This window comes from Camelus ferus, chromosome 36 (assembly GCF_009834535.1).
Source record: "Camelus ferus isolate YT-003-E chromosome 36, BCGSAC_Cfer_1.0, whole genome shotgun sequence".
In the NCBI taxonomy this organism is placed as follows: domain Eukaryota; kingdom Metazoa; phylum Chordata; class Mammalia; order Artiodactyla; family Camelidae; genus Camelus; species Camelus ferus.
The window spans coordinates 28090606-28227065 of NC_045731.1; the positions used below are offsets into that span (position 1 = coordinate 28090606).

The 136460-nt window shown below is 34.2% G+C and overlaps 3 protein-coding genes and 1 long non-coding RNA gene across 5 annotated transcripts; 1 reads left to right on the forward strand and 3 right to left on the reverse strand.

The window, feature by feature from the left end:
- Positions 1-11029: 11029 nt before the first annotated feature.
- On the reverse strand, positions 11030-61397 carry LOC102504920 (histone demethylase UTY). The gene is made up of 9 exons (XM_032474179.1): positions 60917-61397; positions 60648-60711; positions 52718-52826; positions 39071-39120; positions 23609-23667; positions 20793-20913; positions 15562-15616; positions 13036-13070; positions 11030-11546 (listed from the first exon to the last, which is right to left on the reverse strand). Exons 1-9 carry the CDS (start codon positions 61066-61068, stop codon positions 11457-11459), a joined length of 735 nt encoding a protein of 244 aa, XP_032330070.1. The 5' UTR covers positions 61069-61397; the 3' UTR covers positions 11030-11456.
- Positions 61398-66876: 5479 nt separating this feature from the next.
- LOC116661672 lies at positions 66877-85644 on the forward strand. Its single transcript, XR_004317600.1, has 4 exons — positions 66877-66888; positions 74435-74439; positions 76033-76035; positions 85480-85644. It is a non-coding gene; the product is annotated as an uncharacterized LOC116661672 (long non-coding RNA).
- A 5285-nt stretch (positions 85645-90929) lies between these two features.
- LOC102507410 (ATP-dependent RNA helicase DDX3X) lies at positions 90930-105899 on the reverse strand. Of its 2 annotated transcripts, none has more exons than XM_032474169.1 (17): positions 105780-105899; positions 102575-102632; positions 101293-101340; positions 98789-98918; positions 97956-98114; positions 97782-97881; positions 97309-97444; positions 96320-96405; positions 95983-96081; positions 95738-95898; positions 95241-95385; positions 94992-95136; positions 94576-94757; positions 94387-94504; positions 94028-94181; positions 93570-93703; positions 90930-93345 (listed from the first exon to the last, which is right to left on the reverse strand). In XM_032474169.1, the coding sequence occupies exons 1-17, from the start codon at positions 105822-105824 to the stop codon at positions 93266-93268; spliced, it is 1980 nt and encodes a 659-aa protein (XP_032330060.1). In that variant the 5' UTR covers positions 105825-105899; the 3' UTR covers positions 90930-93265. The 2 variants fall into 2 exon arrangements, with proteins under 2 accessions (XP_032330060.1, XP_006193891.1); XM_006193829.3 differs by lacking the exon at positions 105780-105899 and adding an exon at positions 105154-105425.
- Positions 105900-122232: 16333 nt separating this feature from the next.
- On the reverse strand, positions 122233-135024 carry LOC116661692 (probable ubiquitin carboxyl-terminal hydrolase FAF-X). The gene is made up of 13 exons (XM_032474200.1): positions 134997-135024; positions 134679-134941; positions 132786-133533; positions 132219-132342; positions 131413-131638; positions 130750-130879; positions 128974-129159; positions 128291-128511; positions 128115-128203; positions 125680-125836; positions 125314-125526; positions 124838-124933; positions 122233-123812 (listed from the first exon to the last, which is right to left on the reverse strand). Exons 1-13 carry the CDS (start codon positions 135022-135024, stop codon positions 123675-123677), a joined length of 2619 nt encoding a protein of 872 aa, XP_032330091.1. The 3' UTR covers positions 122233-123674.
- Positions 135025-136460: the final 1436 nt, after the last annotated feature.

A 136460-nucleotide genomic window follows, 5' to 3' on the forward strand; every position in this document is an offset into this window, starting at 1 on the left:
AGTATGAAAGTAAACTTTGTAAGTATGAACATTTCATCACAATAAAAATTTTTATTTTAAAAGATAAAAAAACCAAGACAAAAAAGTTGGTATAGCATGCTTTTTCTCAGAGACAAGTTATAAACATACGAATTTATTCAACATCCAAATAAAGGAATTCTGAAAAATTTAAGAGAAGTTAATATATTAAAGAGTTTTGGGTGGGAAGTGCCTTAAGAACTGAAAGGGCAGAGAAGATAGCAAGACTTTGGTTTTTAGTCATTAACCTTTTCAAACCCTGCAAATTTATCCACTCAAAACACTAATATAAAAAATAACCAGAATTACTCAAGAAAACATCCACCTAAATTATCTGTCTTATAAAAAAATGATAAAAGCAGTCCTTTAAGCTGAAAAGAAAAGACAACTAGAGAATAAGCTGTGTGAAGAAATAAAGTATACTGGTAAAGGTAACTACACAGGTACATTTTAAAAGTCAGTATTGCTATATTTTTGTTTGCAACTCATCTTCTGGTTCCTATAAAATTTAAAGTACAAATTCCTACACAATAATTATAAGCATCTGTTAATAGGTATACGACATAAACATGTAATTTGTGACAACAACAAAAAAGGAAGAGGAGAAGAGATCTATCTATATAGAAGAAAAATTTTGTATGCTACTGAAGACACTTTTTCATCATTCCAACTACAGTGAAAAAATTAATGGATGTTAAATAAAGCCAAGAGAAGACACACCTAAAATATAAAAAATGGAAACAAGAATGGAATATAAATAATGCACTATAAATAAATATGTGACTTTACATACCAGAAGCTAACACACTGTAAATCAATTACATTAATTTAAATAAACAAACGAAGAAGAAAACCAAAAGGTGAATCTTTGAAAAGATCAACATTAACAAAGTTAGGTAGACTAATAAAAAGAGAACGAAGACCAAAACAACTAACCATAAATTAAAGTGAGACAGTACTGACCTCATAAAATATTCTCAGATTACTATGAAAACCTGTATGCCTATAACCAAGAAATTGACCCAGTATTCAAAAATTTCCAAAGAAAAATTATAGACCAAGTGCCTTCACTGGTGAATTCCACCAAATATTTATGAAAAAATCAATATCAATTCTGAAATGCTTCTTAAAAACTGAAAAGAGAGGGAACACTCCTTATACATACCATAAGGTCAGTATTATCTTGATCTGAAAACCAAAGACATTCTATATGAAAACTGCAGAACACCCCCCCTTAGGAATATTTATGCAAAAATTCTCAAGAGAATACTAACAAACTGAAATCAACAGCACATTAAAAAAAAAAAACCAACAAAAACTATGATTTATTCCCTGAACGAAAGAATGGTTCAATAGATGCAAACGATTCAATGTAATACTGCACATTAATAGAAAGAAGCAAAAAGAACATATAACATATGGTTAGCTACAATTATGCAGAATAAGAATTTTACAAAATCTGACAAAATTCAGATCTTTTCATAGTAAAAATAAAATACTCAGCAAATCAGGAAAATAGGGGAATTACTTCAAAATGATGAAGCGCACTTATGAAAAACCAAAGTGATTATACAGCACGTTTAATCATAAACACAATTTGTGAACAACCATTTTATCCTTTAGTAGGTGAATGGATTCACAGCTGAACAGAAATGAGCTATCAAGGCATAAAAGGATATGAAGGAAACGTAAATGCATATTACTAAGTCAAAGAAGCCAACATGAAAAAAGTAGACACTGTAATTCCAACTATATGACATTCTGGAAACGGGAAAACCATGAAGACAATAAAAGATCTGTGATTGCCAGGGATGAAGAGGCAAAGGAGTTAACTGGCAGAGAACATGATTTTTAGCACAGTGAAAGTACGCTGTACAATACCATAATGATCCACATATACATTTGTCCAAATTCACAGAGTGTACAAAAGTAAGGATGAATCATAACATAAACTCTGGAAACTTGGGGTGAGATAGTTTGTCAATGTAGGTTAGCAACTATAACAAATGTACCACTGTGGTTGGAATGTCAATAATGGGGAAGGCTATGCATGTGTGGAGGCAACAAGTATATAGAAAATATCCGTACATTTCCTCTCAACTTTTCAGTGGAACTAAAAATGCTCCAAAAAAGAAATCTTAATAGTCTAAGAAAAAAAATAGTGAACATCATATTCAAAAATGGAAGAATGAAAGACTACCCACTAATACTAATAAAAAGACAAGAATGTCCACTTCCCCTACCGCTATTCAATATTTTACTGGAAGTTCTGGCCAGCAAATAGTAAACTAAACTAAACTGAATTAAACTAAAATGAAGTGAAATGAAATGAATCGAATCTGAACTGGAAAGGAAGAATCATCCGTATTTGCAGATGACACGAACATTTAATGACTCATTCAATTACTTTGAAAGAGGGCTATTAGGGCTATCTAATTCTCAGTGAGTTTTTCTAATTTTTATCTTTTAAGGAATTTGTCCATTTTATCTAAGTTACAAAATTTCTGGGCATCGAGTTTTCAGGCATTCTCTTATTGTACTAGTAACACTTGTGGAATGAGTTGTGATATGACGACAGTCTTATATGTCAGCTGGATGGGCTATGGAATGCCTAGGTGGCTAAGTGAAACACTATTGCTAGTTGTATCTGAATATTTTTGGTAGAGATTCCATCTGAATGAACAGACTGAGTAAAGGAGATTGCCCAATCTCACCAATCTGGGTAGGCATCATCCAATCCACAAAGAGCCCCCCCCCCCAAAACAAAAAGGTAGCTGTAGGATAACTTTGTTCACTGCTTGCTTGAAATAGGACATCCATCTTCTTCAGCTTTCGGATACTGGCACTCCTGGTTCTTAGGCTATAGAACTGAACAGACTTGGACTAAAGTTTCTTCAGCTTGCAGACAGGATAAAGTGGGACTTCTCAGCCTCAATAACTGCATGAACAAGTGCCTACAATCTCCTCAAACACATACCCTTTATATACATTAAGCAAATATAATATATATGATAATATATATACACACACACTTACATCCATATACACCGCGATACAACTTATCAGCTCTGATTCTCTGGAAAACCATAGCTAATACAAGTGACAACTTCTTTTCTTTTTTTTTCTTATTTATTCATTTAATTAAATTAAAACAACTTTTTTTCCTTGTGATGATTACTCTTTAGGATTTACCCACTTTCATTCTTCATAATATAATTGCATTTCCTCTCTTTTTTCTTGGTTAACTGATTTGAGTCTATCAAATACACTGATCTTTGCAAAGAACAAGTATCTCATATCCTTCACATTCTTTTCATACTCAGATATGAATTATTTTTTTCATATTCTTTTTTGTTTTAAATTTCACTGATTTCTCATCTTATCTTTCTTAGTCCTTCCTTATTCTTGCTGTAGGCTTCATTTGCTCTAATTTCTCCCAAGCTTAAACCTGAGGTTACTGATACTAGACCTTTCTCATTTTCTATACAAGCATTCAAACTATACATTTCACTCTAAGCAACTAACTACATCCAGTAAATTCTGACAGGCTGTATTTTCACATTTGTTTAATACAAAAAATTTTTTTTTCATCTGACTTCTTTTAGACCCAAGGTTTTGAACTCTGTTGTTAAATTTTCAAGTTTTTTTTTCACTATCTTACTGTTACTGGCTTATGATTACACACTGTATTCTAAGAACATACCAGTATAATTTACATTCTTCTTAAACTTTCAAGTAGGTATTCCATAGACAAAAAGGTTACCAATGGTAATGAATGTTACGTGTCACAAAAGCTGTTAGCTTCTGCTGTTGACTATGCACTCTATATAAACCAATTCAATTCATAATATGATTGATAATAGTGTTATTTAGACTAACAAGCTGATTGATCACTATACAAGTTATCTTGACTCAATTTCTTTGTGTAGTTGATTATTAATTTATTGAGTAAGGCATGTTGAAGACTCCAGTGAAAATAGTGGATTCATCTACTTCTTGTCAAAGCTTTGTTTTAACCTCACGCATTTTGCTTCTGCTACCAGCTGAACACATGTTCAAGTTTGTTAGGTCTTCTTTGAAGAGTATCTTTCTATATCTCCCCCACACTTTTCTTTTTTGTCAGTGGGGGGAGGTAATTAGGTTTATCTATTTATTTTTAGAGGAGGCACTGGAGACCCAGGACCTTGTGCATGCTTAGCATGTACTCTACCATTTGAGCTATACCCTCCCCAATATATTCCTTTATTTAAAACTCATCTTGATCTTTAAACTGTGCTTACAAAAATATTTAACCTTAACAAATCTAAGCCCATCTTGAAATACTATACCACTTCTTAAGTACAGAGAGTACAACTATCTTTTCACAATTTCTCCTTTCCATTCCTATTGATACTTCCTTTTACTCATTCATATGCTACGAATATCCAATATACTATATACTGTCACTATTAATCTTCTGAAGAAGTAGCTATTGAGATAAATCTGTTATATTACTTAAGAACCCAAAACAAATAAATAAATGAACATATTTTACTTCATTTATTCTTTTTCTGGGTATCTTTAAAACCAAAATTCAAGCTTCTGATTGATATTATTCTTCTTCTCCCTGATAAAAATTTCTTCTCAAAAAGGTCTATTGCCAATGAATTCCTTAAGGTAATGTTTGTCTCAGAAAGTATTTCTCCTACATATTACTAAATAAATTTTTATCTGAATTTTGTCTCATTTGTAGAAAAAAAAGTAAACACACTATAGAGTACCCAGTTTCCCCTATTATTGATATATTAAATTAGAATGGCACATATTATAATTAATGAACCAATATATAATTAATGAAACAAATGCTTTATCCAATGTCTCTTTTACTTAATATTATTTTGCTGTTTCAGGGTATCACATTTGATGTACTTGCCCTGTCTCTGTAGGCTCCTTTTGACTCTTACAATGTCTCAGATATTTCTGGTTCCCATTAGTTTAACAAACATTTTAAGCAGTGCTGGCAGATACTTTTTAGAATTCCTCATATTGGGGTTGATGTAATATCATAGTTATCATATCCTCATGGTTAAAGTGGGCAACTGGGATTTGAGAAAGACTACAGGTTACAGTGGTAAAGTATTCCTCTCATCATTTCATACCAAGGATACATCTTATCAACATGACCTACTACTAACAGCATTAACTATGTTCACCTGGCTAACATGTGAAAAGTTCCCCACCACTAACCCTTTCAATATATTCTTTGCATAGAAGTCACCATTCACTGCTCACATGTAGGAGAGGCACCTCACTAAGGAGGGAGTATATAATTAATTTTTAATTCTTTTCTTAAAAAATAATTACACTGGTTATAGAATTTTAAGCAGGCAGATTCTACTCTTTCAACATGGAATATTTTACCCCATTCTCTTCATGTCTACATGCTCTGATAAAAAGAACCCTTGCTGTGATTTTTATCCTGATTGATCCGTAAGCAAGGTGGTTTTTCTGCTTCTTTCTTTTTATCACTAATGATAAAACGTTAAAATGATTATCAAGAGTTGGATCCACTGCCTTTCAATGTTCAACCATTTTATTTTAAAAATACATATATTAGAGAGTAGCCATTTGTCAGAGATATATGGCAATGTTTTTCTTTTAGTTTGTCAGCTTCCTTTGTCACATGGTGTAACTTTTTACTTTCAGTTAAGATTCTGTACTATGAAACTAATCTTTCCAAATTGGAACATAGGTAATAAAACTGTCACTGTCTGCAAATGTGATACTATACACAGGAAATCCTAAATAAGCTACAAGAAAACTATTAAAACTCATCAATGAATTTGATAAGGTTGCAAAATACAAAATTAATATACAGAAATCAGTTGCATTTCTATACAGTAACAGTGAAATTAAGGAAACAATTTACCATCACATCAAAAATAATAAAATACCTAGGAATAAACATAACTAAGGGGGCAAAAGACCTGTATTCCAAAAACTGTAAGACACTGAAAAAAGAAACTGAAGATGACACAAATAGATAGAAAGATACACCAGGTTCTTGGATGGAAAGATTCAATATTGTTAAAATGGCCATACCAACCAAGGCAATCTACAGATGCAATAGAATCCCTATCAAATTACCAATGGCATTTTTTTCACAGAACTGAAAAAAAATTTTTAAATCTGTATGGAAAAACAAAAGACCCTGAATATCCAAAACAATCTTGAGAAAGAAGAATGAAGCTGGGGGAATCACAACCCCTGACATCAGACTATACTACAAAGCTACAGTAATCAAAACAGAATGGTACTAGCACAGAAACAGAGACACAGATGAATGGAACAGGATAGAGAGCCCAGAAATAAACCCATTCACTTCAGGTTAATTAATCTATAACAAAGGAGGCAAGAACATACAATGGAGAAAAAACAATCTCTTCAATAAGTGGTGCTGGGAAAACTGGAAAGCTATATATTAAAGCCTGAAATCAGAACCTTTTCTAACACATAAACAGAAATAAACTCAAAATGTATTAAATACCTGAATGGAAGAGCAGATACTATAAAACTAATAGAGGAAAACATAGACAGAATACCCTGACATAAATTGAGGAAATTTTTTTTGAACCAGCTCCTTGAGAAACGGAAATGAAAGCAAAAAGAAACAAATACCTAATTAAACTCATAAGCTTTTGCACAACTAAGGATGCCATCAATAAAATGAAAAGATAACCTACAGAATGGTAGCAAAATATTTGCAAATGATGTGACCAAAAAACGAACTTCCAAAATATACAAACAGCTCATATAGCTTAATATAGAAAAAATAAGTAACCCAATCAAAAAAATGAGCAGAAGACCTAAAAAGACATTTCTCCAAAGAATACATCCAGATGGCCAATAGACACATGAAAAGATGCTCAATATTGCTAATTATCAGAGAAATGCAAATCAAAACTACAATGAGGTATCACCCCACACCAGTTAGAATGGCCATCATTCAAAAGTCCACAAATGACAAATGCTGGAGAGGCCGTGGACAAAAGGGAACCCTCCTACACTGCTGCTGGGAATGCAGTTTGATGCAGCCATTGTGGAAAACAGTATGGAGATTCCTCAAAAGACTAAGAATAGACTTACCATATGACCCAGGAATCCCACTCCTGGGCATATATCCAGAAGGAAGCCTACTTCAAAAAGACACGTGCACCCCAACACTATTTACAATAGCCAAGACATAGAAACAACCTGGAAGTCCATTGACAGATGATTGGATAAAGAAGTTGTGGTATATTTATACAACAGAATACTATTCCGCCATAAAAGCCGACAACATAACGCCATTTGCAGCTACATGGATGCTCCTGGAGAATATCATTCTAAGTGAAGTAAGCCAGAAAGAGAAAGAAAAATACCATATGAGATCACTCATATACGGAAGCTAAAAAAAAAAAAAAAAGATAAAGACAACAAATGAACTTAAACATAAAACATAAACAGACTCACAGATACAGAATACAAACTTCTGGTTGCTGGGGGGAGGGGGATGGGAAGGGGCAGATTGGGAGTTTGAAATTTGTAGATACTGACAAGTATACATAGAATAAATGAACAATATTATACTGTATAGCACAGGGAAATATATACAAGAATTTGTGGTAGCTCACAGTGAAGAAGAATGTGACAATGAATACAGGTTATGTTCGTGTATGAGTGAAAAATTGTACTCTATAATGGAAACTGACACAACACTGTAAACTGACTGTAACTCAATAAAATTTTTTTAAAAATGTTCTCAACACAAGAAAAGTTATTTGTAACTATGTAAAGTGATGAATATTGACTAAACTTATTGCAGTAGTCATTTCATAGTATATACATAAAGCAAATCATTATTTTATGAATCTAAAACTAAGATAAAGTATGTCAATTATGTCTCAGTAAAACCAGAAAAATATTTTTCAATAAAGTTAATTTTAAAAAATGAAAAACACCACAAGACCATTTTAAACCATGCTGCAACTGCCACACTGGATTATGGTGGTTTGATCCCAAAATAAGAATTTCCAAGTGAAAAAAGACAAACCAAAACAAGTCCAGAAGTTAATGCGATCCCTGTGTTTTCATATAGTCCAGCATTCAGTAAAGAATCCAAAGTAAATGGGAAAGGATAAAGCAAAAATAAAGGAGAGAGAAATTTACAAAGTAAAAACAAAGACAACAGTAGATTCAGATATTAGAATTATTAAACGACTTTCAAATAACTAAGGTTAATATGCTTAAGAAAGCAAATGATGAATAATTTCAGCCCGTAATTAGAAACTATGTAAAAATCCACCTTAAATTTTATAGAAAAATGAAATAATTCATAAGAAAATTATGGTTTAACCTGCAATTACATACAAAAAATAAGAAGATGAGTGCCTGGAAATAATTACAAAATATAGATAAAGATAGAGAAAAAGAAATAGAAAAACAGAAAAGACAGTGAAAAGCTGAAACACAAGTATCTGAACAGTCAAAAAAAGATAGAAAATTGACAAAAGTAGTTTTTGAGGAAATAACCTCCCTGCGTAACAAAAAAGGACAACAAGGTACAGATTCAGAAATAAAAGAAACCACAAGCAGAAAAATCATAAAGTACTAGGATTATAGTAGCGAAACTTCAGGAAACTAAACACAAAGAAAAATCTTTTAAGTAAGCAAAAAACAAACCCAAGGTGAAGGTGTACTTAACCTTTGAAGGATCAACAATGGAATCTTGAAATCTCTCATCAAAAAACAAATGGAATACAAATTTTAAACTGTGGAAATAAACTAGAATTTCATACCAATTGAAAACATTCAACCAAATAAAAAAAAGGCAGCAGCAGCTTTGTAAATGAAAATGAGATAAAGCACAGTGACACACAAAATCATATTTAACATTATCAAGATACTTCTTTAGGAACTGGTTTAATGGACAGGCAAGAATTTTAAAGTTAAAAAGGAAACTGTGAAACCTGAACACAACTAACTCTACATAACTTATCGTAGTGTGTCCAAGAACAAAAAACACATTCTAATAAAAACATGAATCATTAAACAACACTGATAATATGATGGCTCAAAAAGCAATCTAAAAAAAAATCAATAATTTAAATAATAAAAGAGTAAACAACTGATTTAAGATGGCAGTCAATTAACAAAAATGTAACAGAAAATTCTTTCATTGTTACATATATTATGCAGCATGCTACATAACCACAGGTCAAAGAAAATAACAAATCACACTTGAAATTAGAAAATACTTTGAATTATAGCACATGACACACCAAACTTTTAAAATGCATCAAATCATGTTTGAAGAAAAAGTATTTTAATTCATTGTTTTTAAAACTAGAAATCTATCACCCAAGAACGTATGTTAAAAATTTAAAAATTAGTGAATAAACTAAACCCAAAGAAAGTAGTAAGGTAAGAGAAGCAATTTACAAAACAGAAAGCAAGCAAAGGATAGATGTCTTTGAAAATGATTAATCTGACAAACCCTGGTAAGACTAATCAATAAACAGGTACTCACCACAGAACTCTATAAACATTATAAGAAAATATTATGAATAAATTCATGCCAGTAATGTTCAGCTGAAATGGAAAAAAATCTCTTCTCCAAAACAGAATTCAAGTAAAATAAAAATCTACACTATCTCTAAAACTAGTGACAATTACTGCTTTTAAAGGTATTCATAATCAAAACTCTTTTCAATTATGAAAAATTCAGGCTCAAGTGGCGTGGCGAGTAAATTTTGCCAAACATTAAAAGAAGAAACTTAATAACAATTTTTAACACACACTCAGAGAATACAAAAATAAGGTAACACTTCAAATATCTTTTGTGAAACAAGTATAATTTTCTTTCCAAAATCTCCAAAAGACACTACAAAAAAAGAAAAAGTAAAAACAATCTCTTCCATGAACAAAGATGCAGAAGCTTTATACATAATATTAATAAACTAAAGCTAGACCACTATTTAACAACAATAATACATCTCAATCAAGTTATGTTAATTTAGGACAGAAAGACTAGATTATAATTTCGAAGAACAACATTAACTTCCAATTACAGACAAGATTAGAAGTACTTCTCCCAATAACCTCAGCTAAAATACGTGTAAAACAAGCAAATGTAACATTCTCCCCCAAAATGGAAAAAGGTAAACTAGTCTGATTTTGGACTCATGGAAAAACAGAGCAGTAAATTCTATGGGTTTTTGTTTCTTTCTTTCTTTAGAGGCTAGTTTTGGGGTTTTTCATTTGTTTTGTTTTCACTTTGATCTTCTGTTTACTGGTTTCTTCAGGATGTTTTCTTTTGCCTCATATATTTCCTTACAAAGTTCTGGAGATGCCACAACTTGGAAACACCAACAGATACGAACAGAAAAAGCCTCAAGAAAAGATTGATTTCTCTATCTAAAAGATCTGTAAAGTGGCAGCCACAGAGAACAGAAAATTTAAAGACAGGAAGTTGTCTACTCTAGCAAATACCATGTATTCTACTCTCACCTTCATCAGCAGTCTACAAATGCAATGAAACAGCGTACAATTATTTTCATATAACATGCCAATGTCAATTTCCCATCTTACTATTGTACTACAAGAAACGTAAATAAATCCTTGAATCAGGTGAAAGGTACACTGTATCTTTCTTTGCATATCGGCAACAACAATAATAATATATTCTGTGAATTTACAATTATTTCAAAATAAGGAGTTTGAAAAAAATCACAACTCATGAGAATAACAGAATAAGGGTAAAATCCTATGTCCTTTAAAATAAAAACCTTAGGAACTGTCTCAATAAATTAATGAATTTAAAAGAATAAATAATCATCCCAGAAAATTTTAGAAAATGAAATTATCAGGAGACAGGAAGAGGAAAACTGTAAAAATATGAGAAAGTAGAGTGTTTACAAATAAAACCTTTTATTTCTAAGCAAAAATTAGGGGAAAAAACTTGGATAGAAATTAATTTTTTACACTTCAGTGAAACTATTTAAAGTGACTATTAATCATAAGCAGAATTTTTTAAACAGGTGAATTATCTTGGATTAATAAGAAACAGATATTCACTGAAATTAAGAATTCTTATAGATCCTATATGAAATATACTACCCACATTTTCCTTTCTAAGAACATTCTTAGTTCGTAATTCATGCACCAATCTATTACAATGGCATCAACCATAAAATTTGGTAAGAGACACAATTTAAATTGCCAAGATTCAAGTGGGAAAATTCTAAAATTTGACTGATTACTGTGGTTTAAAATTTATACTTTTTTTCTACGAAAACTGCAATAAAATTAAGATAGTTTCAATATCTGAAAGTGCTAAATGGTCACAATACGCTCATCCCTCGATATTTGTGGGGGCGACTGCTTCCAGGACTCCCAAGGATACCAAAGTCTGCAGATGCTCAAGATGTAAATGGACTTGTAGAGTTGGCCCTCTGGTCTGTATGAGGTTCTGTATCTGTGATGAGGAGCTTGCACATTTGTTGGGATAGCTATAGATTGAATATACTTAAAATCACTTCCCTTACATCAAAGGAGTAAGGAAAACAAAACTAATTGAAAAAAAAACTTTCTATTTAAAAAGACTCAAATTGGGAGGTAAGAATTTTTACTTATGAAAGTGATATAAAAAACTGACATTTCTTAACAGCCATGTTATAAACTAGAAATTAGTAGATTAGCAGGATCTCATACGTTGAGGGTTTATCAACTTTGATTCAAAAACTACGGAAACTTGGGATGAGCATTTTGGAAGTGAGGGAGGGTAAACAGAAATAAGATGCTAATTTTTTTTAAAGCTCCCCATGATGGCTACTTCGTAAACTGCGTTTGGGAACCTGACACTTAAATGATGGAAATGTGAAAGATCTCAAACTATCTTACTATATCTACTTATAACATGAATAAAAGAAGATGCCAGGATCTTTCCTCATTTGCTATAAAGTATGCGCAACATCTACCCTCATGCCATTATTTTATACTTGGACTAACTCCAGAGGAATAGGTATCAGATGTTTACTATCTATCTTTTCTTCCAAGAAAATCTGCTATTAAATTTGTTATAATTCACAATTGAAATGCACTTGTATGTTGAACTACTCATACTATCAATAAATTCTATGTAATTTTTTCAGTTTCCTAACAACTTCCTGATTCTCCACCACAGACCATAAATTTGTGTACTATAGTTTTTAATCCAACAACCAAATTCTGCCATACACAAAGCAAACTATCATGAAACTAACGAGAAATGGTTTTTAAAATCCATGTTGAACTAATGATAATAATATTAATGTGTGACTATACCCTGTGCTACAAATAAGATGTTTAAAATGTTTCAGTATTACAGCAAAAACTATTCTAAGACAATATCTTACTTCAAACACTCAAATATTCTGGGAAAAAACCTACACATTAACATAAGGATGGCAAAAAACTATAGCAGAGTCATTTCACACCATGCTGATGTCTCAAGTTTAGGGGCAAATAGCATTAAATAACAGCTTGTAGTTGGGGAAAGGTATAGCTCAGTGGTAGAGCACATAAGTAGCATGTTCAAGGCCTGGGTTCAATCTCCAGTACCTCCATATTAAAAAAACAAATAAATAAACCCTAATTACCTCCCCTGAGAAATTTTTTTTTAACAAAAAAAAAAGACAGTTCATCTCATATAGCAATTTATTCAATTTATTAAATCACAGTGAGTCAAAGGGAGTTACAAAAACTATACACATACTAAATACAAACCTCAAATTCTTTCATTTCTCTTATATCATTTATCCCTAGACAAAATTTCAAACACTTTTAATGGGTATAAGATAGTAAATATATGCATAAGTACATGCCCCAAACTCAATTAAATTTACTGGTATTTATTTTAAGTTACGAAATTATATATATAATTTATTTATACTTTATCTCACTTAAAGCATGGATGAAGATTTTGTTCTTGCTTTCAGTAAAGTAAGTTAAAACACTTACCTGGGTTTCATACAAGTGGGCAATATGAAACTGAACTACAAAGAATCATGGGAAATGTTTAATTACAATACAGCTCAATTTCAGGTAATAAGCAAAAACAGGTAACATTTAAAACATAAGGAAACGTTCAAACTATAGATCACAAATTGATTTAGGAGTGCACTTTTTGTTTTTAACAGAACAATGCACAATGATCATAAACATGCAAAGAAAATACATCATTAAAAGCCATAATTAAATAAAAATTTAATCCACTCTTTGTAATTCCAAGAAAACTACATTAAAATATGTTAAAAACTTTAAAAATCAACAGTAAATAAGTATACTAAATTTAAACCAGCAATACTAATAAGTATAATGTGTGTATCTTGACATGATACTCAAAAACATTCATTTAAAAAAATACAACAAAGCTATTATTCAGAAAATATACATTTTTAAATATACACAAGTCTTTCCTTTAGAGTAAATCTATTTAAACATATCAGAACAGTATTAGCAAAAACAAACAAAGGAAATGACTTTTTCCAGGTCTTAAAAAATTACATAACTTTTATTTAAAGAAGAAAAAAGTCAAACCACCTAAAAAAGAAGACTGTAAAATAAATACATCTGAAAAACTGAAAGGGGAAAAAAAAAGGCAGAACATGTTTGCTTTTTTTTGAAGCTCTTGCTGATGCTCTGTTAGCAATTACCAGAGCATGGCATAAAAGATTCACTGAAGAGGATAAATAAAGATCAATAAAAAATTCATTATAATTGGAACTAAATTCTAACTGTTTAAATTTTATGAGATTTATCTGTCAATAACAGTCTCTTTGCCTGTTTTGTTTTTTGGTCCTAACTAGAAGAAACTTTCTAAGTTATATGCAGAATTTTATGTGGGTTTCTTTCCAAAAAAGGCTTACAGCAATCATGAAATTCTCATTAGGTAAACTACCAAGATGTCTCTTTTTTTCTCCTTTCCTTCTTCTCCACACATTTTTCTCTCTCATTCTCTCTCAACAATTAGCATAAAGATTATGTTGTCTCTGGGAGGTGTAAAAAAATTACCAATTCCTAAGCTCAGCTCTTAAAGACTGTGATTCAGTGAGGCTATATGAAGGCCTGGAAAGCTGTCTCCTTAATAAATCCCCTAGCTTTCAAGTATCTTCTTCACCTCCAGATTAGTGAACACTGCTCCAGACAGAAATAAATTCCTATCTATAACAGAGAAAAATTACCCCTAAATTTTGTAATTAACTCTAAAATCAAACAACTTTCAGATACCAAGTTACCACTCTACCTCAGTGGCTACGTATCACAAGGTAACTCACCACCTATGAGGTAGAATAAGAACATCTTCTGTAGAGAGGAAAACACTATTACAAGATAATAACAAAATAAACTAAATGCAACTAACAACTTTTTTCAAGTCTCATATATAAAAATAATCTATTTCATAGATTAATTGATTTTCTTCCACCTCACTGCCCGTTTCCCAATTTAGCTTTTCTTACTACATCAAATTCAGTGAACAGAAGTCTCATCTCATTGAATTATTTGAAGGAAAGTAATTACGGGTAAAAAAAGGAAGACAAGGGATCTATATCCCATGTTCCCCATCTTCATATCCATCTCAGAGAACAAGGAAGAAAAGAGTACCTAACTTGGAACCCTAACACCATCTGAACTTCCTTTAAATTCAGTCTCAGATCTCATGTCTCTGGCCTCATAACCCTGTAAGGTAAAAATCTCCGACTATGTTCTTAAGTACAACATGAAGAGGAACATAAATACACAGCTAAGAAAATACTCAACATGGAAATTTTGAAATATATATTGAAATTTTTAACAATACTGCCAAAAAGTTCTTGAAATTTAAACTTTATTCAGTAAACATTATTTTGGGGATATTAAGAATACATACTATCCTAAAGGATAGTCATATAATGCAAATTTTATAACACCTAAATGCTTTTTAAAAATTAACTGTATACATGCATCATACTAGCTTCAAAAAGTTATTAACATTAAACAATCTGTACATATATAATTTATTCATCACAAATAAAAATACACTTTCCATTTAGTTTCCTTTTTTTTAAAACTCTTCTTTGAATATGCTAATCTTCCTAATTTCATAAGCAACAGTAAAAGTTTCAAAGAACAGTTATGGCCTGTGGAATATGTAATGTCTCAAAAGATGTTAAAAGAAAAAAGAGAAATAATTTATCCATTAAAAAAGATACACATAAGATACACATAAGATAACAATGCCTCACCAATTATACCTAATACAAAGTAGGCAATCACCATTGTATATTAGTGTTCGGTGAGAAACCAAACATTTCAATAGTTAACAAGTAATTATGTTAATCAACTGTCTTAAAGGCTAAATCAGGATGATACTCTCCCATTCTTACTCTCAATAACCAACAGAAACAAAGATATAGTATATTTGAAAAACTATTCATGGTTATAATTTGAAACAAATATAGTCCGTTCCTTGAAAAGAAAAAAAGTATTGTACATGGAATTACTTACTTTCAACACTGGATAAAGTACAGGGATTACAGTCAATCAAAGCTAACTGAAAATGCTGCAAGAGAAAAATGAAGATATTTAGCATCACATAATGTCAACTTTTATAGATTAGGTTTTAGCAGTCTAACCTGTAACAATAAAACCATGTTATATAACACAGTTTCTACATAATTTATATATTATAAACTATATGTTATATATACAGTAGTGAACCAAATAAAGTCACTGTGATTCAAAATCTATTTTACAATTGGATATAGATTCCCTGTCTTCTTCCTTTAACATTATGAAGTGTTAAAGCAAAGTATTATCAAGTTATTTCCACAGGATAACTAAGAATAGACAATTTAGGAGGGAAACTACTTTTACCTACTTACACCGTTTCTTTTATCAGGTTTAAAAAATTACAGTATTCAAGTAAATAAAAAAATAAATTACAGAAATGTTTAAATGACCTGTGTTTCAATTCACTATTCAAAAATGTTTAAAATCTAACGGTATCTTTTAGAATATCAACAATTATCTTAAACTGAGAATGAACTTTAGAAACAAAGATACAATCAGAATTTTCCTGAAGAATAAAACATACAGGCTTTTAGTGATTCTTCAATTTCAGTGTATTTCAAGACATTTAAAAATTATAACTCATGTTGAAATTCATCTGTGAAATATAACTCTTTTTAAAAGATATGTAAATTGTGTAAATATGTAAACTTATTCACAAAATATTAAAACATTTTACTTACATCAAATTAAGTTTACACAGAATGTATATATATTTATAACCATGTAGACACTTACATACTTAGATGTATATTAGTATATATAAAAACTAACAGATACATGAAACATTACTAAGAATTACTAACTAGTATTAGTTAATACAACATATTAAATGTAAAGTATAATGTGTAATATATATTACATATATTATCTAACATATCCATATGCTCAACTCATTCATGTATCTGTCTGTAGTTGTTATTAAAAATATAGGTAACATTAAAACATGAAAACACTAATTTATCATTAAAAACACTGAGTAACAAAATGACCTCTATTAATTTTCAATATAAATGCCAGAGCCATATAGAGTACCAAAAAGGAGACAGCAGGCACTTAAATTGCTTTAAGTTAAATGAAAAATGAATAAGCACCTGTTTAACATTCTACAAAAAATTCCCACAAATATAGATTAAATTTTCAGAATCTCCATTGATTTTTCAACAATTAAAATAATTAACTATAATACCATTAAGTAATCAAAGGAGAAGTTATTCAAATATCAACTACAAAAAGCTCATTCCTATCTACAATGCATACAACTAAAATTGTGATAGACATACTGATATGTAGTTGGACATTTAGTCTAAACAGTATCTTCTTTGTGAAAAAAAATCTTCAGCAAGTTTTATGAACTACATTTCTATGTAGAATCAATATGGAACCATTGATTACAATTGTGCTTCCTCAACTAGCTGCAACTAACAACAAAACTAATGTTTGCTATCTGATATTATAACAAAAAATAGCTATAAATAAATCATTGGGATTACAATCATTAGTGGTTTATACAGGCCTGCTTTAATAATATGTGATACACAGGACAACCTTTTCAACAAATGATAGTTGGCAAACCGGATAGCCACATGGGAAAGAATGAAGTTAGTCTCTTATTTCATGTAAACATGAAAACCTAACATTATAAAACTCCTGGAAGTCACAGGCGAAAATCTTCATGACAATGGTTTCGGTGATAACATGGGCACCAAAGGCACAGGCAATAAAAGGAAAAACAGACTTCTTAAAATTTAAAAATTTTGTGAAATTCAAGGAAACTATTACTGGGAGAAAATATCTGCAAATCAGAGCTCTCATAAGGGACCAATATCCAGAGAACACTCCTACAACTCAACAAAAAGAAATGAAAGAACACAATTCAAAACTGGACAAAGAACTTCAGTATACATTTCTCCCAAGGCAAACAATTAATAAAATGTGAAAAGATACAAATTAAAAAACCAAAAGTAGTATCAATTTATTTCCATTAGGATTTTTTTTTTTAAAAAATGGAAAAGAAGTGTTGACAAAAATGTGGACAAATTCTACAACCCTAGTCCACTGATGGTGAAAAAGTAAAAAGTGCAGGTAGTATGAAAAAATTTAGCAATCCTCACAAAGTTAAATACACCGCACAATTCAGCAATTAGACTCAGGTTTATTTTCAAACAACTGAAAAAAAGGGAGTTAAACAGATACTTATACATGAATATTCACAGCAGTAATATTCACAACTGCCAAAAGTGGAAAAATCCAAGTCCATCAACTGATGAATGGATAAAGAAATCGTGTTACATACACCAAATGGAGTATTATTTACCATGAAAAGGAACATGATCCCTGTAATGTGCTAGAACACGAATGAATCTTGAAAAAATTAACCTAAGTGAAATAAGCCAAACACAAAAATGTATGATTCCACTTATATCAGGAACCTGGACTACTCAAGTTCATAAGAGACAAAGTAGATTAGAAGGATATCAGAAGCTATGGGGAAAAACGATGGGAAATTAGTTTAATGGATGGAGAAGTTTTTGTATGGGATGCTGAAAAATTTGGGAAATGGATGATGGTTCTATCATACTGTGAATATACAAAATGTCACTAAATTGCATATTTTAAAATGATGCGCTTACATTTTTAAAATTATGTTACATGTATTTTACAATAAAATAATTTTTTAAAACTTGAAAAAAATTTAGGCTGGCCTGTATGTAATGTATTTTAAAAACTTAAGGCTTAAAAGAAAAAAACTTAAAGCTTAAAACATTCTGAAATGGAAAGGGGGGTGGGATTAAGAGATACACACTACTATTTAACAGAGAAAAAAGCAACAAGGATGTATAATATAGCAAGGAATTACAACCATTATCTTGTAACAATGTTTAATGGAGTATAATCTCTAAAAATACTAAATGACTATGCTATAGAGCTGAAACTAATATAATATTTAAATCAACTTTATGTCAACAATAAAAGACTGATGTCAAAAACATCCTAATATTCCTTTTGTTTTCATAGAAATGAAATTAGAAAGTTGTCCAAAGTTTAAAATAAAGGGAAAAAGGACACAGAAACCGAAAACTACACATACTTAAAAAATGTTTGCTAAATGTTATTATATAAAGTGTTACTATTCAGTTAATCTTTTCTCCATAATTTAATATACACATTACATATTTATGAGGAAAAAATTATTTTTTGCTCTTTTCTTTTGCCCTCCAATGTATTTCCAGAGAACAGACTGTGAACTGCAACCACAAATACTGCTATAGGATAACAAACATGCTATGAAAAAATTATACCATATTTAACTTATTTTCTGCTGTACAATGTTAGCATTTTTGATAGGCTTTTATACACCGTGAACGTATATATGAAAGGAGGTGTTAAAATCTAAAAACTGCCAGTGCTGTACTTACTTACATTTTAAATCCACTCGTATATGGTACAATTTGAGAAACTCTATTCTAATCTAAACAGGAAACTGAATAAACCAATCCATTCTCTGTATCAAGTATATTACCATTGACTTATTCCTCACCTACTTTTATCTCTGGCCAGTGTGTGATCTAAATTCTTTACAGTCTGTTTGCAATGGCATTTGATGTTCTTGGTTGAATATCTGTGTACCATCAGTAGCACTCTTGTACAAACCAAAAAACTGTATAAACAATTTGAGGAATTTAATACTTAAAAATCTGAAAGACTTAAGGAACTGAATTAAGGTACAGAGAGCAGTAAGGCATTAACTCTACAGGGTTATTGTAACTTTGCACATTAAAACAAGGTCTACCCTTGACCAACTCCTGAGAGAACCTCTAAACCTTCAGAATACCCTGCCTTACAAGTGTGTCTTTGTGTATCTGGGGCTTAAGTTATTGAGATAGTTATGCTAACAATATTACTTATCATGGGGGTTTAATACATGGTATCAGTTTGATGTCTGAAGGGGCTGGTAACTGACTAACACTGAAGTGATCACAGTTCCCCCCAGAGGTCAGTGAATACAGAAAACAGTTTTTTTTACGCTTATGGTTTATTACAGTGAAAGACTGCAGATTTGAATTTTATGTAGAAGTTCATTTGTCCTCTCCCATTGCAGTCGTGTGGATAGCACTTAATTCTACCCAAAATGGTGTTTAATTACATGCATGGAGTATTGCCAACCAGGGGAATTCACTCACACAATTTCAGGGTTTTGTTCTCCATGAAATGAGTCTATGAGTATAATACTGGAGTTAGGTGATATAACCAAGGAGATCCACCTGACTAACCTTAGTTTTAGTCAGTTACCAGCCCTTTTATTATAAAAGTGCCCTTTATTTAGCATTTTCCATGTTACTGAGTTCAGAATAAGTCACACATAAATACATGTGCATATGACCTTTGTAGTCAAGAAACTACAAAATACGTATGAGAAAAACAGCAAACATTCCAAATAGTTACAATTTCACAAAACCATTCATTTTTCTCAAATTTTCTCTGAATTTCTTCAAAAAGCAGTATTTTTGTTATGCAGGGAATCCCTAGTCCCATTAAAAACCCTTGGAAAACTTAAATGACAGCACAAACCAGGAACTCCAAAAAATGTTAAGTACTGACAAGGCAAATTTCTATTAGAATTAAAGTATTTAACAATAATGTACCATTTTTTCCCAATGATGTTTATATTCACTAACCCGTAGTCAACAAGCCCTAATAGAGAACAAATCTATTATATAATTCTGCTATGACACAGTCCTGCTACTAAAAGTGGGCCAATTTCTAATGAGATCTATAGGAGTGTCAATGATTTGATCACAGGTACAGCATCACTAACCAATTCTTCATCTCTACAGTGGCCAGTAACACATAAGAGGAGTGTTTTACATACTCATATAAAATAAACCTCCACTTCTCCTGAACACACACATCAGTACCAATATTTTGTTAAAAGACAAAATAAAAACAAAACCAAGAAGTTATCCAGCAAATCTTAGCACCATATCTACTTAATACCCTGAAATCTAACTCTTCTTCACCTTTAGTTCATATCCTAAATTCATCAATTTTTAACAGCAGTGAGATAAATTCCAACATTTCTCAATACTTTTAACATTGAACAACACACATACCAGAAAGACACACAAATGAAAAGTGTGTATCTAGGAAAAATACTAACCACCTACCTTTAAACTAGATTCGTAGTCTGTATTCACTTTGAACATAAGCCCAAGTCGTAAATGAATTTCCTTGGCTCGACAAAAACTGGGATCAACATAAAGCACCTCTTGGAATGCTTTAATTGCCCTTGAAGGATATAGACATGAGAAATTGTAAGATCTTAATATTAAGGATATTTTCCTTAGAAGTATAGAAAATATAATGATTCTAAAATTTTTTAAAGAAATGACAATCTCATAAAAAACTATGACTAGGAAATAGACTAGAAAAGTAAGGAATTTTTTTCTCAACTACCTCATTTATTGAGGAATATTTAAAGATTTAATAACATCTGCAATGTAAAGAACTCATTCAAAATTTTCTGAAACACCTCAGAGAAGAAGGCAGTAGGAAAGCTTCTAAAATGGCAGTGTTAATCCTGGTTCTATAAGGCTCCATATATATCTACTGTTGGAAGCCTTATTTTTGTCTATCACATTTTGCTTTACATTCTGCTTGGAACCTTTTTTGAGAATAATGTGATACAGATAAAGGCTATTATTTATTCCTTCCATATAGAATTCCTGTTTTATAGAATAGTCTGTGGAAAAAAATACTCTTGCCCCCACAGCAATGAAATGTCAGGTCTACATAAATCAAAGACCCATGTTTATGGAACTGCTTCTGGCTTCTCAAATCTACTTCAACCTTCATTAGTCTGTCCTAATTCTAATTTTGTCTTTTTTAAAAAGTCTTTATTATCAATAGAGAAAATCCAGATATACTGATTTTATTTTTAATATATTTAAGTACTTGGAATATATGAATTATTTCCTCAAAAATGAGTATGACAAGAGACAAAAAGAAAAGAAAAAAGTCTACTTTGTGTTTTTTTTTTTAAATGAGGGGGAGGTAATTCAGTTTCTTCATTGATTCCACTTGGAGGAGGAACTGGGGATTGAACCCCAGACCTCTTGGGTGCTGAGCATATGCTCTACCACTTGAGCTATACCGTTCTCCTGAAAAAAGTCTATTTTGAATTTCAATCTATTCTCTAAAAACCCTAACGGTCACTATTTAGAATTATAAATATTTCCAAAGTCATTTCTTCCTGTACTATAAAAAGATGCAGATACCAGTCATACCATAATTTGGGACAAAGCAACACACCACCATGTCTTTAGTAAGTTGGTTAAGTTCCTACTTCTAAAATTGTATGGTTATGTATACATCTATTATGAAATTAAATATTATAAGGTAGGTTTTCTTTGGGAAACATACAGACATTATTTAAAGATGAGTTACTTAAATTTATAACCATCTTTCATATAACCAACTTAACACTGTCACACACATAATTAAGCAATTAATATTCTGAATAGTATGCACTTATCTCCCTATTGATTTTATGTTATAATTTCAATCTAAAGGTACTCATATGTTATAACTAAATGAAAACTCTCCAAATTGAGTCACATTTCTCTCTTAAAGTGTACAGTCCTTTGTTCTCACACTTACATTGGATTTTACCTAAACTTTTTCCAGCTAGCTGAAATGGTTGCATTTATTTGCATAACAACTACAAGCAATGATTTTAAGTATCTATTTTTCCATCTTGACATAAGGCAAACAATAAATTATTCCATTCAATATAACTTACAGCCTTATTTCTAAAGGCATTACTTTCCTGTCCTCTTCGAATTTGTAAGTGATCACTTGTCTATGAGCCCACTGCAAGTAAAAGTACTGTTTAAAATTTAAAAAGCTCTTGGCAGTTTGCACTGGACCACCCATGCTCCTCACTGGTCCTAAAGCTCCAGTGGCTGGTGGGAGTTGCGGGTGGAGGGAGCTCTGGGGGCTAATAAAGCCATTTGACTTCGAGGAGGGAGCCTTTTTTTTCCCTTTAGCTTTAAATTTTTAGACTTGAGTCCTGAACATGAGGCCAGCTTCCATTACTAAATAAATGGTTAAGTAGTGCTAAATAAAATGAATATATCTTACTTCCTCCATCAACAAAATTTAAAAATGAGAACAAAATTATTTTTAACATCTTTTCTAGTTTCAAAAGTTCAGAATTGTGAGTTCTGTGAACAGGATTTTTAGGAAATTTACAGAGATCTTAAAACTGTCCTAAATCACAACTGGTTTGAAATAAAATTCACGACAAAAGGTAAGTGACTTAGGTATAGAACTCTCAAAGCACTGCACAGTTCATTTAAAAAACAAACAAAAAACTGTAACCTCTATAAGCTACAAGCTTACTTAACAGTATAGTACTCCTAAGCACAGCATAATTATTGTGTCAAAAAGCCAACGAGTATGAAAAATATTAGGAAAAGTCATACAACTAAAAGTTGAATACTCATTCACCTTTGGGGAACCATATCAAACACTGGTCAATGCATACTTAAGAACTCTATATTAAGTATCTAGAATGACCCACAGGACATGGTTGCAAACACTGGTTGTAAGCTTATTCACCTTCCTCTGGATTCTCATAGGACTTAAATGAAGAAAAAAGGACAGGAACAGAAAAACTTCCTATACTTAAAGAGTTTACAAAATTTTATGTATCACTATCAAGGATAATCCTCAATACTGAAGGAGGTATCATTATTTCTACTGTAGGACATGAGTGTTTATAAGTCAAATTACTAGTTATGGGCCATTACAGGGTGTTAACAAGTATGCTGAGTGAGTGGAGGAAATTAGGGCTGAACTTGATATGAAGCTTACAAATGTAAATATGCTACTAATGATGAGAATTTACTGACAGTAAAATATTTTCTGTGTTTGTCATACACATACAAAGTGGATAAATATCTGGTACAAGACAACTTACCACTGAAACGCGTTGTAGTAAAAGTAAACCAAACCAAGGCCATATAAAAAGGTAGCATTCTGTTTAAAAAAAAAAAAAGCCATTTAAAAATGTTTCTGTCTACGTATATGTTACTAGCTAGAAACACATAAGATGTTCTTCAGTTCGAAAAATTCTATCTTACAATATGCTTAAAAGAAAAACCAATAATTTTATGAGTCAACAGGTAATACAGAGAAGCCAAACAATTCAGAGAAATATTTTCAGTTTCTTTTAATCAAGCCCACAATGAAAACAATTCTTAAAAAACCCCAAATTTGTCTGAAACCACAAAGAGCCAACCAGTCAAAGCAATCCAAAAAAAAAAGAACAAAGCTGAAGGTATCACACTTCCTGGTTTCAAACTATACTATGAAACTATAGTAATAAAATTAGTATTTTAGGTGTAAAAATGCTGACAGATACCAATGGAACAGAATAGAGAGCACAGAATTAAACCCCCATCTTTATGGTCAACTGATATTTGACAAGGGAGTCAGGACACCCAACTGTTAAGAGACTCTTCATCTCTTCAAAAGTGATATTGGGAACTATATTAAATGTCTTGTAGGAACTTATGGTGAAAAAGAATATGAAAATGAATACACATATGTTCATGTATGACTAAAGTGTTGTGCTGTACCTCAGAAATTGACACATTGTAAACTGATTATACTTCAATACATATATATATACCCAAAATAAGTGATATTAAGGAAAATGGACAAACACATGCAAAGCAATAAAATTAGATTCCTATCTCAAACCACTCACAAAAATTAACTAAAAATGGATCAAAATGGATCAAAGGTTTAAACATTAATGGCTGACATCATAAAACATCCTAGAAAAAAATATAGGAAAAAAGCTCCTTGACACTAGGCAGTAATTTTTTTGATATGACACAAAAAGCACAAGAAGCAAAAGCAAAAATTAGCAAGTCAAACTTGAAAGTTTCTACACAGCAAAATAAATAATTAACAACATGAAAAGACATTCTACAGAATAGGAGAAATTTTCCAGATGCCATAGACAACATTCATGACTTGTAGAAAAAGCTCAAAACATGAATATTAACAGGAGTCGAAAGAATTTCATTCCAACCCTCATGGATGTAGAATTCAAGGGGTTCAGTTCAGGAAATAATGGCAGATGTGGAAGAAAAGCAAGAGAATCAGATTTAGAAGTAGAGCCTGAAGATGTGACTGAACTGTCATAGTTCATGATAAAACTTCTAACAAATGTGGAGTTGTTCCTCCTGGAGAAGCAAAGAAAAGTTGTTTCCTGAGATGACTACAACTGGTGAAAATGCTGCAAAGATTGTTGAAAAGACAAAAAAGTATTTAAAATACTACAAAAACTTAGTTGATGAAGCAGTAGTAGAGTTTGAGAGAACTGACTCCAATTTTGAAAGAAGTTCTGTTATGGGTAAAATGCTATCAAAGAGCGCTGCATACTACAGAGAAATTACTTGTCAATGGAAGTCAATCAGTGTGGCAAACTTCGCTGTGGACTTACTCTAAGAAACTGCCACAGCCACCCCAACCTTCAGCAAGCATCGCCCTGATCAGTCAAGAGCCATCAACATCAAGGCAGGACCCTCCACCAGCAGAGATTATGACTCACTGAAGGCTCAGATAATAGTATTTTTCAGCAACAAAGAATTTTTTTTAATATGGTAAGTACACTGGGGTTTTTTTTAGACATAATACAATTGCACACACTCAATAAGAGTACTGTACAGTCTAAACATAACATTTTCTAAGCACCAGGAAACAAACAAAAAAATCATGTGATTCACTTTATTTCAGTATTTGCTTGATTGAAATGGTCTGGAACTGAACCCCCAATATCTCCTAAGTATGCTTAATTCTGTGTCAAAGTGCTCATCACAAATCCTAGTTAAGAAGTTACAGTTTCATGTGATTATCATCAACCTATATGAAGTGTTCAGAGTAATGAAAAAAATGTGGCCAAATGTCACCAAGATGATGAGATAAAAGGATGCAGACTCTTCCTACTCCTCAGGTCACAATACATACAAAGCTACACAGATTAATTCTCTGACTGAAATCCAGGAACAAGTTACTCCTACACATTGGGCAACTGAAAAAATACCCACATTAAAATGGATAGATAAGACTAAGACACACTCTCACCATAAATTCCACTCCCACCTCACTTTCCTCTTACAATTCTCCCTGAGGAGCAAAAGCAGCAGTGTTTGGAACACATATCTAGTGCCCCAAGACTTCAGACTCAAATCACTTAGCTCTGAGAGACAATAGAGTTTTGACAATTATGTGTCCCTTGGGACCATGCAAACAAAGAGACAATTGTTGAAGAGGCACACAGTACTATATGCAGCAGACCTATTCTAAAACAAAATAACAAACGTCTTACGGAAAAAGAGAAAGACACCAAAAGGATATTTGTAACTTTTCATTGAAAAGGAATAAAAATGGTGTATTTGGAGTAGATAAACTCACAATGCAGCACAGATAAGGAAACAATGGTGCAGCATTCAAATTAGGTTCACAGTCTTTTTATGTTCAGTTGCAGAGCTAAAAATAGGTTTTGCATTTTTACAAGCTTATTAAAAAAAGAGTACATGCCAGAAAGCAAATGTGGCCAATTAAACCTAAAATTTATAATAGAGTCCATTAAAAAAGTCCCTGAAGGGTCCAAGCCATTACTACCCCTATGTGGACTGTGTAGTTTTCTACTGACCTTCATCACAAAGCACAGTAATACTAAGAGATGCCCTCAGGGACTTTCTGTATATATGTATTACACACATACTCTACCTTATGTCCATTGTGCAAAAGTAGTCCAATTTCCCCTTGTCTGTCACCATAGCCAGCAAAGGAATTCCTTTCTTTGCCTGTTGGTTCAAATTGAGGCATGAAGAGTCCAAATTGCCAAGAAGCACTACAACTTTTAGTTTAATGGATCATTGGTGTGTCTACTGGAGTAAGCATTCCTCCCTTTGAAACTAATACCTCATAACTTTCCAAGGAGAGTGTAACATTGTAAGGAAAGGAAATCAAAATGTGCTAGTAGATCACTAGAGGTAATAGTAAGTGGTGCTGAGGTGATATCACCAAAATGGCAACACCCGTTGTTCCTGATTTCAGTCTTCCTCACTAGAAGATCACCTAGCAAATACTCATGTCAGTATAACATTTTGAAACCCCCAGAACATGTAGTTAAGCCTGAAGCACTTCCCTGAACCTCAAAGACCAAAAGGATATATTAAAAGAGTTAAGAGGAGCTGTACTCTGACTATATCACCATTCTCCCAAGCCAGCGGAGCAATATACCAAGAGGGATCTACTGGGCCTATAGTTTCTCGAGCAGGCAAAAGAGTCCAAGGTGGACATCTAGCTCCCTCAGCATTGTGAGTCCTGTCCAGAGCAGCCCAATGAAATCTCGCCTCATTGGGATGGTGGAAAATATATGTGGTGCCTGGTCACTGGAAATCAGAAAGTGACTGAGAATGGTCTAGGCCTTATAATAACCAGCACTTGGATAATGGCACACAAATTTCCCCTTGCAGTGGTTACCAAGTAGAGATCCCAGACAGTGTGTCTACCTACATAGCCAAGCCAGCAGCCACATTTAAACAGTGAACTCAGTACAGTTCTATCTGATTCAGGACCCCAAACAATTAGTCTCGCCAGCTTTGAAGCATTTTTTAACACTCTAGGCAAAGCTATCACAGGATGGCTGACTGTATCCTCCAGCCCCAATTAATCAGGAAACACAACTGTAAAATCTGGGAAGCTGTATAACCCATCCTACAACACTGCTTACAATACCACTTAAGCAAAGGGGTCAACAAGTGGCTGAGTACTACTAAAAAGAGCAGCTGGTGGACTCAGCTGGCCAAAGGGTTTGGTGCATAGTTCTGCCAGACTTGAGTTTCAAGTCAGTGAGGTATACCAGTCCTGCCTGAGAAGAAAAGCTTTTCCATAGTTTTATCTACTGCTCAGGATAGCCTTCAGTCTTACCTGATCAGGAAGCCTAATCATAACACCTAAAAAGATGTGTTGTTCATCCTACAGACCCACTTACAATGGTACCTGAGCATGGAACACACCCAAAAGCTATGCTCATATGGATAACCAATGAAGCAGTTCTGTCTGACCAAGGAGTTTAGCAGACAACTCTGTCAGAGGAGGGTGCCCACTCATCAAGCCATAACAGCCAAAGAAACCATGCAACAATTCTGATTATGTACGGAAGCAAATTCACAGATCCAACCAAAAGCTGAGTATAGTATCATATTTCACATTATTGGCCTAAATAGAGGATCGAGGCAGCAAGACAGTCAATTCCACAGCCACACATCTGCAGAAAAGCCAAGGGAGCGCTCCCATCCAACAGTTCACAAATAGTGACAGACCTTCTGATCTTGGAGCTTAGGCAATAGCTCAACATAAACCCAAAAACCTTCACAGCAAGCCTCATCTGCCTAGGAAGGCTATAAACCAAACTCTATAACCTCAGCTGAGCTAACTGGTGAAGGACTGTCCCTGTCCAGAAAAACAAAAAATGTAAGGCATAGATTATGAAGAATCGGGTAAAACTGACACCACCAAAGGAAACTAGTAAAACTTCAATAACTGAACCTAAAGAAATAGAGATCTATGAACTGTATGACAAAGAATTCAGAATAATCTTATAGAAGTTTATTAAACTGTAAGAGAATACACAGAGAGAAAACTAAATGAAATTAGGAAACCAACACATGAACAAAATAAAAAATTCAACAAAGAAGTAGAATTTTTAAAAAAGAGTCTAGTAATGAAGAATACAATGTCTGAACTGAAGAATTAAATAGAGAACTTCAACATCAGGCTCCACCTAGCACAAGAATCAGTTAACTAGAAGATAGTCATTTGAAGTTATGCAGTTGGAGGTGCCAAAAAAGAAAGAAAGAAAGAAAAGTAAAGTAAATGAAAAAAGTCCACAACTATTCTACACAGTACTGGAAATCCTAACCAGAGCACTTAAAAGTAAGAGAAAAGGCATGCAAATCAGAAAGTAAGAGGTAAAACAGTCCTTGTCTGCAAATGATGTCGTCTTATATACAGAAAATCCTATACGTCACTGTCGCCCCCAAGAAAGTAAATCAACAAATTCAGCAAAATAAAGCATACAAAATCAACTACAAATTTCAACTATGTTTTATAACGTAACCATCTTATAAAGAAAACAATCTCATTCATAATAGTATCAAGAACAACAGAAAAACGTTATAATAACTTTAACCAAGGAGCTGAAAGATCTATACTCTAAAAATAAAAAATCTGATGAAAGAAACTGAAGAAAACACAAATTAACAGAAAGATACCCATTTCCATACAAATAAGAATTAGTATTGTTAAAATATCCATGCTTCAAAACCATCTATAGATTTGTTTCAATTCTTACCAAGATTCTAGTGGCATTTTTTTTTACATTGATTAAAAAAACATAGAATTTGTGTGAAACCACAAAAGACGCTGAATCACCAAAGTAATCTAAAGAAAGAATAAAAAACCTTGAGATATCAACCTTCCTGATTTCAATCTATATTACAAAACCACAGTAATCAAAACAAGATAATGGCACAAAAACATATATATGTATAGAACAACAAAAGACAATTAAGAGTCCACGAATAAACCTATGCATATACAATCAGGTAATTTTTGATAAGGGAGCCATCAATCCTCAAATGAGAGAAGACATTATTTTTTAAATAAATAGTTCTAAGAAAGCTGGAGTTTACACGCAAAACTAAGAAACCATAAAACTATCTTCACATCATTCACAAAGAAAAGCTCAAAACAGATAGAAAATTTAAAAGAAACATCTGAAACTATAAAACTTCTAAATGAAAACAAAGGAGGAACTTCCCTGACAGTAGTCTTGGCAGTGATATTTTGGATATGACACTTAAAACACAAGCAAAAAAAAAAACTCTGCACAACAGAAGAAATGATCCACAAAATAAAAAGGGAACATATGGATTCAGAAAAAATATTTGCAAACTACACATAAGAGGTTACTATCCAAAACGAACAAGGAACTCATACACTCAACAGTAAAAAAATTCCCAAATAATCCAATTTAAAAATAACCAAAGAATCTAATTAGATATGTTTATAAAGAAGTCAAATGAAAAAGAGGGATATGAAAAAAGATACTCAATATTACTATTTACTAAGGAAATGCCAAAAACACAATGAGAGATGACCCCAGAGCTGTTACAATGACTACTACAAAACAGGAAAGAGATAAATATCAATAAGAATATGGATAAAAGGAAATCCTTGTACATTGTTGCTGTGAATGTTAGTATAACCACTATGGTAAATAGCACTGAAGATCCTCAAAAAATTAAAAACAAAACAAAACTACTAAATGACCAGATATTCCACTTCTGAAGTTATATTTAAAGGAAAATGACTACCAGAGAAAATATCTGCCACCCAACTTTTCATTACAGCACCATTTACAATAGCCAAGATATTGAAACAACCTCACTGTCCATGGATAGATGAAGAGAATCACACACTCAGTCACACATACACACACACACCACCCAAATCTCACCCCCACATACAAATTGAGTATTATTCTGCCATAAAAAAGGAAGAAAATCCTCCTATTTGCTACAACATGGATGGACATTGAGAGCATTATGCTAAGTAAAACAATTCAGACAGAAAAAGATACACATTGTATTATCTTACTTATAGGTGGAATTTTTAAAAAAAACAAGTTCACTGAAACAGAGAACAGACTGGTTGGGGTTTGTCAGAGGAGAGGGGAAGTAACTGGGTGAAGACAGTCCAAGGGTACAAACTTCCATTAATAAAATAAATACATTCTGGGGATATAATGCCTATAATCAATAATACTATATTATATATCTGAAAGTTACTAAAAAATTAGATGTTAAAAATTCTCACAGAGAAATCTGTAGCCATATGAGGTGATGGATGTGAACTACATTTATTACATTAGTCATTTCTCTATCAATTAATCTATCTACCTACCTACCTACATGTATGAAGATCAAATCATTATGCGGCACATCTTAAACTTTTACAAGATGCTATATGTCAATTATATCTCAATGAAACTGGGAAACAGAGTGGTGCCACTCCCATGATTGATGACACATTTCCTGATAATGGGTGAATAGCACCACATATTAGACACTGATTCGGAGTGTATATAGCCTTCTGGAGAACCTTGCCCTACCTAGCTCTACAAGGTACTATTAACTAGTGGGCAATACAAATAAGTCCTTAAAGATCATTCCACCAAAATATCAAGCCAGCTATTGCAGGACACAGGGGAAAATAGTACGACCAGTGAATTCCATGATTTTGGACACTGCCACAATTTATTACCTATGCAGTGAGTTCTCTGATGGAACAATGCTTGATGGAATACTATGATGTTGGATAAAGCACTCCCTGTACCCATGAATGTAGGAAAAGCAAACCCATATGTAGAATAAGAATCTATTCCAGTAATAATAAAATACTGTCTCTTCCATTGTGGAAACTGTCCAATGTAATCAATTTAACACCAGCTAGCTTGCTGATCTCCGCAGAAAGTGGTGCCATATGGGGGACTCACAGGTGATCTCTGGTACTCCCAAACTTGATATTCAGTGGCAGCCATAGCCAGAACAGCCTTGGTGAATAGAATCCATGTTGTTGATACTATGCTTAGCCTCTATCCTGCCACTGTGTCTATATTATTACTCACTAGCCCGCTGTGTGATGACAGGGTTAGCAAGGGAGAGAGGATAACTGTTATTCACATCATCATTCTATCCAACTGATTATTAAAATGATCCTCAGCTGAGGCCATCCTTTGGTGAGTATCTCACATGGAATACAAATACCTTTATGCTTTGCATTCAGAGATAGAAATACCTCTTCCCCAAATTTCCTTGTGAAGTTTTTAATCATGTTCCTTTCAAGTTCCTAACCATCCAGCCAAATCACTGGACACAGCCGAAGAATAGTTATATAATTACACATCCAAGGAAAGTGTACAATCAGGTGCGCTGTTCAAAGTTCTATCCACTGGGAGGATTACTATACAAGTATTCCATGAATCATATGAAGTTCACAGAAATTGGCCCATGCCCTTATTGTCCAATTATTATCTTAAAATATTATATATGCCATAGAAATAACTGATTTTTCTTATCAAATGAATTCTAATGACAACTTTAACCAAGTCCACTTTAAGTCACAGACAGCTATCATTTCACTTTCATTCTTCTCTGAAAAGTGTTTATAATCAGACACAAGGAAGAATCCTTCATGGTGGCATTGTAGAAATAATTTGGAGATCACGCCTCAAGTTTGAGTAGAATTTCCAGAAGTAAGGAAGAAGATATTGGTGTCTGCTAACCCAAGAAAAAGCAGAACAAGAATTACTTTCATGATTTTGAATAAATTGATGCAGACCATGACCATTTTGATGAACTTATTTGAAACCTTGTTGGTGTTTGTATTCAAGATATAAGGAAACTTTTTTCTCTTAAGGTTTGTGTAACTTATAAAGCAAATTAGTAAAGTAATCCTCTGTGAACAAAGATATATATAATTACTTTTTCTCCCTATCTTATCTTTTATAATTTGAAAACTCTTTGTTAGAATGCTTATTTTTATAGGAATATAATTATTTGCATAAGTTCAAAAACAATCTTTTCTCCTCATGAGACAGAAAACACTGATTATAACATCAGGGCTTTGACTGGAATGTCTGAGAATGATGTGCATTGAATCACATATGACCCAAGAGCTTTAAGGAACTAATGAGACAATATTTATTTACACTGCACCTTTGAAAAAACTGATCTGAACCTGGCTAATTAAGATTTCATAACTTAAGGAGAAATAAAGGAAGGTCACTTCCTGGCAGGCCCAGGAACTTTAGGATATTTTGGAGAACACCAAAAAAGGAGTTCAACCAAATCTCTATATCGGGCAAAATGTTATGAGTTCTTACCTTGAGTTCCTACACTTGGAGAGGCTTTTAAAAGTCTAACCTGAGATTCCTTATCAAAAGTTTCAGGAAGCAAATTCAAAAGACTTCTGTGACCAACAACTATTCATGCCAACTGTATGTAAGTAATCAGGTAAAATTTAATTAAAATACTTATTCTGCAAACAAATTAGTCTGACTTTGATAAAACAGGTGGTGACTATGAGGAAAAAATATGTTTACAATGTAACCTTTTGGATTCTACCCTGTATATTTGGCAGTCCTTTACAAATACTGAATTCCCAGTATCTGACTACAATTCTCTAAATTAGTGTTTCCAATTTTTCTCCATTCTGACTTGGAATCATTGAGAACTAAGTCAGACCTTTTCCTGGAGTCCTGAAAGCTGAAGTGACATAAAATGACATAACATCAAGAAAATCACCATAACAGATTATGAATGAACAAACTTTGTGCCTGCTCCTGTCTGTAGCACTCAAGAAGTTCGCCTTATCAATTCCAATTCAAACCAGTAATTTTACTTATTTGCTCTGTTCTCCACACTCTAGCATCTAATGACACTTTGAGCCCAATATCTACAAATGTTGACTGACCTCTGGAATCAGAAACCAGGTTTTTAACATTTATTGTCTGTTTTTCTGTCATTTTCATAGAAACTACCCCCTTCTTTAAGGGCTTACTGTCTGGTACTATACAATGTAACTTCTACCACCAAGTCTCAACAGATAATTCAGCTCATACCAAATGTACAGAAGACTACAAAGAAAGAAATGACTTGATGTTGTGCTAATAAAAATGAGTGTCTCTTCATTCCTTTGAACAACCAGGCACAACTGACAAAGACTCTATACTCAATCAAAGTTTAGATTCCTGAAGCTGTTCCTAAGCACATCTGCACATTACTTCTAAAATCCTTAGCAAGAACCATGCTAAGTAGGTTTTAGCAAGAGTGCCTCATCCTGCATATGTGAAAGCCTGCAATACCTAATGGGGTTTCTCATACTCCACTATCTACTAGGTGATGTCTAATCAATCCTTGCTCAGAATACCTTAGCCCAAAATGCCTTGTTGTTTCCTTTAATAATTTTCCAAATGCTGACTCTTATAGAGCTCCTTAGCTATATATTTGTGTATGACCAGGCTGTATTCAGAATTGACCCTGATTCTCTATTAAGAATCCCTTCCCTTTTTGCAGTAACACTGGAAAACAGTGTTTTTCCCCTAAATTCACATCCTTTGAGATAAAAAAATGCACCCAGCACAACTTCCCTGCTTGTTTGCTGATTCACAGGCATGGGGGGAAAAACTTGACAATCTTACTGTCCTCACAAGGGAATTATTATTCTCTCTCCTTGTAGAAGCATTCCTTCCTCTATAATTCAGACCTGTAAGTCATTCTGGAATTAAGATTTGGGTACAAAATCAAAACTGTTGCTATTGGGTCACAAGGGTAATTAATAGTCAGAGGTGCCACTTCCATTTCCAGTTTCTGACAACTCAATCCATGACCATGACTGCTGGCTATTAGAAAAACACTGCCACATACTGGTCAACGATTCAGAGGATGATAAGTCTCTGCCTCCATAGCAATTTTGTCATGTGCGTGGGGAAAGAACCTGTGTTATGCCATTAAAAGTACCAAAGCATGTGAGATAGGAATTCCAGAATAGAGAAAAGACAAAGAAAAAACATTTCAAAAGTAAATGGCTGAAAATTTCCTAGAAAACTTAAAAATTTCAAAGAAAACTTTAATTTGTACATCAGTAAACTTAAGTAGGATAAACAAAATGAGACTCAGAGACACATTATACTAAAAAAGGCTGAAGATCAAAGACAAGGAGAAAATCCTGAAGGCAGCAAGAGAAAAAACAAAACAAAACAATACTAAAAAACACCAAAACAAATGCTTGATTTTCCCTCAGATACTATGATTGTCAAAAGGCAGTGGGATAACATAATCAAAGTGCTCTGAAAATCAAACAAAACAAAAAACTGCCCAACCAAGAATCTTCCATCCTAGCAGAGGCATCTTAGAACAGTAAAAGCTAAAAAAAAAAAAAAAAAAATTGCAGATTATAAAAAGAGACAGAATTCACTGCAAATACACACACCTTACAACATTAAACCTTACAACAAATCTTACAACAAATTCTTAAAAAGTTCTTCAGGTTTGTAACAGGTGCCCATGTCAGCATTTCAAAGTGGGGAAAAAAAAAAAAGAGAAAGAGAGAGGAAGACAAATAATTATGCAGGTATGGAAAACAGCACACTGCATATTTCTTTTCCTTCCTCTTTTTTTTTCTCATTAAAAAAACAATTGTATAAGTACACTCCATATAACTGTATATATAGTAATGTAATTTATTATTAATGACAGAACAAATGAGTTAAATAGGAGTAAAGTTATAGTGGACTGAAAAAAAGAATTCTAGATGGTAAATCAAACATACAAGAACAAGTGAAGAAAAACAGAAATGGGAAGTTAAAACAGCTAAACACATAATTTTTTCTTTCTCAGAACTCAACAAATTACATAGTATTAAACCAATGTACATAATATACATAACACTGTAATTGTTGAAGCCGCAACAAACAGAAGAGGCACAAGAGCACAGAAGTATTTAAGAGTAACATTTCTCTATCTCATAGGAGTTATATTAGTATAAATCTAAGTAAATTCATATAATTTGATATGCATATCGTAGGCACTAGAGCAACCCAGTAAGGAAATAACTCAAAAATACATAATGAAAAAAAAATACATAATGAAAAGCTTGAAGAAATTAAATTTCATTTTAAAAATTTGCTTCATGCAATAAAGCAGAAATAGAGGTAAAAGACATAAAAAAAGGAAAATGGCAGATGTAAATCCAATATATAAATAATAACATTAAAACAACTGCATTAACAATCAGAATGCACAAATTTATCAGACTGGATAAAATTAAAAGATCCAACTGTATATTATCTTAAGCAGGCATACTTTAGATTCAAAGACACAGAATGTAAATAAAAAGATAAAAACCAATATATCATGAAAACAATATAAAAATTCTGGAATGGCTACAATATCAAACAAAATACCTCAGAATCAAAAGAATGTTACTAGAGATCAAAGCAGGACAAAAAGGGGATCAATCTCTGTATTACATATTTGAAAGCTGCATAGATGGTAAATTCTAAATGTGTTCAAGAAAAAAAAAGAAAAGAATGGTCATTTTGTGACATGATGGATGAATTTGCTAAAACTACAATGTAATACAATGTCAGTGTATACAGTTTTGTGTATAGTTGTATCAAATCAACACACTGTACACCTTAAACACATAGTGCTATATGTATACTTCAAACTTAAACAATTTTGTGTTGATTATATTGCATAAATTTGGAACAAAAATTAAATGACTTATTCATCAAAAATACATAAAACATGTATAGAAAAAATATACATACTAATTATAAAGATATACGCACCCAACAAGAGAAAACCAAAATACATACTCAATAAATTTGAGAGACCACTTCAGACAAAACAGAATATGTATTTCTCTTTGGCATAAGAAACATTCAAGACAGAACAAATGTTATGCTGGAAAATAAATCCGAATAAAGAAGAACTGAAATAACATGAAGTATGTTCTTTGAAGAAAATAAAATAAAAATTCTAAAATGATACGGAAATTAAACAACACATTCCTGAATAACCAATGAGTCAAACCAGCAATCACAAACTCAACAGACACAAAAAGAAAATCTGACCAAACATATCACCTTTTCATAATGGAAAAAAAAACAAAACTAAATATAACTAGAAAAAACTTCTTCAACTTTAAAAAGATAGCTATGAAAGAAACCTCACGTAACATCATACTTGACAGTTAAAAAAAAGAATGTTTTCCAAAACCCTCAAATTAGAAACAGGACAAGAATATCTGCTCTTAACATTTCAACTTTACTTAACATTTTACTAGATGTTTAAATTAGGACAATTTTGACAAAGAGGAAAAGATGGAAGGGAAAACACAAACAAAAGGGATCCAGACTGGAAAAGTAGTAGTAAAACAATTTGAAGATGACGTGATCTTATATTAAGAAATGGAAAAGAACCCACAAAAAATTATTAGAACTGATAGATGAATTCAGCAAGGTTGAAATATACAAAATCTATACATAAAAATCCACTATGATCTACACAGTTGGAATGAACATTTAAAAATAAAGTGAAATTATAAAAGTAATTCTACTTACAAAATATAATTCAACTATTTTGTCTACAAGGCAAAATGGGTAAGATTCAAAAATACAGGCAGTCTGAAAGAAAAAGGATGTAAACTGAGGTACCAACACAGAAACAGACATAAAAGAGCAACAGAACAAAACCAAAAGTCTAGAAATAAACCCACATATTTATGGGCAAGAGACCTGTGACAGTGGTGTCAAGACCATTTAGTTGGGGAAAGAATTTTCTACTTAACAGATAGTGCTGGGACAATTAAAGAGCCACATGCCAAAGAATAAAGTTGAAATCTTACCTCACACCATATATAAAAATTAATTCAAAATGATCAAGGATCTAAAAGTAAGAGCTAAAACTATGAAAGCTTTAAAAGAAAAAATGGGATCGTTAGGACTTGGATTGGTACTGAATATATGGCACAAAAAAATATAACAACAACAAAATATATGAGAATTCTTAACTCAAAACTTCAAAGATTCAAAGAATTCTATTAAATGTGAAAAGACAATCCAGAGAATGGGGGAAAACATCAGTAAACCAACCAGATACATAAATATGTAAATAACTCTACAACTTAATAATAAAAACAACTCAATTTAAAATGAATAAAGAATCTAAGTAGACACTTCTCAAAACCTGATGTCCAATTAACAAACAAAAAGATGTTCAAATGTTGCTAGTTGTGAGGGCAATACAGATGAAGTCTGAAGTGAGAAACCACTTTATACGTATTTGGACAGTGAAATTTTGTAAACACAGAACAAGTGTTGGCAAGCTTATGGAGAAAATGTGGTTTTTATACACTGAGTGTCAGAATGCAGCATGGTTCAATCACTTTAGAAATTTGTCTAACAGACCATCAAGAAGTTAACAGCCCACCAAATTCAACTCCAAGGTGTATTTCTGGAAAAAATGAAAATATGTCTTCAAAAAAAAAAAACATGTATACAAATATTCAAAGCAGCATGATTCATTATAGTCAATGAGGACAGACAGTAAATCTTTATCAAACAATAATGGAAAAAACAAAATGATATAAACTGTAAATTATAGCTGTTAAGAGGAATGAAGAACCATTAATGCATGCTATAGCAGAGATGAACCTTGAAAACATTAAACAAGTGAAAAAAATCAGTCCAGTCTAAGCAAATATATAGAAATACGAAGTAAATTAACACTTGCTTAGGACAGGGGTCATGGGGGATCGGAAGAAAGAATATACAGTCTCAATTTCATATGATAAAAATATTTAAAATATTCTGAAACTGTAATAAAGGATACACAACTTGGAAAATATAAAAATCATTAAATCATATCCTTCAAATGGGGCATTCTATGACAGTTGAAATATATTTTTATAATGCTACCAAAACAAAATTAATAGTAACATTAAATCTAAATAACTTAACAAAATATTTTTATATTAAGTCAACCTTCATCTTTGTTTCCTTCCACTCTTGAGTACTTCGTAAAAGCCAGCAACCCTTTTACTTACATTAGGAATCAACAGATGGGTTTTCAAAGTCTTTAGGTAACCTAAAATTTCCCCTGAAGATAACACAACACTATCTATAACTAAACTTCATAACAGTTATATATAAAAGTGATATTATGGGTTATATCCTATTACGGGATAAATCTGTTTTGTGGGACAGAATAATAATACACACTATTGAAAGCAATCTATTTAGCTACTTGTAACATGCTTGAGAGTATACATGCTTTTAAAAATTAATCTGCTAGTTTAACTTTACTGCTAAAACTGAGATATCACAGTGGATAATTAATCCTTATACCATTTTTATTAGATAGATTTTATCAAATGGATGGTTTCAATCCTCCCCAGAGTTCCAATCATAAAGAAACTGTATAAAGAGGGAATGCTCCTTAGCCTTATGCCTGACTCACTCAAATTCAGAATCACCATCATCCATCCTTCATTTATTTACAACAAACTTAAAAAGGGAATAATATTTTTACACTTGATTTTATTTGTTATTAAAATACCATACTTAGAATCTCTTTATAATTAGAAAAATACAAAGAACAACATATTTCACACAAAATAGCTGGCACAAGATACTATTCCCCCTTTCCATGTACCCTATTTAGATTAGTACTTCACACAGTTTGCCCCAAAATAAGGAAACAAAATTGGTATTCAAATGCATACTAACCTTCCAGTAGTCAGATTGTAAACTGTAGTATCTCTGATAAGCAGACAATGCTGAAAAAGGACAGACAGTTATTAGTCAAAGTATGTCCTATTTACAGTTTCATGTAAATTAATGAACTTAGAATACTCCCTTCACAGAATACACAAAAATAAACTCAAAACGACTTAAAGACTTAAACATAAGACAAGACACTATAAACCTACTAGAAGAAAACACAGGCAAAACATTCTCTGACATAAAACTTAGCAATGGTCTCCTAGGGTGGTCTACCCAGGCAATAGAAATAAAAGCAAAAATAAACAAACGGGACCTAATTAAACTTAGAAGCTTTTGCACAGCAAAGGAAACCATAAGCAAAACAGAAAGACAACCTACAGAATGGGAGAAAATTCTTGCAGAAGATGAGACTGACAAGGGCTTCATTTCCAGAATATATAAACAGCTGATACAGCTTAATAAAAAGAAAAAAAGAAAAGAAAAAAAGAAAAAAAAATCCAGTCCAAAAATGGGCAGAAGACCTAACAAGCAATTCTTCAAATGAAGACATATAAACGGCCAACAGAGACATGAAAAATGCTCAATATTGCAAATCATCAGAGAAATGCAAATCAAAACTACAATGAGGTATCACCTCACACCGTAAGAATGGCCATCATTCAAAAGTCCACAAACAATAAAGCTGAAGAGGGTGTAGGGAAAAGGGAACCCTTCTACACTGCTGGTGGGAATGCAGTTTGGTACAGCCATTATGGAAAACTACAGAGATTCCTCAAAAAACTAAAAATAGACTTACCCTATGATTCAGCAATCCCACTCCCGGGCATATATCCAGAGGGAACTTTAATTTGAAACAACACATGCACCCCAAAGTTCACAGCATTACTACATACAATAGCCAAGACAAGGAAACAATCTAAATGTTCATCAGAAGAAAACTGGATAAAGAAGTTATCTTATCTCTATACAATGGCATACTACTCAGCCATAAAAAATAATAAAATAATCCCATTTGCAGCAACATGGATAGCCCTAGACACTGTCATTCTAATAAGCCAGAAAGAAAAAACAAAAGCAAAAACAAAAAAAAACCATGTGGTATTGCATATATGTGGAATCTTAAAAAAAAAAAGAAAGACAAATGAACTTATTTACAAAACAGAAAAACTCAGAGACCTAGAAAACAAACTTACAGTTACCAGAGGGAAAGGGGGTGGGAAGGGATAAATTGGGAGTTTCAGATTTGCAGATACACTACTATAGATAAACAACAAGTTTATACTGTATAGCACAGGGAACTATATTCAGTATCTTGTAGTAACCTATAATGAAAAAGATGAAAACAATTATATGTATGTGTATGTATGACTGAACTATTATGCTATACACAAGAAACTGACACAACACTGTAAACTGACTATACTTCAATAAAAAAGGTAAAACAAAACTCACCTAAAAAAAATACATCCTATTTAAAAATCCACAACAAAGACATTAATATTTTAATATAAACTGCCCATCACACCTGTCTCTCAGCAGTGATATAGATAGCAAACAATTTAAACTTCATGGCCTACCAACTTAATCAACCTTGGGAATAATAAAAATTATAATGGAAATAAATGATTTACAAGATATTAGATATATAAAACCAACATCAAATCCTATCCTTGCATTTCAACAAATGTAAAATTTTCGCAATTAATTTAAATTACTTGATCTCCCTTATCAACCAAAACCAATGGAAATTTTCTAATGCTGTTTTTATATACTAAAGTGAACTTTCTAACTTTTTTCTCAAAATGCCATCATTTCCATAAACATAAAACTGCAGCTATAATAAATCCTTGTTTCTGACGCTTCCCAACACACATTCAAAATTAACTTGGGTTCCTAGCTTCAATTTAATTCCAAAATGGTTATTTCCATGCTTCCTAATCCATCTAAAGGCATAAAAGGTCTAGAATCACATAAGGAATTTCCTATCAGCCTAAAAGAAAGCACATAAGGTAAAAAAAAGTAAAAGAAAAGTCACATAATCACATTAGAATTTCTGGGAACATTTTTTAAAAAAATAAGAACAAAAAACTCCATGATTCCAATGGAATAACAATGTCTTTGAATTACTTGGTAAAAAGTTCCCCAAGGAAAATGTCTAAAAGGTAATACACATAGAAATGAACATTGCCTTAAAGTCAAAGTAAAATATTACAGTACACTACAGGGAAAGCAGACACATTTTAATACTCAAAGGATTTTCATATCTTGAATAATTATTTTTATGAATTTCATATATTTTCACAATAAGGCCATAGACATCTAATATTCTTTCATGAAATTAACCATAAAGAGTTAAGGAAAAATAAGGCTTAACAAGGGAAATTTGCTTTTTAAAATATTGTAAGATTATAATTATCAGAATTTCAAAATAATCAAATTTGTACTTAAAATACACTAGTATCTATAAGAATCATCTCATACAATACACCCCACTTCAAGTCTGAGAACTGACTAAAAGACTAAAACATTTGGTTTTAGAACAAAAATCTAAAGGAATAAATCTAATACAGGAAGTTATAGATTACCAGAGCAGATACTCACCAAGAAAAACCACCCCAGAAGCGTCACAGTAGGAAAGCTGAGAGCATAAAATTTAAGACATCCTGCACAGAAGATGCCCCACAATACTATCAGGTTTTCTTCTAGAGGCCCAATCAGATTCCCACAATGGGCATCTGAGAAAAATCTCCCAAATATTTCCGGCAAGAGGAAGGCAAAAGGAATCATTCTGAAATATTGCAGAGCACTCTGGTCTTGTAAACAAAGCCTGCTCTCAGGGAAAACCAGTTAACAGAAGCAAGCCTAACTGATTAGAAGAGTAAGAAAAATATCCCAACTCCAACATAAGAGGGAAGAAAACAACTGAGAAACTCTTCTTTAGTTTACTTTCCAAAAGCCTGATATCTAACAGAACTGTAGAATACTTCCCTCTACCCCCATACTTTATCACTCCATTCTTAAAGACCTTTAACTGGTACCCTATGTCCAGACACCAAGAGAAAATTACATGCTAAAAGGCAAAAAAAACCCAAAATCCAAAGAGACAGAGCAAGCATCAAAATCAAATGGAAGAAGCAGGGATGTTGGAATTATCAGAGAGAGAGTTTAAAACAACTACAATTAATATGCTAAGAATATCTAATACGTTAAGTAGACAGCATGCAAGAATTAATGGGCAATAGTAACCAGAAAAATGGAAAGCCCAACAATTTCAAGTAGAAACACTAATGAGCAAAATCACTAACAAAAATGATGGGATTAGGAGGAGACTGGACACAGCTAAGGAAAGGCTATCTGAAACATAGTATTTAGCAACAGAATCCTCAAAAACCAAAAAGCTGGGAAGATTGGGGGAAGAAAAGAACAGAATATGCAACAGCTATGGGAAAACAAGAAATGGCATAACAAATGGGTTACTGTACTACCAGAGGATAAACAAAGAGAGCAGAGGAACTGTTTGGAATGACAATGATTGACAATTTCCCCCAAGTGAATGTCAGAAAGTTAGCTATAGATGCAGGATTTCAGAGAATACCAAGCAGGAAAAATGCCCAAAGCAAAAAAACAAAAACGTAGCAGGCATATGATTTTCAAAACTGTAGAAAACAAAAGCTTTCAAAAGAAAATACAGAAAGAATCCAGGGCAGAGTGAAGGATAATAAATGAAATGGCTGCACTTAGGCTAACAAATTGCTTATTCTTATGCTTGCCCTTAAAACAGTAACTAACCTGACTAACCAGTTGCTATTCACAGCCCCAAGCCCATTTTAAACATAAAGCTTTAATTTTACTCTTTCTGCTTTATTCCGTAATTTAACGTAATAATCATGCTTAGTCTCTGAGTCGTTCTCCAGGAAGAGGGTCCCAGGACTCTAACCTTACAAAATAGCCTGAATTACCAAGGAGACCAAGCTGTGGGTACTTATTAGATAAAAGAGATCAAAAAAGTGACAACCACAAGCCTCTATAGATTGGTCACCTGAAGACATCATGATGCCACTCTTCTTACAAGAAGAAAATAATTGTTGATTGTTATCAATGCTTTATTGTTTAAGACATGGCTATATAATCTCCTTGCCCCATCCTCAACATGAGTTCACAGTTTTGAAGGTACTTGTCTCTGTGAGTCGCTTTTGCCTGGCAAAGTAATAAAGCTGTCTCTTTTCTTCCAAGCTCCAAGACCTGGTCTCTGACTTTTAATTTGGATCATCAGAGATGGAGGCCAATCTTTCAGCAACAAGAGATGGGAGTAGGGGGAACACCTCACCTTACCTACAGAAGAATAAAGGGAAGAATTATTCAACTTCTCTTCAGAAACTACATAAGCAAAAATAAATTTGAGTAGACTGTTTAAAGTGTTGAAGGAAAAAAAAAAACAACCAATCCAGAATTTTGGATCCTGCAAAATTATTACTCAAAAGTGAAAGTGAAAGAAAGCCTCTCAGGAAAACTAAAACTGAGGGAAACTGTTGACAGAAGAGCTGCCTGAAAAAAATGCTAAAAAAAGTACTTTAAAGAGAAAAAAATACATGCCAGAAACTTCAGTCTATATGAAGTAAGCGAGCATATCAAAGGAGAAATAAATATTAAATAAAATGTACTTTTCTTATTAAGTTATCTAAGAAATAATTCAAAATAGTAATAACAACATATCAAATTATGAATGCTTTTTTATGTCTTACATATACATATATAAATACACACATTAAAATTACATGTTTATACATAATTGAAATGAATGGCACCAATAACACAGGGAAACAAAGTGTACTGTTACAACGTACTCGCACTACAATGCAATGTTATTTGAAAGCAGACAGTGACTGTTTGTAAATTTCTATTGCAAACTCTAGGGGAGCCATTTAAAGTGGCAAAAAAAAAAGGGGGGGGTAACTAATGTCCTAATAAGAAAAAATGGAATCATTTAAAATCAGAAAAGTTAGAAAAAGTTGGAAGCAAAAATACAAAGAAGTAGTTCAACATGTGGAAACAGTAGGAAACATCGTAGATACTAATCCAATTATATCAGTAACTTCTTTGAACATTAATAGTCTAAATGCACCAAGTAAGATAAAGATTGGGAGAATGGATCAAAACACAGGACCCAACTATACGCAGTATCCAAGAAACTCAACTAAAATATAGAGACATACAAGATTAAAATTAAATGGATGGAGAAAATGCTACCATGCTAACATTAATCAAAAGAAAACAGGAGGGGCTATATTATTGTCAGACAAAGCGGATTTCAAAGCTGGGAAATTTACATGGGATACAGAAGGTCATAATGATAAACAGGTCAATTCTCTAAAAAGATATAACAATCCTTAACAAGTAATGCACCTAACAACACAGCATTAAACTACAAGAGGCAAAACTAATAGATTTGCAAAGAAAAATATATGAATTCACTAACATATTTGGAGAGTCCAATGCCGCTATCAGAAATAGATCCAGCAAGAAAATCTGTAAAGACACAGCTGAGCTCAACACCACAATCAGCTGAGTATAATGGATTATCAATAGATTTACTCAATGTAACAAGAGCAGAATACCCACTCTTTCTCAAGCTCAGATGGAACTTTCACCAGAATGAACCACATTTGGCCATGAAAACACACTAAAAATCTGAAAGACTAGAAATCACACAACGTCTGCTCCCCAATCATAAAGGAATTTAACTAGAAATTGTAACACAGAGATAGCTGGAAAACACCAAAATGTATGGAGCTTAAACACACTTCAAAGTAAGTCAAAGAAGAAATCTAGAGACAAATTTAAAATTATTTAAAAAAAAAAAAAAAAAAGAAAATACAACTTCTGAAACTCTGTGAGATGCAGCAAAAGCAGTGTCTACAAGATACTTAGAAAATTTAGAACAAGCAATGTATAAATTAGAGGGAAAAAAGAATTAAGCAATCATCTAAATTTCCATCTCAAGAAACTAGGAAATAGCAAATTAAATCCAAAGTAAACAGAAGAAAAGACCTAGTAAGAATCAGAGCACAAATCAATGAAATTCAAAAGAGAAAAAAATCTATGAAACCCGAAAGAACAATAAAACTGGTAAGATCTACAGCAAGGCTAGGAAAAAGAGGACACAATTACTAATATCAGAAATCAAAGAGGGAAGATATATCAACGCAAATCCATTAGACATTAAAAGGATAAGAAGTACTATATGCAACTAGATAAGGTAGATGAAAAGGACAAATTCCCTGAAAGTTATAATTCACCCAGATTTATACAAGAAGGAATATTAAGACAATACTCAAATTTATACAAGAAGGAATACAAGACAATCTAAATAAGTTTTGAGATCATTAGTTGTATGTGTTAATCTGATGGAGCAAATTGGGTGCCCAGAGAGGAAAATATTACTTTGGGGTTGTCTGTGATGTGTTTCTGGAGAAGATCAGAATTTGATTCAGCTGACTGATTAACGAGATGCATGTTTACCAATCATTATGAGGACCTGTACAGAACAAAAAGGCAAGGGAAAATTTCCCCTTCTCTTCTGGCAAGACATTTATTTTTTAACCACTATCAAATATCAGAATTTCCACATATGGAGCCTTCAGACTCTAACTATAATATACTCAGAAGACACGATTAAAACTGACATTTAGAAATGGGGCCACCTTAGGCTGTAAGCAAGCCTCTTCAGATTGAAGGCCAAACTGAGGACCACAGTTAAAGAATTTCTTAAACCCAAGGAATATCTTCAGAAGTGTTTGTAAACAGATTACCAAAACAGGAAGCTAACTAAACTGACCATAGTTTGGATCCCAATAAGAATTTTGAGAGGAACTTCCCCACTAAACGAGGGCAAGCAAAACATTCAAACACAGATGAATGGGTAAGTCAGTCCTTTGACATCTCTGAGGTAGCCACCCAAGTCTTTGAAGAAATAAAAGCAACTGTCCTGTTTTACAAATCTACACTTCATAGGATCAGTGCTGTGGTTCCAGAAATCATTCAAAACCCGCCAATCCTATTATCGCTCCCAAAAACCTCCTCTATTTGTCTTAAGAAGCTTGTAAGTATTGGAAAAAAATTTTTTCTTTTCTGACCTTAAGGAAACAAAAGTCATCCAATGAGTAATTTGTGTTTCTCCTCCTATGCCTTTGGGATGCAAATATTCTACCTATCTTCTCCAGGACACTTCTATTTTTTTTAAATAGACTTTATTCTTTTAGAGCAGTTTCAGGTTCACAACAGAATTGAGCAGAAAATACAGAGTTCGCACATAGCCCTCCCCACCCACACATATATACTCCCCTATCCTCAACGACCCTCATCAGTGTGGCGTATTTGGTACAATCAATGAACCAAGATGGGCACGTTATTATCAAAGTCCATAGTTTACTTTAGGGTTCACTCTTGATGTTGTACATTCTATGGACTTTGACAAATGCATAATGACATGTAGCCACCACTACAGTACCATACTGAATAATTTCATTGCCCTAAAAATCCCTTGTTCTCCATCTATTCATTTCTTCCTCCCTCCCTCCCCAAACCCTTCTCCAGGAAACGTTCTCTTCATCATCTTTTCAAAATGCAAAGAAAAGTGGGTAGGTAATTTGAACTTGGATTTGTCAAGGACAAACAGAAATCTTAAGTGTCCTCTCCATAAACAACAGTAACAAAGGGTTTAGCCACCTAAACAAGTAATACAAATCAAGTAATCTTGATTTGTTCCATCTGCCAGAAACACAATCTGAATCCCATTTCTTTTGTAACTGAGAGGTTCATATTATTTTACCTGATTCAAGGCTGGAATGGGAACTACGAGGCCTCTGTGTCTGTTTGGTGTCTTTGTGCTTATATATGTATGTGTTTGTGTGTGTGTGTGTGCGTGCGTGCGATGTGTGATAGTGCCAAAATTAATTTGTAAAGGAGCTCTATTTAACTGGCTCAAAGGCAATTAAGCACTCATATAAATACTAAGAACTATAAAAGAAACTGGCCAGAATGAATATCAGGTTCACACGACTGGGGGATATTCAGTATTGAACTGATACCTGATGCTAATGCTAGCTTAAGGATATTGACTTGATTAGTATAGACATATCTCTACAGTCAGCAACATTAAGTAATACTTTTTCTTAACCTAGGTTTACTAGAAATCAAGTAAGATCTTACTATTCCTGTTACAAAATTTATCAGCAAGAAAAATAACAACATAATGAAAATTAAATAGAGGTAAATGACACAGGAACTTTTAGGTAATTCTTTAGGAATTACTGTGTTTTAGGACTGTCTGCTTTAACGATAGTACCTCCAGATATTGGTAACCTGAAACTAAACTAAGTTAAATTATGAGAATTCATTCACTATCCCAGGTCATTTAAAATAGGATAAAACTGGAACATTAATTGTAAACCAGGTCTATGTTTACCCACCTTTTGTCCCTTCTTATGAGAGGGAAACTAAAAATACTTGGGTTTATTAGCATGTTTTGTACCACACTGAGGAAAGAAATTCTGCTATGAGAGGATACATATTTCTAAAGGTTAAAAATGTTCATAAGTACCAATCAAGAAATGCTGAGTTTACTATTAATTGTCTCTTGGTTTTCAGATTAATGTTGGAAGGTTAAGAAATTACTATATATAACTAAAGCTACTAAAATTATAAGGGAAATATTTCAGTATTCAAGGAAAGGGGAAAGTATATTTTCAGTGGAAGAGGGTATAAGGAATGGAAACACATTTTGTTAAAAGAAGCTAAAAGGTGTTTTTTCCCCTAGAGATGGTTGTTTCTGAATGGAAAAGAAAGTAAGGTGCAGATTAACATGGATACATAAAGTTGTGGAAGCTTTGTGGAGAAGGAACTGAAGAGTTTTGTAGACAGGATTGGCTAAGGTCGAATTTAATTTTCTTAATTTGAAGAAAATTCTTAATTTTAAATTTCTGAATTTAGCTTTCTAAGCAGACAGTTTCTTAAAATACTGAACTACTTTTGGTAACAGACTGGGTGAGTTTCTTTACAATTAAGTGACTTACAACCCTGAGATCTTTTATTCTCACTTCAGTTAAATGAATGGGTATTGCTTCAAGGTGACCTATGATCCTGTTTGACCAGGTGTTTCAAAACTTTTAGATATTTTTGACAAACTTTCCAAAATATCAAATTCTAAGTAAATTCATGTGACCTCTAGCTAACTCTGAGGTTTTCCAAAGAGTCCCTGGAATATTTTTAAGCATTTGTTTTCTCTCCATTTCAGAGAGGAATATTAAACAAATCAGACTACTTGGCATGTTAAACTACATGGGAAGCACTGTCAAATGAACAGCAGTCAAAATTAACTTGTATCATATGGATAAATGTTATTAATAAAGATACTCTAGAAATTGTATGGAACTCCTAAAATTCTGGTATGTCCTAGTAAATGATATTGATGCAGGAAAACGGATGTGGGGCATGCAGAGTCATATCCCAGGTCTCAGTTGAGGCCCTGGGACGTGCCCTGCCAACTGTGGGTCCTTGGCTTTGTGCATGAAAAAAATTCAAAAGCAAGCCACAGTTGAGTAAAGGTAAATTTATTTGGACAGATACATACTGCACAGAGTGTAGGCTGCTTAAAAAGGCCAGAGAAAGGCCACAAGGTATGGGGGTTGGGTGTTCAGGTTAAAGTAAAAGTAGGTACACACTTCACAGAGTGCAGGCCATCTCCAAAGAGGGGGGAGCGAAAAAGACAGTGACGAGGCATGGTGTTGCCTGTTTTTATGGGCTCGGTAGCTCCATGCCCACAAGCAGGAGGACCATTCCAACTACCCTGGGGAAGCGGCTGGGAGTCCCAGGAACTGGGCCACTGCCCACTTATTGACCTTTTGTAGTCAGCCTTGGGACTGTCATGCACCTGTGGGCACGTTATTTATCAAGCTAATATGTTACAATCAGCATATAACGAAGCTCAAGGTCTAACAGAAGTCAAACCTCCCATCGTCTTAATCCTCTAGGCCAAATGAGAGTTGAATCTTCCACCATTTCGGTGTTAACTATTGTCATTCCTTGAATGGCTGTGCCCTGCCCCCTCCTCTCTTGTCTCAATATGAGTAATAATTATAGTTATTATTGTCCTAAATTGTTGTAGATCACAGTAGTTACTAAGTTTATTTGTAAATTGCACTGTAAATCAGGTCTTTGATCTTGACTTTAAGTTTTTTACCATTTATAAAGTTACTGTTTTACTTTAATGTTTTTGGCAAAAGTGCTTAAGTTTTGACAAATATAGGTCTTTGATCTCAGGTCAAATCACTGAACTGGGTAAGAAATTACTCAGTGGAAAACCTGATGGCTTCATAAAACTGTTAACAGAACATTAAGATCAAGTATAGCCACTTAGGGCTGAGCAAATTTATAAGCATGGTTATAATTTGGGGGGTTTGCCTGCAATACTGGACTGGTTTTTACTTTGTGCTTTCAGGATATAAGGAAACTTTTAAATTACACCTAAGAAGGACTTATCTATTCTTTCTACCTGATACATCCAGAACTTAAGAATTCTTAGGTTCCCAGCAGCTTTATCAAGTAGATAAGGAAGGCCACCTTCAAGTATGGGAATGGGAATCTCAAAATACTTGAGGGACCTTGAGAAAAGAAGAATTCACCCAAATCTGTCATCCAAATCTACAGGTATCACAGGGGCATTCTGTGGCACATTCCTGGAGTAGTTTTTCTAGCCCTGAGATTTTTTAAATTTCAATCTGAGATTCTTTATGAAAAGTTCCAGCACAGCCAATTTAAAAGTGCCTATGTGATCAACAAATTGTAGACTTATTTTGCAAACAAATTAGTTTGGCTTTATCTGTTAGAAATGAGGGTAATTTTAGAGAGAAAAACACTGTGTTTCAGTGGATATTTGTTAATTAAGTTCTGTATTTACTATGACTAATTTCCCAGACAGCTCTTTGTTGTTTTATTATTGTAAAGTTGTACTGAATTATTAAAAGGACACTCTAAATTTGTTTCTAAAACTTATCACAGTAATCTAATTTTGAATGAATACTGAATTTGTCATGACTAGCAGACTATGCATACTGGAAAATATATCAGATAGAGGACTCTACAGCCACACTGGAAGAGATAGTATCAGGCTTCTGCTCCTGAATGAACTGCACTCCTGTTTCTGACAACCAAATTCAACCTAGACTAGCACTATCAGATCAGGATGAGAAGATGAGACGAAGACAACATCTAAAGCAGAGAGACAAAGTCTGTATACAGAATGATTACTCTGACAACTCTATATATTTCTTTTCTCTACTCATTTCCTTTAAATATCACTAGTTTTAACTAAGTTATAATCTCCAAGAAGGTATAAATGGTATTGTTAGTAAGAATAACCTACTGCAGTGAAGGTCATTTTCACAAGGACTAAGAGTTTCATTTACCATTTATAAAGATCCTATATTACTACTATCCAATTTATAGATTAGGAGAAAGAAGTTCAGAGAGCTTAGGTAAATGTCAATTTAAAACAATTTAAAATAACTAAGCTGCAATTGTAATACACATCAAATGCTCTATGTGTCTCAGTATATCATGCTTTACCATCTCAGATCAAAATGACATTTCATTAGTGAAGTACTAGATTAATTCATGAAGGGTAGCAGAATATGCCACCCCAAAAAATGTCTATTTGATATACGGATTCTTTTGTGCTGATTTTTTTAAAAACAGCAAACGTGAAAAAAAACTCAGGAAACACAGTAGAAGTTAGAAGTTATCCTACTGTAATGGAAACTTACATTTATTTAAAAAGGAATCTCCTTTTGTGTACCTCCCAAAACTAGTAAGAAAAGGATTATTTTATATCACAAGAAACTCTCGTCAGTATAGAAGGAATCAACTTAAATTCACGTAACAAAACTGTACCCTTGATAATGATGCTATTCTTGGTCAACTTCTGTATCTGGCTTCCCCTCAACCCTAGTAAAACTTTCCTCTTTAGCTGAGCTTAAACTGGTGGCTTAGGTATCTCAGAAAGCTACTCAGTGTACCTGAGTTATCATTGATATACCTGAGGTTTGCATGTTACCAAGCTCTGTAACAAACTTTGTAAACAAGTTTTTCTCTTATCTCTTATGGCGAGATGTCTCAGCCAAGAACCCAGAAGGATAGAAGTAAAAATATTTTTCCTACCTTGTACTTGACTAAAATCATGGCAAACAATTAAATCTGCTGCTAAAGCACCAGAATAACATACCACCAACTCTTCACTCTAGTCCTAAAACAATTAGCCAATTGTTATTTCAGCTAAATACATTAGCTGACAATCATAACACATCCACTCACTCTCTACACCAAGATGTTTACTAACATCAAAACGTTAACATATTCTTGTTTATAAAGACAGTTTTTCTTTAGTGTGGGAATTTTGCCCATTAGAGATGCAGAAGCATTTTTCAAGGTGCTTTTAACCAACGAAATGACTGATGGTCTTAGCATTGGTAAAGTATGAAAAGCACACATCTTGAAAGATTATCTCAGGTTATTTATCTCCACTTATTTCTGAGAAGAAAAATATTGCAAATGATGAAAAACATGTTTATTTAACGCTCAGTCTTAGAGAAGATTATCAGTACTTCCAAAAACATCATGGATAAAGACTGTATTTTCAAACTTGAATGGAAAATTTTAAATAAAATCAAGAATAAATCAAATGATAACAGTGTTATTGTTACTCATAAGAGTTACTTTTGACTCACCAGACCTTAATTCTAATGAGATGACTTACAGGATGCCTTTAGGTAAGCCTCAGGATGGGTAAATGGGATAAAGGATAGAGATTAAGCTCTATATTAAACTCCTGAAAACTTAGATTTGACGAGTTCATTAGCTTTCTGGTTGGTAAACCCAATTCCTCCAGGGCAGAAGTGTCTGAGCTTGGGAAACTTTCAGCTCTCATCCTATGTATCTCTTGATTTAGCTATTCATCTGTATCCTTTACAATAAATTGGTAAATGTTTCCCTAAGCTTTGTGAATACTTCTAACAAATAATCAAACCCAAAAAGGTAGTTTGGGAACCTCTGATTTACAGCTGGTTGATCAGTAGCACAGGTGACAACTTGGACTTGCAACTGGCCTTGGTCATGGAGTAGCCAGGTGGGACTGAGTCCTTTACCTGTGGGATCTATGCTATCTCTAAGTATAGTGTCAGAATTGAGTGAAATTTATAAGATGTCACTGAGAACTGGAAAACTGCTTGATGATGTTGGAAAACATTTCAGTGTTACACTTTCCAGAAGTTCCACATTTGTATTTATAGATGTAAGTATCAAACAAGGTCTCCTTTTGTGATAAGGTTTTAAAGAAACATAGATTTTCACAAGAGTAAGCAAAGCAGCAATACACATGTATGCTGTTACAAATTTTACAGAATGATCAAATTTACTGAATGTTTACATGGAATGACAAAATTTTCACATTTCATCTACTTGCTTCTAATTTCTTGTTTTGAATATGAGCTTAGAGAAAACCAAAAATAGTAAGTACCCTTTCTAAAAGGTAGAAACAATTACATTTTTATATGATGCAAACATAAATCAAGCAGAAATTTTCAAAGAGAAAAATGTTACCTTTTGAATAATCTTCCAATAATAGGTTGAAATGACCTAACTGACAAAAGAATTCAGACTCCACTTTTCCTTCAGCTGTTAAGATTAAAGATTCATAGCAGCGAACAGCCTAAAAATAAGAAATGTAAATATTAAGAAAAAGGCAAAATACTACTGCATCCTTTCTGAGAGAATGCATATATTACTACCTGATATTATTAAAGAAATCAAAACAATCAATATGTCACTTCTACCACAGACTCTAGATTAAATTTACTCAGAAATCAGAACAGTTTAACAATATTCTAATTACTTATTGATGCAGGAACCATCACTTATGATACAGCTGCTTTCCTATAGTAAAAAGAAAACAATAAGACCTGCCAAATAAGATAATTTGTGCATTCCTTAGTAATTTTCTTTGTTGCAAATCTAAATTATCACACTTCAATCTTTCTTCACATAAAACTACTCAAACACAAGCAGAAAGAACTTGACTGAATTTTGGTATATGACTTTTGAACATCTGAAGTGTGGCAAGTCCAAATTGAGATGTGCCGTTATTACAAACTATACAACAGATTTCAAAGACTGCATACAAAATGTGTAAAATATTCACTAACAGTTTTATGTTAACCATATAACAGTATTATGTTGGATACAGTAAATTAAATAAAAGGTCTTAAAATTAACTTCATCTCTTTTTTTTTTTTATATTTCTAATACAACCAATTATAAAACTTAAAAATCACATATAATACCTTGTGCTTCACAATACATTTCTGCTGATCAAAGTTGCTCAATAATAGCTATCATTTGTACTGATCAATGAAACACTAGCTTTTAGAAAAACACACACAATTCAGTGTATTCCTTCAGACAACTTTGTCAATTGTTTTATTCTTAATACTCATTATATATTTCACACATACTAATTCTAGTATTATCCCACCCCAAAATACACAAACACATCCCCTCATACTTTTTTTAGAGAAAAAAATAATAATAATAATGAATCAATTTTCTTAACTTCAGAAGTCTGCAGAAAGAAAAAATGAAGATTTTGTATTACATCAGAAGAACAGTGTTCTGGAGTTTCTCCGCAGAGTTGTCACTAATGATTGAGAAAATTTTCACATATTAAGGCATGAGAAAGTTATTCTGGCTTATTCATTGTTTTGTTAGAGCAGGTAGATACCTAGATATGAACAGAAAAAGGGCGACACAGACCAAATGGCAGGAACTGGCCAAAAAAGGAGGGGCACAGGGCAAATGCAGGAAACTATATATTATGTGAACAACAGGGATCCCTGAGCAGAGAAAGAAAAGCAGGAATCTCTGGGCTGATAAGTGGTCACACATTCTGGGATGACAAGAGGCCTGGAAGCTGACAAAGAAAGGTGGGAAAAGGCATGAATCTCCAGTGTTCAAATATAACTTTTTGCTCATTATGCCCTCATAACAATAAAATTAGCCTTACAGATTAGCAGCACCCATCATGCACCAATACCATGACACTTTAAATCCAGGCTATATAAAGCCCAAAATCCCTCTTCCCTTTGGGGAAGGCAGCACTGGGATGGAGAAATCAGGGGATACCACACCGAACCGTTCCTCCCCAATGAATACTCCAACCACTCATTTTTACACCCTGTGTAACTAACCTGCAAAGAAACTCAGGGCAGCTGCTCACCTGAGCCTGCCACTCTCCCTTTGAGAGTATACCATCTACCCCTTAATAAAGTCCCACTCTACTTTCATAACCTCCACATCTCATCTCTGAACTCTTTCTAGGACAGGACAAGAAACTGGACACCAATTACATCTACCAGTAACAGAACAATTCCCTCTGAAAGAAATCTGGAACTAGCAGAGTGACTTCCACGTATTGATGAATGAGAAAAGACCCGCACTGAAATAGACAGGAGGGGCTGAGACACAATTTCAACATAAACCCCATCCCCAGAGTGGTAATGCAAAAGAGAGAACTCACAATTACAGCTTCTCTCAGAGAAACAAAGGGTTTGTACACCACATATGGTGCCCAAATTTTTAAGGAGTCCTCCTAAGACATGGGCCCCAAAACATCTAGCTTTGAAAACCTTCAGGACTTGAGTCCACAAAACCCACAAGGTTTACACAGACATGCTATTGCTTAACCACCCCCCACAACCTCCAAGCACTTAGGCAGCAGACTTGAAACATCCCTTTTTTCCAAAAAAGAACCTATCTCATCTTTATAGCAGTGACCTGAGAGGAAGGCTTCTAAAATAACACACATTAAGGGGCTTGCTTGTATGACTGCAATATTCTCCAAATGTAAGCAGAAAAGGTAGGAAGTCCTGGGGAAAGAGAAACAGGCATGGCTTTCTTGACCTATGAGAAGCCAATGTGATTTAAGCCTGGACACTATGCTTGTCCTTGAAAAGGTCTCAGTAATTAAGGATATTAAGGAAACAAAAGAACACAGGAACAAGAGAAGTAACAATTCCAAAGATGATGTTGACATTTTCTGACCCTAATGACCTCAAGTCAACTAATGTTTGGACTTTGTCAACCTTAACCTCAATTCTACGCTGAATTCTTTACTCAAGCCCCTTCATGGCAATACACATACCTTCAAGCTTAAAATTTCCCCTATTTTGCAGATACTGCTCTGGGAAAGATCCCACTTCTTCCCCTTACTTGCTACAAGTAATAAAAATTTCCTTTTTCCAGTCACTGGGTTGGTTGTGTCTTCTAGGTTGACACCTATCAAAGGCAAATCCCATTTTCAGGTAACACATTTATTTCAGAATAAAGAGTATAGCCAAGATAAAGAGAGTAATTTGGTGATAATAAAGAGAGCTAATAAAAACGCCAGGCAGATATAACAATCCTGAACTTTCTAAACTAGATTCCTCAACTAAACAAAATACAGGGAGCAAAAGACAACTGAAATGTGAGGTAAAACACAAAAACCAACAGTTACACCCAGAGAATGAAACAGCTTTCACTCTCCATGACACAGAAACACATTCCCCCACAGCAAAAAAAAAAAAAAAAAAAGAATTCTAAGACTCAAAAACACTGTCAACTTTACCTAATTCACATTCTTGTTTAAAATAATAGTACAAGATGCATCACTATGCTCTAAATGAAACAAATAATCACTAAGAAACACTATCCTATTAAGAGCTATTCAAACTTCAATTTGTTAAACTGATCTTTACTGTGAAGATTTTAAAGTACTTTATACCTTTCTTCTTCACTCACATTCTAAGGTCTTTGTCTTATGTCACTCAAAGGATGATATGCTCCCAAGAGAAACGAAGGGTAGCAGAACATGCCACTCCAAAATACCTTCACAGAGGATGATTCTGAACTGATCATTCTTGAGAAGCTGTAGACACCAAAAAATCTGACACAGAAGTTGCCCTTTTCTAATGGATATTTAGAAGGGAAAACTCAGCTTACTAGGGCATCTCCCTCTCTGTACCAGGAAGAGGAGGACTCTTAAGTCACAAGAAACTCTCATAAACAAGAAGACCCCAGACTTGAATCTTTATAAAAGGCTTACCTCACTTATCAAGCTTTTCCTTCTTAACTGACCTACCACGCCCAACGTCTCTTTCGACATAAGTTGTCATTGGTACTTATGGTAGTGTTGTGGTCATTTTGCAAAGTTTAATTTTCCTGGGTATCTCCCATATGTAGAGGAGGCATACATGTTATTAAACCCCTTGTTTCTCCTGTTAATTTGTCTTTTATTAAAGAGGAGGTCCAGGCAAGAACCGAGAAAGGTAGACAAAAATGATTTCTCCTCCCCTACAGTAGAAATATCTGTGTTATCTCTATATTGCCTGCATAAAAAAATTTTTAAAACTTACATTTATCACACTTAAGTTTTTATTGCTCTGATTTATGATCTCAATTTATAAGCCAATATCTTGAAGTTTCAATGCTAGTTTATATACAGCAATCATTAAATAACCTACATTAACATCAGTCTACAAACACGTACATAGGCCTTAATCTGTCAATTCAAACAATCTTAAGGGTTTCCTTAACACAAATTACCTCTCTAGATACCTCATTTAAAAAATATTAGTTCATTTAGCATGAGCTACAAAGAGCTGAAAGCATTACTACCTGCAATGCAAAAACAAACTTTAAAATAAAAATCATGTAATCAATGTCCAAGAAAATCTACATTAATTTCATAGTTGGCCAAGCACTAAAACTTCATTTTGATTTAAAGAGAGAAGGCGTATAAATAAATTTCATCACCCAAGTCACAAAAATTCCTATCAGGCAAAAAGTTTTATTCAGCACCTTAAGTAACGGCTGTCAAATGTTTCCCATTTCATTTGATTATAAAAAGAGCTATTTCGTTTTTAAGAAGAAAACCAAAACTAAGAAAGTTCCAATTTATAACCTGCCAGTTCTGAGCTCCTTTCAGATATGAAAGCTTTCTAAAACCTCTTCTAATCTTTATTACTGTATTATACCCCAATTTTATATGAACATTCCCACATAGTGCCTATCCAAGACCTTGTCCAGTAACATGTAAACAATGAAACTGTAATTGTTTAAGAAGACAACATTCCTAACAAGAAAACATTGTTTTAACACATCAAATTAAAGGTTTAATTTCTAAATAAGGAAACATGACATTATTTATCTGGTCACCTTTTTAACCCAAACAACGACCTTCTTAAAACAGAAATGAATGTATGCATGAATATCAACAAACAGAAAGTATATATACTATAAGATTATCTAAAACATTATCGTTCAAATATGAGTATTTATTTAAAAACTTATGAAACTATTTTAATAAATATTTCCCCAAGCAAGCAAATTAAATTTAGAAAAATGCATGCTTTAATCAATTTTAAACTACTTCAGCTGGTTGGTATAACTCAGTGGTAGAATACAGTCTTAGCATGCACACAGTCCTGGGAGCAGTCCCTCTCTCTCCTGCACCTCCATTAAAAAAAATTTTTTTTAATTACTTCTCATACTCAAAAACTTTTAAACACCGACTTTTCTAAAAATCCCTCACGACAAAATGCATACATTGACAAACTGTCAACAAACTAGGATTTTCCTACTAAACTTTCTATGGATTAATAGAACTACCCCCCCAGAAAAGTTTCAGTATCAGTATACAGATGAGACTAAAAATTGACACAGTACTTCTAAATAAACACAACAGCAATGGGTAAATTGGCAATAGTTAGATTACATTCCCAGACCTCCAGCACTACCTTAAAGAAACAGCATTTTAGTAACATTCTGCCAACTAAAGGCTTGTCATTTGATTCTGAAGATTGAGTCATTAGCCATGGCAGTCACTTACCTTTAAATACACTCTGAAAGTAGTTCAGGGTGGAGATAAGGAATAAGGCACTCTGTGCTCTGGGATAACTGACAGAATAGGCGTTTAAATAGGTATTTTCAGAATATTTTATAAACCCAATTTCTTGCATCTTTCCATACTTAGAAAATCACTAAAAATAATTAACTAAGGTATCTGTGCCTCATGGCTAGCAGTAAACCTCCTATAAATGTATATGATGACCTCCCCTCTTCCATATTTGGAGCAATTCCTGAGAGCTGAGAGGCTGTCTCCCAAGCTAGAGTCCTCAAGAAGTCCACAAATAAAACTGACTCTCAGCTATCATGCTGTGCATTTTTTATTTCAGGCAACAATTATATTTCAACCACTGTTTATCAACATAAAATCAATCCAAAACATTTTCTAAATTCCAATGAAAATCATTGTTGATAATTTTTGTTAAAAGGTCTGGTTAATTAATTAAAATACACTCTCATTTAAAAATAAGTTAAACATATATTACCCTAAGATTAAATGTTCGCACTAGTTAAACTGAAACCTATTTAAGGTAATATGACAATTCAAAAATTCTGACATTTGCTATTTATAGCTAATATTTTTAAAGTATTACTAAAAATAATATACTTACTACTTTACTTTTCATTGCAGAACTCTCAACACTGTATATTATATGGCAATCTTTAAAAATTCTTTAAAAATATTTTAAAATTCTTACATTCCAGAGTTTCAATAACTTTTTATAACAGTTTTAATGGTATTTAATACTATAGACACTAAAAAAATTTTTTCAATTAGAGACAGAGAAACTAGCCAAAGGGAGAAAGCACCCTTTGAAGCCTAAGAAAGTTGAGGGAAAGAGATACTAACACAAATGCAGTGTTTGAGGAAATTTGATATCCAAGTTCCCACCTAAATATTTCACTGGTATTTTCATTCTCACAAAGAAGCAGTCGAGAATTACAAGAGATAACAGAATACTACCCAGTACTTAAAAGGAACAAATTATTGACACACATTACAATGTGGAGAAATGTAAAAATTTTAATAGTTAAAGAACCCAGACCAAAAAAGGGTAAATTTACATAAAATTCTAAAAATGTATTTTTATAGTAACAAAAAGATGAGTGAACATCAGTGGTATGGGAGAATGAAGAATAAGAGGAAACTTCTAGAGGTGATGGATGTTTATTACCTTGATTGTGGTGATGTTGTCTTGAATACTCTCGTGTCACAGCTTGTGAAGATGTGCATGTTAAACACAGTTTTATTTTTAAGCCAATTATAATGGAGCAATATTAGCTACATGATTAAAGTTTAATTCAACCTTATCAAATGGACTTAATGTAGTGAAAAGTATTCACTTTAGTTCCTGGTCATTAATTTCCTTTAAAACAAATATAAAAGTGCTATTAACGGTAAAAGAAATTTACAGTAACAGTAATTCAAACTACTGACAAGAATTCAGGGCAAGAAAAATTTCTTAAAAGTAAAAATTACTTAATACTTCCTTCTCAATTGCAGGACAAACTATGACAAATTGACAGCTACAGATTTCAACTAGAAAAGAAAATAATGGTAGCAACATTTGTTGCACACTGACTAATTGGCATGAAACCAACCGACAGCAGAAAATATCTTAAGCAGGTTCTGCACAGGAGATACAGAAGGACAGAGACTGAGAGTCCATGGCCGTTGTGCAATCGTTTACGTAAGAGTAAGTAAATGTACTACAAGTTGATTAGCACATTTTAGGTTTACGGATATTGCTGTAATGCTTGGGAACGACACAAAAATTGTACTTTCAAATAGCAGTGCTCAATTTTTATTAAACACCATCGAGCTACCGGTGTAGACGCTTAGGCCTACTGACCGCTACTATTTCCCTGTTTATATCTCCTCCCTCCCGCTAGGCTCCCCGTCATTTCGCTACCATTTCCCGCCATCTTGGCCGACACAGGAAGCCATTACTAAATAACAGTGCCAACAACTCTTCACATAAATAAACAAGGACAGCTCCCTGATCTCTGAGATGGAAGACACAAAGCTGCAGAAAAAAAATAGTAAGATCATAAAACGGCATTCATGGGAATATTTCTGTACCAGGTAGACTCAAACAAGTAAGCAAATCACTTAACTTCAAGTCGAACACATACCAGTTTTCTGATCAAACACCAAATACAAACTGTTCATTGGTGTAAAGTAATTGAAAATTATCCACTCTGAGAACAGGGATGTAAGAAAGTGTAAAATGTGTACCGAAAGTTAGGCATCACGAGCCGACTGCCAAAAAATAATTAACACGTCAGTGGGTATGTAAGTCGAAAAATATTAAAAGGGCACATTTTAACGATGCGTGGTGCTAAAATTCAAACATCATTTCCTGAACACAGTGCCCCAAAACTACTGTCGAGCCTGGCCTCAAAACAGCGTCTATGCTTCTCAAGTTACAACACAGGATTTCCCAAGCTAGGTAACGGAATTGTGGAAAAAGGAAAAAAAATAATTTTCTTTCGAGGCCAGAAGGAGCGCTGACCGGCCTTAGGCGCCTGGTAAGTCAAAGACAACAGGGAGCGAGAAGAGAATACCGTTTGCTCTCGGTTGCCTTACCTTGCCCAAGAGGGTCTTCGTCCTCGCCCCATCTTCGTGAAGGCTCATAAACCCAAAGAGGCGGCTGAGGGAAGAGATACAAGTGACTCGTTACACTAGGATAAAGTCAATGGCGCGTCTCTTACGGACCCCGAGGGCGAGGAGGCAGCGGCGGGTTAGAAGGCGCCGAGATCAACCCCTGCCGCCACTGGAGGAAACCCGAGCTAGGATCACTCGGATAAGCGGCTCCAGAAGTCTGGAGCCGGATGGTAGAGTGTAACAGTCCTTACCTGTCCAATCCGCCAAGCGCCTCCTTCTCTTCGGCTGTTAAGCTGAGGAAACCCTCCGTGGTCTCACCGCTCGCTTTTCCCTCCGCCATTTTATTTTCCTCATCACTGAAAGCAGCGGCGGCAGTAACGAGTGACACTCCACAGGACTTCATGGAAACGCAACAAATGTAAAATTCCAACACGGAAACCTACCAATCCACGGTACAAAGCTCGAAAAGACGTCCTCGCCGCGAGACACTGTCAAACCAACTTTGTCGCTACGGACTTCTCCACCGCAGGTGCGGCGACGAAAATCCCAAGATGATTGCAAAAGCAGAGGATTCTGTGGTTACATCTCGGGTTGGGCACTGACAGCATAAAAAGTGGAAGCTTGCTGTAACAGAAGAATTTCTTAGAATCAGAAACTTCGCCAGCACCAGCACAAAGTTGTATTCGTGTCACAGAGCGAACCCGAAGTAGCCGTGAGGCCCCTACCCACTAAACCCGGCGCCTCCAATTGTTGCAAACGGTCGCCTCACGTGACCTTTGTTGACTTACGTCAGGGCAGCTCTACTGAACTTGGTAGATACCGGAACCCGCCCCAGGAGGCCGCCGCCGACCAGGGACCGGAAGAGGCGCTGGATTCTGTTGGTAATTGGTTACTGAACGCGTCAGTCGGGGAAAGTGTTGTCACCAGATGTAGCGCACTGTTGTAGAAATAAACTACACCAAGTTAGAAAAAGGAGGGCCCCGGCCCTGCTACTCAGTATCCTAGATGACCAGTTAAGGGAGTGATGTGGAAACGTGAGATTAGGGAAATATAGCGGCGCACCCTAGTGCGCATGTTGGACGCATAGATCTTATTTACCTGCTTCGCAGCAAAAAGCTTTGTGTGGTTACGGCACCCTTACGGCCTCCTGGAGAGGGTCGCTTTACACGTAACTGCATCATGGCACTGTAACCCTCCGCTGCAAGAAGAATCAAAACTTTTGGCATCTCTGGAAAATGACCGCGGCCGATCTCTCCCTGCCCCATGTCCTCTCAACTGCGCCGTTAAGAGAAAATGTAAAGGCTTTGAGAAATCAGCCCACCCACCAGGCCTGATTGAATGAATAGTCTTGACAGCGGTGTGGTTGACTGCCTAGCTGGAACTTCACACACTTTTGCTATCTACTGCATTCACATCAACGTGGAACTGTAATCCGAGCTGTTTGTGGACAAGCTTAGGCGAAGGAATAATTTCATGTAACAGATCTTTTATAATTGTGTCTTTACAACTAAATCTTAATACACATTTTAAGAAATACCTAGTAAGGGTTAGAAAATGCTAATTTATAATAATAGACAAGATATGTTTAAACTTCGATTTAGCTTAAAAACTAGACAATTTAGAGATAGCTGACCAAATAAATTCTAATATACTTATTGAGGACTTCTGGAATCCCAACTATTTTGTATTTACGTGTATTTTCATTATTCTTTTGGGAATAGTAACAAAAGTATACTTTTATGCTTTAGAGTCTGTGTTTAATTACTTTCTCTGAAACAACTACAGTATTTTGCTTATTCTGCTTTACTTAAATTGTTACAGATTATTCAATATTTTCAATACCTATGCTAACGTAAGTAAATTAACTGTATAATAAGGTGACCCTCAAGAGTGAGGAATTTTTAACCTTTTTACATACACTTCCAATACCAGAATATAGATACTGTAGAATCTATAGATCATAATTTATACGGATCTTAAAAGGTCACGTAACAAATTCATGATTTATCTAGACTTAACAAGTAGACCTAAGGTTGTCCTTCATATTAGCATCAAAAATAGTTTCAAAAATTTTTACTGGGAAACCTCGTTTTCTACCAGTGTTCCCCATACTTACGGGTGTAACAAAGATTATGTCATTGACATCAGTAAGCATTGATGAGAGAACTAAATAATGATTTATATTTGAGAAGAGATAGGCAGCCAAGTGTCAACAGATTTTCAGTTTGAAATTTTCAGTTGTAAAAATAATTTGCTTTTTGTTCTAACCTAGAATTTTTTGAGGTATGGGGTTATGGTCAATAATAAATAGTGTGGTCTTTTATTTTTATTTCTTGTAGTTGGAAAAATAGTCAATTATGGCAAAGTTTCCTACTATGATACTTCATTGAGGGAAAATAAAAAAATTGGAGGGCCAGATGGAGGACTAATTGGGGTTATTTGTTCCTCCTTAATATATGTGAATTTGAACTTTTGTATGTGTGATTGACAACTTACTTGGAAATAGTGTCTTTGCAGATAGAATCAAATTAAGGATTTCAACTGGGATCATCCTGAACTTTAAGTAAAGTGAGATCAGAGACACAGACACACAGAGTGAAAAGCCATGAGAAGATAAAGACTCACTGGATTTATGCAGACACAAACCAAGGAGTGCTGAGCTTTGCTGACAGGAACCAGAGACTAGGAGAGAAGCATTGAAATGTTTTCTCAGAGCCCAAGAAGGAACCAACTTTGATAACACCTTGATTTGGACTTCCGGCCTTCAGAATTCTAAAATAACTAATTTCTGTTGTGTTATGCCACCAAGATTGTACTTTGTTATAGCAATTCTATAGAACCAAACATCAGGTTTGGCTATGGGATTTTGCCATAAAACACTGTATTGATTTTGATCATAGTTCAGCAGTATTTAGTGATGCTTGGTCCATCTTCATATTTCATAGAGGAAGACAAATACCAAGCTACTTTAAGGATTGTGCTCAAAGTCACACAGCTAAATATTGGCAATAGTTATGTCTCCTGTGGTCTACAAAAATTTATCTATATAAATAAAATAGTGTAAATGCTACCCTATTCTTATTTGTGATATGTTTAAGTGTTTATACTTTAGACAAAGAAATAAAATTTTCTCCTTTAATGTTGTTACTGCCCCACTCCCACAGTCAATAAAAGTCTGCACCATAATTTCTTCCAGTTTCCAAAATAATTTCCTTTTCTTCTTCCTTACTTAAGCCTAAGTAAGAAAACGGATGTTGCTGCTACTGGTTATTTCATTTATCTTCCTACATAAACTAGCTGAGAAATTAAGAACACCTTTTAAAAGTTCTACAAAGAGGCCACTTTAAAAAATAATAATGTTTCTTACAAAAAACATTCTTTTCATAAAATTAACATGTGTTCCAGCTGAGTTCAATTAATTTTTTGAAGTTATCACAGATGAAGAAAGATTTATCTTTTTTTGTACTGTAAATAGTCTGAATTTATAATCATGGTGCCAGTAGAAGCAGAACTATCTTATGTGCAGCTATACAGTAATTGCATTGTAAGTAGCACACACAGAAGTCTTCCCATTAAATTGTATAAATAAGTAACATTGTAGATTTAAAAGCTAGAATAAATATACATATTATTGTAATGTTTCAGTCACATTTTAAAATCATGATTTGAATTTTTTAATATTGAGGAAAAGTTTTTTTCTGATTTCTCAGATTTTATATCTGGGCCCTCTTTTCTTACAAGGATTATCAAGTAAATGAGTAAATCAGCACCAATGAGTCTACTTAACAGAAGGCTTTTATGGCTCACACCCATCCCCTCAACTTCTTTCTTACCTTCTGGGTTTTCTGGTCAAAAATTCTAGGGTGGTCATTTGGCTTGAGACAATTAAAATAAGAGTAGAGAAGCAGTTGATATTAATTAGGAAGAGTTATTAGGTCATAAGATAATTATCTGTTTTACATCATTAGAAATAGCCAAACAGTTGTCCCAAAGTGGTTGTAATGTTTCACACTCAGTATCAACATGTGATAATTGCACTTATAGCCCATCCTCCTTAATATTTGGTAGAGGCAAAACAGACTTTAAGGCAACATAAAGAAGAAGACCTCTACACAATGATCACTTGTTCTTCAGGAAGATGTAACAGTTTTTAAATGGATAATACTTATGTACTAAACATTATTATGGGCACCTAGGACATATTTAACTGGGGAAGATAATAAGCAAGCAAATAAAATTATTGATTGAAAAAATTTAAGTGATTAAATTGAGAAGACTGATGTAGTGACTGGCAGGAATCAGCAGTAAGAAACTATAGTAATATTGGGAAATCCCAAATGAAAGAAATTCATTAAATTCAGCATCTACCCTTAATATTACATAAAATAAGCAAAAAAAAAAAGGCCAATTTCTTGATGTGATAAATAATATATGCCTTAAGAGTGAAAACAATTAACATTTGTCTAATGTTAAAATCTGAATGAATTTTAAGATGCCTGCTATCTTTGCTGCTGCTATTCCTAGTCATTAAAAAATTTCTAGCCAAAATGTCAAGAAAAAAATAGAATCCAAATGTTAGAAAGAAACTGACATACCCATAGTTACTTGTGGATTCTATGATTTCTAATTAAGAAATTCAAGACAATTGGCTGCAAAAACTTGGAAGTAATTCAGTGAAGTGTTTGTATTGAAGAACACTTTAAAAAAAAAGTTTCTCTAAAAACCAATTAGGAACATAGAAAAGAGACACATTATAAAATCTGTAATGATAATATGTGCAGGAAAAAATACCTAATTGTATTGTTTCTAAAAGTATCCTGTTCAAAGACATAAATTCCTAACAGATTTACAAAGCTAATGTAATCTTTATCAAAATCCATGTGCTTTTGAAAAGCACAGCAAAAATACCTAACTATTCCTACTAGTTTCTGTATATAATTCTTACAGGGATTTCTTTCTTCTGGTGGAATTTGGCTGGAGATCCCTTAATCATACAGTTATCTGTTCTTACCTGAGTTAGTATTCTTTTATACTAAAAGGAGAGCATATATATGGCTTTTTGTTGGAGACTTCTCTGTGCCTGACAGACCTCAGAGGGAATGTGATGATCTTTTGTTTTTGCAGCTATCCACCTGGTCAAGATCAGATCATGTTGTTCCTATAAACCTAAGAAAAATGTTATTTTATGTTTTGTAAGTTTTGATGTCTAAATGAATGAAAAGTGTTATGGCTTTAAAGGTCAAGCCTGGGAGGCAGAGCCTTGAGAATAGACTATTATGTGCATATCAGCATAGAAGCAACCTTCTTTTAAAAGGTGTTGAGACAGCATGACTCAGAACAAGCAACAGAACACAAAGGTTAGAGCCAAAGGAGTAGATCCAATATGGAGTTGAATTTGTTCTTGTCTGTTACCATTTGGTTTTGGTGGCCTCAGTTCCTTCAATAACAACTAAACTCAGCTTATAATTTAGCCTATTAAACTGACCTGCTCTTACTCTCTTTCTCAAGCATCTGACCATCTGTTTGTCATGCAGCCATTATAGTACTCTATCTTGAACAGCCTTCAGTAAACTATAGCAGCAGCTAGCTGAACCAAGCCATCCAAGTGACAATGAGCAGAACCTTAAAAGACTGTAATATTGGCACTGGAGAAAGTGAACCTGTTTATTCATGTATATGAGAACCCCAGTATCTCATTTAATAATGGAACTCATTTGGCTATTCCCTTCCTATTAGAGTGCTTTTCAGTCATAAAACGTAACTCATAACATTAGGAGTACTGCAGCTTCATAACTTTGTGTCTTCACTTATTGGAGGTGTTTCATTCGGTGCGCAAAAGCTATCAGGAATTCGTTACTGAATGGCACTTACCTTTTGAGTGGCTACATCAGGTAACTTTGATCTAAAATTTGGTCACTGGCAGCAACTGTCAAAGACTTTTGCCAAACATGCCAATATGTTTCAGTACATGTTAACTCACACTTCTAGAATTGCATCAATATTAGAGGCATAAGTTTCACAAGTATGCCTTATGCCATTGTCTTTTATTAATTCCAAGAGAGTCTTTTTTCTTCAGAGCCAAATTAAAATTTGCCTTACTCTGAGTGATATTATGAGTCAGGTCAGTAATCTTACCAAATGAAAGATCTTTTCTCCAAAATCCAAGCAGTCCAATAATACCTTCTGCTTCTTATTTCATTTTAGGCACAAGCAGAAAACAATAGTTAACTTATAGTAGACTTAAGGACATGTGAACAGCACAAGTGATTCCAAAAATTTCACTGGGCTCCAAATAGTTAACCAACCATGCCCTATCATGGACCCACTACTTTTGTTATATCATCTTTGGCTTAAATTCAATGAAAGAAATTATAAAGATGTCAATAATTATAAATCAAAACACTAATAAATGGCAAGCAGTCTAGATCTCTTCTTATCAAATTATGGCAGTGTGCCAATACACTGAAACAAACTTGGGGACACACAGAAAATGTATATAGAAATCTATCCCACATGAATACAAATTGTTGTTTGTTTTCTTTTGTGACTTTCTGAAATTGAAGTATAGTGGATTTACAATGTTGTGTTAGTTTCTGGTGTACAGCATACTGATTCAGTTTTATATACATGTGTGTATATATATATATATATATGTATATAGATATTCCTTTTCCTATTCTTTTTCATTATAGGCTATCAGAAGATAATGATATGTTTTTCTGTGCTATACAGTAGGACCTTATTGTTTATCTATTTTAAATAGCATACTTAGTATCTTCAAATCCCAAACTTCCAATTTAACTGTACCAACCCCCTTTCCTTTTGTGTTTGATATTGATGAAAACATATTAGCTCGATAATTCACTGAGTCTGAATCATCTCTAGCTGTTTCACTGCTGGACTAGTTAGAACTGTGTATGAATTAGTAGAAGCAATTGGTATCTATTGCTCTATAGTTCATGATTAATGAGACCATTACAATGGCTTTTTTAACTGCCCAGACCAGACTCCTGTGTAAAAATGTAGTGGCACTCTCAGGAACTCCCATTATATATGGCATAGCAAAGGACTGATTTATATGTTACTCTTTTATGTAGAGGTTAAAGAAGCGATAGAGTCTTCACCTGGACATTATATCCATTCCAAGTTTTTCTCTTTTAGTTCATTTAAGCTGGGGAGAAAAGATTACAAATGTTGTGGAGTTGGTTGTTTTTTTTTTTAACATTTTTTATCGATTTATAATCATTTTACAATGTTGTGTCAAATTCCAGTGTTCAGCACAATTTTTCAGTCATTCATGGACATATACACACTCGTCGCATTTTTTTCTCTGTGAGTTATGAGTTTTGTTTTTTTTAATCTGGTTTAATGGAATTGTAAGGCCAGCTAATCTTTTATAATATTCTAATAGAACTTTAATTGTCTATTCTTTTACAATTTTCAGTTACTAAGAGATGTCTTTTACTCTTCCAGAGCCAGAATTATGATTGGATATTTTGTTGTTCCTGTATGAATTATTCTAATATTTTTACCATTTTGAAATCTCTTCTTGGGAACCTGAGATAATACATTCATTACAACTTTCCTCATATTATACTGTCTTCCAGCAATATTATAGATAGGGCCAATACCTCAAGAACTCTGACCTGTGTCAAAAGGTCATAGATAATATGTTTGATAATTGTTGTTCATTATCACACAGTCAGACTAAGACTGCTTGTACTCCCAATATTTCTGATAGAATTCTGCAGTTCTCTTTTTCCTTAAGGATAAAATACACTCTTCCTTTAATACAGCTTTGTATATGATAGACTAGTCCTTCCTGTGAAGTTTTTATCTCTACAGAAGTGAGAACTTTATTAACCTAGATATGTCTTTACATTGTCAGTGACAGAAATAGCCTCTTGATATCATAATTCTAAAAAATCAGAGACTCCCCAAAGAGCTGGCCTTCTGCTTTACAGCATTTCTCACCTATGTAACTTCTCTTAAATCAATAATCAAAGACTATATCTGCTCCAGTCCCTTGGCCACGGCTTATGCAGATCTAATTCAGGAGTCTCAAATCACTTTTTATTTTCAGTTTTGCTAGAGATTTATATTAACCACAGCACTCTTTGTCAATTGTCAGTGTGCCTGTCCATTTTAATCAATTTTACTATTTCCCCAGGAATTGGAGCTCTACATTAAAATCTTCCCTCTGTCATAGAATGCATATCTCAGATCACCTCAAATCAAGAACAATCCCATAATCATCTAGCAAAAAGATTTTTCATTATTCATTCTTCATTCTTCTTATTTTTCTTAAACTTAGCCATTTCCCATAAAATAAGTATCAAATCTCTGTGGCAGTCTTATTAAACAAAATACACTGATTTTATATTCAGTAATCAATTAATTAACTGTACTGAACTAGGTGTTCAAATGGTGAAAAAATTTGCAGGACTCAAACAACCACCAGTGTGCATCCAAAGCATCTTGATACTGGGAAGCTCAAAGTCTGTCACAACTATCACTTCTTACAGTGATGTGATTTTGCAGTTGTGTTCTAGCTATGTAGCCATCTCAAATTTTGAAACCCTTAAGGTCCCACTAAAACCAGATGTAAATCAATATATCTCTATTATTTTTGTGAAAGAATGCCAATAAGATGGTACATTCTTCCTTGAAGTGACTCATGGAATCACGGTTCCAAAACATAATTTGTCCCTAGTTAGAATATCCTGTAGCTTTGACTAAGGGTCAGTATCTTGTTCTAGGCAACTTTGAAGAAAAACGGAGATTAAATCATTTTATATATACCATAATAAGACCAAAAATAAGCCTGAGCCTAAAGGAGCAGACTTCTTGCTGTCTGTGTGTGTTGTTACACCACTAACTTAAACACACACTCATCACAGAATTAACACAGAACAATATACTATGTTCTTTATGCAAGAGGCCAATTTGTACTTTTGCCTTAGTGTGTTCTCTTGGGAAAATCATGTCTGATTTGTCCATCAGATAACATAACATCCAAATCCTATTAGCTATATGCCTTTCCTATACCCCCATTTCATAGATTTTACATTTACTCATCACCTCCAATTTAAACCTATCTCTGTTCTCAGTCTGTTCATTTAATGGTTATCTTTCAAAGACTTCAAACTCTCAGGACCTTGATAGAAAAGAAGTTTGATATTCCATTCTCAACATGGTTGATCCATATGTACTCTTGAGGAAACAAAATAAATTTATATTTGTTCTAGCCTCTCAATCAGGTAAGAGACTCTATCAGCTATACTATTGCTCACAAAGATTATTTCAGTAGGTCTCATGTGCACTGATATTGCCTCTCCTTTCACCACAAACCAGTGTATATACTTGTAAATTTCCAAAAGAACCTCCTAGAAAACAATTTCAATTGTTTCATTTTCATGCTAAAATATTCCAGGGCATGACCATGATGTTCAAGGCCCACGTTTTATTATGAGGTGTTTTATGATTACTGTTACCAGTTCCTATAGCCATACCACCTAACACTTAAACTGCACTTTATGCTTTTGTAGATAGTTATTAATTCTTGGCACACCTGACACTATTGTACAGTGTTCCTTTGTATATGCTTTCCCTTCTGCTTTGACTTTTCTCTCCTCCTGCCTATCTGGAAAATTCTTAGTCATCCTTCAAAACAAGTTCCAAGGTTATTCCAACAACCTCATAGTATCACCCTACAGACTATTTATTAATTATAAAAGAAAATTTACTTACAGTGAACAAACTATGAATAATCATACTAATTAATGATCCAACTTTTCCTTACTAATGGTTTAAACAGACTTCATATGCTCCTGTTATGATACACTGAGAATGTCATTTTTGGTAGTATTTCTACCAAAAGTGCTTCATTTGAATCTAATTATGAAGAAAAACATCAGCCAAATACAAATTGAAAGATATTCTGCAAAACAATTGACCTGAACTCCCCCAAAATGCCAGTATCACACTCTACCCCTCTAAGAGATGGCTGAAGAACTGTTCTGGAAAAAGGAATACTAAAAATATATGACTTGTAAATGCAATCCATGACTCTCATTAGATCCTAGGTTAAATAAGAAAAAATTAATCATATGTTTTATTATTGAAAAGTTTAGGGAATTTTGAATATAGCTAAGTTTTAGATGTTTATATATGAATAGGTGAAGAAATCAATAAATAGAAACATGGATGTGATTTTATATCTATCTTTGGAATGTTTCAAATAAAAAATTTGGAAACAAAATAATTTGAGAAAAATCATCCTTTTCTAGGTCATGTTTCCTGTGGCATCTTCCAAGGCACAACCAACTTTACTAGCCAAAGATATACACATAGCCACATATGAAATAAAATGTATTGCCTCTTCTCTGGGCTGCTTCTGTGCTTAGCATGTATTTTGTACAAATCTATGTATTTCTTTGAATGTATGTTAAAACTCTCTGGTTTGTGTTTGATTCATTGTGAAGTTCAAAGTCCAGAGGCATAGACATAACTAAATATGAATTTGGGGGAAACACAACTCAGCATATAAGAAAAAATGTTTACCTCATTGATTAAGTTTATTTCTAAATATTTTATTCTTTTTGCTACTGTGATAAATGGAATTAGCTTCTTAACTTCCTTTTTAGATTGTTTGTTGCTAGTGTATAGGAAAGCAGCTCTTTGTGTGTTGGTTTACATCCTGCAACTTTACTAAATTTGTTTGTTAGTACTAAAACATAGTGTGTGTGTGCACGTGTGTGTGTGATCTTCAAAGTTTTCTACATCTTGCCAAATTACTCTGACTAGAAATTTCAATACTTCTTGAATAAAAATGGCAAAAATGGACATCCTTCTCTTTTTCCTGACCTTGATGAAAAGCTTTTAGTCTTTCACTATTGAGTATGTTATCTGTGGTTTTCCATAAATATCTTTTAGTATTTAAGGATTCTTCTGTACTGATTTTTCACTGTCTTTATCATGAATGAGTGTAAAATTTTTTTCAACTGCCATTTCTGCACTGAGTTAAGCATGTGCTTCTCTTGTCTTCATTCTGTGTGTGTGGTATATTGATTTTCATATTTTGAACCATTCTTGCATGCTGCTTTATGTTATTGCAGAATAAATGTAATTGGTCATGGTTTTTAAATTTGTAATATACTTTGAATTCAGTTGGCTAATATTTTGTTGAGAATGCTTGCATTCATAAGAGATATTGGGCTATTGTTTTCTTTTCTTCTTGTATCTTTGACCTTACTATCAGGGTAGTCATGGCATCATGGGGATTGTCTCTTTACTTTCTTTTCCTATTGATTCATCATTAGTGTAAAGAAATGCAACTGATTTTTGAATGTTAATCTTGTAACCTGCTACCTTGCTGAATTCTTCAATTAGTTGTAGTAGTTTTTGTGTGGACCTTTTAGGGTTTTCTGTATATAGTATCATGTCATCTGCATATAGTGACACTTTTACCTCTTCTTTTCCAATTTGGATCCCTTTTATTTATGTCTCTTGCCTGATTGCTGTGGCTAGGACTTCCAGGAGTATGTTGAATAGGAGTGGGTGAGAGTGGGCATCCTTGTCTTGTCCCAGATTTTAGTGGGAAGCTTTTGAGTTTTTCACCATTGAGGTTTTCCATATATAGCTTTTATTATTAAGTGGAAATCTAACCCACTTTTTATGGTGTGATTTCTCATAAATTTAAATTTCCTTTGTTCTGTTTGGTATGAATTTCTGTTTCTTCCTATTTGTTCCAATTTGTCTGTTCCTTATTTGTATCTTTTATTTGGATTAAAGACTATCTTCTTTTTATTTCCTTTCCTGTTTCTTTTCCTCTACTTTATCATGTTATATAATCCAGATTTACTCCTTTAGTCATATTCCTAGGTTATTCTTAATGCACAATTCCTATAGCCTAATTTGTCTGTGTATTTTCTTTTTCCTGAAAAATACAAACACCTTAGAATTCTTCAGCTGTAATCACCAACTTTTCCTTAAAATGTATAAAGTTACTTTGTTGCTAGTCCCTGCCACCAGTTCAACTAAATTATTATTTTGTTCAATGTTGTTTAGTTTTACCTGTTTACCAGTATCTTTGCTCACTGTTCCCTTTTCATGTCAAACTCTATCTTGCATCATTTTCCTTCTACTTGAAATACATCATAATGGAAAAAATGTTCACATACTGAGGTACAGGGAAGTCATTCTTTCTTCTACATGATTTGGTTTGAATTTTATGCTGACTAGAACAGCCTGCCTTGTAGTCTTCCAATTGCACATCTGCTCTAATCATTAAAGAAAAGCATGCATGCCTGGAAGTAAAGAATGTCTGTTTTGAAGATAAAGATAAATGCCTCCCTACCTGGGACATCAGTGCTATACTCCTTTGATGATAAGGCCCTCCTTCCAGGCACCAAGTTCATGTTAACTCACTGTGCATGTGCTGATCTGTTTTTGTGAAACCTTAAAAGAATGTACTGACAAGTTTGATGTTCTTTGTTCTTACAACATATGAGACTGCTGAGAATCATTTTTCTCTGGAACACATCCTCAAGGCTACTGAGAGACTGCCTCCTGAGCTATTGTCCTCAATTTGGCTCAAATGAAATTCCCTTCTATTCTTGTTATGAATTGGTTGTTGATTATTTTCAAAGACAAATCATTTTAATTTCTCATATGTGGTCCTCTGATGGCTTTTAATCTGACCATAAATAAATAAATGTTCTGTTGGTTACAGAATTCTAGTTAAAGTATTCACCAGTTTTCTTTTCACTCTCTTCCCATTAGAGATAATAATGTTCTATCTTTTGTGTCTATTTTTACTGTTAAATATTCATGAATTCACCTAATAGTTTTGTTTGTTTGTTTGTCTTTTGATAGGATCTGGTCTTTTTTTCTTTTTCAGAATAGCTACTAAGAACTTCTCTGTCCTTTGGCTTACTGCAGTTTCACTATGTGGTAACTTGATGAGAATTTTTTCATACTGTGTTTTGCTTGCAATATATGAGACTTCCAAATGATTCAATTATGAAATATTCTTATCCTTTATTGTTGGAAGAGGAAAACACTGTCTTCTATTTTTTGGCTTCTCTCAGTTTTTCTCATACATTCTCTTTGACAGTCACATGGATACTAAACCAGATTCTGTGCCAAAATATTGTATCACACAGGTTTGAATTTAAATAGGAAATCTGAGTGAGAGAAAGCTTTTGGTTTTCTCCTATGTAATAGGTTTCTTGCTCTGTCATCTTAAAGCTCAGGGTTATTGCTCTTAGCTTCCTAGTTTTAGAGTGTTTCCACTTTTACATTCTAGAATCTGCATATCACAGAGTCTTACAAGGCGAAGTTAAAATTCCTCAATATTATTCAGCAGACACTCTCACAGTGAAAGTCAGCACTTTATAAACTTTCTTCATAAGTACTGTCAGTCAGCTTTACCTGTGGGATTAATTTGCTCATAAATAAATATTACTTGAACTCCTACCATGTGGCAGGCAATGAAAAATATGAAGATCTGGTACTATAGGGACTTGTGTTTTTGTGTGTAGAGACAGAAAATTAATAAGGTACAAAAATTATAGAAAGAAATTGGTAAACTATACCAAGAAAAACAAAATTGAAACAATATTTAAGAAGACTGGAATTTATGAGGTAAAATGAAAAGATTATAATTTCACTGGAGTGGGCAAACAGGCCTTAATTGAACAGGCAGAATGTGAACAAAGATTGAAGTAATGTATGTGACATTTACGTGGACATTAGGAAAAAGGAAGAACCAGTATAAAGACCCTGAAGTAGATACTTCAATTTTTTAAAAAAAATTTTTTAAGTTAATTTGGAAAAAAAAGAGTCCGGGGCTGAAGTATGGCTGGCTGTGTTCAAGAAATAGCAAATAAGCCAAAAATGATCAAGAAAAAGAGATGCGTTTACATAGTTAAAATGACGCTTGTCATGTAAAGCCTTGCAGGACAGTATAATATCATTAGCTTTCATTCGGATATGGGGAACCTCTGAAGGGTTTGAGAAAGTGAAAAGATGTTGGTAATTGAAAGGCTCTCTCGTACTACTGCAAATGAGAAAAGGTTGTAAAGGGCAAGAATGGAAGCAGGGAAAATGATTAGTAAACTAGTGTAATCCAACCTAGAAAAATAAGAGTGGCTCATACGAGAGTGATAACAACGTAAATTCCAGGAAGTACTGGATTCTAAATACACAGGTATCCTCTTTTCAGAAGCTCCCTTTAGACCACTTTGCATTTAGGAAAGAGCTACATTAGTGTCAGTTTTGACAACTAAAAAAAAAATCAAAGAGAATTTTCACTTTTATCAAAAAAAGTAAAAAGCAAAATCAGTGTTCAGCATTTATTTGTGGCGAGCCATGACAGAGCCCCAGAGCATACCCTGAGAAGTAGTGAGAATGAATATAACAAAGTTCCTTTCCCTGGAATATGATCTCAACGTCAAGCTGCTGCAGTTTTGAACTGTGCTTTGTCTGGGTTTATATTGTGCCTCCTTTAACAAGATGTGTTCTAATGCAATTCCTTCTTTTACCCCTTTTCAGCTTAGGAAAGATTTCATAGGAATAGTCCTCTTTTAGATAGCAGGAAAAACCTGGACCTAAAGGTAGAGATAGCCATATTTCCTGACTGAATATGCAGTGTGATAGAGAGTTGACAATATCTCTAAGAATACTTACTTAAACAATTAAGGTTGGAATTACCAGTGATAGATATGATGAATTCTCCTCATGGAACAAATTTGTTTGGATAGGCAAGAAATCTGCAAATTTTTACTACTTATGTTAGAATAATAATATGTTTTAAAAGGATTTAAAAACATGATCCCAAGGGATTCATGTGTTTCGAGTGGAACATTGGTTCTAATATGCCATACTACCAGAAATGTGCTCTCTTGATTCTACAGTCTGATTTCCCCCACCAAAATAAAATGTTTACCATATTTTCTGTTGAACATTGTTGCTCTTCTCTAGAACTTTCCTACTCTTCTATATAATTTTTTTGAAGATAAATAAAACAAAATTGCATTAACATTGTAGACCTTAACACAGACAGTAAGAAGATTGTAGGTAGTTTGTAAACATCATATGTTTTTAAGAATATTGACACTATTTTTAAAGTTAATATTTCCTAAAAATGATAACAATTGTGAAACAGAGTATAAAATTACAGAATGAAACATTCCAAAGGAGGTGGCTCTAATACTATATTGTGTAGTACTACAGCTCAGTCTTTAGGATATTACTTTAAAGCTCATTACTCAGTCTTTCAGGAGGTAACAAAGATAGGTCCATATTTGGAATAAATACATGTTAATTTGATTTTGTAGACTTATGAGGGGATCACATCAGGAAGTTAGTGAGTTGTGAACTAACAGAAGACCTATTTGAATAGCTACAAGTGACAGTATGAAATCTGACATTTTAGTACCAAAAGATAGGGCAATTGTATGATACCTTCTCCCAAAATTTATGCTACTAGAAACATGGGTAGAATGGTCTTTAGTTCCATTTCAAAAACATTTTATTTTGAAATAATTATATACATACAGAAAATTACAAATATGATATAGAGATATTTCATGTACCCTTTACCCTGTTTCCGAGTTACACCCATTACAGCACAATATCAAAACCAGAAAACTGATATCAGTTCAATATGTGTACAGTTCTGTCATTTTATCACATATGCAGATTTATGTAACCACAGCTGCAATCAAGATACAGAAATATTCTATCACTGCAAAGATCTTTATCACACTACTCCCTTAGTGCAACTATAACTCCCACTCCACTCCTCATCCCAGTAACTACTAATCTGTCCCCATTTATAAAATCTGTCACTGCAAGAAGTCATACAAATCAATTTATACATTATGTGATTTCATCTTCACTTAGAATTGTATTTTGGTTTCTTTATAGGTAAATTTGTCTATAGATTTAAGTATAGCTTTTTCTTTTCATATTGCTAGATATTACATTTGTCATGCATAACTTGTCACAGTCTGCTTGTGTTGACATCCTACCAGTTCAGGTAATGAGTAGAATAGGAGGTTATGTTCCATCTTCTTGAGGTCAGAGTATTTAGAATTTATCTGCACAGATTTGTCTATTTTTCTCATTCATTTATTTAGTATATTATTTATTTGTATTAACAGACTGATGGATACATATTTAGTATTTTGAGTTTTAATCTATACTACTATATTTATCTTACTGCTTAAATTATTCAAGCTTTGAGAACAGGCACCTCTTTCTGTTGGCTCCTGTGTCCTTTTGACATATTTCAATCTTTCATTTCTTTTTAGCACTTCTTTACTTTTTGATACTACTAGATACTCAAAACTTAACTCATGTATTTTCTGCCTCAGTCTTAGAATCACACATTTTCCAAGAAGTCTCATTTTGTTTTGTTAAAGAATGATATTAGATACCAAGATCCCGGCACAGTGTGTGCTGTTGCTACTAGGGTATCATTGTGCTACTTACTTTCCATCTACAGAGCAAGAAGCTATACATGTGAAAATTAAGTTTTGCATATACCTATATGTGTAATTATTTTTATATCACTATTAAGATAAATTAAGCCAAACTTGAATTCATAATTATATATCCAGCTCTAATCCATTATCACACAAATCATTCTGACCTCCTTTTGCTTTTCTGTAGCCCCTCACTCCAGTAGTGATGACCTGGTGCCTACTATTCATCATCTATTTGCTTGTTTAATTTCAGTACACATGTATAGTGATTTCAAATTGCTAACCCTTACCTCCATGGGAAGTAACATTATCAACTAAAGTGCATTTGTTTCTGTACAGTTCCTTTTTCTTTACTTTTGTAGACCCAACCCCACTTCCAAGGTTATTTAGCTAAAGCACTCCCCCTTCCAATTTCAGTGAGGTTGTTTCATACTTTTGCAATACAGTTAAATTCTTTTGTGAAACTTTGCATCCCACACAGGCCTTTCCTGATCCCTAGGTCTGTGTGTGTATACAAACATTAATATTTGCTTTTTGTGATGTAAAATTTTGAAAGATGCGTAGTGTTATGTATCCACCATTACAGAATCATACAGAATTCATCTTAGAAAATATCCCATTTTCAACCTTCTACCTCTCCCTGAAGACTACTGTATCTATAGATTTGTCTTTTCCAGAGTATCATATATGTGCAATTATACAGTATATTGCCTTTCCACATTGACTTCTTTTAGCTAGCACATGAATTTAAGATTCATCTACGTATACATCGCTTGACAGTCCATTCCCCTTTATTGCTAAATAATGTTCCTCTTTATACCTGTACCATGGCTTTTTGGTCCATTCATTCACATACTGAAGTGCATCTTAGTTGACTTCAGTTTTTAGTGCTTACGAGTAAGGCTGCTACAGATACTCACTTGGTTTTGTCTTCTGTGGACTTTTGTCAATTTACCCATTTTTTATCTTGTGCATTATAGTTTTTGGTCTTGTATCTAAAAATTCATTATGAAGTCCAAGATCACATAGAATTTCTTCTATGATTACTTTCAGAAGTTTTATACTTTTGCATTTTAACTTTAGGATCTATTCAGGTTCATGTCTATCTATGGGTTGTTTCTTTTCTGCCTAGAGATCCCCTAAATTTATTTTTCAGTTAACTAATCATTTCCTAACTAAAATCTTGTTTATAATTTGCATATTTCCTTCTTAAATTTTATGACTATAATTTTCTTTTGGTGAAGTTTTAATTTTAAAAATCTTACTCTCTTTTAAGAAATATCACATTTAATTTCTTCTCAATGTTTAAAATTCCTTTATTTTAAATGTGATTTTACTTTAAACATACTTGTTTTAGAATCTGGATAGAACTCGAAAAATGTTAAGAGGAAAATTTAACTGACAAAACTTGAAGATCCTACAGGTTTTATTCAAGGATTCATGAATTAAGCAGTATCCCAACTAGCAAATAAAACAAAAGGCTTTTAAGACAAAAAGAATATAAACAAATAAGTCATAAACAAAAGAAAGAGTTATTTCAGTCCTGGTCACGTTCCTTTGTGGGGGAAGAGACAGGTCTATCAGTTGGATTACCTTACTAGTGCTAAGCAGGTAATTTAAGACTCACTGATTAAAGGTCACATCACTGGGAAAGGCTGAAACTGCAATTAAGTCTCAGTTTGCTGACATAGAGCTTAGCACAAGGGACTTCATTTTGGGCCCATTTTTTCTTTATTTAATTTCTTTAAATTCTTGATTATTGTATTTAATTTTACTATTTGCTTACTGTGATGGAATTATTTCTTTATATCCTGCATAGTTAAGTTATTTTCTGTATGTATCTAGAAACAATTTACCTTTGATTTTTGAAGGTAGTACCATCATCACAAGGCCAGGACTAATTTTTGTTGACCATATAATGACAAATAAAGGTTACAACTTCTCATGAAGATTCATTTCCTACCCAAATTTCCTCATCACCTCTCTTTGTCTCTTGCCTTTCCTTCTTTCATTTTTTTCTCCTAAATATACTTGGTCAATATATATGAATTTAAGGGCTCTTATTTTTTCAAAGATATTTGTTACAATTCTTCTTGTTTTATTATTTTAAAAAAATGCTTAGATCTTGGGACAGCTGCCTCTACTCCCCCTTGCTCTGTACTGAAGAGTCTGCAATGCACTTACAAATATAATGGTCAGAAAGTTTTTCTTTTGTTCACTGAGCATTGCCTTTACATTATTTTAAGCCAGATCAAATATTTTAAGAACAATGTTTATATTGTTCTGAGGCAGAATGTTTTTTGGGTTATTCAGTGTATCTTACTACAAACAATGAAAATCTCTTCTGATAGTCTTCCTAGAGCATGTGTATGAAAAATACTACTGGCACTATTTCATGTGTAAAAAAAAAAAATTAAAAATTAATTTATAGTCTCTTATTTTGAAATTTTTTTTTGCAGTTGACCAAATGGTCTTGGACTAGGCAAACTAACTAGGTGAGTCTTTTTGTATGTGCAATGGATTTGATTCCAAATTATCTCAAATAGAAGAGGTAAAGGGAGCACTCTACAAAACAAATAAATGCAACACTGCTCTGCACTAACCTCTCTTTAAACAACGACCTCTCTCAACAGCCATTATCTCTGAAGTATGGCTGAGGAGCCTAGAGCTCCAAAGAACACTTGTTTAATAAAAATACTGAATGATTCTTAACTTTTAAGTTCTACCATTTATCGATATGTTTTCTGGAATTTTTTTTATGTTGGCTTATTTTTTTCTCATTTTTCACTTTTTTTAGATAGCGTTGTTATAATTTGACTGCACATATACAATATATTGTATGTAAATATATATACACAATATACTGCAAAATTTTTTAGAAATTTACATATATGTACTGCTTATTGTTTCTAAGACTGTTTAGAGCTTTAGTTTTCAAATTTTACATAGTTATATGTAAATAAAGCCAATCACAAAATAAGAATTTAAACATATATTTACACCCTGCTATTAACAGCAACACTATCTACATGGACTTTAAGCCTGTGATCCTGGGAGATTTAAGAATTACACTTCGGGGGGGGGGGGCAAGATGGTGGAGTAAAGAACACTTGTAGCTCACCCTCTCCAACAAATACACCAAAACTCACGTCCACAGACCTACCCAGCCAACTAGAGCACCTGCTGAACTCCAACACAACATCGCCCTCTTCAAAAGACAAAGATGCCAAAAATCTGGTAGGAGAAAAGGAAAAAAAGAAGAAAAAGCAAAACAGTGCAGAACAGGTCCCACAGAGAGGAAGCAGCAAAGAGGACTGGTGCTTGTTTCCTTAATCTCCCCCTCTCCAATGGAGAGTTCAAGAGGATGGAGGGGGAGCCTCCCAGGCTTGAATCTGCACAGAGCACCCCTTGACCAATAGAATTAATTTAACTAGGCACAAAAGGTCCTTGTGACACCCAGTCCTAGATGTGAGCTGGCAGCTAGGGTCCAGGACAGGCTGCCCAAGCCGGGCAGAGGACTAGGGTGGCTGCACTGAGGCAGCCCCCGGGGGAATGCAGGGTGCTGAGCCCTGTGGCTATGAGGGGACACAGAGCAGAATAACCTAGGCCACCCATAAATTACACAAACAAAAAAAGCAAAGCAACACTTCTGGTGTGTCCTGGGGGAAGGGGAACCATAGCCTTTGTCTCCTCAGACCCATGGCTCCATTACTGGTGCTCTTCATGAGAAAAGAGGCTGGGTGCAGTGCTGGGGCTGGAACAAGCCCTGAATCCACCCCTGGGGACTCCGCAATCTCTGAGACAGGACTGAGACTTGTTTATAGCCCGAGGCAGATAGAATATTTCTGCCCCAGTACCTCAGAGAGCTGCCGCCCCCCCCAAGACAAACAAGGAGCTGAGTTTGGGCATGAAACATGGGTGAGGCTGTTCCTTGGTCTTCCCTGAGCCTGCCTAAGGAGAGAGGACCCAAGACAAGCAGGCAGCTGTAGGGGAGCAACCAGGGCTGGGAGAGGGTGGCTGCCCACGGTTTTCCTGGCAGGAAAGCAGCACCTGACCATGGTACTGTGAGAGGGGCACGATCTGCTTGCTGACAGGCACTGGGAGCAACAAAGATGAGGGGCGCCAATACAAGCCTCTGGAAACAGCAAGTTGAGTTTGTGAAACAAGGTGAAGACAGAAAGTCTTCTTGATAAAATCATTAAGAGTGCACAGTCTCCAGGAAAACACATCCCCCCCCTTTTTTTTTTTAAATATTCTTTATATCTGTTCTATTTTCCATTATCTTTTAAATTTTTCTTTTTAAACAAGGGTATATGTCTCCAGTTTTAATCCCTTTAAAATTTTTCTTTTAAAATATTTGTACTTTCATTATTTTAAAAATCCCCCTCATTTCATTTTTATTTCTCTTGGTTTTAGTCTCCTATTATTGATTATACACAGATTTCAAATATTGTTTTCTGATTTTTTTTTCTCATTTTTAAAAGTTTTTAAAAGCCATCTCAACTCAGTTGCTAATCTGCTTCAACTTGCTCTTCTATTATTGATTATACATGGTTTTCAAACTTTTTTTCTCCATTCTTTTAAAATTCTCTCTTTTCAAAAAAGTTTTATTCGTGCATAGGCTTTAGATAAATAAATAAACTCCTTAAGGACCAAATAGATAACTGATACACCTTAAGCCACAGTGCCAGAAAGATATGAGCAATACGAAGAAGCAGAGGAATCACTCCCAATTAAAAGAGCAAGAGAAATCCCTGAAAGCAAGATCAAGGAAATAGACATTGATGGCCTACTAGATCAAGATTTCAAAAAAGGAGTGGTCAAAGTACTGAAGGAACTAAAAGGGATAGTGTTTAGAGATATAAAATATGTCAAAAATGAAATAGAAGCTATAAAGAAGAACCAAGTAGAATGAGTAAACTCATTTGCTGAGATGAGAGCTGACCTAAAGGCTGTACAAAGCAGGCTAGATAATGCAGAGGAACGAATAAGTGACCTAGAAGACAGGACAACACAAAGCACCCAATCATAACCACCAAGAGAAAAACAATGAAAACAATATAAGGGACCTATGGGATAATATAAAATGTGCCAATCTATGCATAATAGGGGTTCCAGAAGAGGAAGAAAAAACAAAGAGGATTGAAAATGTATTTGAAGAAATCATCACTGAAAACTTACCAGACCTAAAGAAGGAATCAGATATCCAAGTACAGGAGTCTGAAAAAGTCCCAAACAGGAAAAACCCAAACAGACCCACACCAAGACATATCATAATCAAGATGGCCAGAGTCAAGGATAGAGCAAGGATCCTAAAGGAAGCAAGAGAAAAACAAAAAGTGAGTTACAAGGGGACCTCCATAAGGCTCTCAGCTGATTTCTCTACACAAACACTACAGGCCAGAAGGGAGTGGCAAGATAAATTCAGAGTCCTGAATGAAAAAAAGATGTAGCCTAGGATACTCTATCCATCAAGGCTATCCTTTAGAATAGAAGGAGAGAGAAAGAACTTCACAGACAAGCAAAAACAAAAACTAAAAACAAAAAGAGTTTAGCAACCATAAACCCATGCAAAAAGAAATATTGACAGGTCTACTCTAATTGGAAAAGAAGCAGGACGCTACAAATGAAAAACTGTAAAGGTGATAACTACCATAAATTCCAAACAGAATAAACACAAAATTGTAAAAGAAGACATCATTAAGAGTGGAAGAGGGACGCAAGAAAATATACAGGTTTTTATTTTCTTTTTTAAACTTTTTGTTCTTGGTAGGATGGGTTTGAGATGATATTACTACCTGTTTAATACAAACATTTATAGTAATGGGTTAATAGACTTACAAAGAAGGGTAACCACAAGCCAAAAACTTACAAGTGAGTCACAAAAACTAAATGAAATCCATTATAATACAAAGGAAAATTACCAAGCCACATAAAGAAGAAAGGAACAAAGAGGAAATACCAAATCAACTGCAAAGAGAAGTTCAAAATGGCAATAAACACACATCTTCCTTAATTACTGTAAATGTTAATGGAGTAAGTGCTCCAGTAAAAAAAAAAGTAGAATGGCAGATTGGATAACAAAGCAAGAACCTTCAATATGCTGCATACAAGAGACCCACTTCAGGGAGAAGGACACATATAGATTGAGAGTGAAAGGTGGAAAAGGACATTCCATGCAAATGGAAAAGCCAAAAAAGCAGGTGTAGCAGTACTAATTTCATACAAAATAGACTTTAACACAAAGTCCATAAAGAAAGATAAAGAAGGACATTTTATAACGATTAAAGGAGTGATACAAGATGAGGCTATTACACTCATTAATATGTATGCACCCAATATAGGAGCACCTAGTACATAAAACAATTACTAGCAGAGATAAAGGGGGAAATTGATGGGAATACAATCATAGTTGGAGATTTTAACACCACATTAACATCACCAGACAGATCTTCCAGAGAGAAAATAAATAAGGCAACAGAGAAATTAAATAACACAATAGAAAAACTAGACTTGGTGGATATTTTCAAAGCATTTCACCACCCAAAAATAGGATATACATTCTTTTGAAGTGCAAATGGAACATTTTCCAGGATTGGTCACGAACTTGGGCACAAAAGAAACCTCAACAATTTTAAGAAGATAGAAATTATGTCAAGCATCTTTACTGACCACAACGCCATGAAACTAGAAATCAACTACAGAAAATCAAAGGAGAAAAAATGGAAAGCATGGAGATTAAACAACATGCTATTAAAAAACCAATGGCTTAATAATAAAGCCAAAGTTGAAATTAAAAAATACCTTGAGACAAATGAAAATGAAAACACAACCACACAAAACTTATGGGACACAGCAAAGGCAGTGCTAAGAGGGAATTTTACAGTGATCCAGGCCTTCCTCAAAAAAGAAGCACAATCTCAAATAAATGATCTAACTCACCAGCTAAAAGAACTAGAAAGAGAAGAGCAAAAAACCCCAAAAAGGCAGCAGAAGGAAAGAAGTAATAAAGATCAGGGAGGAAATACATAAAATAGACATAAAAAAATAGAAAAAATCAATCTTCCCAAAAGGTGTTTTCCTGAAAAAGTAAATATAATCGACAAACCTCTGGCCAAACTCACAAAGAAGAAAAAGAGAGAGCACAAATAAGCAAAATAAGGAAGGAAAATGGAGAAATTACAACAAATAACATAGAAATACAGGATATCATACGAGAATATTAAGAAAAACTATATGGAACCAAACTGGATAACCTAGAGGAGGTGCACAAGCGTCTGGAAACTTACAGTCCACCAAGACTGAATCAAGATGAAACTGACCACTTGAACAAACCGATCACCAGAAATGAAATCGAATTAGCAATAAAAAACCTCCCTACAAATAAAAATCCAGGACTGGGTGGCTGCACTGGGAAATTCTACCAAATGTACAAAGAAGAACCAGTCCTTCTCAAACTCTTCCAGACGATTGAAAAAGAGGGAATACTCCCAAACTCATCACCCTGATATGAAAACCAGGCAAAGACACTACAAAAAAAGAGAATTATAGGCCAATATCACTGATGAACATAGACGCCAAAATCCTCACCAAAATTTTAGCAAATAGAATCCAACAGCACATACAAAAGATTATACATCATGACCAAGTGGGGTTCATCCCAGAGACACAAGGCTGGTTCAACATACACAGATCAGTCAATGTAATACATCACATCAACAAGAGAAAGGACCAAAACCACATGATCATCTCAATCGATGCAGAAAAAGCATTTGATAAAATTCAACACTCATTTATGATAAAAACTCTCAACAAAGTGGGTATAGAGGGAACATATCTCAACATAATAAAAGCTATATATGACAAACTTACAGCCAGCATAGTACTCAACGGTGAAGAACTCAAAAGCTTCCCACAAAAATCTGGGACAAGACAAGGCTGCCCACTATTACCACTCCTATTCAACATAGTCCTGGAAGTCCTGGCCACAGCAATCAGGCAAGAGAGAGAAATAAAAGGGATTCACATTGGAAAAGAAGAGGTAAAAGTGTCACTATATGCAGATGACATGATACTATATAGAGAAAACCCTAAAAGGTCCACACAGAAACTACTAGAGCTGATCTAAGAATTCAGCAAGGTAGCAGGTTACAAGATTAACGTTCAAAAAAAGTTGCATTTCTTTACACTACTGATGAATCAACAGAAAATGAAAGTAAAGGAACAATCCCCTTTAAAATAGCACCCAAGGTAATAAAATACCTAGGAATAAATCTAACCAGAGAGGTGAAAGGCTTATCATGGAGAACTATAGGACACAGATTAAGGAAATTAAAGAAGACTCAAAAAAATGGAACGATATCCCATGCTGTTGGATTGGAAGAATCAATATTGTTAAAATGGCTAAACTGCCCAAGGCAATCTACAGATTTAACGCAATCCCTATCAAATTACCCAGACATATTTCACAGAACTAGAACAAATCATAATAAGTTTATATGGGACTATCAACGACCAAGAATTGCCACAGCATTACTGAAGACAAAGAAAGAGACTGGAGGAATGACTCTCCCATACTTCAGACAATACTATAGAGCTACAGTCATCAAGACAGCATGGTATTGGTACAAAAACAGACATATGGACCAATGGAACAGAATAGAGGGCATAGAAATGAAGCCACAAACTTTTGGTCAACTAATCTTTGACAAAGGAGGCAAGAATATACAATGGAATAAAGACAGTCTCTTCAGCAAATGGTGTTGGGAAAACTGGACAGTAGAATGTAAATCAATGAAGCTAGAACACTCCCTTACAGCATACACAAAAATCATCTCAGAATGGATCAAAGACTTAAACATAAGACAAGATACAATAAACCTCCTAGAGGAAAATATAGGCAAAACATTATCTGACATACATTTCAAAAATGTTCCTCTAGGGCAGTCTACCCAAGCAATAACAATAAAAGCAAGAATAAACAAATGGGACCTAATGAAACTTATAAGATTCTGTACAGCAAAGGAAACCATAAGTAAAACAAAATGACAGCCTATGGAATGGGAGAAAATTTTTGCAAATGAAACCAACAAAGGCTTGATCTCCAGATTATATAAGCAGCTCATATGACTTAATAAGAAAAAATAAAAACCCAATCCAAAAATGGGCAGAAGACCTAAAAAAGCAATTCTCCAACAAAGACATATGAATGATCAATAGGCACATGAAAAAATGCTCAGTATCACTAATTATCACAGAAATGCAAATCAAAACTACAGTGAGGTATTACCTCACACCAGTCAGAATGGCCATCATTCAAAAGTCCACAAATGACAAATGCTAGAGAGGCTGTGGAGAAAATGGAACCCTTCTACACTGCTGGTGGGGATGCAGTTTGGTGCAGCCACTGTGGAATACAGTATGGAGATTCCTCAAATGACTAGGAATATACTTACCGTATGACCCAGGAATCCCACTCCTGGTCATATATCCAGAAAGAACCCTACTTCAAAAAGATACCTGATCCCCAGTGTTCGTAGCAGCATTCTTTACAACAGCCAAGACATGGAAATGGCCTAAATGTCCATCAAAAGATGACTGGATAAAGAAGAGGTGGTATATTTAGACAATGGAATACTATTCAGCCATAAAAACCGACAACATAACGCCATTTGCAGCTACATGGATGCTTCTGGAGAATATCATTCTAAGTGAAGTAAGCCAGAAAGAGAAAGAAAAATACCATGTAGATCACTCATATGTGGAATCTAAAAAAAAAAAAAAAAGAACATAAATACAAAACAGAAACAGACTTATAGACATAGAATACAAACTTGTGGTTGCCAACGGGGCAGGGGTTGGAAAGGGAGAAACTGGGATTTCAAAATGTAGAATAAACAAAATTATACTGTATAACACAGGGAATATATACAAGATCTTGTGGTAGCTCACAGCAGGAAAACATGTGGCAATAAATATATATATATGTTCATGTATAACTGAAAAATTGTGCTGTACACTGGAATTTGACACAACATTGTAAAATGACTATAACTCAATAAAAAATGTTAAAAAAAAAAAAAAGAATTACACTTCAGTTTTCAATGGTCAAGAATTATATAGTAAGGAGAGTTGTAGGTGGTTTTCTTAAATTTGGATTCCAATATCTATATATGCATGCCTGATAATGGTCCTTTCCAGATCGTGGTATATTGGTCTTCCTTAAGTTCTACAGCCTGCAGAGTCCTCCTGGGACAAAGGAAAGTTTTGCTAGCGTGGGGCTTGGAGGCAGTCATCATGGAAGCCATAGTGAACAAAGAATAAAATGTGAGTTAAAAGGTATGCACATTTGCAGGTTTACTATTACCTGGAACGTGATTAACAGCACTGACAAGATACGTCGGTCACTCTGATTGTTACATTAATTGGAAAGCTGTGATAACTGCTGTCCAGGAGTGTGATACAATCTTGCTAACTTTCAGTTTCCTCATTGTCAAGGTTTTTGCTCAAGTTTCAAGGTAGTCTGGCTAAAGTGGATGCTGCAGGCAAAACCATTGATAGTTTTGCATTATAACTGAGGACTCTGGGCATAGGGGCAACGGGTAAAATTGATTTTTTTTTAGCCCAGAGAGACACATGATCTTTATTTCTGGAAGGAAACCTGCCCTCTTTCATCAAAGGGCAACACCATTCCTAACTTCTAAACTCCTGTTCTAAAATTACGAAAAAAAATGTGCTAACAGTAAAGGTTAGGGATTTTATTATTGTCCAACATCCAGAATTCTGCAGCATATTAAGATCAATTACAGGCTAACAATTTTTACTTAGCAGCTCATTGTAAAGGAACGGAAAGGTGGAGATTTTTTGATTTTGTTTTTCCTCAGCAAAGTGGTATCTTACTCACTCTTCAGCTTCATGTGCTGTAAATTTTAAAAAATTGTAACATATGGAAATTTCTTCCCTGCCTTATTCTGCAAGGTGAGTCAGAGCAGAGATAACAGTATTTTCTTTCCCCTGGCCTTGTTACTAAATCCCGTACATGATTGACCCATGGCCCTGGTGTGTGCATATCATGAGAGCAGCCACAATTGAGGAAATATGCGTGTATACAATGGTTTTGGGTTTTGCTTTTGGGGATGTTATCCATGTGGAAAATCATTCAGAATAAAGAGAGCTGTTCACATGGAAGATTTATTACAGGGTTCTGAACAATGTTGGCTTTTCCTACTTCCTGGAATTCTATTCCTTCACATTACATACGCATATTTCACTTGTGACGTGGGAATGAAAGCTTTTTGAAAAATCAGTGGATACCTCATGGGCTGAAGCCTCAAACTTTTTAACTTTTGTGTCTTATTATGTCCTTTTCCGGATGTCAATGATAAACCCTTTAACCTCTGATACTCTGCTTTCCAGAAGTCACACAACTTCCCAGCCTCTCATTTTCAGATAGTGAAAATGACTGAAGCTGTTAGGATTTGTACAATAAAGGACTCCTGGCTGAAAAAAAAAAAAAAAACTTCTGTATACTCTACTAATCATTTTCAGTGATCTGTAAGAGAAAAATGTCATGTATCGTAAATGTACAGTTCAATGATTTACCACTATATAAACACCCCTGTGTTAATACACTCATAAAAAGAACATTAAGTAGTATAACATAGAGGCCTGCGACCCCTCCCCTCTTCCAGTTACTAACCCACCTAGGTAACTACTGTCCTGATTGAAGTAACTAGACTTACCTTTAAACTTTCTGTAAAGTCAGATATCATGTATTATTTTACATCTGACAGCTTTGTCTCAGCATTTCTAGACTTATCCCCATGTTGTTTATCCTCATCACTGTACAGTACTATCTCATTTTATACATACACTATTTATACCTCACCACTTGCAGCTATTAAATAGGGTCCTTCTATGAACACAATCTTGGTGAACATGTATTTGTATTTTGGCTGAATATATACAAATGAATGGAACTGTTGGATTGCAGGATATGTTCAGTTATTGCTGACTTCTGAGTGACCCTAGAGATGTCTCAGTACCAAAACAAAAAACAAAATCCTAAAAGAACTGATTTTTTTTTTTTTTTTTTTTAGGTATAGAAAACTGCCACACAGCACACACCAGCACATTTAAGTTCATTGTTGTGGCCATGACAGGCTCATCTAGCCTCTTTACCTCTACTGCTGCAGACACATTCATCTCATTCAATAGGAATACATTTCCAGGTTATATATTTATTGCCATGGATCTCAGGTCCCAGTTAATCAATCATTCTCCTGGTGAGTTCAAGCTTCTGATGGTAAACCTATACCCCTAGAAATGGGCAAACTGGACAATTGTAAATGGGGACAACTATTATATTATGAAATGCATCCACACTGGGCAGACCAAAAGCAAGACTGGCCAAGACTAGAGGGAGGCACTCGAAAATTTTTATTTTACTGAATCCCCACAGTATGTGCCCCAAACATAGTTCATTATTTACTAACATTTAACATGAAAAACTTTCAAACACCAAAACAGATTTATATTGTTGAAATTCTATGTTCCCATAGCCCAGCTTCAGGAATTATCGAGTGCTAAATATTAAGTCATTTTACCTTTATGTGTATGTCAGTATGTTCCTCACTGATATGATCAAATTATTTTGATTGCGTCAACCTCAAAAAATTGGCTCAAGAGTTAAGTCATCAGTCATCAGGAAAATTCCAGTCAAAACAGACATCAACATATCTATTTGAATATTAAATTTAAAAATAAGCCAACTTATGGTGAAAAAGAATATGAAAACAAGTATGTTCCTATATGACTAAGCATTGTGCCAGATATTGACACACTACAATTATACTTCAATAAAAGAATATATTTTAAAAAAAGATAAGCCAAAAAATGGTAAGGATGTGAAGCAACCAGATCCCTCATCAATGGTGGAAGAGTAAAATGATTGTTTGCTAGTATGTAGGAGACATGAAGAACATGCAATCCATTACTTGTACTTTAGAATGCAACCAGGAGAAATGCACATCTCTCTTTAAGAACTGACCAGAGTTCATCTTGAACCACTTTACATGTGTTCCTCTGAGCACTTTACAACTACACCTCAACTACTGGACTTCGTGTTTATCTCTCCATTTAGTTTTACTAGGAATCCTAAATCAGTTTAGCCAAATCTAACCTTTGATATCTGACCACTCTGTGACAGTGGGGTTCTCCTCATTCCCCAGCCTCTCTCCACCTCAGATGTTACCCTCATCTGCCTTCAGCAAGATTCCTGTTTGTCAGTTAACCAGAAAACCCCACCTTGCTGCTTAATTCCGAGAAGGGGACACAAAGAGACACTGAGCTTCACTTCCTTAAAAACACAACCCCTCCCACCCAAAACAAACTAAAAACATCAGTTTCATAGTAAATATTGTAACATTAACAGCATCGTGTGGTAATAAATTATCAGCCAAAAGGAAAAACAAAAGGAAGAATGGGCACCTTTGCTACCTGTTCCAATTAATTCTTGATCCGTAAGTAAATCAACTGAATACGTATGTCTTTTACATTACCATGATTTGTAACAAAAATCCTGCTGCTCTATATTCCCACCTTATACCTCTGTCATTCAAATTCTTAGTCATAGGAATATTTCTGGCCTCATGAAAAAGAGGTATTTCACAAATAGCTTTAGCAAATAACTAGAAATCTCACTTTCAAATTTTTCACATCAACAGCACAAATTCATTTCCACCTCTCTTATTAAGTCACAACTCAGCAAAGATTGTGTTCAACTCTTTATTTTAATAAAACCAGAATAAACATAGCACATGCAGTGCTAGCATCTAAAACTAATACAATAAGCAATTACTAAATTTACAGTGACTTGAGGTTTAATATCTACATTCAGCAAATTTAAGTCTATTCTTATTCACTGAAAATACTGCTGGTTGAACAAAACTGAATGTAAAAGTCACTGATTATAGCAATACAAAAAGATAACCACATGTTTGAGGACTACAATATGCCAGACACTGAAAACTAAACAACAGAACATGTAAGTACATAAAACTGAAAGAAACTTTTTTTGAAAATGTGGATGCTATGTATCAGTATTTAGAAATATTTCCTTAACATTTTAAGACATGTTATCAAAACCTTGGCATGTTTTAATTTCAAGTTGCCAATTTTGTCTTAAATTTTGCCACAAAGTTACTGTTACCCACATTGACAATGCCAGGTCTGCTTGACTCAAGTTTTATAGGACTGAACAATTAAAAGCTCACACTACCCTGAAAAATACAATTTCACATATGGTGACATTCAACATTCAAGTGCCAGTGTTTTTGTACTGTCTTTTGGTCAAGTTTCTTTAAACTGTTAGGCTTACAAAAATAAATATTTGTCAAAATGTTCAATAAATATTACACAAACTATAGCAGCAAAAAGTATCTAAAGTCTGTTGTGTGCAAAGTTTTCTTCTCAACTACCATTCTATGGTCCCAAATAAAATTTTAGAATCTAAGTTATTAACAAGCTGTGTTCAACAATCTCTAAGAGACAAAATAAGATTGGAAGTTTAAGGACACACACACAGATATATATAAAAGTCTCCAAATGTGCAATAAAATGAGTACTTTGTAAAAAGTTATGGGCAAAGTGTACAAGAGTCTAAACCTATACTAATTAAAAATAGCACCATAACAAATTACCTCAATACTGTCAAGTGCAGCTACATAAAAGTTTTAGAACAAGGCACAATATGCTTGAAAACCTATTGCACTTTAAGAAATTTTTGCCTTCTTATGCCATTATAAAGATTAGTCTACAAATATCACATTTCCCACCTCAAAATCACAGAATTTCAAGCAGCATAGGCTTTTTTTTGTTGGTAAACCACCACCTTTTGCCAAATTTAGCATAAAGCAACTATAAATACAATGGAAACCTATGTAACTAAAATACACTAAAACTGCACTATACAGAAATGACACCTTGTGTAGTACAGTACCTATTTTGAACCTGTGTGATCTCAAGGATTTCAGGTTTTTTTACTCCAATTTATAAAGTCTACAAGTGTAAGCCATTTTAACTTTCAATGCAGCTTAAACAGAGTAATGACAATCTGCATTAAAATAAAGCCTGCTGCATAATCCCTCCTGCTTGTATCCTCTTGACCAAAAAACATCAACACTAGCATACATTAAAGACCAAAATCCAACCAGGTCTACAAAGAGGACTGGTCACTGCCATGGTCAGTCAATCTCCCATTTCAATTTTATTTATGGCAGGCATTTAAAAACTCAGATTAAATCTCCCCTGAACACTTTAAAAATCAAATCTTTATAAGGTTTTTCTAAAATAGTATGCCCACATTTGCCTAATTTAGAATTAATAACCTAAACATTAGAAATTACTGTATTTACTTGCATTAACTTCAAAGACTACTTTGAAAAATATATCAATGTACTTATACATGCCACCTCATCATGACTGGAATGGCTTAATTTAAAGACTACAAGGTTCTAAGTGCCTAACCAGGATAGAGTGAGCAAGTCAGAACTTCAACTTAGTACACTTTGCCACATTAAAAACTACTTATATGTTTTTCTCCCCAATCTGCAAGTATCAAAAAATCCTAATGGAGGATACTGCTCGTTTGTTCCACTTAGAATATTTACGAATGAATTGATGATTCCTGTTAAATTGCATCACAGCTGTGTGCCAAGGTTTGATTTTAGCCCAAGTTCAGCAAATTTACTTTGTCAAAACAATTGAAAACTTGAGCATTACTGAGCCAACAGGACATCAAAACAGTAAGTTGTCTGAAGTTAAAAGTTACAGTACATTAACAAACAAATGATTCTCAGCCACAAAATTATAAATGCAGTTTGGGATGGAAATAAGCAGGAGGGGATCCAAACTACAGCAACTAGGTTTCCAACTTCTGAACAGTGTTGTTGATTGTTCCTCTTTTCTTCTTCTGGCTTTGAGGTCTCTTGAATTTTCAGGAGAATCACAGCTGGTAATGTCCTAAAAGCTACACAATACAGTCTGGCTAAGTTACATGTGGTTTCCATTTTAGCTTTTCTGAAAGGGTGACTTCGCTGCAAAGCAGATTCAATTGCCCCACCAGTCAACCCCCTGGGAGCTATAATTTCCTCCATATCCATCGCTGTTGTAGAAGCCTCCATAGGCACCTATCAAGAAATATTACAAAAGACAAATTAGGCCAGCCATTTTAAGTATTTCAAACCTTCTTTCTCAAGTACTTTGACATAAGCCTAATAAAAAGAAATCTATAGTACTGGGTTTCATTCAATTCTTTGGAAATAAAATTTTTCCAGTAAATTGTACTCTGAAAAAGAGTAAGGGGAAAAAGAAGCTCCTGCCAAAAATATAAAAGTTGAAAAACAAACATTACCTCCACCAAATCCTCTGCTGCTGCCATAACCACCTCCACCACTGCGGCTGCTGCTTGCACGACTACTACTGAAAACTGAACTGTTGGAACTGCTACTTTGTCGATAGTCTCGGGCACCAAATCCTCCACTGAATCTATTATTATAAAGAAAAACATTATATGGTGGTTTTGTAAGTACAAAGTTGAATCAAAAACAAAACAACAACAAAAAGGAATCAAAATGACAGTTCCCACACATAACTTTCCTAATTCTCAATTTCTAATTTTTCAACTCAATTTCCATTTGGTTAGTTCCTCTGATAATGCTTCAGCATTTAGCAGTTAAAGGCTGACATCTACTTGCACGTCATGGTTTCTAAAAACATTCTTTGCCCAAAGTAGTGGCAGTGTTTTAACTTTGGATGTAACTTCCTGTTCAAAACAAATTATTAATAGTGAAGGTTCAAAAAATCCTGTACCTCTTAGAACGCCCACGACTGCTACCCTTATAGTGGTGTTCATAAGCCATATTTTCCAACCAAGATGGCACTTCTTGTTTAGCTTCAATAAGAAGATCCAACAAATCTTTCGTGATATTTATATTTCTTTCATTGAAAAATGAGGTAGCAAGACCTACAAGAGTCCAAAATAAAGTCATCTAGGCTTAAAAGTAGTCATAAAGGACACAAAAATTTAACATTATAATTTGCAACATAACCAAAATATTGAGACTAAAACAAAAACTTTTAACTGACTTTTGATTTCAGCTTTCCCTTGAAAATAAAACTTCTAATATTGAAGATTCTGTGTCAAAACATCAAAGCACTGAACACTTTACCAAGGTTTCCTACACGTCCTGTACGGCCAATCCGATGTACATACTCTTCAATATCACTTGGCAAATCAAAATTGATAACATGTTTCACATTTGAAATGTCCAGTCCTCTTGCAGCCACCTAAAAAATAAATTTTGTTACAATACAGTAATATTCAACTATATTTAGCTGAAAACTTAAAAGATACACACAGCTGTAGCCACTAGAATTGGGCTTTTCCCTGAGCGGAACTGGTGAAGAGCCTCCTCTCTATCTCTCTGTGATCGGTCTCCATGGATACTGGTGCAAGCATATCCTTCATGGTATAAGAAATCCTCCAGAGAATCGGCACCCTTTTTGGTCTCCACAAAAACTAAAGTCAGTGAATCCTTCCCTAAAAAATTATATAAAAGGGTTTGTTCATTAATGGCAATTTCACGTCACTGCTTGATTTTAATATTAACTGGTTTATCAGTTCTCTTTGCACTCGGTAAGCATGCATCTGCAGCTAATTTAACAATAGGCTTTGTTTTAATGGTTGAAAAAGTAGGCAAGCTCATGGTACAAGCTACAGAAATCCACATTGAACCTCCTTATAACCCAATGCCATTATTATTTGTAACTTTACCTGTAGCATTTAAGAGGTCAAGAAGAAATGATCGTTTGTCTGAGTCTTCGACCCAAACTACTTTCTGTGTGATGTTCTCAGAAGTAGAGCCAACTCTACCTACAGCCAGAAAGATATATTCATCCAAGAAATCACGTGCAAGCATCTGAAAAAGAGAAGAAAGCCTATACTTATTTTCTACTCTAATTTTTGAAATGATCTGAGGACAATTATCACTTATAAACACTAATGTTTTAAAAACTGAACTACCTGAATTTCCTTAGGAAAAGTAGCACTAAACATCATGGTATGACGAACACCCTTTGGTGGCATAGTATCTTGTTCAACTATACGACGTATTTGCGGTTCAAATCCCATATCCAGCATCCTATCAGCTTCATCCAATACCAAGTACCTGTTATGAAAAAAGCTAAGTTTAGAATTTGATGAGAAACTGTCAATTACAGCTGTGTCTAAAATTAGTTATGCTAATATATTAATTCTAACCTCACAATTTAATATATGTGAAACAAACACAGATCACATAGTCAAACTGGCTGTATCTGACTTTTCCAATGAATCACACAGGTTAACTGTACTTTTCAATCAAAAAATAAGGTTAATCATAAATTTCAATAACCATGAAGAAAGCTATGTTATTTAAATCACTTAACCTTAAAATGAACATGATGTTAGTAAACACTACAAACACTACAAAATTAGTGACCCCTTTTATAGAAAAGTTCTACATGTGAAAGTTCACTTACTTGCAGAAATCTAATCCAATCTTTCCTCTTTCCATCATATCCACTAGACGTCCTGGAGTGGCAACTAACAAGTGACATCCACGTTCTAAGTCTCGAATCTGCTGACCAATATCTGCACCACCATATACTACACAAGGACGAACTCGAGACCGGTATGAAAACTACAAGCAATAATTTATTAAATGGTCATAAAAGCATCATTAGAAAAAATGAAAAAGGCAATCATCAGTAAAGTGCACACTTACTTTTCTGGCTTCCTCATAAATCTGTACAGCCAATTCTCTTGTTGGGGCTAAAACCAAGGAGATTGGGTATTGTTTACGGCGTCCGTATCTTCCATTGTCCTAAGTAAGTACAATTTATAAATTAAACTCAAAGACTTAAAATTTTTTTATTCTTATCGCAAGTATATGACAGCAAGATACCTTTGTAATTTAAGAATTATATCCAAAAGGAGTTTTTATTGGGTAAAGAGACTGAAAAGGAAATAGTGTCTATAGCATTGTTTAGAAAGAAAGATTCCAACAGATATTTACAACTTTCCCTAAGCAAAAACTACTTATTTTATAAGGAAATCTTTACCTTTACAGCCTTCAAAGCCTCGCCTGGACCATCTGCATAAATCTGACTCAAGATGGGCAAAAGAAATGCTGCAGTTTTTCCAGATCCTGTTAAGAAAATACTGACTTATTAAGCCTGAAGAGTAATAAAATATTTTTAAGTGCTTTTTTTAATGCCGAATTTTCTAAAAAAAATAGTATATTTATTCATACAGCTATGCAAAGAATGTCAAATACTTCTGTGATCCATTTTAAACAATGCAATCAATATTCCCTTTTTTGCAATTTATCTGTATGAGAACACAACTATTTAGCCTCTAAAATGGCATTAGCTTCCATTTTAATATTCTGCAACTGTGAGAATGTCAGCAAACTTTCTGCAAAGTCTAATAGTAAAGTTTTAGTAAGTTAGTCTTCTTTTGCAAAAGAATTTTATTTTAAAAAACAGCAGCTGGTTTTAGCCCAAGGCCACATTTACATAAAGAGGTAATTATATTTATTTCTTTGATACTAAAATTGACAAATGACTAAAGTTTTATATATACACACAGATTTGTATGTATAAAAAGAGAAGTTCATCACTTAAGAAAGTAACACGTGCCATCTTTTATGCATGCCAAATTCGAGCCTTCCCATTACTTAATTTACAAAATACTAGATGGTGGAGGTACCACTTTCTTTTCCCCACCCACATTTTTATGGATCATGAGCCCTTCTCGGATTGTATATTTCCTATCCCAATTATATTGTTAACTTTCCCTCCCATCAAGATCATAATTTTCCCCTCCTGAAAACTCAGTGGATGGAAAATAAGCAATATAATTGGCTGACAGTTTGCTATAGACTTCTCCCAGATGCTCTGATGAATACACTAGTTTCATCCAAAGGATCCAAAAATGTAAGACAAAAAGAAAAATCCCTAGCTAATCTTTGCCTAACTAACTAAAGAACTCAGAAATCCCTACATAATGTTATCCCAGTTAAGATTTTGTTCTTCATTAATGAGCTTACCTGTCTGGGCACAAGCCATCAAGTCTCTTTTTTCTTTGATAATAGGAATGGCATGTTTTTGCACTGGAGTAGGACGAGTATAACGAGTAAGCTCAATGTTTCCCATGATAATTTCTCCCATGTCAACATCACTAAACTGTAAATGAAATTTAATTACATTTATCAAATACATATTCAACTAGAAATGCCTTACCTGCTGCATTTGTTTTATCTTAACACAAAAATGGAAGTAACCAACTAAATGTCTATTTATGTTTGAATTTACATTTGCTTTTGATTTTAGGTAAAGGTATAAAGCTATTTTTAAGAAAATGGACTCTTGTGTGTATTCTGTGTTTTTTATGTTTGACATATTTTCTTTCTCAGGATTACTCATAAGGATGATAGTCTCAGTCTCTCCTTTTTCATAACTCAATGAAATTTTTAGCAGTAACTTTACAAAGCTGTTAAACAGTTAAAACAAAATAACTTACACTTTCAATATGTGGAGGACAGTTATTGCCAGTTGCCTCTACTGGTATATCATCGTATTTCTCAAAGTTAATCCCAGTATTTCCTCCAGAAAACAGCTCCCTGAAATCAAACGATCGTTATACATGTTATATTAAGTGGTAAGTTTCATATCAACATACACGTCAGAAACTTACTGCTCCAAGCGTTCACTTGGTGGAAGTGGTTTTGACCAATCATCTTCATCTGATCTGTCAGACCAACGACTGTGTCCACTGCGTTCAAATTTGCCAAACGCAGTTCTGTCCCCACGACTGCCAATACCATCATAGTCACTGCGTCCACGATCATCAAACCTGAACAGCACAAGCAATTGATTAAAACATGTCATTTAGCCAATACCATATTATCATCTCTTTAGAAATGTATCTGTGTATTGGTAATTGAACTGCTGGTTACAAGGTACCTTGCAAAGATGTCAACAATTCAACACTGGCTGCCTCATTTGTGAACTAAGACCTTCTAATTAACCTGTGGGTATATATAATTTATTAAAAACCAAAGGAATAAAATACAAATATCAGCTTGGCTCTATTTTGATATAAATGAAACCTAGTTATGTGACAAGACTGAGATTTTTAGATTTAGTCCTGTCTGTAAAAAACATAGGACTAACCAGATACTCAGATCATAAGATCACCTTATCACATCTGCGCAATGATTATGATTAAATTCCATAAGCTAAAGATGATTATACCACCATAGACAAGCCACAAAAATTGAAATAAAATCAACATTCATTATGTCAAGTAGCTTACTTTAATTATAAGTAGTTTGTTTAAACAGATAAAACTTAGTAAAGTCCTATTAGAGTTAACAATTAGCAAATCAACATTTTGCTTAAAATTTATAATAGAAGGATGGTCTATTAAAGATAAATATCATGATTAAATATCAAGAAAAGTACAGAATGAGAATACAAAGAACTGATTCCTATAATGCTACGGTATACAGGATGAGAATAATTTACCTTCCCCTTGATCCACTTCCACGATCACTGAAGTAATTGGGCTTTCCTCTTGAATCTCGAGACCCAAAACTGCTGTAGGCATCCTTATCTTTACTACAACTCCACCCTGAACTGTCTTTATCATAAAATCCTTACAAAAAAAGTGAAAATTAGAAGGTAACAATACTTTAACAAGATCCCAATCCTTTCAAAGACATAGCCTTCCTTTATCTTATCCTTGTGGGACCAAGGGTCATTGGAATAATTATCAAAACACTGGAAAAGAGAACTCAGATTTAAGTAATTAGGTTTCACTGGTAAGCAGAATTTTTACTATCTTTGGTCCTTTTTTCCCCTAAAAATTACTGTATCAAGCAAAACAACCTCATGGAATAAGAACAATGTACTGAATGAATACCATCACTTAGAGAATAACAGCTTACATGGAACACAGGTATACTGCTGTTATGTTATCATCACCACACTAACAATTAAGTTCCCTTTAAATGTCAATTATTTCTACATATCAAAAACAATAAATCAGAGGATACTACTCTAATATGATTATTTCAACATGACTGCGACAAGACCCTTTTTTAAAATATGACTGCTTTTAAAGGAATGCCAAATGCTCCCTAAATTTTTAACCTCAAAGATAATAGTTAGGTCACCTCTAAGTAAGCTTTTTAAGTTATGTCCTATCCCTAAATATTAACTTCATAAACTCTAATTAAAAAGTTGACCTATTTAAAACATATCTATGTGGCATATATGAATTTTGGAATTCCCAGCTAAATAAAAGTTCATCTCAGGTATAGTCAGTTACCTAGAGAAAAGTTTAAACTCAGAGATTAACCAAATGATTACTAATAATAATAAAAAAAAGTCATATGAGTTAAAACAATTTCAAAATTCATGAAGAATGAAGCTCAAAGTGCAGGCAGTGATTGAACTATTATGCTCAAAGTACTCATACAGGCTCTACATAGTAGGTGGCACAGTGAATTGCAAGGACTTACGCAATGGAAAAACTCAGAGAAGAAACCTCAGTAATATCCTATCAACAGCGAATACAAATATTTTATTAGAAAAAAACTACCATTAGTTTTTTAAAATGACTCCTTAACAACTTAAAATGAAAAGTAAAACATTTAGAGCAATTCAAATTTCAGAGAAGAACTCTACATTTATAAGTTATAACCTATTTAAGTCATTTTAACACCCTAGTAATTAAATGCAAACATTCCTCAACCCCATTCTCATAAAGGTTTCAAAGTTTTAAAATTAATTTCATACTGAGGCATTGCCAAAGCTCCTTTCTGGTTTAGTTTTAACAAATAAAATAACAGTTGCTATAACTGTTACTGTGGCTTTGTGTTCACGTACACATTATCATCAAATCCTAGAGAGTCCAACAATATTGTGCTGATATAAGCTTACTGAGAACCAGACTTAACAGAAAAAAGAAACTGCTCATCCTTGCCTAATTTCCTTGTGGACATGTTTCTAGGACACATCACAGAAAAATAAAAGGAAGGTGACAAGAGAAACTTACGCAACAACTGATTAAGTTGAGAATTTAACTAGGTTCAAATGACTTTTTAAGTACTCTGAGATTTTAAGGAGTTGTTTTTCTTTGCTTTAAAGCTCTCTTCTTATCCAGCCAGTGGACCTATAGTCTTTGCTCACTAGAAAAAGACTGCTTAGTCAAAGAAACTGCAGTTACTTTGAAAAAAGAATCCCATCACTAGTTAGCCAACCTGCTAGTAAAACATACACACAGTTAAATGTTCAATGCTAGAAATTACAGACTACATATGGAAGCAAATACCCAACTACAAGCTAGTTTATTTTCACCTTTCCCACCTCCACAACCCCTTCTTTATCTGCCTCCTTTTTGGCTTTAAATACTTTCCCTGATCTTTCCCCCTCTTGAAAGTTTCGGATTACCCATGCTGTTGAATCATCAGCCCAACAGAATGTTCCTAATAATTTACCATTCTACATTAAAAAGTTAGCACTAAAAGCCACCAGGTGTTCTAGTAACACTTCAAAAAAAAAAAATCTTTCAAATGAGTCCAGCAAAAAGCCGAGACCAGACAACTTCTACAAGTGTGCACAAAGCTATAATCCTGCAATTTCTAACTATTCTGAAATAACATCATTTTCACTACACAGACACTTCAAGACAGCAATAAGGAGAACTCATTTCATGGTTTGTTTTACGTAACAGCACACCTCCAGACACACAACACACCTCTTTCAAACAAATCAGGTTGTCAATGTTTACAAGGAACTAAAGCATCAGTGATAAACTATGCTAGTGAAAGTCTGAGCTCAAAATAAGAATTATGCATTGTAAAATACTAGATGAACTTTTTCGAAGTTAGGAAGTGCTAATTCATGAAAACAAAGTAGCACAGTAGAAAAATGTGTACATACTTTCCAAATTACTTCATTTCTCTCCCTCTGACTGGTTTTTAAACACACTAACAGTCGAAAATAAAGTTGCCATAACCACCTACCTTTAGATGCTTCCCTGTTCCTTAAGTGAGGAGGTATATAGCGCCCTTCTAAAACAGAAAATTTAAAATTAAAAGCCCATCATATATTGTAAAACAGCTTTTTACAAAGAAGAATTAAAAACTGGTCCTAAAAATCTTTTTAAACTTCTGTTCTTTACATTAAATTATCTTAAAAAAGAAAAGCCTCAAATACATTTCAGTAGCTACTAGTGGTTACTTATCAAATGTTTTTACAAGGCTCTGCTATTTCAGGAACCTGTTATAAGGATTATAGTATTTAATAAATATAAGTATTACCATAATAAAACAGCCTACTAAGAGAAAAAGGATATGCACTAAGTCAGTTAAACAATTTCAATTCAATTACTGAACAAGAGGCTTTGTTTCCGTTTCAGTAAAATGAAGACAACAGGACAGATGGAAATAAAAAATGATTCCAAGAAGGAATTGATAGTGATATTCTTGAAATTCCTGAAATAAGTTGACAGCTTAGCTTACAATTAATAGAAAGAAGCCTACTTTCTTATGGTAAAATCCAAATTATAATGAAATGCCTAAATTTGGATTGAATTAAATATCCCAAAGTGTCTACTGGTCTATTAAATCCTTCTAATAGTCATATAATGGCAAAATTTGATATGAATTAGCCAGATTTGAAGAGGCTTTACAGGATATACCCACTGCTTTCTTGGAAACCTAGGGTCCAAGATGAGATATGCTGCCAAGTAATTAACCACCAATTTCCTGTCCCTACCCACACCTAACACTAACCTCTAACAAGTCTCAAATAATAAAGCCAAGCCAAAACCCCTACTCTTTTCCAAAGTTAAAACTTCTCTTCCAACAATTTAATAATATAACTGACACTTTATTCTAATTACCACCCAAGAATCAGTAGAGCCTAGTTCCATCAGTAAGGCTCAGGTTCTTCACAGAAAAGGAGCAACAGCTATGAAACTTAACTGCACAGACTCCCTTTACTAGGTTTAACACAGCTCAAGACAATTCACAAGAGGGGTGAACACATCCCCAACTCCACATATGGCCAAAATTCATTCTGGACATAACTAGCTTTCTAAAAATTTATTGCATTAATGTTCTTCCAAATGATGAACTGTTTGTATCCCAAAACAATCAACCAATCTCTTTTATTATCCAAAGATTCCAAAATACTTCATTAATTTATATGGTAATGAAATTGTGTAAAATGTTCAGTTAGTAAGGCCAATGACATAACATTAAATAGTAATAAAGATTCTAAATAAACAAAAATTTTACTTACTGCTTGCTGTACTTCCTCTTCCACTCTGATTTTCAGAGTTCAGGTCTAGATCAGCCAACTAGGAGAAAAGATATTAATACTTCACATGTTGACACTACACTACTAAAGGAAAATAATCAAGCACACATAGCATTACAAAATACAAATCAGAAGTCCTAAACCCCAGTCCTAAGTCCCAGTCCTAGGACTCGCATTTACTAGCCAGCTGCCCTGTCTTCCTTTCATGTTTTTAAGAACATCCTATAAATTTTGACAAATGTGAAAGGTAGGAACTGAGTGTCAGCAGCACACCAAAACAGACAGTTCAAACACACTTACCTAAAACAAGTTTTCCAACAATTTTCTATAGTAAAATCGTCTCAATCACCAAACTAAATTGTTAGCATCATTTTATTAAAGCCACTGGTTTTCTACAAGGCATTATTTTAAGCCTGAAAAGTGTACCTGAAAAACCTAGGTAAGAAAGATTCCTTTATCTCTATTCCCTAAAGATTGTGTAACTGTCTTTAACTTGAATAAATCCCTAAGCAACACCACCAACATCACCACCCACCATGTAGTGTACATTGTGCCACTTATCACTGCATCATTTGGTGCTTGTCACAGTGAAGGTAGTACTTATAGCTCCCATTTTAGAAATGTGACAAGTTCAAAGAGATTGATGGTCACAAAGCTACAATATGACAACTGATATTCAATGCTTACTTTTGCAAGAGAGCTGTCTGTAATTTCAATTCCTATCTGTCCCTTTACATTGATTTCAGCACTATAGGAAGTTTCATTTTATTGCATTTCATAAAAACCAACAAAGTACCTTGAAGTAAGGAATTAATTACGCATGTCAAAATTAATCTTAAAAAGCACAAAAGAGCGAAGCAAAGAGTGCTATCTGCAAACAAAATTTGCTATAAAATGTTTTTAAACACTTCATTAAAAGCTGAAGATTAAAATTACCAAATTGCATGCGTCATCAATTAAAATATTACTCTTTAAATTATCACTTTTCCATGTGGAATTTGCTTACTACTATATTACAATGATCCAGAGAGCGTAGTCTATGAAAAGTTACATGCATTCCGTCTACACAGAAAATACCACAAACGTAATTCCCTGTACTCTTTTGACGTCAGATTTTCAGTTTCTATGGTCTCTTTAAGCTATTAAATTTCAGATCAGCAAAATGCAGGCGGTAATATAAGCAGATCATTAGTGGAAAAATACACAAAGAAGTATACCATCAAATCCGCCAAACGTATTACGTATAACAGTAACATTTAGTTTCAACTGGCGTCATGAGGATTTGTTTCACAATTCAAAGTTCATCAAATGTTTTTTATGAAAGGTTTATGACCTAAATCAATTAGAACTATTCGAGAGTGGTAAACAGAATGAGACACTTTATAGGCGGAACTCAAGAGTTTCTGCAAAGGCAACATAGCAAAACTGAAATGAAGATTGCGAAAAAATAAAAGTCTGTAACCCGTGTTCTTAGATCACTGTAGTCTACCCAACAACCGGCACCTCAAAAGGGTAAGTACTCTACTTAAAGAAAACAGGCCTCTGGCTTTGACCTAATTCAGTCTTTTTCTCAGGCACAACAAACTGAAAGAGAAAAGTAATTGGATGTCCCAATCCACTTTCCCAGTAATTTTCATGCGATCAATCTCACTTACTCTAAACACAGGTACAACACAGTACCAACGACAAAACCACCACCACCCTCCGCTTAATGACCATTCAACGACTGAATTAAGTAAATGGAACAGGGCAATTCCAACTCCCTAACCTCCGTGGAGCACCCCAACCACCGTCGAACTTCCATCATCTCCAGCCGTAAGTCAAGGAAAGCAAGCCGGCGGCCATTATTCCCTCCCCTTCCCACTACCCTTTTCCGGCTCTTCTGCGTCACAAGTTTCTACTCCGGAAATACAGCCTCGTCATCCACAGCACACACCGAGATAGTCCAGCGGCAGGAGGCCCGCACGGCAGACAAGGAAAGACAATATTCAATTTTTTATAGTCAACAGCTCGGCCCAGTCACACAGGCTCAAGCACAGAGGTCTGCGCCTTCTGTGATAACGACCGTATCGGTGCACCAACCATGAACACTAAACAAAGAAGGCCGCCGCCATTACCCGAAGATAAAGTCTTGCCTCCTCACCTCCCACACTTCGTAGCAGCAACTCTCCTTACACTCACACACTCAAACCCCTCGGCGCCAAAAAATGCTCCCCTTCTCGTGCCTCCAATCCGTAGATTAAACAGTTGATACTAGCACACGGGCGTCTCTGCGAGACAACGCAAGCACACAAGAAAACCGCCATTATGCGCGGAGGTGACAGAACACGTAAGAAAGGAGAGCCTGCCGGAAGACCTACTATCAACATTATTGCTACCGAGTCCTTTTTTCCCTCTACACCGGCTCCCCAAATTTGATTCCGTTTCTTTCCCCTCTATCCACAGCAAGCTAAGGGAAACGGGATAAGGGAAACGAAGGTGGCTAGATAGCACTGCGCCATAAGTTTTAAGGCAAGGAAAGGGTCCACGCATAAAGTCTAGACAGATACAGTTTGGCTCACCTTCTGGTCCAGACCGAGCGCATTATCCACTGGCACATGACTCATGCCTGAAGAGAGGCGAGAACTCGTAGTCTCCCAATGCTGGTCCAGCTTAACCAGATATCACACACTCACAGAACTACCACTCTACGAAACACACAGCTTGTGTACAGCCGAAATATACCCACTTCGACCGCTTTACGTCAGCACGTAAGCCGCGCGTCTTCCTTCTCTGCCCCTACCATCAACCCTTTTAACCGTTACCGTTACTGTTACTTCCCCCTGGCTAACTCGCGTTCGTTTAGTCATAACCTCGCGAGATCTTGTAGTCAGTCTCGTCGCCACTCTCGGAATTCGCGAGAGCTTTACGTTCCTGGCCCTCCCCCAAGGTCCTGGAATTCTTTGAAACTAGTGAGAGCACGCACTCTCCCGCCTTTAATAAGTTGAGGGGATTTAAACATATGGCCAGTCTACCCCAACCACCTCCCCACAGAACTAGTTCCCTTCCGCCTTCCTTTAACTCTCTCCCGTTCTTTCCCCCTTCAGTACTAGGAATCCGAACTTTTACACAACGTCTCCGTTGTAATTCACCCGCCTTTGGAAAGCCTCCCCAAGCAGAACTAAGCCAAAAAAACCGTGACACCAACAAGGTTGAGTGCAGTTTGACCCCAGGCGTCCCGCGCGTTGGCCATTTTGTGGAGCGGTCACTGTTCGCTTGAGTACAATCTTCTCGATGGTGAAGCGAAAGAAGACGATGTAGACAGAATGTCTGCGGAGGGTGGATGGGTGGGAAACCGGGGGAGGGGAAATCCGCAGCACGTACGGGGAGGCCGGAAGTTGCCCTGCTGCGGGGACTTGGTTAGTAACCCTAAGCCTCTCAGGTGTGCTGTCCGCCAGTATGCGCTTCAGCCTTGTACAGCCTCCACGTCACGTAGTGATGAAACAATGAACAAGTAATGACGCTAGTGGTAATGGACATTTTCCGGATCTCTCTTCCCCTCCCCCACACCTGGCAGGCATTACTTTAGGCTTTTGGATTTCCCCAGTTGCCTAGATCTAGTGCCTGCTAATAGTGTACTGCATCCCTAAAGCCATTTGACCCTGAGGTTTGGGAAGGACATTGCAGGAAACTCAGGGCTGTTTGCAGCTGAGCAGACACAACTGGCTAAATTAAGTGCTGTTAAAGCTCAAAATGACCCACAGTCCAATGCTTTGGGTGGGAAATGGAAGAAAATGGGCTACTTGCTGCCCTAGGAGGATTCCCTTTTTCTGGATCTTTTCAAGGTCCCTTATTTCCAGTTCAGCTCATAGACCCCCTGAGATGGAACAAAACTTATTATTGACTACTGGGTCCCTGGTTTCAACTGAGGGTCACACTACACGTTGTAAAAACACTCCTCTGAGCCGAATCAAGGGATTATGTACTCAAGGTTTTGACTATACTTCTTAAGGGTCTCCTGCTGCTAAGGTTCAAACACCTGTATTCTTACATTTACCACACAAAAACATTTCTCTGCTTTTTCAGTTTCAAAATGGAAACATTCAGAGGTGGTTGGAATAAGTTGCTTAGCTTTCTCAATTTCTAGGATAAGCTTAATTAGGCCTTTTAGAGCAAATATTTTGTGACAATACTTAAAACATCCCGAAATTCAATGCATAGATAATATGAATTAAACCCACTGGTGCAGGTTTTCCCCCAAACGTCCTAACCTTAATACGGGGAAATCTAATGAATAAAATATAATAAAATATTTAATATATAAATACTTTGCACTATCACAGTTAGTATAGTCAAGCCCTTGGTGCCTGGATTTTCAGTAAATTACTATCATTTAGCTTCAAGTTAGCAGAATTTGGAGAGACTATTTTAGATGGACATTTCCAAAACAATTATTCCTATAGGGTTTACCAAAAAGCTCTTATCTCAGTTATGTCTACTTAAAATGTTGGTCATGTTACGTTATTTTCCCTGTTGACAAGTTTTATAACAGAAAGAATATGCACTGACTTTTCAATAATCCTAGGTACAATTAAATTACTGCACTTAATGTTGATGACTCTATAGACAGGTCTGTATTAATTAAACCCAGAAGCTTAAGCTAGATTTAATACCAGCCATAAATTCAATATGAATATTTCCATGATCACATGAACCTAAAATGTATTCTTTTATATTTCTGAGAATTTATATAAGCACTTAATTTCCTTTAAGTCAATTAAAAACAGGTCATTTACATGTTAGTTTTTACAAAAAGACAAACAGAACCAGGGGGTGGGGGAATAGCTCAAATGGTAGAGTAGGCTTAGCAACCACAAGGTCCTGGGTTCAATCCCCAGTACCTCCTCTAAATGAATGAATGAATGAATAAATGAATGAATGAGTGAATGAATGAAAGAAAGAAACTAGTTATATCCACCACCAAAAAAAAAAAAAAAAAAAAGACAGAACCAGAGATCTCATAATTTTTCTGCTTGAGTTTAAAAAGACCTTTTTATCTTGATCTATGCAGGACTACAGATGGATCAGACAGCTCCTGAGAGCCTAGGTAGCATAGTTATATTTTAAATGCTTGGGGAGAGAAATGCATGCTCCTCTTGTGTTTTATTTTTTTCTGTTCTTTAAAGTCCTACTAAGTTATTCAAGGCTGGAGTCTCAGGCAATGTGGACTGTGTTTGCATTTCAAGTTTTAAGTGCTCAATGTGTGCCCACAACAATGACAGAAACTTGATGAGCCATTGGACAGATAAAATTACAGAAAATAAAGATCCTTTTAAATTCACTGACTAAAACTTAACACATATCAACAGCAGAAACTTTAAGACACAAACAAGAAAGAAATGTTCTTACTGCAAGGTGATCTTTGGAGGACTTTGTCCAGCCCAACTCCTCTCTCAACTGGGGCCAGCTAGAGTTGTGAGTACAAAACAGAAGAGTAGTAGGGGGATTGTGAAAAAGGTGACCCAATAGGGAGTCTCCAGGATGAAAAAGATGGAGTGTAGGTATGAGGACCAAGGGAGAGGTAAAGGAAGCAGAAAAAGAGAAAAAGACACAAGAGAGATGGCTGTTTCAACCTGCCCTGCAGGTGTCTATTCAGGTACCAGTCCACTTGCTTTCAGAAAGGGCCAGTGAAGGAGGCAACACCTTGTCCACTGCCCATCAGGCTGTATGTCATTGGTGGGACAATAACCCACAGGTGGGACTTTGACCCACATGTACACCCAATCTTTGGGATTCCAACCCATGGATCTATAGAAATCTGCTGCTTCAGCTTGTTCCCATTGGGACTTCTCTTGGCAGCAGGAAATACAGGTCAGGATATTGGAAGATTGAACTTTCAACCACTACACGATGTGAGCGCTGAACCTTTATCACTTTCAGAAATCCCCCATCAGGTAGAGGCTGCTAGATCAAGATCAGCACAGCATGAGATACATGGTCACACAAGCTGAGGAGAGTGATGTGTAGCTGTCTGACATCCAGTCTCAAAAGGCTAGAACAGAGATGGAGGAGAGGACAGAAAAAGGATTAAAGGTACCAGGAGAGGGAAAGGGACAAAGAGAAAAGGGAGAAGATGTGAAGGAAAAAGGACAAAGCGGAGTGGAAAAGCTCTGCCTGAATGAGGACACTGAGGCCCTCAGAAGCCAGGAAGGCAGACTTAACAAACTGGTGATGTTGAAACAAGAGATTCAGGCAGCCACTTGTCACCCAACAGAGAAGCTGCATACTGCTGTTCAAAGGGGCCTAGAGTCTCTCAGGAGGGGCAGCAGGGAGGGCCCTGTTCATCCCTCTGTGGTCGCCATAAGTATGTTAACAAAGGGTTCTTGGACTCCTTAATCAATAGAAATTGATAAGAGTCTAGACAAGACATTTCTAGAGGCTTGGCAAGACTTTACTTATAATGGCTGCAGCACAAGGGAGTGAAAACAAATGACAGGTGCCTTTATTTTCTGATGAGGCATAAGCTGGTCCCTTAAATGGGGTGAAGATTGGGACGGGTCCAGGGGTTGGAGCAGAGGATTGGCTTAGGTGATCTGCCCACTTTCTTGGTGATGCATGATATCCTGATTTTGCTCATGGGCACCTCAGAAGTGGCAGTTGGGTCTGTATCTCATGGTTCACTATTTGCCCCAACTGCACATGCACAGGGTTACTTTTAGACCATTATAGAGCAAAAAGTCCCAGGTACCAGACTGCTTTAAAAACGTTAACGCATTCAACTATGCCTTGAGTGGCCAAAACTATCATGACAAAGAACTTGTTCTCTGAAACTTGTTCTAGAGTTTGGGTCAAATCTCAGGTGTATCACTATGGCTGTGGGAGTGATGCAAAATAAGAATAATAATGGAACATACCACTCCCCAAATGGGACTACTTTGAGAGTTAACTGAGGAAATATATGTAAAGTGCTTTTAGCAAGTTGACAATGAATAAATGCTCTAATAAATGTTAGCTATTTTTTTAATCTCACTTAATTTTAGCAATATACAGAATTAAGAAATTCCTTAAGTGGTACCAATGTTTGGCTCTTTTATTAATATTGATATAGTTCAAATATTGCTAAAGAGTTAATATCACATTTAGCACAATAGTTAAGAGATTGTTAATCATTTCCTTTTATAAACAACAGGGGTGGATGGGGAATTTAGAAGACAGATGTAAGATGTTAGCTATTGGCTTACTAGAAATTGCTTACTGGATTAGTTAAAAGACTAATTACACTCACTGAAATATTCATGTATGGGAAATGATTAGGGGTAAGTAAATAGTTAATATTTTGATACTTTAAAATGAGAATTAGTTGAAGAGAAATAGTTGTTTCTCGTTCAAAGGAAATTGCTTGAAGTTCTTTAAAAATTTTACTTTCAATATTTATCTGCCATATAGATTTCCTATGCTTCTTTGTTGCAGGCGTAATTAAAATAGTTACCATACTGATGCAAAATAATATGAGAGATTAAATTTATTTTGGGGTTTATGGTCAAATAAAACCAGATATTATGGTTTTTAAGTTGTGTCTGGAGTAAAAATAGCATTAAGAATAATAAAAAGATACATGAATTCATTTTATGCCAACTACTGTTTAGACTCTTTGGGTAAAATACTTTATTTAGTCCTTACATTCATCTTCATTTCACAGATAAAGAAAATAAAGCATGTAAGAGACATTATTTGCTGGGGTTAATGGAAAAAAAAATGATGGTGCTCCAATGCATATAAAAAGAAAATTTTCATGAAATAATATAATTTGTTAGATATGCTTCAATTTTCTTATTCAGTTAAAATTCTAAATCCATGCAAAATTCTAAAAAAGTGTAAGTAATTAATGACAACATGTAAGTAGGAAAAATACTAGTAAAGATAGAAACTATTTTGAATTCGTTATCTGAATATTCAGATGTTACTCTCATTTAACAGGCAGTTTATTTTATTTTTTATTTTTTTGGGGGGGGAGCAGTAACTAGGTTAATTTATTTATAGAGGAGGTACTGAGGACTGAATCCAGAACCACATGCATGCTAAGCATGTGCTCTGCCACTTGAGCTATACCGTTTCCTCCCAAGATGTTACTGTTATTTAACCCTGCAGTTCAAATTGAACTGTCTCTTAATATGTATCTTCTAAACCAATACTAGAATTAAATATTAACATTGTTATGGTTTACTAGTAAAAGTTAAAAACAAAGTATTTCAGTATTTCTAATTTTTGTATATAAGTGCTAAAAGGAAAAAGACTGAAAATTTACTTTAGATTGAGAAATAAATCAATAAAACACAAAAAATTATTAGGTTCTTATGTCTACCTTAAGTCTTAAAATTTTTATCAAAACGGAATGAAATAGATCTCACAAGGCAAAACCCTTGTTTACACAAGTTTAGAAGTGAACTACATTCAGTATTTATATTATTTTTCTACAAAATAGATTTCTATAATCTTGCCATTTGGAATTCTGGAACTTTAATATAAAACTACTGATGATTTAATAATCAAAGAAATATAGAGGCTCAAGACTTCAATAAAGGAAGTACTGCAGATGTGGTGGAAATAGGAAAACAAATAGAATTAGAAGTGGAGCCCAAAGATGTAACTGAATTGCTGCAACTTCATGATAAAACTTTATGGAAGAGCAAATAAAGTATTTTCTTGAGGTGGAATCTATTCCTGGTGCAGATGTTATGAAGACTATTGAAATTACAACCAAAGACTTTGAGTATTGCATAAATTTGGTTGATAAATTTGAAAGCAGTGGCACGATTGAGAGGACTGACTACAATTTTCAAATAAGTTATGTGGTAAAATTGTTCATGAAAGGAGGAGTTAATTAACATCATTGGCAAACTTCATTGTGGTCTCATTTTAAGAAGCTGCCGCAGCCACCCCAGCCTTCAGCAAGCATCACACTGATCAGTCAGCAGACATAAATATCAAGCCAATACCCTCTACCAGGAAAAAGATTATGACTCAATGAAGGTTCAGATGATCATTAGCTTTTTTTTTTTTTAACAATAAGGCATTTTAAAATTAGGGTTTGTACACTTTTTTAGAGACATAATGCTATTGCACACTATTAACAGATTATGTATAGTGCATATGTAAACTTTTATCCACCGGAAAACCAAAAACAAACTGTGCCTCACTTCATTGTGATACTTGATTTATTGCAGTGGTCTGCAACTGAACCTGGAATATTTCCAAGATGTGCCTATAACCTATTTAGTTCACTACTGTGGAAGAATGTAATTTTAAGTTAAAAATGCCAATTTGAATCTCATACTATAAAGAACATTTTCATCAGTTATCTGTTAAAATGCAGATGTAATTAAAATAATTAAAAGTTAATAGAATCTCTCTGGCCATAAATTTCCTAATATAACTAGAAACCTAAAATATATTGATTATATGTAGAGTAGGGCTTTTACAGAGGAGTGGAAATAAGTCTTTTTTTTAAGCCCTTTTAAATTTGTCTTTTGTTTGCTTGTTTATTTGTTTTTAGGTGGGAGGTAAGTAGGTTTATTTGTTTGTTTGTTTAATGGAGGTACAGGAAATAAACCTATAGGCATCATGTATGCTAAGCATGCACTCTACACCTGAGCTATACCCTGCCCCCGTATCTTCTCTTTTAATCATAATTATATTTCTGCGTTTACAGTTTCAACTATAGGATTTTTCTCAAAAAAATTTCCTATCAATTCAATTAAAGCACCATGGAACTTAAGCTCATTAATACAAATTCACATAGTAACTCTCCTTATTTGTTTATATTTGCCTACTCAATGAAAAATTTTTTGAAGTATAGTCACTTTACAATGTTGTTTCAGTTTCTGGTGTACAGCAAAATACTTCAGTCATACATGCACATACATATATTTGTTTTCATATTCTTTTTCATATACGGGGTAATGCAAGATATTAAATATAGTTCCTTGTGCTATACATAAGAAATTTATTTTCTTAATCTGCTTTATATATAGCTAATATTTGCAAATCTCAAAATCCCAATTTATGTCCTTCCCTACCCCATAACCATAGGTTTATTTACTACATCTCTGAGTCTACTTCTGTTCTGTAGGTGAGTTCATTAGTGTCCTCTTTTTTTCTTTCTTAGATACCACATAAGAGTGATATCATACAGTATTTTGTTTCTCTTTCTGGCTTACTTCACTTGGAATAATGATCTCCAGCTTCATCTATGTTAATGCAAATGACATTTTATTCTTTTTATGGCTAAGTAGTATTCCATTGTATGAGTATACTACAGCTTCTTTATCCAGTCATCTGTTGATGAACATTTAGGTTGTTTCCTTGTTTTTATATAGTGCTGCTATGAACATTGGGGTGCATGTATCTTTTCAATTAAAGTTCCCTCTGGATATATGTCCAGGAGTGGGATTGCTGGATCATATGGTAAGTCTATTTTCAGTTTTTTTGAGGAATCTCCGTACTGTTTTCCATAATGGCTGCAGCAAACTATATTCCCACCAGCAATGTAGGAAGGTCCCCTTTTTCCCACATGCTCTCCATCAATTATCATTTGTGGATTTTTAAATGATGGGCATGCTGGCTGGTGTCAAGTGATACCTCATTGGAGTTTTGATTTGCATTTCTCTGATAATTAGTGATATTGAGCTTTTTTTTCATGTTCCTATTGGCTATTTGTATGTCTTCACTGGAGAATTGCTGCTTAGGTCTTCTGCACATTTTCGATTGAGTTGTTTGCTTTTTTGTTATTGAGTTGTATGAACTGTTTATATATTCTGGAAATGAAGCCCTTGTCAATCTCATCTTTTGCTAATATTTTATCCAATTCCATAGGTTATTTTTTGTTTTGCTTGTGGTTTCCTTTTCTGTGCAAAAGCCTATACATTTAATTAGGTCCCATTTGTTTATTTTTGCTTTTTTTCCTATCACCTGGGTAGACTGCTCTAGGAGAACATTGCTAAGATTTATGTCAGAGAATATTTTGCCTATGTTTTCTTCTAGTAGCTTTCTAGTTTCTTGTCTTATCTTTAAGTCTAAGCCATTTTGAGTTTACTTTTGTGTATGGTGTGAGGGAGTATACTAGCTTCATTGATTTACATGTTGCTATCCAGATTTCCAAATGCCGCTTGCTGAAGAGACAGTTTTCCTCCATTGTATATTCTTGCCTCCTCTGTCTAATATTATTTGACCATAAGTCTGTAAATTTATTTCTGTGCTCTTTATTCTGTTCCACTTATCTATGTGTCTGTTTCTGTACCAATAACATGCTGTTTTGATGACTGTAGCTCTATAGTATTTTCTGAAGTCTGGGAGAGTTATTCCTCAAGCCTCTTTCTTTTACTTCAGTAATGCCTTTACAATTCTGGGTCGTCTGTGTTTCTGTGTAAATTTTAAGATTCTAGTTCTGTGCTAAATTCCCTGGGTAATTTGATAGGGATGGCGTTAAATCTGTAGATTTCTTTGGGAATATGGCCACTTTAACATTAATTATTCCAATCCAAGAGCATGGGATATCTTTCAATTTCTTTAAGTGATATTTAACTTCTTTACTCAGCATTTTATAGTTCTCCATGATAAGTCTTTCACCTCCTTGGTTAGATTTAGTCCTAGGTATTTTATTACTTTGGGTGCTATTTTAAAAGGGATTGTTTCTTTACTTTCTTTTTCTGTTGATTCATCTTTAGTGTAAAGAAATGCAACTGATTTTTGAACATTAATCTTGTAACCTGCTACCTTGCTGAATTCTTTGATTAGTTCTAGTAATTTCTGTGTGGAGCTTTTAGGGTTTTCTGTATAGAGTATCATGTCATCCATATACAGTGACAGTTTTACTCTTCTCTTCCAACTTGGATTCCTTTTACTTCTTTTTCTTGCCTGATTGTTGTGGCCAGGACTTCCAGTATTGTGTTGAATAGAAGTAGTGGGAGTGGGCGTCTTGTCTTGTTCCAGGTTTTAGGTGGAAGGCTTTTAATTTTTTACTGTTGATATTATGCTGGCTGTAGGTTTGTCATATATAGCTTTTATTACGTTGAGATACGTTATCTCTGTATGCACTTTGGTGAGGGTTTTTGTCATAAATGAGTGTTGAATTTTGTCAGACGCTTTTTCTGCATCTATTGAGATGATCATGTGGTATTTGTCCTTTCTCTTGTTGATGTGGTGTATTACATTGATTGGTTTGTTTATGTTGAACAATCCTTGTGTCCCCAGGATGAATCCAACTTCATCATGATGTATGATCTTTTTTGTGTTGTTGAATTCTATTTTCTAGTATTTTGTTGAGGATTTTTGCATCTATTTTCATCAACAATATTGGCCTGTAATTCACTTTTTTGATAGTGTCTTTGTCTGGTTTGGGAATGAGGATGATGGTGGCTTCATAGAATGAGTTTGAGAGTATTCCCTCGTCTTCAATCTTTTGGAAGAGTTTGAGAAGTATCAGTATGTGTTCTTTGTATATTTTGTAGAATTCCGCAGCAAAGCTATCTCATCCTGGACTTTTGTTTGCAGAAAGGTTTTTTTTTTTTTTTTTTTTTTTTTATAGCTGATTCTCTTTTACTTCTAGTGATCAGTGAGTTCAAAGGGTCTATTTCTTCTTGATTCAGTTTTGGTGGACTGTATGTTTCTGGAAACTTGTCCATTTCATCTATATTGTCCAATTTATTGCCATACAGCTGTTCATAATATCCTGTTTTTTTTTTTTTGTATTTCTGTAGTGTTGGTTGTAATTTCTCCATTTTCTGGTGTTATTTTGTTTATTTATGTCCTCTATCTTTTATTCTTTGTGAACCTGGCCAGAGGTTTGTCAATTTTGTTTACTCTTTCAAAAAATCAGCTCTTGGTTTGATTGATTTTTTCCTATTTTTTAAATGTCTATTTTATTTGTTTCCTCCCTGATTTTTATTATTTCTTTCCTTCTGCTAACTTTAAATCTTGTTCTTCTTTTTCTAATTATTTTAGGTGTTAGGTGAGGTTGTTTATTTGAGATTATTCTTGTATTTTGAGGAAGGCCTTTATTGCTGTGAACTTCTCTCTTAGGACTGCTTTGGCTGTATCCCATAGATTCTGTGTGGTTGTGTTTTCATGGTTGTTTGTCTCAAGGTTTTTTTTTATTCCTTCTTTGATTTCATTGTTGACCCACAGGTTTTTTAGTAGCATACTATTTAGTCCATGGAGTCTTTTTTTCTCCTTTGTTTTTCTAGTTGGTTTCTAGTTCTAGAAATCAGAAAAGATGCTTGACATAATTTCTGTCCTCTTAAACTTGTTGAGGCTTCTTTGTGCCTGAATATGTGGTCTATCCTAGAGAATGCTCCAAGCACACTTGAAAAGAATGTATATTCTGTTTTTTGGGGGATATGATGTCCTAAAAATATCAACAAAGTCTAACTGTTCTATTGTGTCATTTACTATCTCTGCTGCCTTACACTGATTTTGTCTGGAAAATCTGTCCAATAATGTTAATGTGATGTTAAAGTGTCCTACTATTATGTTCCCATCAATTTCTTCTTTTTTGTACGTATATTTGTTTTATGTATATGGGTGATCCTATATTGGGTGCATATATGTTAATGAGTGTAATATCCTCATCTTGATTGCTGCTTTGGTCATTATATTGTGTCATTCTTTCTCTTTCTTCATGGCCTTTGCTTTAATGTCTATTTTGTCTGATATGAGTATTGCTACTCCCACTTCCTTTTCATTTCCACTTGCATGAAATATCTTTTTCCATCTTCTCACCTTCAATCTATGTGTGTCCTTCACCCAAAGGTGGGGTCTCTTGTAGTCAGCATGTTGTAGGCATTTGTTATATTATCCAATCTGCCATTCTGTGTCTTTTGATTGGAGCATTTAGTCCATTGACATTACAGCAATTTAAATTTTTCTTTAAATTTTTTAAATTAAAAAATTTTCAAAACAGATTTAATTTTTTTTACAGCACTTTCAGGTTTACAGCAGAATTGAGCAGAAAAGAAAGTGTTTCCACATAGCCCTCCTCAGCCACACATATATACTCCTCTACCCTCAACATCCCTCATCAGTGTGGCGTATTTGGTACAATTGATGAACCAACATGGGCACATTATTATAAAACAAACTCCATAGTTTACATTAGTGTTCACTCTTGATGTTGTACACTCTATGGGCTTTGACAAATGCATAATGACATGTAGCCACAACTACAATACCATACAGAATAATTTCATTGCCCTAAAAATCCCTGTGCTCCATCTATTCCTCCCTCCCTCCCTCTCTCCAAACCCCTGGAAACCTTGATCTTTTTATTGTTTCTCTAGCTGTGCCTTTTCAAGAATGTCATTTGGTTGGAATCGTACAGTTTGTAGCCTATTCAGACTGGCTTCTTTGATTTAGTAATATGTCTTTTAAGTTTCTTCCAAGTCTTTCATGGCTTGATAGCTCATTTTTATTTACTGCACATAAATTTTTAAATTTACATACATGTACTGTTCATTGTTTGTAAGAATGTTTAGAGCTTTAGCTTTTTAAGTGTTCATAGTTATTGAAGAAATAAAGCCAACCACAAAATAAAAGTTAATTCAAAAAGATACATACACCTTGCTATTAACAGCAACATTATTTCTAATTGCCAAGATATGGAAGCATCCTAAGTGCACATCAATGGTTGAATAGATAATGAAGACGCAGCTTATATATATGTAATGGAATATAACTCACTCATTACAAAGAAGGATACTTTCCCATTTGTGGCCCTTCATTCACTTTTTTTTTTCACTTCAAATACCAGAATTTTATAACCAGCATAAACATTTCCATTGTATCAAAAACAACAAAATACCTAGGTATACATTTAAGCAAGGAGGTTACCTATACTTTGAAAACTGAAATGACACAAAGAAATGGAAAGATTTTTTGTGGTCTTGGATTGGAAGAATCAACACTATCAAAATGGCCACACTGCCCAAAGCAATCCGTAGATCCAATGCAACACCCGTTAAAATACTCATGACATTCCTCACAGAGCTAGAACAAACAATTCCAAATTTATAAGGAACCACAAAAGACCCTGAATAGCCAAAACAATCTTACATAGGTCTTCCCCCCTCCGCCTTTCCTCATTTGTTCTCTTTTCTTATAGTTTGATGATTAGAGAAGATCCTTTAATATTTGTTGTAAAGCTGGTTGGTGGTGCTGAAATCTTTTAGCTTTTGTTTATCTGTGACGCTTTTGACTTCTCCATCAAGTCTGAATGAGAGCCTTGCTGCATAGGGTATTCTTGGTTGTAAGTTTCCCCCTTGCATCACTTTAAATATGTCATGCCACTCCATTCTGGCCTGTAGAGTTTCTGCTGAAAAATCAGCCGATAACCTTATGGGAGTTCCCTTGTAGATTATTTGTTGCTTTTTTCCCTTCTAATTTTAATATTTTCTCCTTATCCTTAATTTTTGTCAGTTTGATGACTATGTGCCTTGGTGTGTTCCTCTTTGGGTTGATCTTGGGTGGAACTCTCTGTGCTTCCTGAACTTGGATGACTTTTCCTTTCCCAAGTTGGGGAAGTTTTCAGTGATTATCTCTCCAAAAATTTTCTCAGGTTCTCTCTCTCTCCTCTTTCTGGGACCCCTATAATGTGAATATTAGAGTGCTTCATGTTGTCCCAGAGTTCTCTTAAACTATCCTCATTATTTTGTATTCTTTTTTTCTGTTTTCTGTTCTGAAGTAGTGATTTCCACTAATCTGTCTTCTAGCTCACTGATCTCTCCTTCTGCCTCATTTAGTCTATTCTTGGTTCCTTCTACTGTATTGTTCATTTCAGTGATTTTATTCTTCAACTCTGGGTATTCTTTATATTTTCCAGCTCTTTCCTAAAACCTTCACTCTGCATCTATACTTCTCTTGAGTTCTCTGAACATATTGGCCATCATTACGTTAAACTCTTTCTCTCTTCATCACTTATTTCTTCTTCTGAGATTTTATCTTGTGCCTTGGCCTGGGAAATATTCCTTTGCTGCCTCATATCATCTATCTTTCTATGTGTTTGTGGACTCCTTCCACAGGCTTTGGGGTTATTGTTTTCTTATTTCTAATATCTGCCCCTGGTGGATGAGGCTGGACTAGAGGCTTATGCAGACTTCCTGGCAGGAGGAGCCAGTGCCTGCCCACTGCTGGGTGGAGCTTGGTCCTGGACCTCTGGTGTGTAGGACTGTGTCTAGAGGCCTTTGTGGCTCAGGAAGTCTGCTGATGGGTGAGGCTGTGTTCCCACCCTGTATGTTGTTTGGCCTGAGGCTTCCCTAGAGCTGTTGGTTGGGGCTTGGTCTTGGTGTTAATGATCCAATCAAGATGCCAGCCTCCAAAAAAGCTCATGCAGATGTACACTCCCAGAATGTCTGCTACCAGCTTTTTGTCCCATGAGTGAGCTGCAGCCGTCCCCTATGTCCCCAGGAGACCCTCCAAATCCAGCAGGCAGGTCTGGCCCAGGTTCCTATGAAATCACTGCCTGTGTCTTTGGAATTGGCGCACATGAGATTCTGTGTGTGCTACCCAAGCGAATAGTCTCTGTTTCCCCGAGTCCCATGGGCTTTTTAAGCCAAGCCCTGCTGGCCTTCAAAACCAGATGTCCTGGGGTCTCCTTCTTTTCCCAGTCCTGGGACCTGAGCTTGGAGCTTGACATGGTTCTTAGAGCTCTCACTCTTGTGGGAGGGTCTCTGCAACTTATCAGATCTTCAGCTTGAGGATTGCTCACTCTGGGGATATGAGGCCCAGTTATATTGTGAGCACGCCCATCCTACTGTCCTGCTGTGGTTCCCTCTTTATGTTCCAGTTGCAGATCTTTTTTGGTAAGTTCCAGTCTTTTTTTTTTTTGATGGTTGTTTAGCAGTCAGTTGGGGATTTGTTGTAGTCATGAGAGGCGAACTCATGGGCCTATTACTCCACCATCTTGACTGGAAATCCTTACATTATGTTAATTTTGATAGATACTTGTTTATTGCTGTTTTGAACTTTGTTTTGCAGTTGATTTAGTATTTCTTATTTGTTCCTTTTTTTTCCCCTTTTGAAGTTTGATATATTTCTTTTGTATTATCTTTCATGTTTGCGACTCTATTTTAGGATTTTGATTTGTGGTTACTGTTTTTTGAGTATGTTAAACCTTTACTCTTTGCTTTACATTGGTAGTCATATAGGCAAACACATCATAGAAAGAATGAAAAAAAAAATCTATATTTTCTTGCTGTCCTCTCCCACCTTTTGTGATTTTGATGTCCTCTTGTACATCTTCATGTTTGTCTCTTGCAACTCCTTTTTGTTACATTTCCAATTATGCTTTTCTTGTTTCTATGGTTTCTGCATCTTTTCTATTTAGAGTAAACCTTTCAATATTTCTTTTAGCATAGGTTTAGTATTGCTGATTTTTAGTTTTTGCTAGTCTGTGAAGTTCTTTCTCTCTCTTTCTCTTCTAAAGGATAGCCTTGCTGAATAGAGTATCCTAGGTTTTAGGTTTTTCTTATTCAGGACTTTGAATGTATCTTGCCACTCCCTTCTGGCTTGTAGTGTTTGTGTAGAGAAATCAAGTGAAAGCCTTACGAGTGTTCGTGTGTAACTCTTATTTTTCTCTTGCTTCTCTCTTTAGGATCATTTGTTTATCTTTAACTTTGGCCATCTTGATTATAATGTTTCTGTAGCTGTTTTTGAGTTCTTGTTTAGGACCGTCTGTGCTTCCTGTAGTTGGATCTGTTTTCTTCTTCAGGTCAGAGGCATTTTCAGTCACAATTTCTTCAAATAACTTTTCAATTTCTTCAAATAACTTTTCAATTCACTTCGCTCTTTCTTCTCTTTTTGGGACTTCTATTATGCATAGGTTGGCATGCTTTATATTATCCCATCGGTCCCTTATTTTGCTTTCATTGGTTTTCTGTTGATTTTTGTGTGGTATTTTGATTGGGTGATTTTTGTTCCGGTCTCCTAAATCACTTATTTTTTTCCTCTGCATTATCTAGTCTGCTTTGGACTGCTCAGCCTTCTCAGCCATTTTTTGTTTTTGATTGCCGCCTCTTTATAGTTTCTATTTCCTTTTTGTAGTATTTGCATTTCTATTCAGTCTTATTTCCTTCACTGGTTTTACTCCATTTTAAAGTCATGATCTAGTAAGTTGTTGAAGTCTATCTCACTGATCATTCTTTCAGGGGACTTGTCTTGTTCTTTTAATTAGGAATTTTTCCTATTCATTTTACTTCTTTCTCTGGCTATTTGGATTATGGAGTATCAGTTATCTACTGTGGTCTTGAGGGGTTGTTTTTGTTTTGTTTTAAAGTGGGAATGTCTCTGCATAGACTGTATGTGTGTAGTACCTTTGCTTCGTATGGATGGTTGACATGTCTTTCTTCCATGTGTATTGGCTGTTATCCCTTTGATTGTGGTTGGTGTGTGATCAGAGATATACTGATTGTTGTTGTTGAGGGGAACCTCCCTTTTATTGTGTGGTTACCACAGTCCTGTGAGGAGCTGGGTCTGCTCCTCTATTCTTGGAATATGGGCTTGCAGATCTGTTTCTGAGTGGCAATGTGCAGTAGGCAGGGTTGAAATGCTTTAGCTGGGAAGAGCTGCCGAGTGTACCTCACAGGAATTGGACACTGGGAAGTGCCTTCTGTGGTGATGTCACTTATGTGGGCTTACAAAGTACTCTGTTGACACTGCCCTTATCCCTGCCTCAGCCATGGGAATGTCAGCAACCCTCTCTACTGTGCCCCTCCCCCCCCCAACCTCTCTGCCCAATCCCCCACAATTTCTATGCTTACAGAGCCACTTGTGCAGATCTGCAGATGTCAGGCTCTAGGACCCGCTGTAGTGAATGTGCAGTCACACACCTGGACCTGCAGTGTGTCACAAGGTCAGTGCAGATCCCAGCCCTGTGTCCCCTTATGGTATGCAGTTGGGCTGTAAATGCTGAACCTATCCCTGCTGTGCGCCAGAAATTTGCCTGTTGGTCATTTGTCTTAAGAAGCTCAGGTCCACAGAGGTACTAGTGGAGCAAATCATCCTCCTCTGATTGAGGCTGTAATCAAATCTCAGTCCCACCTGTAAAGTTGTGGGGCCTCTGGGTATGGATACAGGTTTCATCCCCAAATCTACCTAGGAGCTGTGCACCAGCAATTGTGATGCTATCAATGAATCCTACCATTCCTCTCGAAAGAACATGCCAAGAATTCTGGCAGCAATACTCTCTGGGCTAGTGGTGACAGCTATTACGGTGCAGCTGCATTGCCCTCTTCCTCCTCCTGTGCACTAGCAGTGGTGCTTTCTTATGTGTGTCGCAGGCTGTTCTGTTAAACACACATCCCCAGCCAGAGCTAACAACGCATTCCAGTCCGCTGGGGCTGCCTCTGTGCACTGGGCTCCAGCCCTCTCCCTGGATTGATCACCAATCTCTCACAGCCAGTCCTGGCCTACCCCTACTGGTTCAATGTCTAGGTCTAGGGATCACAGGGACCCTCTGTGCTGGCTTCTCTGAGTTCTGCCTGCTAAGCTGCTGCTGCTTTCTCTTCCAAGCATTGGAAGCTCCATTTCTGTCCCCAATGGAATTAATTTCAATTATGTATCATGTAAGAACAGAAGGAAAGAGTAACAAGAAACAAAAACACACATGACAAAAGTCTTCTTAAATCAAATTCTATTTGTGAATTCAGCAAAATAATTTCTATAAAACAAAAACAGCAAAATATTTAAATAGTATAGGATGGACTGTATTTGTTTGCAAGGGTAGTTGGTTTTTAGACAGGTTCCAAAATATTACACACATTCAAAAGTTACCAATTCTTTTTTTACATATAGTATTTACTCATGAGTTTCTTGGAGTCCTGAAACAAATATTTATTCTAAAATAGTACTTCAGAATTATATTAACTAACCAGAAATTTATCTTTTAATTAAACTTCACAGCAAGACTTCTGGAATGGAAGAGGAACTGGGACAACTTTGCTTACAATTAGAATTGTGCCTGACTAGAAAATCAGACAGGTATCTTGGTGCAGTGGTATTTCAAACTACTGCAGGACTCTGATGATGTCCACTTCACTGGGCTCCATTTAAACAGAATTTTGGAAGCTTCAACAAATAAACTAATATATCAAAAACAAAACAAGGACACAAAATACAGTCTTCTATTATGTTCCACATATTCTGGCAAATTTTTGCATACTTGCTTAATTATTTTAAAATTGCTATTATCAATAGTTTCACATTCTTTATCCCATCAAGAGACTGAACTGTCAAACATTAGCTATGAAGAATATATATGTAACTAAAAATAGCCTGTGTCATATTTCTCCCTTTGTTTTATATTTATTCTTGTAAGAAATAAAAGCTTTGGGCAACAGAGCTGTCACTCTGGGGAAAACTGCTGTCATTCAGGTAACTGTGACGTCACTGGCTACACAAACTCATTGTGAAGCCAAGGTAAATGTTATGGAGTTACTGTATCTTTAAATGATTAATGTATTACTAGAATAAAAAGGTAATTAAAAATATCCAGAAACAATGTTACATCACCAATTCCCTGACATCATCCATAGAAATTCAAAGCCTTATAGGGGCTCCAGTAAGTAAGAATTAACAAGAAATGACTGGTGAGACTGATATGGATGAGCATGTTTATGTTACCCTTTTTCTTTTTCTGGTGAAGGATTTGATCCAATTGCCATGAAGCTGACAATACTGGTTGCAGAATGCAGTGGACATAACAAGAAATTTTTTCCTTTTTTTTTTTTTTTGGAGATCTGACACTCATCAAAAAATTTTCTTACTTAAGAATTAACAGTCAAACACCAATATACTATATACACCTTTGCCATTTACATGTTAGTAACAGCCATTTATTACAAAACATTACACACTTCCTCCTGCAGGTGCCTTACATATCAATAGCAAATTTCTACAAATGAGACAGTGAATCAACTTTCTACAAATGAGACAGTGAATCAACTTTCTATTCCATGTTGAACAATTTTTCTAATTTAAAATACTATCCAGTTACAGGAGTTTGGATTGTTAAGGCCTGAGTGCCTGGTCTTAATGAAACCAGTTAATTATGGGCATTTCACTGATCCTTCATTTGAGATAAGGGTACATCTTCACTGCCTTCATAACCTTCTTGTGCTCGTTGGCCAGTTTTCTGGTGATTGTTCAAGTGATGTGCCACTGGTCCTGTATATGGCTGTCCATGCAAGTGATTATTCTGAGAGGATGAAACATATCAGCATGTCAAACTTTTCAGGTGAAATAAAAAAATCATGGGCTACCGAGTGTCTAAAAGTGGACATATGTCCTATTTCTAGGGATTTATCTTTTAAAACCATTTGTGGTATCTGTAACTAAGAAATTGATTCTTTGATGTTGTAAAAAAAAATAAGTAGCATATATTAACAGTATTTTGAAAAAGTGTACACATAAACCTGAGGTTATGATAAGATTTTATTTTACCTTCACTTCAAGAAACTATTTTAAGAAGTATTTTATCACCAAATGCTCTAAGAGAATTGGCTTCTGAAGTGGGGTCCTTGATCAACAGCATCAACATGAAACTTATTAGAAGTATAAAGTCTCATGCCCCTCTCCAACTCCTAACTAAATAAAAATTCTTAGGGGTGGGACTCGAGAATCTCTGCTTTTAACAAATGCTTTTATGTGATCTGAGGGACATTAAATTCAAGAACTCATGACTTAAAAGATGTGAATTAGTCACATTTATGGTTTAATTTCAGGACAATCTCTCAGAAACTCTCCTCTCAAACTGTTGCTTCTGTAATGAAAGTTTCTTGAGATGAACCTTTCTGATCAGTTTTTTTCCCTCTTCTATTGAAGTTAGTCAAATTGTTAATTTCAAAACAGATTTTACTGGAACTGAATATTGCTGCACAACAGTAACCAAGAAACTTTTGTTTTAAATGTTTCTACAATAATTTTTAATTTTATGCTAATGTGAAATATCACATTTTTATTACCTACAGCTATTAGTACAAGAGGGCTGCCTAGCTAACAAGGAAAATACTACAGGGGAAGTCAAAACATACTATAACATGATTACACTTCAACCATTCTTCTTATGATCATCTTGTCAAAGTTATCACAGGTAATCTCTTTATTACTTTATATAAAGTCACACCTAATAAATTACAAAATATTCAAGAAAAATAATTAAATAATCTTTAAGCACAAAAATTTGTTTGGGGGATAAAAAAATGAAAACAAACTCTTGGTTACCTGTTGATAGTGAGATCCAGATGGATGAGGATATAATGTGGCATCTTCCGGTGGAGAGGATTCATGCTCATCTGGAGCATCTTGCTCATCTGGCTCCTAATATCAAATATTTATAAAGAAATTAAGAGTTTGACTATAAAATAACTTTAAATTTATTTTAATCTACTTCTTTTGAGATAATTTTTTTAAATCCACTAAGATGACATCTTTTTTTTTCTTTTACTGTAGAAAAACTAATTCACAACTAAAGAACAATTTTGATTTTCCTACATGTGATTTTTAGACAATTTCACAGAAATTTCTCCAGGGTAACTGTAACAAAGGAATTAGCAAGCTCCTTTGATTATTTAACAATATATCAACACTAAAGTCAAACTGTACCACATTTTTTTATACAATAAACACTGGCCTATAAAATGAAAAATTACTTTTCTTTTCTATCTGTTGCTCATTTGTGGCTTTTTAAAAATTTTTACCTCCTCTGGACAGAGTTCACAAGCTTTTGCTAGTGTCATCCTAGCACTATTTGATCTCTCTAAGAAATAACCATTTGATGTTTCATTGCTTTGCACTGGAGGAGACCAATTGTTATAAGTGTACTGAGGATTGCCAGTGTATGGTCTTCTTTCTAGTTCATCTCCAAGCCATTCCACTGCCCAGGTCCACTTTCTTTTAAGATCTCCATTACCCTTCAAAAGAAAATAAAGTTATTTATTAAAAGAGTTTGGAATATTTCAACAGTAACTTAAAATGCTAACTCCAAATTTTCATGATTCTTTTCTTTTAAAGTGTTCCTTAATTATGATTCAAATTATTACAAAATTAAAAGAAAACATTCTCACCTGTAATATTTGGTAGGCAACAGGGCAATTGCTAAAGAGAGCTACCATGCATTTTATACATTGGTACGCTCTTTTTTGATAGTGATTCTTAGAGCGCTGGACAGTATCAAACAACCCATCTCGATCATCTGGGATACCTTTAAGAGCATTATGAATTCTAAAAAAGAATCAGACAGAAAAATTTGTAGTACTTGTTAGCTAACATTTGGGTGCCTACCGTCTGCCATTCAATACATGCTTTGATATAATCATCTAATTTACCTACGCTTAGAGTTAATTACTAAGTAGACAGCATGAGAAACTCTACTTCATATAGGAGAAAACAAGTACAGAAGTCAACTTGCCTAATGACACAGCTAGCAAGATGGAGAGCTGGCTAAAGTCTGACTCAAGAGTCTAAAGTCTTAACCAAATTATTATCAACCCAAAATGATTTTGGTACACTAATTTAAACAAATTACTAAATCAGTTAAGGATACCAATATTATACTCTTCTCGTTAAAGTTAACTACAAACTATGTCTTCATGACTGCCTCAGTTGACAATGGGTTACTCCAAGTCAGAACATATTTTAAGATTTCAGGGTGTAAAGTAAGGGTCTAGTTTCTATAAAAGTGATAATACAATTTGGCAGCACAAAATTAACCTGAATTCTAATCATTAGAATTCATGGTAGCTAGACAGATTTTCACTGCCCACAGTATAATACATCTGATTTGCTAATCATTCCGTTTCAGCTCCACCAAATCTCATAACATTTTATACTGTCAATTGACCATTGTTCTTAAAAGCTAACTTATAGTTACTTGTGAGTAAAAAAGAGTGCCTTCTTTCATACCAGTGTCTAAATAGAACGTATCTACAAAAAATACTCTTTTGTACCATTTACTTTATAGGATATCACTATATTCCAAACAAAAAGCAGGTATTTTTTTTTTAATGTGCTTTGTTTTGCAGTATACCTATAATATAAAGTTTGTTTAGAAAATACTTCAGTAATTTTTCAAAATCTAATAACTGCAGACACAAAATAATGTACACTGATACTGTCTGCCTTGACACTTAAAAGTATTGTAATATATACCTACTTTTATTCTTCAGTTTTAAATGGTAACAAAGTGACACTCAATATTTCTGCCACATCACCATTAGTGTCAACAGCTTTCATAAGCCATTATAAGCAATACTGTTTAGGATTCTGTTGTTATGCTGAGTAAATAGTGCTCAGCATATAGTAGACATTTTGTAAATATCTCTTAAATATCTTTTATTGAGTAAATCAAATATTTATTTTATAAAACAAAATACTTCATGCTTAGTTAGGCTGCTGACGATATTTTATTAATTTGTCTACAAAAGCCCCACTATTATCCATATTAATCCAGTATTTATACCTTTACTATTATCTCTTCCTTGGGTGAAAAAAGATTAATGATGAGTTTAAAGCATATATAAGAAATCACATAGTAAATAATGCATGCTTACAAGTTCTTCTGAAAAAAAAAAAAAAAAATCATCCTATCAGACCAACTAAAAGTATCCAATTCTTTTAAGATACTGAAATAGGTACTGAAAGTAAATGAATACAGATTGTAATGTTTTTATTTCAAGACAATTTTTTTTTTGTTAACATTATTTTGACATTGATTTGTTGGAAATCTATGATGGTAAATCTTTGATGGTGATAATTTGAAATTAATTCAGAAGTCTAGTATTTCTAGTCCCCTGAAATTCAAAATTATAATGATTAATCTTTAAGCACTGTGTTCCACAAATTTATTATTTATTTAAACTTAAGTTCACTTTTAGAGGTTTGTTTGACTTATTACTAATGGGTGATGATGTGTATACAAACTTGTTTCCCAAAATAATTACAAAAAAATAATCTGCCTGTGGGGAGAAAAGTGAGGCTCACTTGGTAGGGTTCAGCAACTAATTCTATACCATTATTCTTAGGCTAAGTTTTACTGCAAAGAGCAAATTTTGGGAAGAACATCAAAGGTCAGTTGGTAGGATACCTTAGTTCTTGACTCCTCATATACTAATAAAACCACTGACAGACTAGGGATTATTTTTAGATAACAAAATGTTACTTAGTGTGACTACTTAAAAAGCAAGTACATTTAACTGTAAATTACTATTAATAGAACTTAAAAACTTATCCAAAGCCAATGTTAGTTTTCTTAGTTAAAGAAAGGTGAAAAACATGAAAAGGAAAGGAAAAGCTAGTATTAAGTATGAGACTGAAGCTTTAAGAGAAAATAATGAAAATGAAACAAAACTGTGATAGGTGAGACATTTCCTTCATTTTGGTTATATTTTTAAAGATAGAACATTTGATAGAGCTTGAAGAAAAATGTATTTGACTACTAGGAACTTCAGTTGTTTCTAGAACCTAGAAAAATGTAATTATTCTGGCAAAAAGTGTATCCTACCTGTGAGTCTGCCAGGAATCCTCTATCAGTAAAATCTGCAGAAGAAGATCCAAATAGGGCCGAAGTTCATAGGTGTATGAATATGCAACCTAAAAGCAGGTAAAACATAACTGAATTTCTTATTTAAAGAAATAATGAATCAAATTATGGGCATATGAATGTTTATTCTCCTTTACCTGCCAGAGAAGTTCACTGAGGACAGTAGAAGAGAACTGAGGATTCTCCCAGCAGCAAAAACGAAGCAATTTAATGGTTTCCTCTGAGTTACTGCAGTCTTCAATTATTTTCTTCACATAACTTGTTCTCACAAATAAAATGTCTGCCACACTCTGCTGAATTGGCATTAGAGGCTGTGATAAATTAGGATCACCAAAAGGATTGGGAAGAGGAGGATTACCTAGAACACATTAGCCATCAATGAATTAAAAGCCAACAGACTTCTTCCAAAATTGTAATACTAAAGTTTTTATTTTAAAAACTAACCAGAAATTAAGTTTCCTAAGCATAATAAACATTCATTAAAATGAATGATATAAACATTCATTAAAATTAAATTAAAACGAATGATATACTAAGATAAGGTGCAAAAATATAAATGCTAACACTGAAAGAAAAAAAGTTAAAATTCTTAAACCAACTACTTCATAAATAAGGGATTTATCACAGTAGGCAGTACATTTTGAAAAAGGTCTCTTTTAAACACATGAAAAATCAAATGGTTTAAAAATGTAATATTCCCAAAGTATGGTCCCTTCAGTCTTCTACTTCAGTTTCTTAAGTCTTCAGAATTTTAATTAAGTACTACAGAAGCCTAACAATATTTTTAAACTGCTGTAAAGAATGAGGCTTTCTACTTTACCATTGATTGACGATTGCATTCTCGATGAGACATTGCAACAGCGGATCAGCTGAGATACCACTGAGTATAACTTGCCTAATTCAGCATACTGATATTTGATTGGAGGACCTGGTCCTTCATCTAAAGACACAAGCATAAAGGTAGCAGGTACATTCAATTTCAGAAGCTGTGTCTTTTCTGCCATACCTGTAAAGAAGGAAAAAGAATAAAGCGTAGCACAAATAAAGTAAAAAAGGCAAGTGCCACTTTAATAAAAAGGGACCTAACTAAAAGCTCACCCCTGCTTTGATAAACTGCAGAAATATAGACAGAATACATATCAAATGGAAAATACACTGATTAAGTGAAGTTAAATGTAATTATTATAACCATAAAGTAGTAGTAATGATGACTCTGGCATTCCAATTATACTAAATCCTACAGAAGTGTACACTTTCTAGGACATAGAGACTGGAGGGGCCTAGAAAGCATCTCATCAAAATAAGGTATGATGACAAAGACAGAAACTACATTAAATGAGAAATAAAATCTGTTTTGTGATCTTCCATTTTCTCTTTCTCACTCCTTAGTGAATATCCCTCTGCCCCCGGAGAAAAGTCTAAATTCCTTTCTTGTTTTTTAATTTTCAAATTCCTCATGCTTATTTAGTTTCTGTTTTGAGGCTGAAAAATAGTTCTCAAACTTAACTAAGAAGCAGCCCCACAGACATAGAGAACAAACTAGTGGTTACAGGGGGGATGGACAAAGAGGAGGGGTAATACATGTGTAAGAGAGTAAGAAGTAACAAATTATTAGGTATAAAGTAAACTAAAAGGATATATTATACACTATGAGGAATGTAGCCAACATACTATAATAACTATAAATGGAGTATAACCTTTACAAATTGTGAATCACTATACTATACACTTATAAAACTTATATACAATCATACTTCAACCAAAAAATTAACTTTTTTTGTTAATTAATAATCTAAACATCACTGAAAATATTACAAAAAATTTTTATGTATATTTCTGGCTATCAATTTATTCAATAAAACAGTGACTCACGGCTGTTCACAAGAATTTTCCAGTTTAGGTGAGAAGCAAGACAAAAAACTAAAAACTATCAAAACACAATGGAATAGCACAACAAAATAATACAGCATAACTCTTTTAGGTTACTATTCTGGAACCACTGAAAAGAAATGAATAGGTGTTTGATGAAAAGCAGACTACTCTGAAAAGAGTATCTTGAAAATGACAGTTACTAATTGATACAGATTTCAACAGAAGAATTTAAGTAAACAACTTAAGTATATTATCACTGATTGCAACTTACATTTTACCAAAACTTACATACAATAGGCCAACTTCTTTGGGAAGTGAATCCTAAACGTGGTAAGTACAATCACGTGGTATACTTTAGAAAATAAAGATTTTTTTTCCTAGTCTAGGAATTTTGATTCAGATGGTGTCAAATGTAGCCTGAGGATCAGTAGTTTTTAAAAACCAGCATTAAGATAAAAACAAACAAAACAAAACCAAACCGTGAACCTGACACAGTTTCTGATCTTAATGACTGTTAAGAAGTAGGTGCACAAGTTAGAATACAAGATGAAAATTGCCACTAAAAAGTTATGTGGATAATCTGCAATGGATTTCAAGTATAAATATGAAACACTGCTTCTATTTTAGAAGATATTAGTTCTCATCACGTGTTTTTAAAAGGCTTTCATCATTTATTATGTAAATATGAGACAACATATAAAGCAAAATTATGAAAAGTTCTTACCTAAATTGGCATACATCACAAACAAATTAAAGTATTGCTGTAAATGACGGCCATGTTCTGAAACTTCCCTTCTCAGGAGATTTAATACTGCTCTTAGTAAGTGATCACTCAAGCTTAAGTTATCACATGCCTGTGAAGCAAGATTATTTTATCAGCAACATAATACAGAACAGTATACTTTCATTTCCATTAAAAAGAGTACGTTTACAAATACGGTTATTAGGCAGAAATATGAGGTTTGAAATTATTAAATATATTTACTTTTTGAGAGAAGAAATAAAAAGCTGGGGAAGATTTCATTGCAGATGCTTTATACGGTTTTACTTGTTAAAAAATAATAAAATAAAAACCATGTGTATAGTTTTATGCTAAAAATGCTACTCAAAACACTTAAATTCAGCCATTATAAAATTAAACCTCAGTGGAATATACAAAATCTGAAGACTAAATAAGCTCAAGTAACTAAATAAGGTATACGCCTTATATTTTAAAGTGCCCAATAATCATATATTACTGTGAAATAATTTTAAGGAACTTAACAATGTATGTATACATTAATATATGGTATAAATGTCAAACAGATGCACATGTTTATTTGATTTGATCTGGCAGAAAACAATTTACGTTGAAGTATTTCATAGTTAGAGAAAAGCTTTCAATTACCTGACTAGAAGGTCCCGGAGATGTGAAAGATGAAGGACAAGGTCCATCTTGCAAAGAAAAATGTGCAATAAATACTATAAGTTTTGCAAATGCACCCCTCACTTCTGCACTAGGGCACTCCAGAAGGTATTCAGAAAAACGATTTGAAACATTGAAAAGGACATTATGAGCAAACCAAAAACGTACATTTTTGCTGTGACGGAGTAGAATGCACAGTGCATCATACCTAAAACAGAAAATACATGAATTTTCAATAATATGCTTCCACTTTGCTACAGTGAACCAACAGGTTTCTGTGAACCAAATAAAGAGGAAAGATCTGTACAATTAATGGTCATGGTCTGTTCTAATACAAATACCAGCTCTGCGACTTGATCTAGTCCTATAGTCACAAGACAAACTGTGTATGTAGGTGGATACAAATCTATTAATAAACTATTTCTGATCTAGTAATACTTCCTTAAAGTCTTCTAATCTGAGAGATACTAAGAATGGCTGTTAGATCAGTGTATTAGAATGTCCACCATACTTTTAGTTATAAACTTAATCCTGTAATCTAAAAATCCTCTTCCTTTTATATGTATGCCAGAATTCCACGTAGTAAAGCTAAAAATAAGAACAGAAACAGGATCCAATTTTAAAAAATAAAAGGCCCATTAAATTTGAGCATTTTTAATACAACTTCTCTCAACATTACTATTACTATTATTACTAAATAAGATTCCCACAGTAGGGGAAAAATAGAGTACTAACAGTGAATCAAATCAATTCTAAGTACAAAATAAATAAAATTCAAAGCCATGTACCAATCACTGGCAGGGCCACGGACTATTTTCTTGGTGTGAAATCCAATGGTAAAGAGGAATCTAGCTGCAAGCTGAATACTAATCATAGTGATTTCTTCTGCTTCAGGCAACAAGTGATCTTGTCCTTAAGTAAAAAGCACATTAACAATCAAATACATTTTGTTTAAATCTGTTTAAACAAATGTTCCATGTTTAAAAAAACCCCTTAGCTACTAAAAGTAATCCACAGCACTTATCCAATTCATATTTCAAACTAATGCTTAGTCAAAAAAACCTCTTATAAAAATTAAAGTTCTTCTGTATTTCTATATACTGACTGCCACTATTCAAACATTCTTAAATAGTTAAGTACATTCTTAAACACATCTTAAATACCTGACTTTAAAATAGCTAGGACTAAAAACGCTGACACATTAAAGTAAAATGAGTCTAAATAATTTTATTGAAAAAAAAAGAACATAAAAAAACTGAATAAAAACATTAAACACTAATGGTACTTGATAAATCCTACAAATGAAGTAAAAATTCTTCTTTATTAATAAGAAAAGCTAAATTTAAGAAACTTACCAGGAGCAGGGCTTAAGTAAATACCATTACATGTAAGCAGTTTTCTCACAAATTGAAAATATTCTAAACTATACTGCATTCGGTTATGCATGAATTGCACATTTTGTTTCCGTACACTTCTCTCAATGGCTGGTGACATCATCTGATGGGGTTTTGTGATAGTTAGCTCTGATACATATCTTATCATCTCATCATCTCGGTCTACTGTGTCCATTCGTTCATAAAAAAGTATATAAGCATTCCACCACCTTTTCTGCCGCCTGTATGACATGCGCTTCATCATATGATCAAATACTTCTCCCATGTACTCTCCACCAAAACACTGATTTTTCATTTCTTCATCATCATCCATTTTACACTCTGTTACATCTCCATCATCAAATTTATACCAGCGATTTCTCTCACCATCTTTACCACTCCTTTGAATGATGTAGGAATAATAATGTCCACCACTTGCTTGACCACTGTGTACAAGCACCCCGACAAGTCTGTATTTTGTGCTTCCTGCTGTCTCATCTTTAGACTGTTCATTCTGTTGTATCAACTGACTATCTGGGTTTACATTATCTCCTTCCAGTTTTGCAACACCTGGTACTGTGTAAGGTTCCATGTCCAGCTCTCGTGGAAATTCAAAATAATCATTGAATTTAATTGCACATTCTCTTTCCCAGTCATAGTCAAATCGTTTCAACTGGATAGCAAGAACAGGAGGCAATTTTTTAATCAGCAAGCGCTTCACAGTATCAACCTGCAACAAATAGTAAATATAAGTGAATGCTCTTTTATAATCCAAATAAAACAAAATAAATTTAATGGTATAATTAAAAACTTTATGATCTATCCAAATCTGTTCACAAATAAATAAATAATGAACACAATCAAGGTCATTTTGTCACTAATGAGTTTTCGAAAATATTTATACCAAGCTCAATATATGTAGCCACTCATTTGTTGCTAACTGCCAGAATCACTGATACAGAAACTAATAACTACCTGGGTTCCATACTGCTAGAGCTATCTGATCATGTTACTTTTTTGATGTTTACATTTGTTAGTAAGTAGAATCTGCTGAGCAAACTTAAGATAACTAAGTAACAATATGCTAGTATATGTAACACTGCCTGATAACTAAATAAACATTGCGTCTGATCCACATTACCTTCTAAAAATGTGTTACCGAGGTGCTTTCTTTAAAAATGTATGGATTAAGAGTGGCAAGATCTGTAAGAAACTGCCCCAGAAGAAACTGTGTCAAAGCTACAGGAAGCAAACAGTATTGCTTTAGAGATCAAAAGGGTGCGTAAAGTCAAAACAATGCTAGTAAGTTGGAGATGAGAGGGTAAGGTGGGAAAATATTTACTATTTATCATATAATAGTTTTCAAAGATATGTTACAATTCCGTGCCACAAAATGTTTAAATGCTACAGATAAAATTACCTGGCTGGATTGAAAAATCGTATCTGGTCTTTAAAACTGGAGGTAGTTGTGAAGACCTGATGTAACCAAATAAAATTAGCAAACTGTACTCCTCAACTTTAAAGAGTAATTCAATAGCAATGTGTCTCAGGGCAGAAATGGAAAGTAACTGCACAACTTTTAAACTACAAGAAAAAGTGATATTAAGCTATTGCGACTTCCAAAATTTATCAACCAATTGAAAAAATATTTTCTCAGTTTATTATTTTCTCACAATGTTGTTTCCCTGACACATGTTTAAATTACTTATCATCTTGACTATCTTCTTGTTACCGCTATAGCAAAGTACAGATAAAGCAGAGGTAAATTTTGAGGATGAAAATGATGTCCTTCAATTCTGTTAAATGTAATCATATTTATTTAAAAAAAAAAAAAAAGACAACAAAAAAACCCCAAACCCTATTAACAATACATACCTTTTTATCACATTTTTCACAACGATATGCATTTGCACCTTCCAATAAATCTCCTTTGATATACTGTTCCAAAGAATCAAGAAGGTTTTGGTGATTTCTAATATCTACATTCAGAGTTGTAAAAGATTCTTCACACTCGTATCTAAAGATATTATTTAAGAAACAATCAAAATAATTTATTCCTGAGGGTTCTAAATATTTTAAGTTCTGAACTTGATGAAACACACATCTGCAGCATTTACTGTACCATGTCAAAAGTATTACTCAAAGAGCATTACTCAAGTATCAGTTATCTTTCACTGCCCGTTTACTTTGTACTGGGCAATATATTAGATTCTTTGCACATTATTGCTATTTATCTTCAGAAAAAGCTTGTTAGAGATACATATCTGTCTCTATTTCTCAGATATGGAAACTGGAGTGGGGACAAGGTGATGAATAAAGGATATGACAAAGAGATTAAAGCAGAGTCCACTTTACTGGGCAGAGTGCTGATCTGAAGCCAGTCTGGCCTCACCGCTGAAGATTTTTGTATTATCTTGCACTGTTATCTGTGTTATTTAAATAGTAGTAATTCATGGTAGGGTAAAGGTAAAAATTCATCAAGTTTAGAAAAAAGGCTACTCATGAACTGAATTTTTAAATACTCCTCCACTGGTGTAATACAAAATAGCAACTAATGTTTATAGCACTAAGATGTCAAGTTCTAACCTAATGTACAAGTTGAAATATCCAACACCCTTCTGTTCTAAAAAGTAGTAGAGTCATAAAAAGTAGTAGAGTAAGAAATGTGGGATGCAGTCAACAACTAAGATTACAGTGATTTTACACAAAAGGGGCTTTGTGTAATTCAGAAAATACGATAAATACATCCTCAGAGAGAATACATCCTTAATCATTAAATCCATCAACCAAACCAATATATCAAGAGTGTCTACACCATGCGTAAAGCACATGGAGATGATGATACATTTTAGACAGTCTTTCAGATTTAGGAACTTGTCATTCAGGAAGACAAAACAAGTACATAAACAGAAGTATTTATGAATGGTGTATTACATATTTTGCTACTGTGACAGAAACCTGTCCACAGAGAAAAAAAAAACTCCTAGAGGATAAACGGAGATTAACAGTTTCTCCTGAAATATACAACACTTAAAAAAAAAAAACCAAAAAGCACCCCCCTCAAAACATCCCAATGTTCTATAACATTAAGAAGATTTACATACTCCTAAAATGTCTTATCAACAATAAGCCTAGTTTCACTGGAACATGTCCTTCCTCTGCACAATGAGTATTTTCATTTAACAGAGCAAAGTGAAACAATCTATGAGTAATTTTGAAAACTGAGTAAAAAATTGAGGACTGATAGGAACAGATGACAGAGCTGAATTTTTATTTTCCACTTAATGTAAAAAGTCTTTCATAAGAACCCAAACTTGCCCAAGCTAGGGAATAAATGTCTCCCCACTTCTACTGAACAGTAATGTAATATAATATAATATAATATAATATAATATAATATAATATAATATAATATAATATAATATAATATAATATAACATACAATATAATATAATATGAGTTTCTCATTTATTTAATATTACCTTTTCACAACTCATTTACTAGCTTCAAAAAAATCTGCTTTATCTTCTCACACTAAACTTAGGTTTACAGGATACATGAGTTTTTAGAAACTACTACCTTATTATTTAGCTGTAAGAAGGCTTCATATCAATATTTTGTGAACATAACAAGAAGTCAAAATAAAACTTCCACACA

Excerpts from the sequence above, each read along its gene's own strand:
- LOC116661692 (XM_032474200.1), bottom strand. The coding sequence starts at position 135,024 with ATGTGCAAAGAATCTAATATATTGCCCA. Across the intron at positions 134,942-134,996 it reads AGAATCTAATATATTGCCCA|TAATACTTTTGACATGGTAC; the intron begins GTACAAAGTAAA and ends ATGCTCTTTGAG. Across the intron at positions 124,934-125,313 it reads GTGAACTCTGTCCAGAGGAG|GAGCCAGATGAGCAAGATGC; the intron begins GTAAAAATTTTT and ends ATTTGATATTAG.
- LOC102504920 (XM_032474179.1), bottom strand. The coding sequence starts at position 61,068 with ATGAAGTCCTGTGGAGTGTCACTCGTTACTGCCGCCGCTGCTTTCAGT. Across the intron at positions 39,121-52,717 it reads ATTGGAAGATTATTCAAAAG|CATTGTCTGCTTATCAGAGA; the intron begins GTAACATTTTTC and ends GTCCTTTTTCAG. Across the intron at positions 23,668-39,070 it reads TACAATCTGACTACTGGAAG|AATGCTACCTTTTTATATGG; the intron begins GTTAGTATGCAT and ends TTTTTTAAACAG.
- LOC102507410 (XM_032474169.1), bottom strand. The coding sequence starts at position 105,824 with ATGGCCAACGCGCGGGACGCCTGGGGTCAAACTGCACTCAACCTT. Across the intron at positions 97,445-97,781 it reads GTCCTCCACATATTGAAAGT|TTTAGTGATGTTGACATGGG; the intron begins GTAAGTTATTTT and ends TTTCATTTACAG. Across the intron at positions 93,346-93,569 it reads CAGCAGAGGATTTGGTGGAG|GTGCCTATGGAGGCTTCTAC; the intron begins GTAATGTTTGTT and ends ATTTCTTGATAG.